Consider the following 144,179-nt stretch of genomic DNA (forward strand, 5'->3'; position numbering starts at 1 on the left):
TTTTCCCCCTTGGGGTAGCACTTACTGACTCTGTGACTGCATGGTAGGGGTTAACACATCCTTGCAGGTGAGATGCTGACTGGTGTAAGGTGCTTTTGAGTCTGTTCTGTGGCTGTGGATCCAAGCCAGGGCTTGGGGAGCTCTAGTGACTCATGCACAGCAGGTTGTGATAGCCGTCCTGGGAGCCAGGAAAGCAAGGACTACCTGTGTCCAGCAGCTTCAACAGAAAATTCTCATTGCATTAATCACTGCTCCACCCTGTTTCTTCTCTGCCTTGACAGACCCTATGCCGACCACTTTGGACGATTAATGATCCAATACGCTTTCTCTTAAGGCTGCAGGAGCATCGTACTCTATGTCAGATTTCAGCTTGGGCCATTTGTTTCATTCATTTCTCCCACCTCTACTAGTATTTCAACTCAAATCACACTTCCCTTTTCCCTTTTGCTGTATGCTATGTATTGTGGCTGGTACAGAAATGGGGTTCCTGTTTTACTCGCAGGTGCCTGCAATTCACTGAATGACTGAAGTGGTCCTTATATAAAAGGTTTGCAGTGGACTTCAGGATCTGTCTGTTTGAGAAGCACTATGTGTAATGTGTTGTTATTAATATTGCTCATCATGCTGAAATAGTTACCTTTTCCAGATGAATCATCACTGGCAAAGCATTATTCAGTATATTGAAACTACCAGAAAATAGTGTTTTTCTAGGAGTAATATTCCCTCAGCACATTAGTTAGTAAATGTCACACAAAAATTGCTCATGATTTCCCTTAGATCAAAGGAATATTTCATAACAGGTGCAATACGATTTTTTGCTTTCAAAAGAGAATGTGAAAGTCAGCATGAGATCCTATGGAAAAAGCTGTCTGGGATAAATCGGATTATTATGAGGGATGTGTAAAAGGAAAGACAGTTTCTATTTGAGATCATGCATGTTGTCCATGGTCCTGAAAGATGAAATATTCTGCTCTGGTGTATAGTTCTTGAAGGGCAGGCTGAATGCAGCAACTGCAGGCATTCTCGCTAGCAACTCGGGAAAACTACTTTCTACTTTGTACCCAGTCTCACACACCAACTTATAACTGATTATGCTGTCTCCTTTTTCTTTCCCTTTTCTTCCTTCCTTCTACCCCATCAACAAGCAATGCTAAATTGCTTGCCACACTGTATTGTGGGGTGCAACTGAAATGGAAGAGTGAAAAGGAATTTCGTGGTTTTAACAGCAGGAGTGGAGCTGGGTACTGCTGTGTCAAATGGTCTTTAAAGCTGAGGATTTATGAGATGGTTCTAGCTTTCATGTTTCTGTGTAAAATCCTGGAACACTTCAACACAAGGGTAGGAAGAAAGAAGAACACGGTGTCTGGGTCAAGCTACCAGATATTTGGACTTGTAGCAAGGCTAGATGTTCCTGTGAATAAAGAAAAGGTTCAGCAGTGCATTTCATAGGCTGAAAAATGAGATGTAAAATTTCTGTGGGTGATACAACCTGGCCCAGGACCCAGCAGGAGGACACGTCCACCTCGAGCAGGATTTTTTGACATTTCCTCTGGATGAGGATCCTGACATTTCAGAATTGTGGGGTTATTGCTGCCAAGAAGTGTGAAGCCAGGTTAGACTGAGCGTCTGCAATCCACCATGGCAATTTGTGTCCTTATGAACAAACAGCAGTGAAAACAGGTAATCTGACCATCATCTGGGTTTCACAGGTGGAGAAATGTAAATGCCCAAATTAAGACTTATTCAAGGTTGCATAGTGAATGCATGGCATGGTGAAATGAAGCCAGCAGTTTCTGAGACCCAGATCAGCTCCCTCCTCCCACAGCAAAAATCTTCTTCCCACACAGGTCTTGAAGTTATTAGCAGCTGTTTCCAAACTGAAAGCTGCTTTCTGAAATTGGAGCATAAAAATAATCTTTCTACTCAAGCCTAACACAAACCTCTGCAGATAGAGGGGAATGGAGAATTAGGGAAAGCAAAATATTCCTTTTTATTTAATCCTGTAGCAAAAATACGTCCTTCTTAAAACCATACCACAAACAGAAAACCTGTGCTGCTATAGATCTTGTTACTAAAAAGGAGTCTATCCAAGCAATCTGTCCGCCTGCCTTTCTTGCTGTGCTGGTACTTTTCTGAAACTGTCGAGTCTGCATTTTTATTCCTCCCCACACTCTGGATACAGAGTAAATGATGCCAGACTCTATCAGCTATCTGGACATCTTTCCCATACCATTTTCAATCTTGGCTGGGGGGAGAGGAGAAGTTATCTACTTCAGTTTAAACACTGTGAAACAAAACTATTCCCTACAAGAAAGCAGTAGAGATCATCTGAATTTTACATACCCCGCATGGAGGAAGCATAACTTTACTGTCACTGGCATTGCTTATTCTCCCTTCACACTTCTGTTTGTTGTCAAAGGATCATTTACCAGCCTAAAATGCAGGTAAAACATAGACACTTCATCTGAAAGCCCGGCAGGGAGGAAGCAAGCATGATTGCTTTGCTTATGTCTTACGGTCTTCCTCCATCCCCCTTCCTTATGTCTTTGTCAGGATTTCACAATCAGAGCAATGGGACTGTTTATAGCATCTGTTTCATTAATAAAAAGTCTCAACTCAATCCTGAGCAGGGCCTGAGAGGTGTGACTATTACAAGTAGTAAAGAGATGCCAGTTGGACAGGTCATAAAAAGCAAAATTTGTCTTTTATCTCTCCAGGGTCTTCTCTAGCCATGACAGAGAGCAAATAAGAGAGCCTAAAAAAATAGTTTGACTCACTTGATTTCTTAGCAGACAGAAGTAGAGGGTGAAGTGCTGTGCATCATGTGAAGTATTATTGAACTATTGGGTATAAATAGTGATTTATGTTCACCTAGTACCATGTCATCACTGAAACTCTTAGATATCTGATCAGCTATAGATGCCTTAAACTCCTGGGATAGCAGAAACCCTCTGTATTGCCTCATTCTAGCATCAAAAGTTAAGACCTTGATATTTTACTGAAAGGAGAAAAGACACTGAGCTTTCCTATATTTTAAAGTAACTTTAGAAAAGTTGCTTTCCTTGAAGAGAAAAGGTTCTTGAGCATGCCATTCTCAGAGCATAGAACGCTTTTATAGCAAGAGGAGCCTGTTTGTCTGTGTCACCTTAACATTTAGTTGTTACTTTGCTGATATCAATTAAGGAGGAAGTTCATAAAGTTCAGTTAGCGGCCTATTATTCACACAGCCCCAGAAGTTATGAAATTATAGGTAACTCCCAGCTAGAACAGCTTGTTTCTTAGCTGACATCATAGCTGTTTGGGCTTTGAACTCTATTGCTTTTAGTTCAGTCCCTGGGATTTTAGCCAAGGTGGGTTCTGTCTCATCTTCATGTGCAAGACCTAGATGGCATCATCCTGAAAATTAAGACCATGTTCCCATTCCTTTTCACGCTGGGAAATGTTACCCATGCTGCCTCTGGTCTTTCATCAACTTATGTGTAAATCCAAATAAAATAGAAATATCCAAATGATGTTTTCCTGCCTGCTAGTGGGCAGGTGGCACAATCTTAAGGAGATTAAAGGCTTTTCCCCCTCTTTAAAAATAGTCATTTAATTCTATTTTTAGAGATGGAGACTGTCTCTGTCTATATCTACCCAGAGAGTTGTCCTTTACCCAACATATGTAAATAACAGCCAGTATTACCGTGAAAATAGAACAAAACCTCCTAAGTCCTGCACAACTGGGACATTTCCACAGCAGTGACAAAGCCCTGTGGTAAAGAATATTTCCTTCTCCCAGCACAAGGATGGCTCGGTGCCGTGCAAGGCACTCCCTGCATCCGTCATCTGCTGAGTTTTCCAGCCTGTGCCCCAGCAAACGGGCAGCCCTTGTAGTCATTCGGCTCACGCCACATCGCTGTCTGGGAGTCCCTCATTTAGCGATTTATGGGCCATGTCAGTGTAATTTAGTGTCTTAATACCGCTGGTCAAGGACCATCAGCATCTTCTAAACCTCCGTTGTCCTTGGTAGGGAATGGAAGCAGAACTCGCTCAGAGTCAGCTTTCTGGGCAGCTGAGGGACAGTTGTGGTGAAGGCAGAGCCAATATACATCCTTGGAGCTAAAATTATTTCTCTGCTGACAAAATTGCTTTAAAAAGCAGCATTAAAAGAAGCAGTGAGAAAGAATGACGTTTGAAATATCCACTTTGTGGGTCTCTGCTATTCTCTGAAGGCAGCAGTGCTCAGGTGTGTTGCAGAATAGGCAGATGAGCAGGTGGTAGCTCTTGAGTAGGGTTGTCCTCAGACCTTGCTCAATGGCCAGCCATCCCAGCTGGACAATCGTTTCCATACTCAAGGACAGGGAGAGAAATGAATGCTGAAGTGCTTCCAGCAGCACCTGTGTTTTGGGGTAAAATATTCATGGTTTGATATTTGGGATGAACCCTGCTTTCAAGGCAAAAAAGAAGTTGTGTAAGTGATGCCAGCTTTCTTAATCATCTGCCAACAAGCCTTTCACAACTTGGTCTAATCTAACCTGGTTCATGTAGGGTAGCAATGAAAAAATAGTCCCTTTAATTCAAAGGTCCACTCACCAGGAAGAGTGTTAGAAGTGGCTTTCTACTGGTACAAAGGGAGAATATAAGAAGGAACTGTCCAAAAATCTACGTTAAAAGAGAATAGTAGCTTAAATAGGAGACTTGTAAGCAAAAAGTAAGGACACAGTGAACTGGGGATAACCTAAGTGTATGTCTTCTCTAGAGCATTCCAGGGGGAAGTGACATTATATTCTCTTTCTGAAGGATTTGGGGGAAGGCTTATATCCATTTTCTCTCACAGGAAGAAGTGTGTATACCCTGACGTTAGGCTGGACTTGGGCCCTTCAGCCCTTTCTGTGAAGTTCCCAGTGGGAGGCTCTTCCCTCTCAGTGGGTATTTACTTGTTTGTTTTTCTCAGTGCTCTTTTGTTCCGTTTAGATGCTGAGTGAGTTTTGCACAAGATGTAGCACAGTGGAGATTTACATGTGATTGCGCTTAGTGACTTCTAATAAAAAAATATAATCATTATTGTCATTATTTACAACAACGACATTCTATGGTGAAGCCTTTTTCTGCCTAATTCCACTCCCCACTCCTCTGGTCCTGTCCCCTGTCATTGCTCACAGAAGGCTCCCTGGGGAATCACTTTGCAGGTTTTCAGAGAAGTTTTTCTCCCGTTGAGCCTTGCTCCTCTTTTGGCTTTTTGCAGGGAGTCCAGCCCAAGGACACATAGTGAAACAGTCTGTTTTGCAACTAGTCTTCTCAAGTGGGGGGGCAGGGAGAACAAAACAAAACCAACTCTGGCTTTGAAATTCCCCATGCAATGAGAACAAGCCTTTTTTTTTTTTTTTTAAATTTTTCTTCCAATAAGAAATTTTCAAGGAAAGGAGTGAGGAGCATTTAATCTTGCTGATAGGAGAATATTAAAAACACAGGAGGATGCTATGAGAATGTGTAATCTTCATTGCTCTGAACCCAAAGAGAGGCAAGAGATAAAGTGCCAGTGCCTTTGTCCTATTAGCTGGTCCTGTTTACTCTACTGTGCAAGTCTGTTGAGGTGTTTAATGACTTTTCACATCACCATGGGGACACTGAGACAAGAGAAGTGTTCATTTCCAGTCTTCTCTCTTTCTCCTCCTTTTTCTTCACTCCTCTGCCTCACTCTTTGATATTCTTCCATGATGTCTTGGCTGTCCTCATTCACGTGTAACATTTCTATTTGCTGTGTATTTGTTGGAGGCACCACCTCTGGGGCGATGGTGCAGGTAGCAGTAAGCAAGCAAAGGATTAGGCTCTGTTTTGTGGCAAGAGAGTATAGGGAAAGCATCAGGTGGTGTTGGTGCAGCAGAAATATGGGACACATGTACAGGCAGCTCAGTCCCAGTTTCCGATGACTTCTCCAGTCCCAGTGCTGCCGTGCTCCTAGTAAGCTGCCTGTGTTTGCTGGTGAGAGCCCCGGGGCTGGCTGAGCTGCTTTGCAGTTTACAAACAGCTCTGCGTTCAAAAGTTCACCAGGATTTATAACGTGATGGCGCTGTGTGAGTCATCAGCGCTGGGGACTGAACTCGCAGACCTCTCAGTCTAAATCCAAGAGCTGCTACAGCCTCAGGTAAAAGGCTGCTTCTGCGAGATGAAGGTTGCAGGAGAGCCATAAAATGCTCCCTGGGTCCCTCTCTTCGGCGGGGAAGGACGGCGTTGGCTCTTCCCTCGGAGCAGCACGGACATAGCCTGTGCCATGGGGAGACCTGCAGAACAGCAGCTGCCGCATCGCGTGTGGTCGGTCCCCTGTGCTGTGCAGCCCATGGGGCAAAGCAGTGACCGGGAGGGAGGAGAAGGGGAATAAAAGCACTTCAGAGGAAAACAGGAGGTGAGGCGCAGAGGTGGGCACCGTGGGAGATCCTGTGTTGGATGCAGTGGCTGGAGCTAAAAGCCCCAGGGTTATTGTCTCAGCAGTGTGAGCTGTACCCAGACAGGGCTTGCTTTCTACGCTGCGTGCAGGGCAGTACCCAGGAGCAGAAGGTCTGTAACAGAGATGAAAAGTGGCTTTAACTGCTGCCTTGCTACTGACGAGTAGAGAGGTGCTAGCAGGTACAGGCAAAATGGATGTGTGCGCTCACTGCCTTTATCCACAGGCCCCTCGCTTTAGGTCTGCAGATGAGGCTTTGATAGCAAATACTGAGAAGGTTTTACTACGAAGGCCATTTTCTCCTGATAGCTCCCTGCTCACCCTTGCTTAAAACAAACAGCACTCGGGGCATGGAGACAGACTGCTTGCAAGTTAAGCAGCAGCAGTCTGTAGCCTTTAAAGTGTGTGGATACTACTTACTTTTCTGCCTTCTGGATTCTGCCGGTATCCCTGTGTTTAATGGAGATACTGAGGAGGGGAGGGGATGGGAAGCGATTCGCTCCTCTGTTCTTGTTGCGTGTAAGCAAACAGCAGACAGCGGTAGGACAGCAAGTATTACTTAGAGAAGGTGTGAATTTTAGTCGTTCCTGACTCTGCTTAGCAGAGGTATCATGCTTGGCTCCTCTGGACCACTATATAAACATTAATTGATTGGGTATAAAATGGCACTGGCTTAGACCCGGTCCTGCAGTGCTAGGCTGCAGCAGCAGCAACCCGTTAACATCGTGTAACTGCAGTGCAACCCCAGTGATTTCACTTAGTACAGCATGTGGCTGCTCCAGGAGAGCCAAGAACAGCAAATGCTTGCCTGAGAGAAGCTTCTTTAGGCACCATCTTTTGCATCCTGATTTTAAATCTTTGCAGCCTACTTCTGTGCAAGTGGGACTATTTGGTCATACAAAACAAACACGGTGAATGCATCGGTTGGGAGTGAAGCATATATATGTATCTACACTCATACCTAAGAGATTCAGTCTAGACATCTACACAATAAGAAAGGCTGCAGAGTCCCGTTGCCTTACAGGTACTAAATGGCTGTGGTGGTGAGAGATGTCTTGAGAAAGGTCCTCTAACTGGGAACTTAGTCTCCTTTTTGGTGGTTGACTCCCAGGAGCATGGTAATAAGACATTGCAGATGCCTGTGTGGAAGAAGAACGGCTTTGGTTTGAAATAAGGTTGGTGGGAAAACACCAGTCCCTCCCCACACTTGAAATATCAAGGTATGGAGCTTTGTTATTATTCTAATGCAGTGGGAAGTTGAAGAAATGCTTTGCGGATCAATGTGAATCACAGAATCACTAAGGTTGGAAAAGACCTGTAAGATCATCAAGTCCAACCATGAACTTTGTCTCTTTACTGCCCAGTAATGAACCACCTCCACAGCTGCATGTATTTGTACTCCTGATTCTAGTTGCACCTCACATGTTTCAGATGACTATTTAGTCTACCAGGCTGTTGCTGGCTCTAGAAGTCCCACCCTTAATTTGATGAACCAGAGTTTTCCAATGGGAAAAACCACAAGGTCTGCAAGAATTAAGTCATGGGGAGTTCCTCAAGGGTCCCCATCCCATGGAGTGGAATCTCATGGAAGTGTTGATATTGCCAGCCTGCATCACAGCAGTCTCACTGTAACTGAAGCTAATAACACTATGGATTTGACCCCATTGCCTTTTAATCAGAGCTCAGACTGTGGCCAGTATTAGACATACAGAGTGGAAGACACCAAAAACATCTTGAGAAAATAGTATGTGTTCCAAAAATTGTGGTTTTGTCAAAACCAAAATATTTTGCTGGAAGGAGTCTGTTTCAATGATAGTTCCAGCTGGGAATAGTTGAAACAGATCATTTAGATTTTGTTTTGATATCACTTCACTATTTTGATAAAATAAAAAGTGCCGACTGCATTTATTATGGCAGTTCATACTATAATAAATACAATTGTCTATGGCCAGTGTTCTGTAATATATTACGCTACTTTGGTGTAACCAAAATGGACCATTTTCCTATTAAAGTGTAGCCTTGCAACACAATTGAAATAAAATATTTTAAGTAACAAATCATCTCTAAAATTTTAATTCAATGAGAAATATAAAAATCTCAGCTTTTTTTCTTGAGTCAGATATAAAAAGACAGACAATTTTCTATATAATTCATTCTCCCACCCAAGTAATTTTGATTCAGAGAAAGAGGTGAGAAATAACCTACTTGACAATTCTGAAATAACTTATTCAACAGATTAGAAACTGATGGAACTTGTTCTTCTGCAAAATTAAGTGATAGGATAAGGCCACGTATGTGCATGTGAGTATGGGAATGAATGTATATATTATCACTTATAGTATTTGACATCGGGATCAGACCCCTTCTGTGTTAAATATTGCACATTCCCACAACTTAAAATCTCAGTAGATGAGGCAAATGGAAGATATAGCTGCACAGCCAAACGCAGTTGTGTTTGTGACATGCTTTAGGACACCTTTGCTAACGTGGGCTTGCGATCACAGGTAGCAGCAGTAAAGATATGAAAGCTTTGCCAACATTCTGGCATTGAAAAAATACATTTCTTGGAGATGCCAGGGCTGTGTTTGCTCAGCCCTTCTAACAGGTAACAGCACTGTGTAGAGCACTGTAGTGGCCTGAAGCCTCATCAGCTTTGCAGCAGAACAAAAATTGTCCTTGTGCCACCCGAATCCTCGTTGTGTACCTCAGCCATGACACCCCCCCCCGCACACGTGGTTAGAGGCTGCTGCTCTTTAAAGTGAAACGGGATTTGTGAGTCGATTTCAAAACCTACTGAAGACTGGGCTTATTTTAAATGTCCTGATTTTTTTTAATGGCAGGATGGTGACAAAGAAAGTTGCAAGCCCTTTTCAAAGAATGACCCCAGCACATGGCAGAGTACAAAGGTTTCCTAGGAAAGAAAAAGGCCGTTAGTACTCCCATGCCTTTGTATAAGCACAAACTCTGTGTGTATATGTGCTAGCTGAGCCGATGTTATTCAAACACAAGTGTGTTTTGTCAATACATCACTTGAAAGACCCTGAGTCAAAATATGAGTTATTTATGCATACATAAAATGAATCCTCAAATTATTAGCTCAAGAATGCATGTCCTGCAAGTAATTGTTGGTAGTATTTTAATAATGAGAAGCAAAATTGGGAGAAAATTCTGCTCTTAGTTACTCTGTTAGAGAATATGGCTGCTAGTAATGAAATAATAATTAATTCACTGAGTTATACATTTGCTTTATTTATGGATGTACGCTTTACTTATACATATTTTTATTACTCAATATTTAAAATGCACTAAGGGCATGTAAGATGCAGTAGCAGAGCCCTTCTGCTGCTCAAATCCTGTGCCATGATGCTGTGGAAAAACAGCAGCAGCTCGATTTGCAGAAGGAGTCAGATCCCCAGGTTCTAGTACCTGCTCAGCAGTAGCCTAGGAGCTGTCTGGGTGGGAATGATGGTGAAGTTTTGGATCCCACTGGAGGCAGGAAAGGGCCAGAATATGGTCAAAAGCAAGGCTGCTTGTCTGGGCTGACAATGATGCATCCCTGCTGCAACACTGCCAATCCTGAGCATACGAAAATTGTGCTGTAAAACATCAAAATCATGAAATGTACCCAAGAAAATAACAGCGTATGGAAGATTCCTTTTATTTGGCACACTTACTTTTGAAAATTTAGGAGCTACATTTTTAAGCCTTTCCCACTCCTCTTATTGAATCAAGGAGGGTTAGAATTTTGCCCTTAATTATTTTTGCAAAAGAGAGATTCAGAAAATCCTTTAACACTTTGGCTTAAAAATACTAGGTTATTACAAAATGTGTGGCACAATAAGATCTTTCAGTGTTGTCTTTTGCTCACATTTGCACCTAGATGTACCCAAGTCTATTTGTACAAGTAAGGGATTTGCTCAAGTAGGGGGTTTTTTTTGAGAGAAAAGGAAGCAAAATCTATCTGCAAAATTGATAGGAAAACAGACTCTTTTTTTTTTTTCTCTTTTTTATTCCCCCAAGAGGTTAACAGTCTGGTCTCTGTGTGAAAATAAATGGGTGAGGCCAATAGTCTGAAAGCACTGCTGAATGATGCAATGATGTGTCTTAAAGCAGTAATATTTCATGGCAAATCATCTTGCTCTAAAACAGAGACAAGATGCTGCCATTTTTCTCCTAACTGCATCTGTTTTCTAGTTTTCTTACCTCTCTGCTCCAGAAACCTGGTTCAAATCCAGCCTAGGTCTTGGTGGCTGTACTTAGCTGATTTTGGAATGTGATTTTAGTGTTGGTAGCATAAGCCAGTGAGCTGCAGTTCACTTGCTCAATGGAAAGTCACTTATAGTAGAGAAGAGCAAAAACTTGGGCTTTTGAATGCCAAGCAACCTCTTGATGGTAGATATGTTCTCAACAGCTGATGCTTGAAGGCACGGCAGAGAGATCTGAGGCACAGGACGGCAGGCCTGATTGCTCTAGGAAAAGCCATGCAATTGGATGGCATGGGATGAAGACAGCCCAGTATTTTCAAATGAAGAATTTTCTGAGAACAATTCAATTTAGGATGGGGAGGGGAACTACAAATATTATCACTGATTCTCCTTCCTTTTCTTCTTCCTCCAATGTGGTCTTTTTTCAAAATTTTTTATAACAAAAATATTGTTTCAGCTGCTTCTTCTGAAAACACCTGTAGGCTTTTTTATTACTCTTCAGTTATCCTTTTTATTTTGAAATATTTCCTTTGGAAAATTATCCAGCTAAAAAGAATTGGAAGGAGAAAAAGCAGCAGCAATGACTTTTTCTTCTGTAAATTTTTTTTTGAACACAGACACACCAACAGACATCAGAAAGATTTTTAAGAAAAAAATTGCTTAGACAATTTTTAGTCTCCACGGTAGGGAAAAAAACCTGTCATGCTCTGCAAACTTGCTGATGGGCTTCTCGGGGCCTCCTGCAGGTGGACGATGCATTTTGGTGCGTAGTCTCAGAAAGGAGATACTGGCTGCTTTTGCCTCAGGTTTGCTTTCCTATGGCTGTGATTCTTGTAGGGATATTAGCAGAGACAAATCTTCCCAAGCCAAGTACAGCATCACACGGCTGACTTAAGTGCATTATGGGTTTATTTTCACTTTCCTCTGAAGTGTCAGATGTAGGCCATTGCCCGAGGCAGAAAAGCAGACACCGTGTACCGATGACCTTACCCAGCACTGAAAACACTGTGAGCCGAATGCACAGCTGTTTTCTGGCTCAGGAATTGTATTGAATTGCTCCAAACCTTCTCCTTTATTATTATTGGTTTTAGATGAACACAAGGTAGGTGTGTTAGGACCAGGCACTCTGGAGCAATAAATTTATGGGCTGCTGCCGGCAGCCGGGGAAGGGGAGGAGTGGGCACGGGTCTGGCAGGAGGAGAACACAGCCCCTTCGCATCGAGCTCGGCGGAGTGGTTTGCTGCAGGTGGATTCAGCACCAGCAGTAAAGTGTAATTTGCGTGCATATGAAATGTTAGTGCATGGTAATGCGTAAGTATGACTGGCAAGCTCCTCATGGGTGTACCCAGTGCCGTGACACCACTGAAAAGCACCAGTGCTCTTTTTTTATGCTTTTCCTCACCTTTCAGTGAGTTTGCTCTTTCGATATGGCTGGTCTGGGAGCCCTTCGCCATCCTGCCCACCCCATCGCACCTTTTGGTGCCCCGTTACCTTTGTGTGACTGCTTGCAATTTATCATTCAACTTCAGAAGGGAATGAGAAAAACCAACTCACCCCTGCGCTGCACTAACGTTGTGAGCTTTATTGTCTCCCACTTCCATCTAACACTATTCATTAGCCTGAATATTTGCAGTGTGTTTGGTAGCCTGGACAGAATGCATTGATCTTCTTGCTTTCTGCTAAGAGGCAGTGGGAAGGGGGGAGAAGCAGGGGAGGGAGAGGCATCGACTGGTCTGCAATGGTGACTCAGCTGGAACTGCTTGGCAGGGCTGTTTACGTGCTTGGGAGAGGCAATTGCAAAGCATGTTTTAAAATGAAATTTGCAGGAGGGCTTCCTTTCAGCCTGGCAGAACTGTCGCTGTGTTGATTGTCATGGGTTTTGCGCTGTAGCTTTTGCAAATCTGTCTCGTCTCGAAATAGTCCAAAAGGTTTATTTCACCTCCCGCTCCAGCCAGAAGGGGTCTGAATATTTGTGTGCGTGCACGCGTGTGTGTTTTTATCTCCAGCCCTGCAGAGGTTTCAAAAGCCAAGCGAACACTAAACACAAATGCTTAAAAGGTATTGGGTTTTTTTAATGCCCCTCTGGTTAAAAAAGAAAAAGAGAAAGGTAAATGGGAACAAAAACAGAATAGAAGAAAACTACTCCACGTACAAGGGAAAGAGGAAATGTAAAGAAATAGGATGCTGAAAATGAAATGCCCCAAAACAGCTCCTCTGCAGACAGAAAAGTGTCTACACCATAAGCCTCTTTTCTTCCCTTTCTCTTTTTTCTTTTTTTTAAGAAGATGTTTAGTTTGTAGCTGACAAATTGATAGTCCATTATTCTTATTTACACTCTGGCAGAAGCAAGTCAGGGTCACTTACAATGATACCCCCATTAAAGGCTCTTTACACAACCAGAGCAGTATAAAAAGGATGTGGTGATACGGAAAGCAGGCTGGTTCGCAGCCTCTATGAGAAGTGGCATTGCCACCATAACACACTCCTAAAATATCTGGCAGGCCACAGGTCTGACCTGTGCTGGGTATGAGCTGAGGGAAGAAGGAGGTGGCCTTAAATCTCTCAGGGCAAGTTTTGCATGTGGATATTTGGTCACAGCGGCAGCAGGCGCTGGCCAGGTCGGGCTGTGATCAGGGCTGCTCGGTCTTGAGTGCAGGAAAGTAGTCCAGTAGCCAGGGCCTGGGGAGAGTGAAGCACCTCCAGCAATGTTGTCTTTTCTCTCCAGGTTAAAGTCTCCTACAAGCACTGCAGAAGCCCTTTGCCATCAAAGGATTTTCCACCACAGGGAAATCCCTCTGAGACCACTTTGGATGGGGTTACGGCTCCTCTGCATTGCCAAGAGCATTGCCAAGTGACCAGATGGCACTAGAGAATCAGGCCTCAAAATATTAGTCAAAAAGCCCATCTCCTCCTCCCCTTCAATTCCTTATTTGGCTGTTGGCACAGAGAGGATTTCATGTTCCCAGAGCATCCTCGCCGCTCACCCATCCGCCCACACCCACCCCCCCACCCCCTGAACAAACTGCTCAGACTACAGATGTGATGTCTTTAGCCATTGAGTACCCATTACTAAGGGATTTGTATTCAAGAGGGGTTAGGTTATGTATTTGTATTGCTTTTTTTTTTTTTTAGTGTACCTTGTATTTAATTTGGCAGAAAGCTCTGTTGAAGCTGCTTTACCTTTACTGCATTATTATTCAATTGTATTTCCCTTGATGAAAAACCTGGCAGTCTCTTGCTTAGTGACAGATGTGCTAGCTTTGGTTGAATCACCACCACTAGGCTTATTATCAGTTTTACTAATGTTTGCTGGTTTACACTATAACAGGTAGAGTGATTCATTCAGTCAAGGCAAACACACAGACACACATATGCATACACAGGTTTAGATATACACACACACCCTGCCCCACACACAGAGGTGAATCAGCCTAAAATGATCCCTCCTTTATGCATTTCTTTGACAAAATGTTCCTGGATCCCCTGCCTGTGTGTCCCTTCCTCACTGAGCAGCTATCCACGAGCAAATAACACTTCCTAGAGGGGCAGGGCTGCACGATGTCTGCCATAATTTCAGTCGCGAGGACAAAAAAATCCTTACTAACCGCAAACAGCTCTGACTAGTGGTTAAGTCACGTACGTGTAAGATTAATGGAATGCTTCTTCAGTTAATTCGGGTTGTAGAAATTCATATTATTCAATCCAGAAGTCCTGAATTTGCTTTTTGCAAATGACTTATCCAGCACACCCGCTGCACATGGGGAGCTTTCCCGCTCTTGCATGTGCAGCAGGGATTTGTGACTGTTGAAGTTAATTGCATGGGTTAAGATAAGTGTGAGCCTGAGCCTGTTTTAACAGACCAGACTCCCTGAGTCCCCGCAGTGTAAGTCCAAATGCCTCTGCAAAGGTGTTGGTATGCCAAGGCCTCTGGGGAAAGCGATGCTGCCTGAATATGGAGCCCTATTATCGGTCCAAGCTTTTCCAGGCAACAGTGTGGTGAGTGCGCAGGTTGCAGTGCTCAGGGCAGGTGAGCCCGGTCTGCATCTCACACTCCGCAGATGTTTTACTGCAGGTTTTCCTTCCACAGGGGTAAAACCTGTTCTTGGATCCCATAAGAAGAACTTTATATAACATCATTGATTGTCCTAGGTCTTTAAAATATCCCTAGTGCTTCCCAAATGCAAGTGTCCGAGCTTCAGAGGAGCTCATTGCTAGTCAATGGACTTCTCCCTGCAGGAGATGGAGCTGGTGGTGGGTCTGGGAGAAGGATCAATCCAAACGCTTCAGAAATTGCTATCTGTGTCGCAATCCGATTCGTTGGAGAGAGCTGCTTTATTCATCGTGGTTTTCTCAACTCACTATGTCAGGGAGCCTGAAGTGTTTGCAGATTTAATTCTATACATCCACACACTGAAAATTCTAGTGGTTGTTCTGAATTTTGTGAATCTCTGGAGGCTGCAAAACTGGGCCAGGAGTCTCCCAAGAACAGGTTTTCTCGTGGCCCTGCACCCTCCAAACTGCTCTGTCTCCCAGCTTTCAAGGTGGAATTGGCCATGTGTTGGAGTGTAGCGATAGGGAAAAAAAAAATTGTTTAAACTAGGAAAACTTTAGCTTCATATTTAGTGTGATTTTAAGGCACAGTATTAGGCAGTTTATATACAAACTGCTTGGTGTCTTTAATTAAAACTCACAGGGACTAGTTGTAAAATAATGAATGTCTCTGCAGTATTGAAACTTTGTCTAATGAATTCTTTGCCTTGTCTGCCTCTGTTTCCATCTGACATCCTGTATTCATTCACAAGGTGTTCCTCTTAATGAAAACAAGGTCACTCTTTCAGCATTTGATGGCCAAGAAAGGAAAAGGTGATAGAATTGCAGCCTTACAGAGTGTGGTTTTTTTTTTCCCTCCTTCCATAATTGCAGAGAACTTCCATTGATGTCTACAGGACTTAGGCTTGAATAGGAAGAGAATAGGTGCCAGATTGGACCATAGGACAAATTGGAGTTCAGTCCAGATATTCAGTTTCTTACATTGATTTTCCACTTTTGTCTGTCATTGCCTTATAGGACAATAATACCAGTTCATAAGAAGGAAGCATTTGTTCTTCTCTGCTTATAGGCTGATGTCTAATACTTATTAGTAAGTAATATTGATGTTGCATACAGAGACTAAATTTGAGATCCGAACCTTGCAGCACTGCCCTCTGTACAGAGACATAATAGCAGAAGGTGCCGGCCCTGACAAATATGCCAGCCAAAGAATGCAGGAAGGAAAGTTTTATAAAATTCCCTTACAGATAGGGAACTGATGAAGAAAGGCAAAGTATTTTTTCAAGCTATGCACGGGTCGTGTGGCAGTAATAGAGCCTAAACCCCTGTCCCCCTGTGCCTGAGGGTACAGCCAGAACTGACTGGAGGAAGAGGTGTATAATTGATCCAGCAGTTTCATGTCACCTTATTCTCCAGGGTCATTTCCTTCTCTACTTCTTGGAGCAAAGAGTTACGCTTTGGTGCAGCAGTGTGCAAACACTTCACACTGTGAAGTTTTCTGGTCTCTTGCCCATCTCTTTGGCCTCCTGTGAAGCTCTTGAGCATCCATCCCAGACTGCTGCTCTGCTGAGTTTTTGTTCCCTTTCCTAGCTTCCCTTAGTGTAAAAGGTTATTCTCACCTTCCTGCCACAAGGCACTACCACCAGAATGGCTTCCCACTTGAATATGGTAGGATGGGATTGTAAGACCCCCATCGTTTTTCATTATAGGTCCCATCTACCAAAATGTGTGTGTGTGAGGCTGCAGCAGAGAAATACCATGCTGAAATACCACCTTGTGCCTGCTGCACTGAGGTACAGAACAATTCCCTCTCTGCTGTGCACAGAGGAAACCTTTGCTGGGGGGTGGTTGCTCATGCAGTGCAGGCGGGTGTGGTAGAGGTGGGCTAGGGAGAGGCTGTACGTGCCTCTACATGCTAATTAAAGCCTGGCCATTTAATGAAATTTAGGCAAGAGCCAGTGATTAATAGTCCAGAAAGTGATAGCTTCTCTCCCTTGCTCCTCTGTAGCTGACCTATCAGATCACGATCCTGCAATGGCAGAATTATAGACCCATGATTTTTTTCTCTCCTGTATTTCCTTAAATAGAAGGAGTTGTCTTTCTCTCTCTGTTGGCCTGTTTGTGAGAGCTTAAGCCTTTTTTCCTAGTTCCCTGGGAACCCATGGTTGGAAAAGATTATTATTTAGCATAAATCGGTGTAGTTTCCTGATCTGGTCATAAGAAAAGTAAATGGCCCAGCACATCTGATAGCTGGAAGCACAGATGAAGCACATCTTGAGCAGGAAGAGCTGACCTGCACTGCAAAGTTTTTCCCCAGAAACAACCTGGAAAATAACTTTGAGCAGTATGTGATATTGGCGGGGCGGGGGGAAAATCACAATCTGCTCACAGACAGCTGGCAAATACTACCAAAAAAGTGTGCAGAAGTCACAAAATTACTCATTATGAATTATTTCCTTACTGCTATGGGAAGAATACAAGCACTTCAGCACCTCCAGGAAGCCCCAACATGTAGTCCCTGCCAACTGTAATGACTCGGGGAGCTAATCTGTCCAGGAGGTGAGCGTCAATGCCAAGAGGGACACATTAGACTTCAGCTCCTAGTGACATCCACCTTCTGGGGACACTAAGCCAATTTACCTAATTTCAATGAAATTTCAGTAATAAAAGTAAAGGTGGCTTGCTGAGCAGAGGCTAGGGAAGGATTAAAGGCATTTGCATTAATAAATAGAGATGTTATCATGGAGAATTAATGTTCTTTGATATAGATCTTGGCAGCATTAAAAGATGCTAGGTACAGTGCCTCATTATCTCTCAGAGGTTAAGGGGTCAGCCTGGGACAAGGGGAAGTGATTTATGCAATATCTTTGTCAGAGATATGAGAATATGTATGAAATAATAAGACTTGCAGAGACCATTAGTAAAAATCTCCCAGGATCCCAAGGTCTCGCATTGCACTAGATTCCCTATCTCTATGCTGCACATCATTCAAACACTTTTTTCCTCTGCTATGTTCCATCTCTCTCTTATCTTTTTATATCTCATATCAGGGTTGTTCCTTCCCCTTCCAGTAGCTGATAGGCAAACGTTATTTAAAAGGGGTGGTTAGTCCAGAAGACAAGGCAGGATTCCTTAATTTGAAAATTTCCCCCCTTTCTCTTACTCCTTAGGAGATACTGGCTTGGGAGGTGACATTTAAATGAAAAAGACAAGTGAAGAGATGAGTGTTGAATGGTTCAGGTATTAATCAAACCATCAAGGACAAATGCATGGCTATGTGGATCTCTTCTGCATGTGTGGGAATTGAGAATCATGCAGGTGCACATTGCAGGGAAAGTTCAAACCTGCTACCCCTTGGGTATTACTAGCACAGTAACCTACCATTAGCAATGGTCAGTCCTAGTTATGTTAGAGAACTCCCCTCCACTCTGTAAATACCACAATCTCTGCATATCTGTGATGACATTTTATGTCAGCTGAAGGACTTGCTGGTAGAGGGAAGGAAGGACCCCAAGCAATGCCCACTGTCTCACCGGGGACATGGTATCAGCCAGTTTCCTAATACCGTACACAGTATAGTACAGTATATTATATCTAATGGAGTATAATATTGTATTCTTTCAGATAGAAAATGAATCCTTCCAAGCAGCAGTGAAGACCCCAACGTGCACACAGGTGACTCCCAACATTGCCTGAAACTGAGCATCTCAGGCTGCCAAGTAGAAAATTCCTTGCCAGATGCTTCTTCCCTGCACAACTCGACAATATCTTCAAACACTTGTTAGAAGGGGTTTTCTGATTGCTTTTGGTTATTATGTCTCTCCTCTGATCTCATTCAGGAGCATTTTGGAGAGGGTGGCTCCTGTGAAGCAGGCACTATTCATCCCTTGTTGTCTGTGATGGGAGCAAAGGCATGGGACAAGTAGCAAAGTTATCGGTGAGTTGTAGATGCACAATAGACCAAAGAGGAATGATGAGGATGGCACCACAGACTACATTTAAGAAAAGGTTGCAGACCAACGTTTCTGACAGTAAATTCATCTTGGGAATCATTGAGAAGGGACTCAAACTAACCTCCTCATTGAAACCAGCGTTTGGCCAGGATAAGCAAAACAGAATGATTTTAATTCCTACACTATAGAAAAAACATAATAAAATGGGACTTTTTAAGCTTGTTTCTCTAAGAAAATGAAGCTTACTTGAGAGCATCATCTGTCTATGTGCTTCTCCTGATTATCATTTGAAAGTGTCCCATTTAAAAAAAAATGACAGGAAGATGGAGTCCTAAAAGCTATTGATTTTTTACACATTTTCTAAAAAGAAACAAGTGAGTAGCAGAGAGAGATCTAAATAAATGAGGGGATCTATTGATGGCAAGGCTGAGGCTAAGCTCAGATCCAGAGAAGCCATAGGAAAGAGAGGAAAAAAACCAGTTGTCATCACTTCCACTGCTGTGGGACTATTTGTATGACATAGATTTCCCTGAAGTGCGCAGAGCTAAGGATGCCCATTAAGGAAACATTCAAATAATCTCCACTTCAGTACTCGAGAGATGCTAGCGCAGCACAGGCCCATCGCAATCTTTCCTCCTCTGCATTACAGCAAGAAGCCGCGGTGGACTTCAAGCACCACCAGCAGGAATTAAGCATTTAATTCTCATTTATATTCTAAGGGAACTGGGCCTTGGACTGCACTAGCTGCTTTGAAGCCTTGCCATCTTCTCCCCTCTCACCTCTACAGCACTAGACTTGTTAGTATCTTTTGCTATCCAGAATCAGGATAACAGTTAAAGTTAAAAATAAATTGGAGTGCAAGGGAAATGGATGGAAGGATCTGGATCAGATCAGATGAAATACTCTCTTTGCATCTTTTCATATTTTGTTCTATTTTCTTTCCTTGCTTTTCCCCTACATTTCAAGAGAAATGTAAGGCTTTTGAGCAAAAACACCGGAACATTTCATTTTTAAAAATATCATTCTCTGTGATCACATCCCATTCAGTGGTATTTGCCTATCAAAAGGTGTTACTGAAAAGTTGCTGTCCAGCCCTGTAAGAGTTATCATTTCTGTTAGACTATTGCGGGTTTGTCTCGAGTCTTATTTATGGACTCCTTGATTTTCAAAACTGAATGCTGTCAAATTGAGTGGTTTTTACAGTCAGTCAGTGAAGAAAAAGATTATAAAGGAAAATAAGAATTGAGACTATTATAAAGTAAGAAAAGCAGAAGCAAAACATGGGACTATATAAGAGGCAGGAGACAGAAAAAAATATAGCAGCAGATTTCGTTATAATATAATGAATGTTTTCAACTCATTTGGGCCAGCCCATTTCATATACGTGTGGGTGTGTGGAGGTTGGGATTGTGTTTGTTTGGTTTGTATACCAGTCCAGTTCATAGGACATAGATAATACGGTGCTAGAGTGAATGAAATTACACTCTTCCTAGCTGTTTTCAGCATAACTTTGTGCAGGAATGAGCACAAAATCAATAAAAATGTATGTAATGAGCAACCTCCATCACCTGAGGTAGGTGAACAACTATATTACCCTAAAAGAGAGAGGATATTGGATGACTTTTACTCTTCATGTAGTCTGGGTACTGAGGGTGAAGGGGAGGGAGTTTCACCAGCTGGTATATACTCCTCCAGTACGTCCCCTCTCCTAACTGGTTTGCAACACGATGGAGAGCAGTCCATGGTGGAGGGTAACACCACCTTAGCTATTTGCTTCTCAGCTGCAGAGATTTGCGAAGGCAAACAGGTCTGACAAGGAACCGCAAGCCTGGTTTTCAGAGATCCTTTGAATACTTGGGATCTTTAGGAGTTAAGAACAACTTCTTTTAACATTCAATTTTTTTGTCTGTTATGTTTATATATGACGAGCTTGTGCCAAGGAACCAATTACAATTTTTTTATCTCTCTCCCCTCTTTCTTCTCCACTTCTTCCTCCAACCATAATCAGGGACACCTGGAAACAATAGAGAGTTGTTTGTTCATCCTTCTCCCCCTTATTTTCTTGTATATTTGATGTTGTGAAAGCAAGGCTGTTAGAGATCCATTAAGCAGTGTTTGTAACAGAAGGGAAGTGTTCTATCTGGTTTGAGGAAGATAAGGCACATAAATTGAACTCACCCTACATCTAAACATTTCTGCAAATAGCTGAGAAGGAGACAAACATGTAGTTGCTTTAACTGTGTGCTGCATGCTCCATCTTGCCACCACTGGAAGCCAGGAGAGTATGAGAATTGAGATCAGAAACTTCAGACAAGAACGATGAACAATTTTCCAGGCTGGAAATAGGTATTTACAATAAGATAATTCATTTGCTTGCTACTGTATTGCTTATGCAAGGAGCATCCAGCACATCCACCCGACCAGTAAGGCCATGCTGCAGTAATGATCCATTTGGTAATTGCCTCCTCTGGGTTTGGGAAAGGCTTGCTAGTGCCAACTTCCTCAGTCATGGGGCTGGAGACAGTACAGTCCTGTCTTTATTCGGTAATATGTATGGAGAACCCTTTTCACAGTCACAGCAGTCAAACCAGGTCTCATCCTGGCCGTGAGTCTTGCCTGCAGGACATACTGGATGCCAGGGAAGCATGAAAGAGATGGATTTGAAGAAGGATACGCAGCTCAACCAAGCATGCATTTGAGGGTGCTGCCCCATTCCTCCGGCTTTCTCAGTGCCTCCTTCCTCCTGGCTTGGTCGGCTTGGTGCCTCTTCCAGCCCTTCTTGAGATGCAGAAGCCACAGCAGAGCAGGGACTTGCCAGCCATTACGGGTGTGACAGGGCAACACAAATGGAGGAACAGAGGCTCCTGCTCTAAACAATCTTTTGCTTTGTCTGTATTTGTATCTGTCTTGCAAGCATGTATGAAACCAGCTTGATCATATGCATTCCTGTGGGATGTCCATACCATTTTCTCTCTTTCACACATTCAAGATTTTTCTCCTGAGACATATTCCAGAACTTTTGTTAATAATGCAGCTCACAGCACATAGGAGAAGACATGTGGAGGGTCTTTCTTAGAGCTGTTTTATCCTGGCTCCCTTGGCTTAAATGATACTCTTTCCTTTCAACAAACTTAATATGGGTTGGAAAGACTCCCAGCTGTAGAATGTGTAAATTAAAACTTTCCTGAAACCATCAGGAATGAGAATAAATATTCTCATTCTTGTCCCAATGTCTCAGAAACCCAGGTCAAAAAGTTATCCCCTGCTTCTGAAGGAATGGATGAAATGTGCGCAATAGCTTTTGACAGACAGCATCTTCATGATTTGAGCTCAGAACCGAGTCCCCAGGTAGATAAATCAGTCCCCTGCTAAATGATAAATAGTCGTTGGATTTAATCTGTACTGGAAGGGGCTTGTAGGTAGTTAACAGGTCAAAGCCTCTTACTGAGTACTCAAAAATATCTCTCTTTGGACTTCTGGCAAAATTGTTCAAGGAATATATTGCTATTGGGTGGGCAATCAGGTTTAACCCTAACCTAATTAGGGACTCCACACCTAATCATTATGGAAAGCAAGGATGGAACTGTGGCATAGCAGTGCATTCAATTGTGCCCTGTGTTCAGCACAGAGGAGCTGGAGGGGAATGGGCAAGAGCAGAAGGAAGCCAAACTAACAGGAGTCCTGTGTTTTTCTCCAGCTCCCACTCCATGGCGCCGAGGGTCGTATTTTTGAACATCCATCTACAAGTTATTCTGTGTTCCTCTCTTAAAATGCAATCCCTAGTATACTTTTATGGCCCTAATCTGATCCCCCTGAGTGAGAGGCAGAAACCACATCATCACAGAGACTCCACCTTGCCAACTGATCTGTTTTATTATTACGTGGGAAAAGATTTTGGTAGGGCAGGGGGGGGTTTGAAGAATTTTAAAGAAATATCACAGCAAAAACAGAAAGAGCCCATTAATCCCTTCCCAAAGACAGTTTAATTCCCATTAGGAGGTAGACATGGGGTGTATTTCCCAGCACGGACACACAGACTTGGCTGTGGAGTTAGAGATGCCAACTTACTGTTTCAGGGACTGACACCAAACTCAGGAGTCCATTCCCCTTTGGGGTGTAATTTCTTAATATATTAATAACAAAAGGCGCAAAATGTTAAAGATGACTTAAAAAAATGTTGCTAATAAATCCCTGGAGTCAAGAGATCTAGAAGCACTCAGCTATTTCTGACTTTGAGCCAGAGCTACCAGGTTTTTTCAGTTTAATATCTCTGGTGTCTGTGATGTGCTGCCTATATTTTAACAACAGAGTCTGACGATTTTGCCCTCTGAGTCTTACAGAAATCGACTGTCCCAGGGGAGCATGCCCTTGCAGGAGGTTTATATTTAATTTGTTTTTCTCCTTAAACAGATTTGCTAGGCAACACCAGCATAACTGTACTTTTCTATGGAACATTTGTGCTAGGCCTGGTTGAAAAACTTTAAAATCCTGTGAAGAGCCACATTATGCTGGTGTTCCATAGTTTACATGGCGTAGGTATGTGAAAATAAAAATTAAATTTTACATAACATTTTGAAAAGGGAACCAAGGAAAGTTCCAAACGTCATGTTCCCAGGATATTTTCTCCAGTTTTGAGATCATTGAATTGGTCTTGTGCTTTTATTTTTGAGAGCTGCATGAAATTTTTTTAAAAAGATTTCTACCAAAATTGGGGATGCAATCTGTGTGTTTATTTTACACTGCCCTCCAGCTTTTGATACCAGCTCCAAATTCTCACTCTTTAGCTTCCAATTCTATATCATATGGATATGATCCATTTCCATTTCACAAGAATTTTGCCTGCTGTTTTAGGATCCATCTCTCTAAACATCATGTCTGCTTGTATGATGCTGCTGAGCCCAAGCCTCGGTGAAATGGCACAATTTTAAACCAGATCTGTCATCCTGATGTAACTTGGTCCATTTTAATGCTCACATTAAAATGATTTTTTTAGAATTAAAGATTAGTCACATCCACCAAAGAAATTTCCCAACAGACTATGAGTTGGAGAGAAAAAGTATAATAGAAAAATTAGGGATTTTACACTTCCTGGCTAATTTATATGTCAAGGAAATAGATTATTGTTAGACACGTCCATGGACTTTGCCCTCTTAAAATCTTATTCTGGACATCCTGTGTGCCAAAAACATGGATGTATGCACTTAATGGGTACTAGAGATGTGGAAATGCTCAAAGTTGCATCACACTCAAGGGCTTTGTTTCAGATGTTGTCCTCCTCAGGGTAGTGGTCCAGCTCTGCTCGTTCCCATGGGAATCCTAGGTCAGCAAGACCAGGGAGGGTCTTTTTTCTATAGTTGCTGTGTCTAAGAGGGACTGAGCAAAGTAGATACATATCATCAGACCCCCTGCTTCATGTCTCCATTTTCCTGAGTGCCTTGCTTAAAAGGTCAGGGATACACCATCCAAGAAGGTACCTTGAATCCGCAGCAGCTGTTCTTCTCCAATGTGAAGGTTATTAATGGGCATAATCCATCAAGTAAGAGACTTGAGGAAATGAGACTACAAGAAATGCACCTTTATGACTTGTGAAAGCTCAGTTGGCTGTTGACAGGGCTGAGGAGTCTTAATAAGAGGGGTAGGAAAAAAAAAACTTTATGAGGAATTAATTTCCTGTCTCCATTATCAAGTGCTGGGATGTTCATTTAGCATGCAGGAGGTGGGTGTTAAGATTAGAGCTGTGGAGGAAATGGATATCAGAACGTGCTAAATCTTCCTCAGTGCCAAAGCAAGAAGCTCTGAGAACATGCTGATGATCCTTCTTCATTTGAGCCAACCCTAACAATATCTTCCCAGAAGTAGGAGGCCAGTGGTTCCCATTAAAATCCATTCTTCCTATGTTCCAAGCCCTTGAAATAGATGTAAAATATGTCAAGACCCAGAAGAAGAGGCACACAAATGTTACTGATGAGAAAACTTTAAAGAAGTCTTTGTAAATTCCTCCTTAGCACTTTGGGATTCACTCTATTAGATTAAACGTGTATTTGTAGCTCCCTTTACATTCTTTATTTTTTCCAATGCATTTAGTCTTTGGTAAGAAGATGGAGAGACTGAAAGTGTATTAGAGAACTTCACATCTGCAGCCCTGGGAGCACTCGAACCAAGCTCTGCTAATCAGGTCGACAGACCAAAAGCTGATCTGATCTAGCAACCTTAGTCACAAAGTACTTTGAAAAATCTTACTCTCAATCTGATTTCAAATAGCAAAAGTGTCCTTGTTTTCCTCAGTCAAAAAGAAAGCAAGTTTTGGGTCATCTCATGGAAAGCCATAGGCAAGCTTAGCACTTTAATATCTTCCTGGGTCCTGGAAGAAAGCTAAACTCATCCAGGCAGGATGTGAAACCAGGAAAAAGGCAACACAGAGTTGCACATGAAGTTGATCTTTATGCAGATTTCTAGCATACAGCCTTTCACACTGCTTAAGTCACACTCTTTTTTGAATAAAACAGTATGCAGGGCTCACCCACTGCATGAAGACAAATATCACCTTCCATGGGTATGGAGACAGCGTTTTCAGGGTCTTTGAGAGCACTCTCAGTTCTTAGTGGACTAGATGCTTTGCACTTTGCAGAACACTCCCCTCCCTCCATAGTCAGGGCTAGTTTCAGCTTTTGACTTTTCCAGGAAGAATTGGATTTCCAACAACTTTAATGTCATCACACTGCTGCCTTGGACTGCCTTGTCTTTTGATAATATTCATCCACTGGGAGACATTAGATATTTAGGGTGAAAGTTCTTTGGAGCAGAGCACGTTTATTCCAGAGTGCATTTATCCAGCACCTGGCACAGTCCCAGGTCTGAGCTAGCACCCCAAGAGAGGTGATAATCAAGGACATCCACCTTTATGGCTGCTGTAGCAACTTGTCACCATCAAAGCCCCATCCTTCATATCTCATGCAGTACATTCGCCCTCTCTTGTTCTCCCCTTGCAAAGAAGGACATTGTGTTTGGTGTGATAATATAGCTTAAGGTCATATTTTGCCTTCAGCCATCAGCATGTGCAAATGCTGTATGACTAATGAGGCAGTCTTAAATGACTATGCTGTACTGTTTTTCTGCAACATACTTTGTTGTGTTTGCAATCCCTCCTGACAGGTGGTGAAGAGCTGACTTTCCCCTGGGCTTCTGACTTGAGCTGGAAATCCAACGGCAGTGCATGTTTCTGGCCATAAGAGACTTCCCCCCCACCTCTTCCAAAAATGTACTAAAACGAAAATCTGCCTTTTGGTTTGTCTGTCTCGTTTTCAATTTGTTTTCAGTCCCTTTTCCTTAGGGGACTCTTTTGCCAACTGGGGGAAGATTTGTTCTTTCTGGGATGTCAGATGGTGGCTTGGCCGATTCACATGCCAGGGATGAGAGGGAGAGACAGACAGATGTGGAGAAAATGGGACAGCGGCAGGACTGGTGCACAGTCACAGGGCTGAGAGATGAAATAAGGTTCTCCTCCCTAGCCCTCTCCTTCATGGGCAGAAATGACTCAGCTTGACAACACAGAGAGCTTTCAGACAAGCTAGGTTTAAAAATGATAGATTATAGCACGCAACTCATCAATGACTCAGCTTGTCAGTGTTCATCACTTGAACTCTGACCCTTCCTTTTCTCCTCCTAGGTTTTCTAGCCCTGGACCATTGCTAGGGATTAAAGGGGCAAATGGACAATATTTTCAAACACTGTGCACACTTTTGGACTATGCACTCCAAATGTGTACTTTAATAAACATGCTTTTAAAAAGGACCTGCTTTTGATGAAGCACTGACTGTCTTCTGATGTGAAAAAACAGGTCTTATTAGGGATGTCCATATTGGGCCTTTTCAAAATACAAAAGCTAAGAAAAAAAACCTAACTAACTCCTGACTCAGCTTCCTTTGAAAAAAAACCCCTAAGGAGCTGCAAGGGAATTTTCAAACAGTCTTCTTAGAGGAGAAGTCCCTGCTGGGTCAGACTGATGCTTCTGGCATATGCGTTGACCCAAACAGGCTGGTAAACTTTCCCTTTCTCCCGTTACAACGTAGTTTACAGACTTACTCTCTCATTCCATCTTACATTTCCACAATTCATTCCCTCCCTGACATCCAAATCCATGTTTCTGCTTTGCTCTGAACTAGAGAGAGAAAAAAACGTTGATATGATTTTGTTTTGATCGGACGCCTGACCCTCTTTTCTCATCTCTTTATTTTTTTACATGTTGAAGGGGATCCATCAAGATAATTTCCTGTTATTAAGTTTGAAGTGTTTTGAATTTGAAATGCCTTTTCACTTAGAAAGAATTGATGCCTATAACTTGTAATGTGTTAGCAGTTTCATACAGTGCCTGACAGCCCAAACTACATTACAGGTAGCTAATCCCAGTTGCTGAGCTCCATTAAAGACTAGATCGTATCTGTTAATACAGCCATCCTGTTTGGGTCATTGTGCTGATGTAAGGAGCACAGCTGCCTGGAGAAAGATTATGATGTGAGGGGACATCTTTATTCTATTTTAAACTGGAAGAATGTATGGAAGATACGCTAGTCATGATTGATTAAAGATATGAAAAGGATTTTATGAGCCTTCTTGCACAATCTGTGTTTCTCATTCTGTTTGTCATTCCTCCATGTTTGGTAAATAAATAAATACATAAACCCAAACCTTGAGGATAATAGCAAACACAGAGACTCATAGTTGCTCCTCTTATGTTTAGTATTTTTTGTCATATTAGGTTAAGGACTGTGAATCTCAGGAATCAATTCCCAGTTCTGGCACTGTTCTGCTCTGTAGTCCTGGGCCACCTTTTCCCTTTATATCTTCTCCCACTATTTTTTCATCATATCTGTGTGAAATTATAAACACAATATGGCAGTGGCTTTCCTATCCTCTTTGTGTGCGTGCAGTCCCTATCATACTGGCAACCCAGTCCCAGCTGGCTTCTTTATGCACTGTCCAAGCAATCTCTAATTCCCCATCTACTGGATTTCAGAGCTGTGTGCCATTTTGCCAAGTAAATATTGATACCTCGTCGCCCAGTACTGGCTATTCAAGGGACACTCTCACCTAAAGCCTTCAATCTCCTTATCTTCCTTCTCCCTACATTATCAGTAACATCCAGGGCTGGAGATCCTCTGCACCTAGAATAACACTTTCGTTCTTCATCTTTTTGTGTGTTGAGAGGTTTCTGTGTGTTGTGCTATAGCTGGTGTTCATTTGACTCCCTTATCTAGGCAGAAGCATAAACCGTGCTGTCTCTTGCTCTGTATCCATCTCACCACTACTGCCACGGCTGCTCATGTCTGAGGTTGTACTCTGACAGTGCAACGTATTCCTTGGCAAGCTTGGAAAGGAAACAGTCTTATAAAAAAAAAAAATCACATTAAGCATAGCATGTGTTTCATGCTCCTTTAGCATCTTATCCTGCTACAGAGTGTTGTAATTCCCCTGGCTGCTTTTGAATTTCATGTCACACTTTTAAATGTGGTTTGGTACATTCTCTACATGTTCTGTCAGTAGAGTTCTGCCAATAACCTCAGCACACGAGCACTAGGAATGCAACTTACTGACTCTGCTTCCTTGCGTGCTGAAGTGTGTGGATGTCACAAATGTAGATGTGTGCCGCATGGGAAGAAACTGTCCTCCTACTGCTGGAGCCACACAGGAGCCTCTTCTCAACAAGGCAGGAGTTTTTTTAACTGGGCCACTCATCTGCAATTCTGTCTTGAGCAACAAGTAACAGTGGGACATGCCTACAAAGGGATGCTTGAGTATGTTAGTTTGAATTAACTTTTAAAGCGAATGAGTCAAAGCTTATAATGGACTTAAATATTTTCACCATTAATCAGATGAAATTATCTTAAACTTGAACAAGGTCTGACAAATCTGCTTTGAAAGTTCATTCAAAGGAATGTTCAGGAGCATCTTCCATGGAGACACAAAAACCCTGGCTGTCCTTAAACCAAGCCAAATCTTAAAAATTTTATCTTTGCTAGGAAACAAGAGAATGCGTGACTGTGGAAACCAATCTTTGAAAACCCTGAATTAATGATGGAGTTGGAGTCGACTGCTGAGACTAATGGCAAGACACAGAAGACAACTAGGATCTTTGGGAAAAGGGGGGAAGGAAAGGGCTAAAAGGTGCTTATTCTCTGAAAGGTGAGGGTAACACAGATCTAGTATAAGAGTAATTATATTTACTGACTTTAGCCCCTCTTGAATAAAGGGTGGTATTTCTGCTTGTTTTCTAACAGCAGCCTCATTTATTCTGTCTTCCCGTACTCCTTTTGAAACTCATTCACCATTTATATATGCGCCCAATGTGCCAACACATTGCCTCTAAGTTGGTCGCACATGTATAAAGGAGCCAAATTCAACTCCTCCCTACTACTTCAGTATATGTTTGATTTGAAGACAAGGTAAAGGCTAGATTTCAGAGCAATCTTTCAGACATGCATTGGTTCTTTAAGCCGAGAAACAACAATCAGAAATGGTTTGCAAAGAAAGCCGGTAGATACTATTCTGAAGAGAGAGGAAATGGATTTTTAAACTGAGAAATTTTTGTTTAGCCACAGCCATTCTTCAGGGCAACATCACAGCAGCAGATGCAGTTTGGATACTTTGAGGTGTTTGCAAAGATTAATTAGCTGCCTAAATGGGAACTGAGCTCTGATGAAATTCTGGCCCTTGTGGGCACTGAGCCTCGGGCTTGGTAGGCTTTTGAAAAATCTCACCCCAGAGGACTCAGTGGATGCACTTTTCTGACCTGAGCTCATGCATTAGAGAAGAACCTTAGAGTTATTTCAGTACTTCCAGGAGTGCAGGCTCATTCTTTAAAGCGAACAACCTAACGCTTTCCTAGTTTACCAAGAAGTGGCAAAAATCCTCAGAGAGTTCCCTTTTCGGAGAAAGTTCATATCAGATAGCAAGTCTGCATAGACAGCAGACTGTCTGGATGTAGATGTGTATTTTAATAAGTATAGCTACATAGTGGGAACCCAAGCTGCAACACCTTCCTCTTAGCTATGCCTCCCTGCCCCTCCGCAGCGCAGCCTGCCCGGCCCTCTCTGCAGGCAGCTGTGTGAGCCGGCTCCTTCCCTGCCAGTCTCCCCACCTCGCTCTCCTGCTCCATTTCCTTTGCTAGAGCCGTGCTTTTACCATGCTGCTGACTTAGTGCATTTTGCAAACTTGCAATTTCATGCTGCATTTGTTGCCATGGCAGCATAAGGGAGGGGAGTTCAAAGTAGGGAAAAAAAGTTAAAAAACCCAAAAAACCTCTTGATCAGCCCCTTATTTTGTGTGTTCCCCATACAAAGTTGAACACTAGCAGCAGAGTCTGTAAGGAACCTTTTTAATACCCTCAGGCACTTTGGAGACCTTGCTGGAGGTCCAAACCACTTGCTCTCACCTCTTCCCCCTTAGAGCTGCCTTCTACCTCCTCTCTCTTAGAGGGTAGCCAAGAGGCTCGTACCTTTGGCAGTACCCCCAGACGTACGCCATCTCAGGGGCAGCTTTTGCAATGAGTCCCTGCTGTCTTTGCAGGGACTGGCCCGTCGCTCGGGAAGCTGGCCCCAGCCTCCAGCAGGCATGATGGCAACCCAGGCAGCGCTCAATGGCAGCACTGTTTTACTTTTATCTTTCATCCCAGCAAGAGATCCATCAGCAAGGATGATGGAGCACTGGCTTAAGCTTGCTCATGTCACTCCACCCCCTCCTCTTTCCAGTCACCGTGGCTAAAGGAGCAGCAGCCCTTAAATGAAAACTTTACGGCGAAGAGCTGCTGACACTTTTTCATTATGAAGATACATGGGGTGGCTGGTAGCTAATGAATGTCAGTGCTCAAAAGGATAATCTCTGCTTCTCTCTGATACAATTTAACATCGTATTTCCCTAATTTGAGGCTGATTTAGTCGCTGGGGTATTTGGATGCCTCTTCTATGGTGCCGATAGTTAATTAAACAGATGTTGCAGAGGGAATCATTAATTTTAGTGCTGCAGATGGGAGCGGAATGACTTTGTGACGTTAATGTTTCAGCAAAACAATAGGCTTCTGTCATCAGTTGGTATAAACCAAGTAAATTAAGAGAACAAGTAGAGTAAAGGAGATAGCTCTGAAAGAATATCATTTATTCATTTTAGAATTATACTTTTTTCTGCCATAAATCATCATGAGAGGAGAGGAGGGGAAAAACCTGCAAAAGCTGGGAAGAGGGCAAGAGAGGAATCCCCAAGTTAACAGCCTGAAGGAGAGTTTATTGCTGCTCCCTCACTCTTGCTTCAGCGCTGCAGGACTCCTGCATGGGCACGAAGAGCCAAGGGCCAGGGGCTGCTGCAGCAGGCAGCAGTGAGGGGCAAGGCAGGGCAGCCTCGGGGCCAGCAGCTGGGGAGAGCATTTGGTTGTTACCCACAGTGCAACTTTGGGCAAGTCCAAGAAAAATTTTCAAGAGCACCTGAAGTCCTGTCAATAAAGATGGATGTCTTTTTCCATGCTTAAAAAGCAGGTGGGCACAAGCATCTTCCTTCTTTGAAGGCTGTGAAACTTTTTTCACTCCAGGCTGGGTGTCCCCTGCCTACTGACAAGGTTTGCTAGATATTTGGATAGCTGGATGGATTTTCAAAAGCACCTGTGTTTGGTGACAGTTTTCTAATCAGACATTGATATGTTTTATAACTTTCAGAAACTTCAGGGCCTGTGTAAAAAGCCCCTAAACACGTATGGAAAGATTGCTGTAGGGTTGCACCTGTGTATCAGATGTGGCTATTTTGCCATAGAGTCTATGGCTTGAAGTAGGAAAACTGCAAAAGCTTGAGGTCTTTACGAGTTTCTTGCTGGCATTAAATGTCACTAATTTCTGTTAAACAGAGGTTCCCATTTTTGAACTAAAAACAACAGAGGGAAAATCCAACCTCCTCTAAACCATAAAAAGGCAGTGGCAGAAGAGAATCAGGGAAACAAATTAAGTCCATCTATGTTGTTGGAGTGAAAGTACTACTGACTTGCTTGAGTGCCTCATAATATGAAAATGATGTTTCTGTTTTAGGACAGATGAGTCATTTGACCACTCAGACATCTATATGAACACATCTATGTCCATTTATATTATCTTTCTCTTTCTCATATGTGCATGTTTTTTCCTTATTACCAGCTACTCCTTTCTCCAGAAACAATAATCAGTGTTTATTCTCATTTATTTGATAAGGCCAAACAATTTCAGTGCCCAGAAAGTAATTATGAATTTGGCAGTTCTGATTAATAAATCTTTCATGAAGCATGCTCCATTTTGTCCATAAACAGCATCTTCAGGAGACTCATTGAGAAAATATGAAGTAATAGAAAAGACACAAAGTGAAAAAAAACCCCACATTCTTCCTGGCAATAAAGTCCTGATATCAATCTTACATGTGTAAGGTGAATTTCACCATTAGATTTATTTCTTTACCACTCAGCCTGTACTCACCATTTTATTTTAATGGATACTGTTCTTGTTCTACTCTTTCTGGCTTTACAGTGCCATATACTAAGTTAGCTCCAGCATCACAATCAAAATGTCCCAAATTATTTTTAGGAGCTAATTTCTGTCCTTAGACTTGCTGCAGAGTAGCATTGAACAGCTTGAAGGCATTGTCCTGTGTTACAACTGAACTAGCTTTTGTATCAAACACCCACTAAACTGGCCAAACACTGGCTGCTTTCAGTTGGCTAAAAAGAGGTGTCTAGTACGTTTTGAGAAACCATCAAGTATCCCAGCTAGCTGCCAGGATGCCAGCCTGCTCTTGGTCCTGTGCTGTTTCTGCCAGCCCAATGCAGATGTTTAGGATGCTGTAGGGTCCCTCAGATGGTGCTACTAATCTTCTTTTTAGTCAACTGAATTGGTCCCCTTAGATATTGCAAAGAAATCTCTGTGGTATAAACTTCAGCAATAGACACTGAAGTCACTCATAACCAAAGAGAATAAATTGATCACAACCCAAAGTGTCCTGTTGGAAGACGTGAAAAAGGCTGTGATTTTTGTCTGGCAAAGACAGAATATGAGGGTACGGAGAACGCAGGATCCTGATACCTCTCTGCTGTTGCAATATATTACACTGAACTGAAGGACTTGGGCTGCTTCCTTTAGGAAATATAATTCTCATTAAAGGCATGAAATTGAGCTCCTTGGAGACCTAAGCTTCAGTGTGCTGAACAACCTGAACATAAGTTTTCAGCAGTACCAGCTTCTCGCTGTGTGTGCTTGTGTCTCAACAGTATGCTATAGGGATTTACTTCTTAGAGTGAGTCCTTGGGCTTGCTGTGTTTGTTCGCTGGTGTCCCTTCAACACCAGCTCACTGGGGTGGCTTTTCTAGCACAGAGTTCTCCAGGGATCTGGATCCCAACCATAAGAGTGCCTTTGTATCCCTCTCCTCCAGCACAGGTCACCAAGCACCTATCGAGCAATAGGTTTTGGGCTTTCTCAGTCTTGCTCAAATAAGGAATAGGGTGTCCTAAAGGGGACTAGATTTCACCACAGTTGTGGGTAAGGATGTTCACAGTGCGCTCTGTCAGATGTCTTTATCTCCTCCTCAGGTCCTGGAGGGGTTATAAAGACTCCCAGGCACAAGGGCACCTCCAAAGCAGGGTGGTTCAACAGCATTTTCCCCTTATCTTGTCCTCTTGGATGGCGTCACAGTGCCACTTCGTGGCAAGCTTCCTTGGAGCCACCAAGAGTATCTGATGCACAGGTCTCCCCAAAGAGCACACTGGCCCTCTCCTCATCAGGGAGCCTTAGCATCCTGCTGCAATTCCTTTTCTCCGCACAGCATCACCTGCCAGTGGCGTCTGCCTCTGCAAGAGGTAATTGATTCCCTTCCCCTTTAGAGCCCTAATTAAAAATGCACTGTATTAAACTTGAATGCATTGGAAACAATTAGCTTCCTCTTTTGTCTCCTCATTTGAGTCGGCAACGCGAGGCAGCCAGGTGTCACGTTCAACAAATCTCCATCAAGTGATTGCTGTGGAAGGAAATGAAGTTTGAAGAACTCCTTTGCTGCTCCTGATGCTTTGGCTCTGACCTTCTCGCGCTCTCAGCTTATCTCCATGGAGATGCTCATTTTGCAGATTGGCTCCATCCTCTGCCAGCAAACGCATTGCGTGGAGGCAGAAGGCAGGGGCCTAGGCAGGGAAGCAAGGCTGTTTCAAGGATTCGGTGCTGTTCTTTTGAGCACAACAGCACTTTAAAACCGATGGTGGTATCTGATTTTCCTGAAGAAAGCACGTGTTTTGAGCTGCTCTGTCCTCCCATGGTTAGCCAAGACCCCAAAAGAGGAGAATTTTAGCTTGGGCTACAAGCTTCTATGGCATATCTGTACCTTGCTGCCGAGTGGTAGAGAGGCCCTCATCACCCTGAGGACAGGTCTGCACTTTGTTGCAGAGAAGCCTAATCATGTCCATAGTCTTGCCAAAACCGGAGGAAAGCATGTGACATTTGCTCTCTCCTACAACCAAGAAAATAACGCCTGTCTACAGGCAAAATGTATTTCTGGAGGCACAGTGCTGCATTGCTGCTGGGATTTTGGACACAGGACCATCTCCACTGGTAGAGCTGATCATGACGTGTGGATTAAAAATGATGTTTGGGGCAGGGGGAAAAGTTGAAAATGTTATAATAGGTCTACATCTGCAGAAGTCTCTGTGAAATGGGAAGCCCAAGACGGGTGTCTGCTCTCATCACCCAGCTCCAAATCCAGTGCAGCATTTAGCACAGCTGATATCCACAACAGCACAGCTCCCGTGACGTCTGAGGGGGTGATCTGCACCCTCCACAGGGAAGGGAAGCATTAGTAGGACTATGATCAGTGCACTCAGTAAAAGCCCTGCTCGGGAAATTTTCAACAAACCATTTTTCCTCAGAAAATGCTGATTCTTTGAAACAGGATTTCTGTGAGAATAAAAGGGCAATTTTTCCTCATTTTAGCAACTCTAAATATTGCAGCAGCTTTAAGTGAAAAAAGAAACCAAGAAAAGCCCTGCTTGAAAGTTGTTTTTTTCCCCCTTGTTTCAGGTTGCAACTTCATTATGATGAAAAACAAAAGAAAAAAAAATGGTGTAAAAGTGAAAGGAAACTTTTAAGACTGATGTAAAAATAAAATCCATTCATCTGACTAGAGGTATTTTCCCCCAGTGTTTGTTCCTACCATTTTTTTTTTAACTTCAGGTACTAAAGAGGGGAAAGGGATAGCAAGATCCCACAAGAAGGGGAGAAGGCTCTCAGCCCAGGATGAGCCTGTGGGCCAGGCTGTGTGTCTGCAGCAAGCAGCTGTGGTGAATGACAAATTACAGCTTTGGAGATCAGAGGCAGAATTCGTTTTAGGGCCAAACCACGTCCCTGGCTTGCCTGGGACCACCTGCCAGGAGGAGCTGGGGGAGTCAGCAGTGCTCAGGGGTCGTTACACCAAGCTCAGCTGCAGTGTGTCATGCAACGTGGGAGGAGGGAGAAGGTGGTGCCTGAGACTTTGCCCAAGTTTCTTCTGAATTTAAATGCCGACTCAAGCTGAAGCCAAGGCTCTGCCCAGTGCCAGATCACTTGCCAGCCAGATGGCACCTTTTGAAGCTCTTCCACCTTCATCCAGGCTTCAAGGGATGCAGTGAAGGTGTTTACAGGCAAGTGTCTCTTCCTTCTTTCACAGTGATTTCCCAGCCCTGCCTGCAGATTTACGCTGGTGTAAGCTGAGAGCAGAGCATACTCTGAGCTCCAGGGCTCTAGCATCTCCTTTTCTGTTGGCAAGAGCAAGTTTGAATATTGGCATAAGGCTCCCTCCTATATGCAGAAACCTCTGTCCTTTTCTCAACACCACTTACGCTTCCTTCTTGAGCCTTGCTTGTGCTCTCACATTAGACATCTTTTAGGGAGTTAAAGCACTGTCTAATCTCTCCATTGGTCCTATGCAGTTGTCAGTGGAAATAACAAGGATTTTCCTTGTTTGTTTGTTCTGCAAAGTTTTTTTGGAGATGGGTTTGTTGCTGTTTTTTAAAAAAGACTTACTGAAGAAGGTAAGTTAGGGTTGGAAATACGCACAGCAAAGGGGAAACTTCATTTCCCATGTATTCAGCCTTTGGTGGAATTAAGAAAATAAGTAGTAAAATACAAAGCAGAACATGTCCGAATCTTTAGGATACATAAGAACTTGGATGGTGAGGGAGGACTGGAGCAAACCACCTGTGCCATGGGCCTCGGGGCTGGAGCTCTGCGAGCAGATGGAATCTTGTGCCTGGGCATTGCTGTTTTCCCCCTCCCCAGCCAGGTGAGCGGAGAATGGCCACTCAGGCTCAGCAAGGGGACTATGTATGTGTGTACATGTGTAAATATGTATGGATTGTGTGTGTGCATGTATGTATGTTCACAGTGTTTCCACATGTGCATGGTCTAGAGACATCTGTTTCTCTGAGAAGTAAATAGGTTGTAAGCTGAAGTGGGGCCTGTTCTCAGCCCTTTTCTTGCCACCCACATCTCTCAGTCCACCTCTAAGACCTGCTCTTACTACTCAGAGTGATTAGTATCTACAGGGATCCGTGCAAAGGGCTGTCATTCAGTACAATCCAAATTAAAATTTGTTGCTGTTTTGCCAGAAACTGTAAGCTGACAGAGCTGCAAGTCAGCTATAGTTCTTATAACGTCTGTTTTTCTGGCAATATCTGATCCCACGTAAAGCTGAGAACGTGGCTGCACTCTTCAATTCCTCCTGAAGAAATAGTTGTCTCCCTTCTTAATTACCTTTTCATGTCAGGAAAACATGGGCTAGCAGGAAGAAGCACAGGAGAGATACTCCTTCTTGAAAATGTGTTGGTGATGGAGTAAGTTGACAGATAGGAGAGGGATGGTGGGGAAGAGGGGGAGGACTGAGTAAGAAGCAGGAAGATCATATATGAAGAGGCAGAAAGATGCAGAGTTACAGCTCTGATGTTGAAGAAATGCTGGCTGGAAAACCAGCAGAGAGGACAAGCCAGCCCTTGTTAAAGGTCTCTTTGCCTCTTTGTAGGGGTGATAATTTGGAAGATCAGAGCCTGGCAGCGGAGCCTGTCTGGATGAGAGCGAGAAACACGTCTTCCTTCCCCTTTAAAGAGCAGGGGGAACCACAAAGCAACCATATGGAGTTGCAGCAGAGTTTGCCAACACCTTCTGTTTTTTGAGGGCCAGATCCAATAAAGGACATAGTTAGGCACAGTTTTGCTTTCTTTTTAAGCACCTGAAGTGAACTACATGTTTTAGGAGGTGGATCTAAAATCTTAGTGCTAAACTGGGAAACCTGTAAGGAATACTAAAGAATGTGACTTTCTGATCAAGTTCAGAGAGTCTGAAGACCTCTTCTGAGGGTGATTGCCAAAGCTTTTCTTCTGAAGAGCTGCACAAGGTTCCCTCTTCTTGTTTGAAAATGCTATTGCTGTAGTGTGCATGAGACCACCTCCCTGGTGGAAATTTTCCCCTAGGAAAAGGAAGACCTTCAGTCCCATTAATTGTAATGGGTGGAGGGGTGTCATGCCAGTACCTTCTCCTTTCAGGCAGGGTCCTAGCCACTGGGCAGCAAGTGGGGTGGAGACTCTCCATCCTTCCTGCTGAAGCCAGACCTGTTGTGCAAAGTATGCAGGAGCTAGGGACTTCAGTGAGCCCTCACAAGAAGAACTGAATTACTGCAAGTCATGCAGGAAGAGAGAATTGTAGATTCTGGAATGTGCCCCATATGTCATTTATTCATTTTACATTAGATAAATATTGAGTTAAAAACATGTTCTTCCACTGATGGAGAGGAAAGGACTCCCAGAGTCCACACTCCACCCCCCTTTACCTGGTGCAAAGCTACTGTTGGTGTCAGGAGGAATTTGCAATTATTTCACAGAAGCTGCACTGAAACAGAGAGGACTGTGTAATCCATTTATCACAAACTACTCCAATTCCTATCTTAAGTAAGAGAGGAGTCAATTAAGAAATGAAAACAGAGTACCAAAACACTCTCTCCATTTAGATCAGAAGACATCTGTAAAACTCTGTAGCAGCACAGCATGAACATTGTTTTCCTGGATGTGGCTTTGGAGACCGCAAGAGAAAGTAACACAGTCTGGGAATTGAACTTTGAAAATGGACTGTTATCTTTATGATGAGATCTCTCTGCTTTTATAGCTCCATCACCAAAGTTTTCTAGCTTTGTGGATTTGTCTGCCCGACAGATGTGATGGAAAGAAATATTAGCTTTACAAATGGGGATAAAAATGACATATATTGAAAGCCAAAGCTGGTTAATGAGAAAGGATTTTCAAAATGTCACTCATCCAGTTTCCCACATTTAGTTTATATTTCCAAGAACTGGTATCTCTTTTCTTTCCATGAAAAGTCCATTTTCAACTAAACTTCCTTCAATCTACTTCTAACCAAATAATTATTAGTTTCCAAATTAATTTAATTTGTTAGTCAAATTACAACCCAGCAAAAAGGAAACCACAAAAGTATTTATGACTTTATCTTTATTAAGACTAGCAAGGTTTGAGCAGAAATGATCTCTTGACAAAGCCATTAAGTGCACAGACAAGATCACAGTCTGTAACGCATCTGAAAGGGCACAGCAGAAAAGTCAAACGCTCATCTTCTGGGAGACAGTCAGAGAGAAATTATGCTGAAATTAAAGAAAAATATAGCAAGCGAAGGACCAATCCTGCAATAATATTGATAATTATTCATTGCTTTTTAAAAAAAAAACAGTAGGTCTTAAAGGAGGCTTTTTGTGCGTTGGTTTTTTCTTTCTTTTTTTTTTTTTGAGTCTGATGGCCATGACCATTTTAAGGCACAATGAAATTGTGTAAATGCTCAGGGTAAGAGGTCAGTGGACACTGCTACTGGAGTGCAGCTCGTAGCTGTGTCAAACCCCAGGGGTGTCAGGGTCCCTCTGCGATTTAAGCAGAGCCAGCTTCACCAGTACGGCTTAATGGCCCGGATGGGGCACAGCTCCTTGTGTAGCACCAGACAGGGTTGGGTGCAGTGAAGCTTCTCCTGAGCCCCGTTGAATCTCCCCCCAGACCCATACCTGAATGCACCAAGCATTTCTGGAGTCACCTGGACAGAAGTCTCCAAGAGGGAAAGTGCACTACTCCTAGCCCCAGCCTGGCTCTCTGGTTTCAGTGTGCACAGCCTCAGCGTTGAAGATCTCCAGAAATTGGGTGGAAAAGCTGCCAACTGGGATCTCAAAATAATGAAGTTGTATTTCCACTCCATGTGCTCTCCCCTGTCCCCTTGTTGCCCTGTGTAAATTTGAGAGGCGACTTGAATGATGTCACCGACTGAATGATGCGTGGTCGTAAAACCTGCTGATGTGAGCACATTTCTAGGCTCTGAGATGCCATCTACTTACTCAACCTGTCTTCAGGGAGAAATTTAAACAGCCTGAGGGCTTTCCTGCATCTGACACCCGCCTTCTCCTCTCTGCACATAAACGTGCCCTTTGGGCATCTCTCTGCTGCCTAAGTGTAAAATGGACCAAAATCCAGAATAAAATTGGAGTGGAAATCAAACAACAGTATGCAAGCCTCCATTTCAAGCGCATCTAAATCTCTACAGAGCTCAGAAGGCCTTGGATCATCTGCCTGACAAAATAACCAGCAGGTTATTGCCTTTATAATCATAGGAGCTCATCCTCTCCGCTAGCTCTGAGTGCTGTGGGTGCAGGCCAGTGAGGATGGGGAGGTTTATGGGAGCATGTAAGGTCTCTGCAGGCCCACAGGGAGGGCAGGAGATCAGAAGGAATTTGGGGAGAGGCTAGGCATAGGCATGGGGGAAGGCTTGTGGCCCAGGGGGGCAGGTTAGCTCAGCTGGAGCAGCCCTTTTTGTGACTGTCTCTCCTTTCTCCCTTGCTCTCTCTCTCTGCTGACTTTCACTCTGAAAGCTCCAGCTCGGCCAGCTATTCAGCAGCCTAATCTTTTCCCAGTCTCAGCTCTTGCCTACTAATGTGTTTCAGGCACAGAAATTTCATTAAGGCTGCACTGATGTCCACAGGCTTTAGCCTTGGACTTCATCGTTAAGTGGGTTTTATTTCAGCCGGTACACAAATTACCCTCTGGTCTTAGGTGGGAGAAGCAGGGGTGGGCGTGGAGGAGGTGTGTGAAGATGGAAAAGAAGCAAAGAAAAATCCTTTCCATCCATCCAGGGTTGTCATCAAATAGCTACCCTCGTCTTCATGAAAACAGATGCACAGAGATGAAAATGAACCAATAAAGACCACATTTCACTAATGCTGTGACAGTGCTTAACACTGCCAGAGAAAAGAACAAGAGTCAGAAATGCTGCCTTGGAAATGCTGCTCATCCCAGCTGCCCTCAGAGATTCCCAGCCTGCTTTCCTCTCTGCCTTCACCCCGGGTGCTGACCTTAATGTTTCATTTAATTGGAAGCATTTGGAAACTCAGTCCTCTCGTTCAGCTTTGTGGAAGGTTTTAATGTGGGGATTATTTAGCCATTAGCTCAGGCTCTCGCTTTTTCTGGATTAGGATTCCAACAAGCTACTTGTCTGATTATCCTCGGTGACATGGATGGACCTGAGCAGCAGAGTTTTGAGCTGGAGCCAAATTTATTTCTCGTTTGGCGATGTGGCTGAGTTCTTCCACTCTGGCCTTTGTTCAGACCCCCTGGCACCAAAAAGCAATCTATAATTCCCATTAGTGGCCTCATCCGCCCAGAAAAGGGAGCTCAGAAAGCAAGTTTGCACTGCCTGGAAGCAGCTAGGAGAGGATTTTTTTCCCTCAGTGACAGAAAAATTGTTCAAAAAATCTAGTAAGAATCCCAAAGATTCAGGTGAATCTTACACTTCATGTTATATAGGAACATCAAATGTGTGTGCAAGTTTATTCTTAGCTATAGCCTTAGAAAGAAACTTCTTCCCTTTCGCAGAGAGTCTACCCTGTATCATTAATTCAAGTGAGGACAATGTTGGATTTCGGTGGTTGTGGCGCTCTGCTGTGGCACAGCTTTTTTATATGGGAAGGGAATATAAATAACGTCCTTAGCAACAATGGCAGGTTAGTCAGTCAGCCCAAAGCAGATAGAGGGTCGAGGGACGATGGATGCTGGGAAACCAGAAACTCCACAGTTCTTGTGTGGATGCTCCTGATTCTGCTCCCAGAAAAGCCAGTGTTGATCACAGCCGCAGACTAAAGCTAACTTTGAACACTTTTGGAAAGACTCCTTACAACTTCTCTAAATTTTTATTATTGCTATTCTGAATTTAAGTCATGGTGGTGGGCATGGTGGTGTTGGTTGATGGTTGGACTTGATGATCTTACAGGTCTTTTCCAACCATAGTGATTCTGTGATTCTGTAAGTTCAATCATGTTTTTTCCAAACAGTCCTGGGCAAAAAAAAATATTTTCCTTCTAGCAGAAGGAGATCTGCTCCAGCATCAGCTGTCTTCAGCAGAGTCCACAGAGCTCTGCGCATTCACTACGTGGAGGGCCATGGGTGACAGGGAGTATCTTATTTGAAGCTAATCAGAACAGCATGCAACAAAAGGAGCAGCTGTCATTTTTTCCTTACCCTGAGCCACTGCTTGATGGATCAATCGGATCAAAACATTTTCAGAAGGATTTTTTTGTAAGGATTTTTTGAAGCAATTTCTTTTCCTCTAAAATGCTTCCATTTAGAAAGGAAATTTGTAAAACTGAAACAAGTCCTGTAGGTTTGTAACAGAAATAAAACTCATTTTTTCCTCTGAGAGGACATACATTTGGCAATCCGTGCAGCTCATCTGCAAGAGACAGAAGCTTTCTAAACATCCAGCATGAAATTCTTCCAAAATTCAGACAGCATTAAACCAGTGAATTCATTTTGTTCTTTGTTAGTATAATCCCGGTTGCATTTCCTCAAGGGTTTGAACTGCAGAGCCCTGTTCATGACCAGACAGTCTCAAACTGGATTTCAGCTGATTGTTGTAAGCATGGCACACTACTGTGGCTGTGGTCCCTTTCACAGGCAGGAGGTCCTGAGGTCCTTGTCTCATTTTTCCACTGGAGAGTCTGGCTGCACATGGGAGGGAGCTGGTAGCAGGGCATTTGCTGACAGCTGCCGGCTCTGGGATAGCTCTCTCCTATTGCTCTGTTTAAGCCCTTTAAATATGCTCGCAATGACCCTCCATTTATCAGGAGTGCTGTAGGGAGTGCTGGATTGGAGGGACGCAGTAGGACTCCATCATGCTACAGCCACAATGTCTTGGCAGGGAGAGGAGAGTGGCTTTATCGCATGAGCTCTGCGGAGTACCCAATGTAGAGAAAAAAAAAAAATCTCCTGTTGCCTTTTTCCAGCCAAACGGCTTTTGCCAATTATAACTTGATGTCTGGGCCAGTTTACTATCTGATGCTTAGATTTTATTATCTGATCACACGAACTTTGCTTTATCTGCCCAGAACGTGGGCTGAGGGGCGCCTGCTGCTAATTTATAAACTGAAATGAGTAACTAAATTTAACTAACATTCATGCTGTCTCTCTGGGCTAGCTGGTGGGGTGCAACATCCCTGCAGTCTTACAGTCTTAAGCTGTCTGAAGGTGCCACTGTGCTAATCACTTCCAGTTGGAAAACAAACACGGAGTCTGGGGGTCCTGGGTTAGGCACCTCGTTAGCTGGCAGCAGTCTCACTGGGAGGGAGCAGGGGCAGACAGCGGGGAGGGGATGCCAGAGCTGGGAGTCTGCAGGGTGCACTGAGGGAGGAGATGGGACATCATTCAAGCATGAGGGAAGGCAGCAGCCCAGCTGGGGTGTCCCTGGGCACTCCCCTTGGCATGGGCAGCAGAGGACCCTTCATGTCTCTTCAGCAGCTCTGGGGAACAGCAAATAAAAGCCCTCAGGCTATTCCAGTGCCTGATGCCTATCATTTAAATGATGCTTGACCTTATACTATAGTCTTTATACTACGGTCCTGCTCCCTGCAGGGCCCACAGGGCTCCATCCCTGCATAGCGCTGGCTTGCTCTGTTCAATCCCATCATGATTTTGCCTGTCTGATGCTTCTTCGCCAGTGTAAGCCGCCGTCTGCAGTCATGGGCCGTGTTAGCATTGATTCTTCCAGCTGCCAAAGCAGAATGCAGATTTTGCTTGAGATGTTTCCCCTTCACAGAGTTCCCTTTTCACAGACTTTTAGCAATGGAAGGAGAGGAGGAATGGGGGAGAGAGGGAGAAATAGAAAAGAAAGCAGCAGAGCAGTGCTTGCGGCTGATGGGAAAGTGTCAGACTCTCCAGAGCACTGCCTAATGTGACCTACTTCAATCACCTTGAGAGAGGTATTTGTCTTGAAACAGTTCTTTTTGGAGGACAACAAACTACGATCTCAAGTAGCTCCAGGGTAAGAACCTGACTTCCGACGGGGACTCTGGCTGTTGCTCTGTGTTCAGCAGGGATGGGAGGAATCTCAAGGTCTCTCCTGGCGTGGGAGGCCATGACTCCCCTCCAGCATTGCTCAGCACCACAGTGGCACATGCTGGGATGTAGGATGTCTCTGCCCCTGATATAATCCCAGTGCAGTGACGTTGCACGTCACCAGGAAAAGCAAAGCGAGGCAAAGGTATTGCAGGGTACCGAACACCGGTGTTAGACGTGTTTTCCGTGCACATGGTGAGTGCGACTGCTTTGAAGCAATGCTGGAGGGAAGGCCCTCTGCACCTCTCCTCCCTCAGGTGCCCCCTGAGTCCTGGGCCAGCTTTCCACTGGCAGTCTGTACAGTGGCCACCTAGAAGATAGGCTGGCGAGGGGGCAAACAAGCAGCAGAAGACCAGAAGTGCATGGCCCTTGCAGATACTGCTTTTTGAGTCGCTGGAGTTTCATCATCAATAGGCCACATGTGTGTAAAGGCCTGATCTGTAGAGGCTCTACCTAGTGACCTCGAAGCCCTTCCCAGACTAAGAACTGGTACAGAATCTGGGGAGTAATGTTCTGTGTTTCAAGGTGAGGAGCCAGAGCACTCTGGAGACCTGGGTTCAACTGGGATTGTAGCAAGATCACTGTCTTTCCATCCTCTCTCTGAAAAAATAGAGGGATGGTGAAGTGGTTTTTCACTGACCCACAATTTTAGGGAGATGTGAAGAGCACCCACGACTACAGGGCTTCTATTTTAGTGTGGAGAATCCCTGTGGGGCTGCTGGAACACCAGTGAGAATCTAGATGCTCCTCAGTCAGGCAAAGACTCGTGGCAGATGTCCTGGATCCAGCAGGATACAAATTCCTCCAACTGCCAAGTCATTTTGTCAGTGCCCCTGGCCAGAGATTTGTCTTAGCCTTTTAATATTTTTGCATAATGTTTTGTTACCCTTCTTCCTCTCTACCTCTCTCTCTGTCTCCTTTTTTTATTCTCCTTTCCTAGAGCACTTTGATGTGCTTTCTGAATATAGCTACATGAAGTAAATGGTAATACCAGACTGATAAATTAGCGATGTGTTAGAGCCTTGTATTAGCTCAGGCTAGTAATTTAACCAGATGCAGGAGATGCTTGCATTTGTTATATTCATGCACCAATAGATAGCAACTATCCCAGAAAGCTGACACTTGTGGGCAGTGCCCTTCCCATAAAGCATCCCTGTGGCAGACCACAGTCGCTTCCTATCTGTCTAACCTCAGGGCATGCCGGGTGAGCTGGTTTAGGCAAAACCTTTTAAGAGGGAGAGAATGGGAAATGAAATATTTACTTTTTGTTTTTACTTGCTAGCGGTGAAAGTATATTGATGTGGTGTAGATGGAACATTAAAATCGGAATTATGCTGGGGAATAAAAAAAGCCAGGCATAAATTAGCACTGTTTGCTTCCTCTGTGGTTTAAGAGTGTTAGCATTACGCCAGTGCCATATAACATGCTGGAGATGTGTTTGGGGAGCTGCTGGGCCATAAATCACAGGCAGCATTTAAACCGACAGGAAGAAAGGCCACACAGAGATGGATGGATGTCCAATGAGGGGACTGTCCGAGGGGCAATCATAAACAAGTCAGGAGATGATGCAGCTGGAGCGAGAGGGGGAAATAGGATTTAAGGATTGAAGTCTGAGCACTGAGGGCAGAGCCGAATGCTTGCAGGGTAAGTCAGAGGAGAACCTGACCTGAAAAGGCATGGGTTTGGAGAAGTACAGGCCATGGGATGGCAATCCTGTTTTGCCACACTTCAAGATTTCTAAATTACTTTTACGTTTTTCCCCTTGTGAAACAGCAAAATGTTGTAGTATTCATTTTTCACTAAAAAGGTCAGGTTTTCGATTCTGCTTTCTCCTCTTGATAAGAACTGACCAGAAAACCCAAGACCTTACACACTTTCTACAGGATATCTTCATCCTACCTGAGGTGTCTATACAAAATCCTTTGCCTAAAACACTCTTTGCCAAAAACGTTCAGTGATGAAGTTCCTTACCTTGTGTTAAAACAGAATGACAGTCTGTGATCTTGAGGGGTGCTAAATTTACCCTGAAGAGAAGGGGTGCCTTCTTTTTACCTTAACCTGTCCGTGGGACTCTGCCTGGAGATGTTGCTGTGACTCTGAGCACTGTAGAACTCTGGCAGGGCTCTGTTCAAGGAGCCCTATTGACTTTACTGGGATTATTTCAGGAACAATGTTGTGAAATCACTCTCAACTTTCCATCCCCTGCAAATCACAGTTCAAATGTGCCTGCAGCCAAGGGAGAAAGTTCGTGTGTGACGGCAGCTCTTTTCAATGTTTCATTGTGCTGTATAAACTGCCTCAGAAAGGTTAGTGATTTTTTTGGCATGGTCACCACGCACTTTCTCACACTTCCAATAACAAGAAAACAACAAGGGCATTTGCTCTTTAGGGAAGTGCTTCAGTAATGCTCTTTAGAAAGAGGACCTGAAAAAAGAGCGTGATTCAAGTCAGGCTTGGGATCAATACACAGACTTGGGGTCAGGGCTGGAGTAACACTGGGGGGTGGAGAAGGCAGGAAAAGCATCAAGGAGAAGGAATTGAAGGACAAGGATAGATGGTTCTTCAGAGGAAAAGTGAGGCTTATTGGCAGAGCTGCATGGGCTGGATGGATGGCGAGTGAAATGGGCTCAGGATGGGAACAGCCAAGGTGGCCCCAAGTCAGAACTGGAAGTGTTAGTACAGTTTGGAAAAAAGCTTAATCCTAGCAGCTGGCAGCCTGGAGTCTCTCAAACCCCAGCACAGCTCTTGGCGTTGAGGTTTTTCTTCCCACAGGAAAACAATTCCCCTGCTGAAAAGGCAGATGCATGGTAACCTGTTCCAAAAACAGGCGGTTGTCAGGACAAGGTAGCTACCTTAGCAAAGGATGTGTTAGATCTCAAGAGGGTCCTGCCTCTCTGCACAGTGAAAGGCAGAAACTGCTTGAGTGGGTGATTAATTCATCAGTAAAACATTAATTATCCTAATGACTCCATTCATTAACCTCTGAAGTGAGAGGAACTGGCCCCTCTCCATCTCCAGAGAAATTTAGCCCCCTCCAGCATCAGCACTGGAGTTCCAGGTGCAGAAAAATAGGTACATGAGCCTGTTAAAAATGGGGCAATCTGGGGAGCAAATATCCCACAGGCAAGATCATACACAGGGCTGAAATGTCACACAGGCACCAGTGCAATACCATTAATGTCAGCAGAACTTCTGACCTACCCAAACATCTATGACTTCAGGTCTGAACATCACGCTTGCTCTCCAGCACAGTTGTTCCCACAGAGCAATTGTGGTTGTGATTCCCCAATTCTACACAACCAAGAAAATATCCTGTCTTTTGGCCAGCAGAATATACGGTTCAGTCCCACTGGGACTGCAAATAATATTCTGTTTAAGAGTTGGTCTGAAGAAAGGCTTAAGCATGTGCGTAAATATTTCTTTGACAAGGAGCTTTACTATGAAGGCAGTTCAAATGTGTGAACTGATACTGCAGTCTCCCCTGTGTTTGTAAAGGCCTGCATCTGTTAGATAAAACTAGCTATGAAGCTCAGAAAAGGATGGAAAATGCTCTTCTTCAAAGAGGCTATGGTTCTGCTTCTGGTTCTGACACTGGCTGGCTTTCAGCTAGCCCTGCTTCCTCTCTTCCTTCCTCTGCCTGGGTTTTCTTCCATGCAAACTACTTTTCAATCTATTAATTAGAAGTGTTGCATGAGAGCTGAAAAATAACATTATTTCTGGGATGCAGCACACCTCTGCCCTTGGGAGACATAATGACTGCTTCTGAAGTCATGTGCTGGTTAAATTAAACTTCATGATGTGCTCAAGTCATGAATGAATGCAGCTCCCAGGGACCTCAGTAATGCATCTTCAGGTGGGGTTAACACTTCACACCTGTTTCCTCTTAGCTCCTAGTACCTGTATGTAGGTATATGAGCCCTTCCTAGGCTCTGCCAGGGCAGCAGAGGATGTAGGATCCTTCCTCGTGCTTCAGCTTGCTGAAAGGGAATGCAGTAGAAGTCACGCTGCGGTGCTCCCCCCACACGTATATTCCATCTTGGCACTAATGTCAAAGTGGTATCTCATGCAAACTGTGTGTCCACACTACCTGTGATCTCTCAGGCTGGATTCTTTTTGTGTGTTGAGTGCCAGCATCCCCCACCGTCCTAGCCTGCTGTATTGCTGTTGAGTTACTGGAGCTGTGACAGATCTCTCTCAAGTGCTGGATCTGAACTGGATCCATCCTGGTCTCAAGATCCTTTCCAGAAGCCTTATCAGAGCCATTCCAGAGTTCAATAATTTCATTTTTAAAAAGCTTTCAATTTCTTTTGACAGGGCTGGAGTGTTTAAAGATGGCAAAGTGAAGGAGATAAATAGATTATTGATCGGACAGGCTTGTAATTCCTTAGTGAATTGGATTTAGCTCCTTCACTGAGATCAGGTCTCTGCCATAAATCTTCCAAGGAATCAATAAGATGGAGAGTGCCTGGTGAGGAGGACTTTTCTTTGTTACCATGGCCACAGGTAGGGACTGGGACCAAGTCTCCTACCGGAGCAGAGGGCAGGAACTTGGAGCCACACGCCTCTGCTGAGCCAACCTTGGCAAACGGTTATCCTGATTGCATCAAAGTGTTAACTAACTGCATCAGAGACTGCAGTCCAGGGCTGCAGACCCATTGCACACAGGGCCTGCACTTGTCATGCTGAGATAACGCCATGTGCAGTCATCGCTATAATGAGTTATCCTGGCATTAAAAGACAGTTCAGCTGCAGAGGCTGGAGGTGGCCATATGACCTGGCTTCCTGGTGACACTGCAGCAGGATGGAAAACTCCAATCAGGTACTTGTGCCATCCATTCCTTGTCACCGCCAGGCTCTGAATCAGAACGGTGGCCATGTCCTCAAGTCCTATCTGACTGCAAACTGGAGGCAGCTTCAGAGCCTTCCTGGCTGGGCTGGGCAAGGATTCGTACCATGATTAGAAAGACTGCAGGAGCTGCCAGCAGCAAAAAATGCCAAAAAACCAAACTTCTGTTAACTCCCTGATCTAACTAACAGTGCCAGGGAATAAAAACTAGCTGCAGCCTTTTCAGTTTCTCTCAAGGGTCTGTGTGTGCTCTGTCTCTGCGCACCTGGCACCAGCACAAAGTCTGCGGCTGCCGAGAGCTTTAAGTCAGAAAGTGGTTTGTTATTTGGAACGGCAGTAGGGTTAGCACTTGGAGCCTTCTGTCCATAAAAGCCTTCATATAAAAGCCTTCATAGTGTAACGTCTTGAGCTAATTGTAGTTCTGTGTCTGAAGATTTGTGGATATCTAGATTGAGGATGCATAAATGTCCAATATACTGTGCTGATGCATAGGTCAGTCTATCAATCCTCCTGCATTCTGTTCCTCCTCATCCTCACCGGTAAACTCAGAGCAGAGACACAACCATGACTTCCCCAAAATCATTCATGAGCAAACCTGCAATCAAGTTTATCAGCATTCACATAAATGACCTTGAGTGTGAACCTGGGAGAACATATAAAATGCAGACCTTCTAGACTAAAGTTTTTTTCCAGGCAGGTGTACCCTCTCCTCCAGTTTCCAGCAACCCTGCTTTACTCATGCAGCTGAACTCTTTGGGTTGTATGTAGCATTTCCCAGAAGTTCAGCCGCTTTGCAGAACCCCTGGAGCCTCAGGCCTCAAAAAAGTGGAATGAAGGTCTTCCAAAGCTGGGCTTAGTTGGGAGATTTCCAGTACTTCCTGTTTCCAGCTGAGCTGGCAAGGGACAAAATAGCTTTTTTCACTCTATTTCATTCTCCTTCTGGTGCTGGCTATACCCCAATAGGCAGAAAGACAATGAAAGGGATAGGAGAAGGAAATCAACTGAATCTTTTCACTGTTGAGGAAAGAACCTGTGGGTCCTCAAGTCTGGATCCAGTATGGGGAGCGTGTGTAAGGGATGATATCTACCCACCTTGTTCACATGTGGAAATTAAGAGGCATTGTATTTAAAGCCAGCGAGAAAAACTTTTTGGTTTCCCATCTTCCATGGAAAACCAACACAGAAACTCTGGGATTTTTTTGGTTTTGGTTTTTTTTTAGTTTCAAGAAAAAAATAATCCCCAAATCTGTCATCAAGAGCACTTGGAGTGGAGGGGGCAGGGAGACTTCTCACGAAAAAGTGCCTTGCAGCTTGGGTTGAACATTGTATTGATTTTTATTTTACAATAACTGCAATCCAGGAAGAGATTTCTAGGAGAACAGATCTGTTTACAAACTTTTTATCTAGTCAGAAAATCCACAACCAATGAATCACATTTTCTATCAAGAAAACCTTTAGAACACATAAGCTACTCAACCAAAACTCATCTGGTCTGACCATTCCCAGAAGTGAGTGATGCAGAAGAATCTGAGCTACCTAGAACTGCAAATCAAAACCTAGTCCAATTTTCTCATTGTGTACAATTCGCAAAGCTGTTGTGTGGTGTAATCCAAGCAGTCATTGCTTCCAGCTCTTTTAGCTCACACAGCGGAAAGTCATGTTTTCATCTACCACATTCAAGCCTTACTAAAGGGGTATAGTTAGGATCAGTCAGATTACAAACTCTTTCTGCTTTCTGATGGACCGGATGAGATGGACTCCAGAACTGAATGGTTCCCTCTTGGAATTAATCAGGGGCTAGACTGTTATTGTTGGCTTCAGGAAGCCCTTTCCTAGCCCAGATTCCCATATCAGCAGCAACAAGGCACAGTGGGAACAATGCAGAAGGCTTTGGCTGAGGATGGTGGTGCCTATAAGAAGCCAACAGGGAAAGTCTGAAAGGGGCCAGCTGGGATCTTCTCCTTGCTCTGGGCAAAGGAGGTGCAAAGGGAGGTGGAGAGTGAGATGCCCTGAAGCAGGGATTAAGGTTGCGTACACTGGCACAAAATTGACATTTACTAACATTAAGGGGAACTGTTCTGCCCTTCCAGGTTTAATGGCCTTTTCTAAAGCGATGACTGAAGGGGCCAGAAGACACCAAACCAGGCAACTGTGACTGCCACAGGCTCTGCACAAGCTCCACAACATCGAATGTCAGTGCAAAGTTAGCTCTGGGACCTGGGTCTCACATGTGTCTGTGGTGGGTATCACACATGGGTGATAAGAAGTGGGAAATCAGAATGTGCTGGATGGTGTTGGTGGGGGAAAAATTGCTCTTCACTTGGCAGGGGGCCAGCATGAAGCAATACGAGACCCTCTGAGCTCTCCTGAGTGCTTTGTAAGCAGAGCTCCGCTCCAGTGAGAGGGAGAGATGCCAGGGTGGCTTCATTTCCCCAGATGGGATAAACCATCCCCAGCGCTCCATCCGAACCCGTGCACCATCCGATCCCAGCTATTAGCCCCCACTGCCGTTCCTCAACGTGGGAGCCAAAGCAAACATTTCCCCCGCTAATGAGACAGGCTTCCCAGCACCTGACAATGCCTGGCTCTCCCTAGCTCCGCGCTGCCGTCCCTCACGTCGTTTACATATCTTCATTTGTCAAGCACCGTCTGAACACTTTGTAGGCTGCCTTCTCTCTTGCCCTCCAGAGCTATGAAAAGGTCACTCATCTAACAGGGAGAGGCGCTGGAAATAAACTCATGTGTTTTTCCTCTATTCAAACATCAGATGTGACATGGGAAGATGAACCAGCTGCCAAGAACCCTCTTGGCATGTACAATGCCGTGCAGCGGTTTGTCCGGCCCCTGCCTGTCTGCCACAGATCATTAGTTGTTCCTGTTTCAAGGCTGTACCTCTCCATGCTGTCTCAATGCCACGGATGTGTTATTTCTCCTTGGAAACAATAATCTGTGGGTGCATGCTAAAAACTGCAAAGAACCGTGCAGACACCCAGCACCTAGATTACCTGGGAGATCTGACACATCTACTACCACAGATGTGCACATGGAAGGAAAAGAGGGCTCACAGGATCTGTTCCTCCCCATGGAAACTCAGGATGCTGAGCTGTGATGCCGTCTGGAGAGAAATCCCCATGACATGGAGTAGCAGCTCCCTGCCTGCAATGAGGGCAGCAAACCGAGCCTGAACTGTTATTGTCATGTGTGCTGTCATAGCTCCAGGGACTATGACCTTGCTTTGAAAGGTATTCAATGTCTACAAGGAAGATACAGTCAAAACAATTCTCTTCTACCAAAGTGAAACACGGCAGAAAAAGAAGTGAGGAGAAAGACTGAGAGGAGACTGGCCAGTATTTCAGTTGCACTGAGGAGCAGTTCTTTCCTATTTTGGAGTACGTCTGCCTGGGGCAGCCCTGGGTGCTGAGCTGGCCCCGGGTGCTCAGTTCCGGATGCTGAATCTGAATCACCTCTGAGGATGGCACAGCTGGAAATGGATCAGGAAACAGAGTTCAGAGGGGACACAGGCAGGCTAGTGGTGGTTCTGGCATCCCCTCTCCTTCTTTCACAAGGACATCCCATTTACTGTTTTCATAGTTCCTATTTAACACTGGGACAAAGTCTTTTTCCTCTATAGCAGCTATATGCCTTCCAATGCAGCCCATCCAGGTGGCTTAGAGTAGAAACAGGACAAGGGAAAAACGTGGTGAAGACAGGCCTGAGACATAGCGAGCAGCTGTCCAAAGATATCTAAAGCTTCTCCCTAAGATTGATCCATTCCTCCCTTGCCAATGGAGTCTGGGGCTTTATTCCTCTTCTGTGTCCAGAATAAGTCTGCAGATGTGATGGCTTTCTCCACCTAAACCCTTTGTTCCTGGGTGCTCCATCCAGCTTCTTGCTCATAGCGTCTGCTGCAGGGAACACCAACGCATTTGCTGGATCCTTAAACCAAAGGAAGAGGCTGAGGGCAAATCCATGAGCTGGACCAAGCATACTTTCCCTGTCCTTCTCTGTGTAAATCCATCCTTGTGTCCCCTCGTGCTGTATGTACACTACAAGTGCTTTGATTTTTTGCTTTGTCTTTTCACAATGAGCAGTACCAGTGAAATCTCATCCACACCTGCGGTTCTCAGATGTCACCACAGTAAAAATGATTACAATACAGCTGTGTGCTTTAAACATTGTGTCCTGAAGCAGGTGGTATCTACTAATAAGAGATGGATTTAATCCTTTGTTACTGGCTTACCCAGAAGTCCTACATAATAGAGGCATTGCTAAAGAGGGATTCAGGATCATGTGCAATCATACTTAACCCTTTCATGAGGCTGCTAGTGGCATTTATGGTTACTCAGAAATTAATATTTCAGATGTGCAGAAGGCAGACTTTAACCAGGAGAAAAATTTCACTTTTCACTACCTGTTTTCATCCCCAAATTGAGAAGAAATATGACACAAAATATGAAACTCTGCAAAATATCCTTGTCCGCTTGACAAAAGCAAGAATCTCAACCCTTTCATTAAAGGTGGAACAACAGCATTTTGAACATACAAATGTTTGAAACGTTCCCTTGAAAAACTAATTAAAAATATTCCATTTTAAAATTTAAAAAGGAGATATAATCAAAGCAATGTTTTCCAGAAGAGGGGCGATATTTGAGACCATATATTTTGCAATGGTCAGAGAATCTGATTAGTACTGGAGAACACAACAGGGAAACTGAGGCAGAGCAGAAGCCACATGACTTGCTCAAGACATAGAAGAGTCACTTCAGAGCCACGGTTAAAATTCATGAGGACATAACTTCTAGAGCTGCTCCGTATTGACTGGAACACACCAAGTAGAAGCTGTCGTATCTGATGCCCTATACAAGACCTTCAGCAGTGCGTGACTTGCTTTCCAGGGTATGCAAATAAACCCAGGTTTTTAACAGCTCGCAGTGACCTGAGTCCCATAGGCTTTTTCTGTAGCTATTTAATTGCTTGTTTATCCCAGCCTGAGCAGCCTGTGCAAAGTACCCTGAGATGATACCCTCAGGCATTGACTCGAGGGGGAGCTGTTTGCCTGTAAATGAGAGTAGGACCCATTCTTTTACCTCACTGATGAATCATTTCACCTTTTTTTCTGAATTGTTATGCACGCTCCTGCCATTTACCACGTCAGATGTAGAATTCTGCCTTGTCTGTGTGGTGTCTATGGTCACCTTGCTGGTCACAGAGGTTGGAAGAGCTGGACACATCACACTTTTAAAGATGGCGAGGAGTTTGTTAGATGCGGGAGTCCCAGACTGTTCTGAGTCCCAGAAGACAATTTGGATTAAGAAGCGAGGGAGAACCGGGGCTGCCTGGAGACCCAGAGATGTCCACACAAGCTCCTTAAACAGTCATGTAGACAATGTGCAGATCTAGGTAGGTGCACCGTAAGGATGTCAGACTTGCCAGACCCACTTTCCATCTGTTAATGGAGACCCTGGGGATGGTAGAAAGGTGCAGGTTATCATCCTTATGTCCAAACTCAGTGTGGAGCTTGATGAGCCATCCAGCTGCCATCCAAAGCTGAAGTTTTGGGATTCCCACCCTGAGCCCTGAAGCCATTTCATCTGCCTTTAAATAGAACAGGGCTTTGAGGGAAACTAGAACTGGAACTGTGGGGCCAGCGGGGTTGATGAAGAAGCAGCTGAGGGTGAAATCAATTAATTCATTCATTACAGAGCTACTGCAGTCACAAAGATATTTCAGTTGTGCTTGCTGGGAGGTCCTCATGAGAGATACATCTCATTTTCAGTGGGGTCCCTAAGGGGAGGGCATAGTCAGGTAATTTCATTCCTGCTGACTACAGGGTAATACAGATGTTCCAGGGAAAATGTACCCTCTTGTCACCTGAAATTTCAGTCCAGAATAGGCAACGGTTTGAGTGAAATCAGACCCCAGTTCAATCAAGAGAGTTTTGTGACAGAAAACCCCCAAAACCTGGGGAGAGAGGGGATGGTGAATGCTGTTTTCAAGGTTTGCAGAATGAGAAAATGAGGCTGGAAGTACTTTTCCCATGGGCAGAAAAGTTTGCCGTCAGGCTCCTCTTGCTGGGTAGGTTCTCTGAGATGGCTCAGTACTCACAGTGAAGCCTTTCAAGCCCCTTAATCATAATTCCACCAGAAACCACATGCTTTGGGCTGTAGCCTTCTGCCCCAAACTCATCATGCTGGCCTGATAGGCATATGCAGCTGTATTTGCATCCATGCCCATTGTATGGCCTCCCTGTACTGCATGCACCCCTTTACTGTCTGATCTTGTGAGTGAAGTTTAATGAATTTAAATATAAATTCAGGTAATTTTAAAAAGACTGCAGAGGTCTGATCACTGAACAGCTCTTACTACAAGGTATGCACCTTTGTACCCCAAACCAGAGGATGTCGGTTGCTTAATCACAGTGGTGATTTCAAACCCTTTGCTCCTTCCAGAGAGATTTTCAAGAGTCCTACAATCAGTATCTCAAAATCTTCTGAAGATGTAGCCATTTATTGCTGGATTTGGCTGGGTAATGTTTCAGAGAAAAAAATGTCATCCTGTCTGAATATACCATGTTAGCAAGACAAAAAATGTACCCATCGACAGATGAATAGACAAAAAGAGCCTGCAATTCTTGAGAAAAAAATGGGACTTTTCAATCATTTCTATCTACCTGACAGCAAAGTTCACCTGCAAAGCAAGGGCAGAGTCTAAACAGCTACAGCATAATCCAAAAAACACTGAAGTGAACAGGGCTATGGAGTAAAAGCACTAAACTGATGATGAATCTAGTCCATTCCTTTTATATAGAGAGGATACAGACTGCACAAACAGTCCCTTCCTGGGCTGGGCTGAAATCTCAAGAGGAGCGATACATCACAGGAGGAAAAGACTGAAATTCATGGAAGGTGCAGTGACAGCAAAGGACCAAAGTAATAACTGCTTTTCTTTTCTTGTCTTTCTAAACAGGGATCATTCATAAAATGGAATATGCTTTCTCAGTTTTGAGCGAAGAAGGATGTATGGAAATATTGTTTTTACAATTCTGTGTAAAAAAAGTCCTTATACCTGATGCTGACATATTGTGAAACTTCATTAGGAGGTTAGTTAAGTAGGAGTAACCAGGACTACCTAAATCCAGCTCTACTGAGGGTGAGTTAATTCAGGTTTGTAGATGCAGGTGACTGACTTTCCATTAAGTGCCTCCTGCTCCTATTTCATACGGTGCATGTGCTGAGGGGCATTGTATGAGCCATGCCTGGAAAATTACTTGGGCTTCTGAATGGTGAGAAGAGAGGGGATAAAGACTGAGCAGAGTCTGTCAGAAACTGAAAGTTTCGTGTTTCCATGTCCCACATTCAATGACTTTTTTTTTCTTTTTTTCAAAGCTCTGATACATACATAGAGAGTTTCTTTCTTCCATCCCCATTTTCAGTACCCAGCCAGGAACCAAAAGCGTTAGAAATACTTCTAAGGGATGTCTGCATAGCCAATTGTCCAATTTTACAGACTTCAATGGCTTCTAGTGGACCTTGCACGTCCGTCTCTGTCTGCCATGCTCCAAACCAGTCACAGCAAATGACAATGACAGAAAGCCAAGGTAAGTGGCCAAAACAAACCCTTTGATATACAGGAGACTGAAAGGGATTATTTTTTTCTATTTTAATTTTTTTTTCATTTTCAAGTTCTTTTATTCTTAATATAACTACTTTTTAGTGATAGAAGAAAAGACATCAGAAGTATGACACACAGCTAACTTTAGGGCTGAATTGAATAACTCTTTAATGACATATATCTTTACATAAAAATCCCAGATGGTCACTTGCTCAGTCCACCACATTTACAATATTCAGCAAGATAACTACAGAGGGAAAAAAGCCTACCTCTGCAAACCCCCATCATTTGAAGCTCTCTCTGGCCTGATTGCCTCAGCTCTTCAGACACTGGTGTCCCCACCGGCGAATGCAGAGCCCCTCTTTGGCCCCCCCATACATCTGCCTGCTCGAGAAAACAGTCCTGAGCTTGGTCTGCTATACCAACCCATGTCATGCCACAAGCTGATCGCTGGGACATTTCTGATAATGCACTGTTTGCCCAGGAAGGTTTTGCCCTGTTAAAAGCAAGTTGGACATGCAGACAGGCCTATTAGCATCAGCATACTGAGCAGCTGGGAAATAATCCTGCTGGTCAGAGGAAACTGAGCCAGGGATGGAGGCAGCGCAGAATTCGTCTGGCACTGGGGCCTGGGGTCCATCCTGCTGTAAGCCAATGTTCCCTGTGCAGACCTCCCCAGGGGTAGTTAGAAAAAGGAAGGATGCAAACCCTTCTCCCTAGCTTCGCAGCCAGTGTGACAGAGTTGAGACCCCTGGGTTATTTAGTTGACCGTGATACTGACCTTTCTCTATGACCTTGGATACAACCGTCTTTCCAAGCTTTAGCTTCTCCAGCTATAAAATGGAGATACCAGCACTATCATTTATTTTCTTGCAATTCTTTCATGATGAAAAAAAGGATATTTAGCCTCTTAAACTGCCCCATCCTGCTTTGCTGAGCAGCATATGCATCCCAGCCAGCTTGAAGTGTTTCAGATTTGTACCAGGTTTTTACAAGGGGCACAGAAAGCAACTTAGGGGCTCTGACAGCTGGTCTTTCCCCTGAGCCTGTCTCATTACCTAACTGCCCTGGTTTGACTTCTAATTCTCCAGAAATATACAGAAGAAAACCAAAAGAGCCAAATAATAAGTGAACCTGAGAAACAGAGGGGCTGATTCTCCACCACCCCGGGCTGAGCCCTCCCTATGCTCCCTGTGTCCTGCTGCCGGGGTCTGTCTGCACAGGAAGACAAGTGGGAACTGCCTCTGAAATCCTCAATCCCTATGTTTATTTAAGCAAAGCTTCAGATGGCTGATGGGGATCAGTGTAAAATGAATGATTCCACATGGCAGCGCAGTCATATCCCCCTCCTTCCTTGGCTTTTTTCTTTTCTACAAGAAAAATGAAATCCCCGAAGTCTGTCTGCCTGGCTGCTGCTTTCAGGGGGGTGGGTGGTTGCTCTGCTTAATTGAACTCTGATGTTCTCAAACTCCAGAAAAAAAATAAAATAATTAAATTAACCTGGAAAAGCCTTCTGATTCCAATGTGTTGATGTGTTTTCTTAAGGGAGGATGTTACAAAAGGACTTATTTCCTGTGTTCCTGCTGCAAGATTTAAACCCTCTTTCCTGGTGGGATTCTGCTGCGTCCTAAAATCCAGACTGATGTTCATGACATATTCACCAACTATGTGCTGCATTATCATTGCCTTGCTTGGCTGTGCAGAAGTATAAACTACAGGAATATGAAATCTTCCTCCTCATTTTCTTTATTCCCACTTTTAGCTGCCCAGATCCTTCGCCTGCTTCTCCCTTCCCTCCTTTCTGCTTTGTATTTTCTCGTAGACTTGATTGCAAAAGTGGGAGAGCAGCAGGTACTTGTGCCTGTCACGCGGGGCCAGCAAACATTGCAGGCAGGACAGGTCTCTTCAGGACAGGTCCCTTCGGCACCCCAGGGGGGACGTGGCTGCTCCCTCCGGCAGCGCATCCCTGGGGGCTGCAGCACACACAGCAGCCGGGGCAGCCTCCGACAAACAGCCCACGGGAGTTGGACGCGTGGCTGCACGCTTGGCACCGGCTCTGGAGAGGAGCGTCTGCAGAGGCAGCTCCGTACCCTCACGACTGTCAGCGCCGTATTTTATGGGAACAAATTGTCTAGGCCAAACCCTACAGCTAATGGCTAAATTGGGGAGCGTGAAACCTGTCAGCACTGAGATAGAGATGCAAGGAAACAAATGGGTCGCTGGAATAAATTCAGGCAAGCTAAGGGAAAAAAAAAAGAGAGGCAGAATTTTTGTAAGCATTTAAGAGAGTTTATCCTATCTATTTAGGACTGCCCTGGGCAAGACAGGACAGTGGCAATGCAATGGCTTGTTATGGGTTATGCTTGCAACTTTTCCCATTGAAATACTCTGCTTTTAACTGCTTTTAATCATCTGGGTTCTGGTTTGTCATGCTGAACATCTGTTGCAAGTTAGATTTTGCAAGAGCAGTTTTAGATAAGTGAAGCAGAGTACTGCACCCCCCCACCTGCCCCCCCACCTTGGAGATCACTCTCATGTTCTATCCATTTAAAAAAAAAAAGCTGTGATAAAAATAGCATAAGATGATGTCATTAAAAATTATCATAATGCATCTGGAAAGACACACCATTGGGGATACCTAGGTGATCTTAAATCTGACACTTTTCTTTTTTTTGAATCCCTGATTTAGTAATTTTAACCTGCTTCTGACAGTAATGAGGACGGGATTCGTATTTGCAGAGGTCTAGCTCTCATCTGAATAGTGTAAGCGCAGGAGAGGAGATGGGGGAAAGGTGCGTGGTTATATGCGACCATTTCTTGTCCCCTTTCCTGTAACGTTTCTGCAGAGGTTAGTGCATTGTCAGGGGTGCAGTCTGCCCTCCTCAAGCTGGAAAGCAGAAGCAACCACTGAAAGATTCAGCCTCTGTGCCATCCCCCATAATACTAACCAAATTGAATGGAAGGACTAGCAGAAATGAGGACAGGATGGCCAGGCAATTTATATCCATCCTCACACCGATAACATCTCTGCTTCCTTAAGAAGGTAGCATTTCTGTGCTAAGAAATAGCCTAAGCTGGTAACTGTGCAGCATCTTTCCATACTGACTAGCTGGGGCCATTCCAATTGAGTATAATAAACGATATAAGGAACAATATAAGCGGTGCTATAAATAATAATGCTGCAATTCCACTGATGGCTTATGGTGGCATTATAAATGATAGCAGCAAAGTCAGGAGGTCTCTTCACACCACCAGAACCTCATGGTGGGATTATAGATCTAATTTAAGTGCATTTTGGGGATAAATTATTTATTAATGTGTAAAGCTTATGGAGATAAATGTTCAAGTAGTCAGACTCCTGGACTAGGTGAGCATTCCTGGTCCTAATAATTACAGGTAGAATTTGCCCCAGGGCAAAAGAGCTAGGTCAAGATTTTAGCAACATTTTAGGTATCCAAAAGCCCTGAAGGACACTTCTTGGCAAAGGGGAACAATCTCTAGACTTACAATGAAATGGCCTCCTTGTAGAAGTGATCAATCCTGAATACCAGTTGCTCACGCATCCGTTTTAATCATTAAACTGGAGTTAGGAGATGAGAGCAAGAAGAAACATTTCTCAGGCTGATGAAAAAACGTAGATACTGGTTGTTATCTTACAACTTTTGTTTTACGTTTTCCTTCATTACAGTCCCGAAATGGAGTCCGGGTGCTGGTGTTTTCACCTCTTCCTGCATATTTAATTCTAATTTCAGTCAGAATTTGTCACTGCTGCTAAACTAGGAAAGCGCTCACAGGACCATGGTGAAATTCTCTCTGCCACACACTTCTTGGGTGACCTCAGGCAAGTCACTTAAGCTTGAACTCTCAAAAGTTTATATAGACACCTTGATATATCTAACCTGCAAGTTGTAGGGACCTCTCCACGCCAGCCTGGCTGATCTCTATGTGGCCAGAGCATACAGATCCCAAAAGGCCAAGCTCATGGAGGCATTACCAGGTGTAACCTGAAGTCTGCCTGTAGCGTGGGAAGTAGAGGAAGACTCAGCTTATAATCACGCTGAAGACCGCATTTTCTGGAGTCTTCTGTAACATAAATATTGTCCATGGAGCAGGAGTCTCAACACTGTCTTGCGCCGCTGGGCTGCAGTAAAGATAAATACATTAAGATGAGGCATTAGGATTCTGTGGTAATTAGCAGCCATATAAGTAACTTAGATATAGAATGAAGCTACTAATAATGCATGAATGCAAAGCCTTAAGAGGTTTGCTTCATATAAAGCACCCAGCCGTTCGGTGGCTTAGCTCAATTCTCTGAAGCTGCAAATTCAGGCTGAAAATCTTATGAGGATATGCTCTTTCAGTGAGGTTTTTTTTTTTTTTTCCTTGTCATACTTAAAATACTGCTGAGGCCAACTTTTTGTATATAGGCAGTGTTTTTCCCATAGCTTCCAGCCAGACTAGAAAATGTTGAAAGGCAGGGGAAAATGTATTTTAAAAAAAAGCAAGTAAAATTAGGCGGAGGGCTTGGGGGAAGATTCTGATTAAGGGAGTGTATCTAATGGTCAAACCAGGGAGATGGAGATGGAATCAGTATTCCTGCCACTAATGCACTGTGTAACCTTGTGTCTGTCGCTAAGCTTTTTTGTGCTCTATTTTCCTTGTCAGTAAAATGAGTATTATAATAGTTACCTTCCTGATAAGGGTTTCAGTTAATCAATTTCTAAAGCCCTTAAGTACAGAGAGACACAAGATATCATATCAACAAAGTCCAGCATTTATCTGTGGCTGGATATTCTCTGAACTGTGCCATCTGTAAATGAATAGGACCTGATCTATATAAACCAGAAAAATTCCTATCGACTTTGATGAATAAACACTATTTCTTGCAAATAATACCCGTGTGTTTTTGTCACAGGCAGGATTTGCTTCTTAAAAATGCATTTGAAAAGCAAATTAAAAAGGTTTCAGGTGGGTTGGTAGAATTAAACTCCCTTGATGACTGAATTGCTTGCACAGTTTGCCTGTGCTGTTCCTTATAGTAACTTGAGTCAGTCTTCAGGCTGCTGGTGGTAGCAGTAGGCAGAAAAAGTACTACATTTGGTTTTGCTCAAAATTCTGAATTTTTGCCAAGTAAAAAGGAGGAGGAAATAATGAACTTTTGACAGGTGTTTTTCAAACAATAGAATACTAAATTACGGTCTGGGAATGAAGATCCTTTCTTACAAGAGACGACTAAGGAGCTTAGCTTTTTTAGCCAAGCAAAACTGAAGGCTGAAAAAGAGGAGGTGATTGTTGCATATATAAGTAGATTGGGGCATAACAGCAGGGAAGGAGAAGAGCTATTAAGTCAAAGGGACAATGCTGAAAGAACACATGGGTATAAACAGACCATTAATAAATTCAGGCTGTTAATTAGGAGAATATGTTTAAATATCATAAGAGCTGGATTATAGACAGCCTTTAGATAGGAATGGGCATACGCAGGTGAAGTAGCCCACCTAGGTTTAAGATGGAGACACTCTCACACTGCGGGCAGGTGGCATGGGCAGAGGAGTCGACCTGAATCCAACTCCATACCTTTAACATGCTTGAGCAAGTCAATTGATGTGCCTTTCTACATATATCATAGCTGCATTTTAAATTGAAGAGCTAGCTATCACATCACCATTGTGTCATATATATCTTTCTTCTATTCTAAACTTTGCTCCACAGTCAAGTGTTTTTACTGCCTTCTCTCACTTCTCTGCTGTTACTGTCCAATCCTTATTTCCTCCTCTTCCTCCACCTTGTAGCCCAAACCATTCCGGCCCTATGACTCATTAAGTAAAGACATACAGCTGCAGTTGATGGTTACAAGCCACAGCACAAGTGGAGCAGCTTGAATTTTAAATGTGCTTGTTTCCTTTCTTGCCCTGCTTACTTTGGGCTGCAGTGGCTTTCACTGCAACAGCTCTCAACCTGCCCAAGTCCCAACAGCTCGACAATTTAATAATTTAAGTGATTTACATTCCCCAAAGTGCATCCGAACAGATTTATTATGAGCGTTTGCGACCTGTTCTTCTAAAGCACCTCTCTGACGTCTGTTCTTCATTAGAGTTCACCACCCAAGTCAGTTCAGAGTGGTAATAGGAAGGTAAGTGCTGTTTCTTGAATCTTATCATGGGAGCCAAGCCCATTAAGATGGGCTGATATTATTGCCCATAGCTGTCCTCTGCTCTCCTTCACACCAAGATGGGGCTTCCTGCAGATGTCTGATTGATTTCAACTGGCCTTAAGCATACTGGTTTTGCTCTGTTGCTGGAAAATCTTATCTCTTTTATTTATGACTTGTGTTAAGAAGGTATCAAGTACTCCCTCTAGATACATGCCTCAGAGACTGTATTGCCCCAGTAGACAAGGAAAGCATTTGTATAGCTATTGTGGAACGGTGACACTGAGAAAGTCAAGGGGACTTTATCCAAGGCTGTATGAAAGTTTGTAAAAGAGACTAGTGCAAAATTGGTACTCCAGGCCCTATGCCCTGTGGATTAGTCCCAAAGCTATCCTTCCTTTTGAATTTGTACAAGTACCTGGCTTGGTCTGAGTTGCCCCAGTTCACTTGGTTGTGTCTCGGTATTTTGTAGTCAAAATTTCCCTTCCGTGCTTTTTTCCACCCTGTTCTTCACCATTTTACTGCCTGGTTTGAAATGTCCCTGCCTCGCTGTTTTGCTCGGTGCACATCTTTTTCTGCTCTGGTTTGTCCATCACTCTTAAACTTAAACTCCTCTCGCTTTCTGAGGAGTCTGTCCTTTTGCATTTGAACACAAACCACTCATGTTAAGCAGCAAATCAATCCCTCATTCCCTGTCCTGGTGTGTCATATGGTAATCTCTCTGGAGCCCACAGTGAGGGCTACAGCTTCCGTCCCCGACCTGTGAATTCTCTCCTGTTATGGGGACTGAGCACTTGTCCCTCATCCACCAAAAGAAGAAGATTTCAGCCTCATTTTTCACTGGCAGTGACTAGAATGACCAATCTGCTGCCTGCTGAGGAGTGAAAGGTCAGGCCAGGTCCGCTCTGTGGCTACTTGTTTTTCTCCACAGTGACCAATTTCAGACTGTAATAGAAGCATCAATAATGTCTCTGTCTTCTCCGACTGCTTCGTTTCTTCTTTTTTTTTTTTTTCTTCCCCCCATTGATTGAAATATTGCAGCCTCCATTTGTCAGCTCAGCCCCTGTGAGGCAGGCTGAGGCATTCACTCACAGTACATGTCTTCCCCATGAGCAAGATGTAAGGAGCTGAACTAATTTGGGATCATGGAGGTGTTGACCACAGATTGCAACTTGTAATCTCCTTGGCTCATGCTCTTTTGTGGCTGAGGTCTGAGTTTTCAGGGCTCTGGGGAGTCACCTGGCAGCTAAAATTCTCCTAATGTGTTTGCATGCTTAGAAGCAGCAGAGGAAAGACCCTGTCCAAGGACTGATGATTGTCCCAGTTCAACAGTCTCAGCTCCTGCTGCCAGAGCTGCAGATGAAGCTGAGAGCAAGAAGGAGCCTTAAGGACAGGCGCTGTGTGGCATGTGTGTCCCCAGAGCCACCCCAGCTCTATCCCTGCTCAGCTCCATGTAGAGCATGATCCAGACCAGTCGGAATTCAGTGGAAACCAAGTTTTCCTTCTATCTTGGTGGAAAATTAAAAAAAAAAAGAAAAAAACAAAGCCAAACCAACAAAACAAATAAACCACAAAAACAAACTGCCTGTCAGAGAGCTTCATCAGAGGTCATGCTTCTTCCCTGTGCTGGATCAGGCCTAACAACATACCTCAGCCATGAACTTTATCTGTTGGTCTTCATGGCTCACTTTTCTCAGGGTAAATTAAAGTTCATAGCTGCATTTCTGGTTTAGTTGCCTCCCCAGTCTGGGACTTGTGATTTTTGAGCTCTCACCTCTGAGCCATCATTTCCCGCTGCACAGGGACAAGGAAATGGAAGATGATATACCCAGTCTCCTCTGGTTTCCACCAGACAGACACTGTGTTAAGCAGGAGGCAGACCCTATTTCTCACTGTTTTCCTGAACTGCTGACTAATTCTAATTTCTGCAGCATCTCAGCCTTTGATGTACTGCAGAGCATCTTGTAAGTGCCCCCGCAGCCGGTCCTACCTCATCATACACTCTATGGCGTCTAATTGTTGTCTTGGTCACATTTGGAGTGGATGTAAGACATGATGCTGGCTCCTGCTGAACTACTGCTCTATAGACCATATATACCCCATCACAGTCCTCCTTTCTAGAATACAGCTAGCGGTCCTTGCAGATACTGATTTCTGGTGAGAGCTGAAAACTTGATGAAATTTGGTTGTTTTAAACAAATCTGTTTCTGTGAGCACATGCTTCTGACTAAAAGGGCTTTGTAGTTTAAAATTGCTTAAGTTAATTGATATTCAAGAGAGATTATTCAATGGTAATGCATTCATAAACAATGTCACTGTTTGTTTGAAAAATTAAAACATTAATTTAAATTAAACTGTAAACAAGGGAAAGATGTTCTATGAATACTGTTCAGTTTTGGGCCCCTCACTACAAGAAGGACATTGAGGTGCTGCAGCGTGTCCAGAGAAGGGCGATGAAGCTGGTGAGGGGTCTGGAGCACAAGTCTGATGGCGAGCAGCTGAGGGAACTGGGGTTGTTCAGTCTGGAGAAGAGGAGGCTGAGAGGAGACCTTATGGCTCTCTACAACTACCTGAAAGGGGGTTGTGGTGAGGTGGGTACTGGTCTCTTCTCCCAAGTGACAAGGGATAGGACAAGAGGAAATGGCCTCAAGTTGCACCAGGGGAGGCTTAGGCTGGATATTAGGAAAAATTCCTTCACTGAAAGGGTTGTCAGGCACTGGAACAGGCTGCCCAGGGAAGTGGTGGAGTCACCATCCCTGGAGGTATTTAAAAGATGTGTAGATGTGGCACTTAGGGACATGGTTTAGTGGTGGACTTGGCAGTATTAGGTTAACAGTTGGACTCGATGATCTTAAAGGTCCTTTCCAACCCTAATGATTCTATGAGTAAGAATTGAGAAGGCACTGTATAATGGCTTCTGACTGGAGTAATATTATACCTTTATCTGTATGGGACATGCATATTTTTAAATGAGGAGAATTAAAACCATTTCAGGCCCTGTTTTCTAGCTCTTCTCAGATTCTTTCCTCTTCAGTAAGAGGAGAAGATAGTTCAGTGGTCACCTGAGCCTTCAGAAACGTCTCTCAATTTTCTTCTCCATCAGCCATTTCTTGTGAGTGTGGCTGGGTCTCACTGGGGCATTTGACCATCTGAGCCTGGGAGGTGATGGCACTCCTATCCCATGTAATGCTTGCTGGGATTAAAATCAGTCCATTTTGGCTGAAAAAAAAATGCAACTGGCCATTTTCACAATACTACCTATATCGCTTCCAACAGGAAAGGTTTCTTGGGTACAGCATCGCATTTTCTGAGACGTTTCTCTTTACTAATGAATTCCTGCTTTATAGATAGACAAAATGGGTTGTAAGCCTGGGTCAATAAGGCAGGCTACAGCAGTAGATAGAGCAATAAGTTAAAACTTGGATGACCTGGGTTCAAGTTTCTACACTGCTACAGATCTTCTCTGTAATCTTGAATAAGTTACCTCTTCCCTCTGTTCTTTCCTGTAACATGGGACTGTCAACACTTTCTTGCGGCATGAGATTTTCAGAGTATAAATACACTAAATGTGTGGAGGCACTCAAATACAGTGGTAATGAGGGTCATCTAAATACCATACTTAGATAAGTAAGGATGATTATTTTCCATCTCCTTTATCCCTGCATGATAAAAATGTTTCCAGAAACCATTATATACAACACATAAGCCAGAAGCAGCAGGAAAGTAATTCCCTGTCCTCAGCTATTTTTTATATGTGGATGAGGTGTATATTTGGGGTGAGGGTGGTTATTTTATCACAGAGTCTTTCTCTACATATTGGTAAGTAGGGTATATTTTGCACGAGTTTGTTCATCACACCATCCCATTAATATTAGCAAATAAAATATATAAAGTTATTTATGGTGAGGGAAAATCAAATTTTCTCTCGGCGATTATTGGCACTAGAAGAGTCAGAATGACTTTAATCCTGTCCAGTACAGAGAATTCCCAGTAGCTTTTGTCCCATGTTAGTCTTTTATTTTTCAGAAGTTTATCTGTGGTTCTCAGTGGGTCACAGTAAACTTGATTTGGCAGAATGTGATCCTTGACATTTCTTCTAGCACAGTCTCTGTATCAGATAGGAGTGCCAGGCTTTTTTCCTTATGAGTGCAAAGCAATGAGATTGTTCCTTAAAATGAACATGAAAACCTGAGATGTCTAAATCAGCTTTCAGTATATGGGAAAACATATTTTTTTCTTTTTATAGAAAGAATATAAGTAGCAGAACTCCTAGGTTCCATCTTTATATCTAGCAGCGAATGACCAATTGTAAGTACCGTCCTTTCATACCTCAGTTTCCCAGTGTTCAAAAAAACAGAATTAATTTTTAAGGCAAGCTGTGCCCTATCTATGCAATGCTATAGTCTATTATGGTTTATTTAACCATTATTTTTTTAAGTAAATGATTTAAAGCTGATAGTAAGAAATACTTTTCTTACATAGCACATAATTAACATGTGGCACTCAACACCACAGACATTATTGAAGCCAAGAGCTTTGGAGGATTCACAAAAGGATTAGACATTCATATGAATAATGAGAAATTCTATTAGAGAAAATAAAAAATGTATGAGGGATGGAGAACTTCATGCTTCGGGGTATAAAGCAGCTGCTAATTTATGAGGGCTAGGAAAGAAACATGCGCCTGTGGGCAGGACATCCCGTGATGATTTGCTACAGGGCTTCTTGAGAAGTACTGCGAGACTGGGATGCTGGCTGCTGAAGGGATTGCTGGACTGCCTGAGCCTCTGCCCTGTTGCAGTAAGGCAACTCCCATCTAAAGGTAACAATTGAAATAAAAACCAGAGGTCCAGCCAAGCCAACTATGGCTGAGCCATGGTGGTCTGGTAGCCCACAGCACAGTGAAACTGTGATTCTTGGCATTGCATCCAACTGTTTCTAACTTCCCAGCTGTGCAGAGAGGTCTCAGTGGCACCACAAGCTCCCAGGGCAAGGGGATGGTGCTGGCTATGAGGGCAGGATGTCCCAGGCACCTTGGCAGGGTGTGCTGAAACCTGTCCCATCTTCCCATGTGTAATCCTAGAAAAAATACCCCAAAAGCTGCAAAGGTGAATTGCACCTGCTCGCTCAGTTGATTTGAAGTCACTCCTGTCCAGCCTCCATCTGTCTGTTTATCCAGGGCCTTCCACAGACGTGTTTGCATAAGGCATACAGCCATTTAGCAAACACATCAGGTAGCCAACCATGTTTGCAGCTATCGAGCAAGCAATTATAGTTCATTCAATCAAAGGCTTTCGTTTGATCCAGCCTCAATTAACCGGGAAGGGATTGCCACATCTGCCCACAAGTTCAGAAGTGCCCACAATTCAACTTAGATTATTGCTATATTTCTGAAGCCTTTGATAGAGTAAGATTGATTACAAGAAATAAGAAAAAAGAGTGACCTTCCTCGGACTTTTCCAATGATATTTCAGTTAGTATTTTATAATCACTGTTTAACAGAGAAATTGCTCTCTGGTTATTAATATAAAAATTATCACCTTCTTTGACTAATAAAATCAATAAAGGCTCCTAGCCTTTGAAAAGGCCAAAACCCCTCTCTCTGTTCATAATTAAACATTTCAACCTAATCTGGAGCAATAATAACCTTCAAAGTTTTATAAAATTCCTGATAATAATATCTTACAGAACACCTTTCCACTCGTCAGGTTTCACAAACTGTGGCCCAGATTTGGAAAACATCTTTACGCGTGGCTGGACTTGGATATGCGTGTCACTTTTTAAGGGTGGGTTTTTTTGTGGTGTTTCATCATCAGTAATAATAAATGCATATAGGAAGTCTGTATGTTGCATTAGTAACACAATTAAAAGGTTGTTGTTTCTGCGTTTGCCATATAGCAGCCAGGTGACATAATTTTTAATAGTGGCTGCCTGCAGTAAGGCATTTGCATTCATTCAGAGACTTCTAAGGAAAGGATCAGACTGTTGCAGGTGCTGAGCATTTATAGCTGACTTTTATTAAAAAACCAGATTTTTCAAAATGTTTTATTTCTTATATTTGCATTGGAACGTAGTGGACAAAAGTACTTCTTGATGTCCCCTTGTTACAACAGGGTTAGCTATGAATATCCAGAGGCAGTGTTCATACAGTTGGTGATGGTGTAAGCACCAAATATCACTTGCCTAACCTTCAGTCCAGCCAGGATGTCAGCATTAACTTACGGAATGGTAGAAGTGTGATCAAAATTCATAGTCTTATATGGAGAGATACTGCTTCAGCCTCTCTAATTTCTACTGTCCTTTCCTGGAGTTACATTTATCAGGATTACTCACTTCTCAGGCAAGTTATCTCTGTCAAGCTTGAATGGCTATTCTCACGGGGTACCGAGAGACATGCAAGCTAATTAACTATCATCTTGCATTTGATGATGATGAGCATCCATTGAGAACCTTCCATCCCAGTGGATCTCATGGAGCTTCACATATTAAACAAACCTGCATATGCCAAGCACAGGGATTACCTCTTCATAAATGAGTGGCAACCAGTTTTGAGTTGAATCAGTTTAACAGCAGGCAGCAGAGCTACGCAACAGTTCACGGCAGGGAGTAAGGAGTGCCTTTATGGAATGATTAACTTGTCTAAGAAAATGATGTCTCTGCAGGGCTTTCATTTCACATGTAGCTGCCACCAGGAACCCTGTAACAGAGCAGGCATGAAATATGGGTTAGGGATCCCCTTTCACCATTGCCCATGTATAGAATTCCTGCAGGCATCGTAGATATATATGTCAACTTTAATTTAGGTAATGATCTCTCAAAATTGACCCTTTTGATCTAATCCAACCCTTTCTTAGGCATAAACATTTCCAAACATGGGTGTTTTCTTATGAAAGAACGTCCTTTCGGTGTCTGTCCTTGAAACCAGAGAAGCAGTCCCGATGGACAACTGAGCGAATGCTGTACTTCTTTTTTTCTATATTCAAGCCATCTCAATGAGGGATCTTAACTGGTGTTATGTAGCCCTGAGTTGTGTTGTATGGACAAGTCCTTTGACTCCCTTGGGCATTTTGGCAGCATCTGTTTTGGAATGAATGATTTAATCTCTCTTCAGAAATTTCACGCATGCAGTTTTGTTTGGAGATGACTTGGCTCTGGCTTTCAACAAGTTCCTCGAATCCCCTAACAACTAAAATGCACAACTGCAGTTAGGAGAAAAAATGAAAACCCACAAGGCCTTTTGACCCCCCTCCCTTTCTCCATATGTGCGTGAAGATAATAGTTTGTGCACAATAGCAATAGATGAAAGAGCTACCTAAATACTGAGTGCTATTGTAGGACAAGACTCAGTGGGTGTGAATCTGTGCAGCCCCACTGAAGATGATGAAACTGTGCTGATCTCTACCTGCTACGTATCAGGCCCTTTAGTATTTATTACTGTTATCATCTGAACCTGAGTTGCAGCTCTTCCCCATGTTTACTCATCGCTGACTTTATCACATCCCCTTTCATTTGCTTCCTTTCTGAACAATTTACATTTCACCCCCTTGGAGCTTTTTTGGATGAGACTCCTTTCATCTCTCATCATAATGTTCAATAATGACATTTCCATTTGCTTCCCTTTTCATGAGGCTCCTTTTTGAAAACAGGATCTGACCTCTCTCTTTGTATTCTGCCATCAGCCAAGAATCACATTGTGCATGAATTTAATTGACTTATTACATCCTTATAGAATGTGGTTACTTTAGTTTTGTGTGTGTTCTGTTTGTTTGTTAATTTCTGGGTCTTTGAGAAGTAGATTACGCAATTTCCAGAGCCTATTTCCAATTACTATTGAATCTTTCAATTGAACTGAATTTCATTGTGAGATGGAAAATAGAATGAACTGGAAATTCAACTGAAAACATGTCAGTATTGTTGATACATGCGTTAGTGCTAATATAGAATTTATCAGCTTATTTTCTCTTCTGGGACAATGTAGGGAGGGGAAACATCAAATAAACAAAAAAACAAGTACAGGTTTTTTCTCTTCTTTCACTAAAAGAAACATCTGTATTGCACTGAACAATACCTTTTTTGTCCTGTTTTGATGCACGTGAAACCCATCTGATCTTGTTCTTCAATCCTCACATGCAATGAAAAACTCCTACCCTTTTCAAGAAATCTCCAACATAACTGTTATTTAACTAGCTCCTGATCTGATATAAACTGGCCTATCACTATTGATCTAGAGGGAATGATTTACACCTGTAGAGAATCTGGTCCATTATTATGAAAAGTGACATTGGTTCTGGTGGCACCTTGTGGAGAATGAAAGCGGGTTGCTCCTGTGACAGACATACAGCACACAGAAAGGACCAGCTGCTACAAAACCTGTTTAAAATGTTTAGGTTGCATAAACAAATGTTGCTTTATTACTTGGTTCATGGCAATATTTCCTGGAAAGCGGAGTATGCTGGAGAGCTAACTGGACTGTAGTCCCTCTCCCCTACGAGCTTGCCTGGTACTGCATGTGCTGTGGCAGGGAAGGGGACACGGAGCCACTGTTCCTCAGCACTACTGCAACCACCCTTGACTGGGTGCATCTGACCTGTGTGGTCTGACTCTCCTTTACTGTACAGTAGCCTCATGGCTCCCAAGAGGGCTAAACACATTGGTGTGTGAGAGAGAGAATGTGACATAAGGCTTTGCCTTGTAGGAAGACATTTGAACGTAGCTCTTTCCCCTTCTAACTTCTTTGGGGGCGGGAGTGATGGCCCCGTATGCCACCAAGCTTGGTCAGATCAAAACCCTCCATGAGGAAAGGAGCAAGTCCTTAGTGCAAAAATGATTTGCGCATGTCATTCCAACCTGTCTTATGGAGTTCTTTGCCAGGTTCTAGCAGCTGATGGTTGGAGGGCTTCCTGAGTGTCTGGTATTTAAAAAACCACCAAACCCACAGATGTTCATACCCTGTCTGAGTTTTCTTCTCCCCTTTTGAAGCTACAGGACCTCCCATAGCATCCTGAGGTAAGGACTGAAATGTGTGTGGTTTGAAAAGGGGCTTGTTTCATTTATTTGAAACCACTTGCAAAATGACTATGTAGAGTGCCCCATAGTCATGCCGATGCAAGACAGTCTGGGGCCCCATTCTGCACTCCTCTCTTTCCACCCAGAACTTTACAGACCTGTCTTCTAACCTCTTGAATTTTCTTTCGCGAGCCCTTGGTTAGTAAGGCTCTCATTGCACACCATTACAAGTCTTTGATCCTTGGTCCGTTTCTCTGCACATTTTCCATTTTTAGTTATCTCTTTTTTTTCTTTTTTGTTCTTTACTTTTTTTTCCCCCTGAAATGGGGAGACTAAAATTACATACACAATTGGAGCTTTAGGTGAACTGTAGATTTATACAGCGGCACAACTGTGCTTCATGTTTTCTTCACTGATATTCCAGCAGTTCCTGCAATTTTATTTACCTTTTTGAGCATTTCTGAGCACTAAACCAACATCTTTATAGACCTACCCACAATGACTCCAAGATCCCATTCCTGACTAGAAATAGAGAGTTAGGCTTATTTTCCCCATGTACATTGCTCAGCACTTACCAGCATTGAATTTCGTCTGTCATTTCATCCCTGAATCATTCTGTATCTCAAGAGTCTTCTGCGATTCTCTATAGTCAGCTTCAAATTTGACTACGCTCAGTTATTTTGTGTCTTCGACTAACTTAATCTTCTTGTTATGAATCCCCTTTTCCAGCCCATTTATGAATATTTGAATATGTTTTCTTCCTGTCCTTATAAGCAGTTAACAAGAAAACTTTTCCTCTCATCCCACTAGGTTATAGCTTCTTTAAGAGCTTTGGGATATTACCATGAGAGGTTTGGGGTTTTGTTTTTTAATTCCTGAACACTACATTGACAACATCATCCTTACTGATATATTTCTTAATTACTTAGAAGACCCCAGAATGATTTGTGAGGCATGACTTCCCTCTAAAACAGCTATATTGACTCTTCCCAAAGAAAGATGTGTCCATGTGTTCACTAATTGTTTTGTTTAGTTTCTAATAATTTGGCCAATTTGCCTGGTGCAGCGATCAGATCTGTTGATCAGGGGTGTGGCATCAGCTCTAGAGAGTGTTTTGTAAGGCTGGAATTGTATTTGCCAGTTTTCTTTCTTGGGTGGAGACTGCTTTCCACCGAGTTCAGAAGGTGGCTGGCATGACTCTGCATGATTGCCTACCAAGGAAGGATCAACGTTTACTGGAAGCTGAAACCTCACATTTGTCACAATCCACTTTCTTTTCATTCTCACCTTTAGGTTATGAGTGCCCACCTTTTCAATCCATTTCGGGGGGGTTTGTCACTACACCAGTCAGAAGTTGTATTTGCAGAGATATGAGCAAACTGAGATTTGTGTGCTTTTTATGGATAAGGTTTTGCCTGCCCTATGTTTTGTCTGACAACTTAGAGTCTGAACAAGTAGTATTTGTGCTCGAGTCTTCCTTCTGATGGAAAGGGAAGCAGAGCTGTGAGCAGCAGGAGCTGTAAAGGTCCTTCAAACTGCAGACCCACTTCACTCCCTGTTCTTCCTGAATCGTTTGTCCAGCAAGCTCAAGAACCAGACAAATGCGGATTATCCCCTAGTTGAAAAGGATTTTACCTTTAGCTGGTATAAATCAGAAAAACTCCAGAGAAGATCTTTTGAGCTAAGGAGGGGTCACTTTCACACAGTCCAGTTATATTTGGGGTTCAATACCATTTCATTTTTTTATTTTTTTTTTAATGACACAAATCCCACAGCTCTGTCAAAAAGCTTTGTATAATTCTGGCAATCCCAGCCAGCCTTAAACTCATGCTGTCCATCTGTCGTTAGAAGAGATGTCTGTATTTCTGGTTGGTAGGTTTGTTTTAAGGCTGGTTGCCTTGGTAAAACATCCAGGTGGATCAAAGTATGGTCAAAACCCAAGCAAAAGTAATGGCCAGTTCAAATGGGCATGATTATGTTTATGTCAGTAAAATTATCACTTCTGACATCAACTGAGGAACTAGTCTCTTGGCAGAGCAAAAGGTTGGAAACTGGCCCCACTCTTGTCTATCTTCTACTGGTTTGGGGCATAAATTGGGGACTGCTGTCTGCAGAGCTGTCCTGCCCCTTTTCACCAGCATAAATTTCACTTCCAGGATTAGATAAGCTTTTATTTTGTTAATATATTGCATGTTCCTTAAATGAGAAGCCAACCCCTGCAAAATGACTTTTCCTTATGGGCCAGGATTGGCCTCGCCAATCCTTGCTATCCCGTTCTGATTCTCTCCCAGCTACTTGAAAGTCTCATCACTCTTGAGTGGGGAGCCTTAAATATTTCCAGTGACATTTCCTTGGCCTCTGGTGATTTAATATTATTAACCTGGTGTGTTATTAAAGTGACAGGAGATGTCTCCCCTTCACAGGTATATTTTTCTGAAAACTCATTTGAATTTTTATTACTTTATTTTGAGGGGGAGCTAGTGGAGCACAGAATGGGCAGGGAGGGCACAGGAGGGAAATATGCCTGGTCCTGGGTATGAAGATCTCCTCTGTATGTAGATTACAGGTTCTGGCATATTTACTTCCACCATAGTTTACTTCAGAATTAAGTGTATTTCTTAGCTTGAGCAGTCAAACTAGACTCTTTCCAAGAAAAGTGTCTCTTTCCTGAGACTGCAGCCCATTTCAAAGGGATCACCTGGAGGGGAAATAGGCTTTTATGTGCTTTGCAAATCCCACAAATTTTATGCTTTACCCAGATCTCAACCCGAGTCTGCTTAAGTTTCATCTTACAGTTGTTGTTAACTGTGGGAAAAATCTTAAGTACGTAGTGGAAATCTATAAACTTAGGGCAGTATAGAAATAAATCCAGATTCTTAGCCAGAATAAATCAGTGACATTAAAATAACTTGAATGGAGTTGTATTAGTTCCATCCTGCTGCACATATAATCTGCAGGGCTTGGGTTTGCCCAAATATAAGGGGGAACTGATTCCAACCACTCAAAAAAACCATACCTCCATAATGAGATCTCTGTTTACAGAAGGTCCATAAATTTTCAACAATATGTTTTGGAGGTTTTGTTCACTTTTTGTGGGGAGACTGACTCATTAAACACTTGGAGAAATCTGTCAGTTATGTTGTGTTCTCTTTTGGTTCTAGAAATGAGGAAAATATGCTATCTTTTCTTCTAACCACTCATTCAGGAAAGGTGGGTTATTAGATCTCCATCAGCTACTGACGCTCTTGGAGCTTCATTTTGTCATGCTTTTTCCTGTCTTTCCACACCCTGTTCAGTCTATCATGTATAATTTTTTTAGGAAATTTGAACAAATATCAACATCTTAAAATTGTTCGTGAAACAGACCCTTTGTGTTTTCCAATGTGTATTTGGTTCAGTACTTTGATCCAAGCCCATCTCTATGCTTTGTTCATTAAAATGATATATCTTTGAAAAAATATTTAAAGATATTTCCTTTGTCTACAGCTTATCAGCTCCTTTCCATCTGCCTGTCTTGATATCGGCACATTGGTATTTTAGACAGTTCACTGAAAACTTTGCAAGCTAAGAAATGATATCCTATACTGCCAGGGTTTCGTTCTTGAGGAAGACATTCATGACTTTTCTGTCAGGCTCTAAAGCTGTTTTTGCAACAAAACCCTCCCATTCAGGTTTATTTTTACCTTTTCCCTCTATGTAATCTCCAAAATCACTTTAGAAAAATACTGTATCAAAAGATGATATTAAACTCTCAAGTGCCTGGCAAATGACTTAAAGCAACGGCTCACACTGGGGTAAACCCCAGAGATTTCTTTTGTAAAGTTCCACCTACATAATCTCTTAGAGGTAGATTTTTAGAGCTTACTATTTACTTTAGTCTGGAGACATTTCTTTGCTTTTATGGCTCATCTACTTTCTGTCCACCAGTTCTTTTAGATAGGAATGTTGCTGTTTTCCTACTGTTTAATCTTTTTCTCTTGTTTAGCAGTTTCCTTTGCTGTCATTCCATGCACATGCAAAGCATGAGCAACCCACTTGCTCTGTAGCTGGTCACTGGAGAAAAGACTGTGATGTGCACCTGAGAGTGAGGAAAAACAGTGCTGGGAAAGGCAGGCTGTGCAAGTCTCGCTTGCCCGGGAGCAGTAGGCTGGTCTGATCCCTGGCTGATGTGAAGCGATAAAGTGTCAGTGGATCTACTTGCTGAGAGCTCCTTTAATTGAGTATTATAACATTCTGGCTTTGAAAAGGTGTCTGGCAGAAGTTGCCCTCTGTGACCTGAGTCATCCTTTCTCCTTGTCTGTCGTCTTCTCTCTCGCAAGGGGCTGAGTGTTGCTTCTCTCCCAGGCAGCCATGGGAAGCGTCGTAGGCCAGGGCTCCAGCAGCATTTCAGACACAGGTCCTCTCCGTCCTGCAGCAAACACTTTTTTATAATTCATAGGATAACCAACGGTGAAGAAAATGCCATGTGTAGCCCCGTGAAGGAGCTGCAAACCGAACATCTGGACATTTTTACATGCAAGAACAAGCACAGGTTTTGTAAGCCTAAGAAACCCAAATTGCCATCACAGACTTCTGCTCAAAAACAAGTGCTGTTGGGGAGTTAGGGAGGGAGTAACATCAGTATGTGTAATGGAAGTGTGGCGTAATATTTTCTAAAGCATTTATGTAATAGGCATTGCTAGTATCTGTATCTACATAGGGACGTTTTACCGGTTATCTCAGTTGAGTTAGAGTGGGCTGAAATATAAGAGCCCCCCTAATTTTCCATCTGAAATAAGTTTTGTTTTTTTTTTTTTATTCCCCCATGAAAAGCTATAATGGTCTCTCTGCCTCCTGCACAAGTCTATTTCTGACTTACACACCAACCTCCATGTCATTGCAGTAAGTTACCATTTATAATCTTTGACTCAAGACTTCTTAGTCCTCATCACCTCATAACATGACTTGGACTATATTTCTTCAGGAAAGAGAGAAGAGGGAGTGTCTTAAATTTATTCTTTGGTTTTGCTTTTGTTTAAGGAGAGGTTACAGAGTGGTTTTCGTTTGAACTTTTTTCCTCAGTTTGTCTTAAACTCCTTTTCTAGTGACAAAACTGACAGGAAAACAAAAGTCCACTTCTACCAGAGTAACTTCTTTTAGGTGTTTAAATCTTTAAAAATATTCTATATTTAAATGTAAGCCTTACGATGCATTGAAAAAAACCACTCTTTAAAAATAAATGAGAATTTCCTACTAATGCTGAGTCCCTAAAAAGCCAGATTTTGAAATGAACATATAATATGAGTGGAAGTAAAGTGGTATATGTTCTTTTCGAATCACTCTGACACAAACATTGAGAAATCCCATAGCCAATTTCCAACAAAACCTTTCCTTTCACACCACATGTTGTCTGGGAAGCACTTTCATCGTTTTGCCTTGCTCTGAGGTGTGCACACAGACAGAGGTGTACTTCCCCTCCGTGGATGTTTGTGACCCCTGGCAATCTCACCTCTTCTTTCCTGCTGTACAGTCTTCTCCCAACGCGCCTCTACCCTTTCACCATACTTCATGTAGTCTACTTTTTGTTTCTCTTTAGAAGCTTTATGTTCTCCAAAGAATAAGTATCTGTGCATATCTTGCATGCAAAGTGTAAGCAATTTCTCAGCCCTCCTCTTGCTTAAATACACAGATAACATGCACGCAATTCAGCCATCCAAATGCATCTCCTCTTTCTTGCTGATTTTACACAGGGACTCCTTCCACAGTCATGCACTACGTGTAGCCTTGCCATCTCGTAATGGCCTCTCCCACTCTTTACTCCCAGCCCTGACCACAGGCAAGCTGTTCAACCACATCACCACATTCTCCTTCACACACTCTTTGGCTGCTCACTCTTCATCTGGCGAGCATGTTCACAGACACAGGTGACTTATGCCTCCACCAGTCCGGAAAACCATCCATCTCCAGATGTCCCCCATGTGCAATGGGGAGGTGCAATCTCCCTGAGCAAATTAGTGCCATTGCCTGCTTGAACGGCTTCAAGCAATGCACCTGCACTCCCCCACCACCACACACACACCACACTTTCCTGCCTCCCCTGTTTCTCTCCACCTACTATTTCAGACTCCTAGACATCCCTGTGGCCCATTAAAGTAATGTTGATGTCCAACTAATGCTCCATTCCCTCTTCAAACCCGCGGCTGTTACGTAAGGCTGGGTGCTAGGTGTGCGAGCCATCCCTGAGCGCATAATGGATGCTGCATTTGCCTGCGCTTACTGTACTTCCAGTATCTACATCAGTGCTTTGTAAAGTCCTTTGGGATACTGTGAACATGAAAGACACTATATAAAACCCAAACCCTATTCTATTCTAGAACAGCACCTTTAAGTCCTTTTATCACAGAATGAGGCAAGGGTTGAATTGAGCCCAGGAATAGCAATTTAAGGTTTTCATGAAAGCATAGAACAGTATATGTTTGGTATATTTTAACATAATCTGAGAACACTAAGTGCACTAAAAGCATACCACTTATTTGTGGGTGGGAAAGTGGAGGGGAAGGGGAGAAATAGAAGTGCTTGTTTTTCTTTGCGACTTTGTTTATTACAGGATCTGACAGAGATCTATCAGGATGACAAAGGGGAGGGGGGGAAAAAACACCCTCACAAAGGTCTCTGATTTCAGGAAAATAACAGCCTGTTTCAGTTGTTTGAGTGTGGAGGGTTATTTGGGATGTGATCTGAAACCAGCTATGCAGCTGAAGAACATAAGGAGAAAGCTTCAAGTTTTAATAGCATATAATAAAGCTATAGGGTTATGAGTTAAACACAATTGCTGGCAGGATGGCCTCAAAGAAGTAGCTGTCTGCAGATGGTGTGGATTTAAGCCAGAGCCTTAGGATCTAAGGGCAGGCAGTAGAAGGTGACACCGGAAAAAAAAAGAGGTGTCAGACGGTTTAGGATTCAGGCAGTCGCCTCCAACGGTGTGCTGGACAGCGCAGAGGGATCCATGAAAAAGAAGAAAAGGGGATCTGGAGTGTCTGGATTATGTGTCCCAGACCCTTTCATATCTCCTTGCAGGTCGTCCAAGGTCAGCTCTGCACATGGACACCAGAACAGTGTCATGTACTCAAGCTTCAGTGCACAGCCCCATATGTGGCTAGATATTTTCTTGAATGGACCTAATTGTCAAACAAATCTGAGCACTACCTAGAAGGTACCTAGAAGTACCGTCATTTACCACTTCATCAAACTTTGTTCCATTTGACACTTTTTCAGCAACAGTGATTTTATATTGTCTATTAATCTGGGGTTCTTTGCTAGCAGTGTTGCACAGTACCAACTATAGATATGTTTGTCTATGGGAATTCCCTAAGGAAAAAATACTTATGACAAAGCCCCATTAATTTGTACTTGCTGAACTCACCAAGTTAGTTTTTAATCTGTTTAGTGTATTTTGTATTAGTGTAGCTCTAAATTTTAAAATCAAAACACTGTATACTGAGTTAGAGGCTTTACTAAAGCAAAGTCCATCAACGTGATTATCAGTCCAACTTGGAATCTTCCCAAATAATTAAATCAGGCTTATTTGATAAAACCTATTTTCCATAAAATCATGTTGATAGCCATTAATTCTATTCCTATCCCTTAATTCTTTATTAATTGGCTCCTCTATTAGCTCTTCCATTATTTTCACTGTATTTATGTGTGGTGGGTTGACCCTAGCTGGATGCCAGGTGCCCACCAAAGCTGCTCTATCGCTCCCCTTCCTCAGCTGGACAGGGGAGAGAAAATATAATGAAAGGCTTGTGGGTTGAGATAAGGACAGGGAGATCACTCGCCATTACCGTCACAGGCAAAACAGACTTGACTTGGGGAAATTAGTTTCATTTATTACAAATCAAAATCAGAATAGGATAATGAGAAATAAACCCAAATCTTAAAAACACCTTCCCCCCACCCCTCCATTCTTCCCAGGCTCAACTTCACTCCTGATTTTTTCTCTACCTTCTCCCCCCGCATGGCACAGGGGGACAGGGAATGGGGATTGCAGTCAGTCCATCACATGTTGTTTCTGCCGCTCCTTCCTCCTCACACTCTTCCCCTGCTCCAGCGTGGGGTCCCTCCCCCAGGAGACAGTTCTCCACAAACTTCTCCAGCATGGGTCCTTCCCACAGGCTACAGTTCTTCACGAACTGCTCCAGCATGGGTCCTTTCCACGGGGTGCAGTCCTTCAGGAACAGACTGCTCCAGCGTGGGTCCCCCGCGGGGTCACAAGTCCTGCCAGCAAACCTGCTCCAGCGTGGGCTCCTCTCTCCATGGGTCCACAGGTCCTGCCAGGAACCTGCTCCAGCGTGGGCTCTCCATGGGGTCACAACCTCCTTGGGGCATCCACCAGCTCTGGCATGGGGTCCTCCATGGGCTGCGGGTGGATATCTGCTCCACCATGGACCTCCATGGACTGCAGTGGCACAGCCTGCCTCACCATGGTCTTCACTAGGGGCTGCCGGGGAACCTCTGCTCCGGCGCCTGGAGCAGCTCCTCCCCTCCTTCTTCACTGACCTTGGTGTCTGCAGGATTGTTTCTCTCACACATTCTCACTCCTCTCTTCTCCAGCTGCCGTTGCGCAGTTGTTTTTTCCCCTTCTTAAGTGTGTTATCCCAGAGGCGCTACCATGGTCACTGATGGGCTCGGCCTCAGCCAGCGGTGGGTCTAATGGAGCTGGCTCACGTTGGCTTTATTGGACATGTGGGAAGCTTCTAGTAGCTTCTCACAGAAGCCACTCCTGTAGCCTCCCAGCTACCAAAACCTTGCCACGCAAACCCAATACATTATGTCAGGACAAATTATCAATCCAGGGTAACTAGTAATCCCGTATAGAATTTTTTTTTTTTAATGTGACATTGTTATCAGAGCATCATGTTACCTGTAACTCTTTTATTATTTATGACTTTTATTAGTATTTGTGGGATAGATATCTTCCAAACCATCTCTTCATTTAGATTTAGGGTATCCAGACTGGTCTATAATAGTTGTTCAACTATTGGTGAACTTAAATGACCTCCTCACCTTCCTTTCCATCAGTAGTCTTCAGTTCAAAGGTTGGAGTCACAGTAAAGTTAATTTCTTGGTCAGTCGTTTATGCAAGTCTTGTAGCTGATTTATCCTCGCTCTGTTCAAATCTCCATGCTTTGTAAGCATGGTCTTCTCATCCTTCCCCTCCTTTTTCATGCCACACTTCCTTACAAGTTTTTTTTCTTCAGTTATTGCACATTTTCTTTAGAACTTCTTTTTATCAATCCTGCTTATCAGCCCCTGGCCAGGGCAGGGAGTCCCGGTAACCATTCATAGACCTGTTTTACATTCCTGGAGAATTTGGTGGAGTAGGGAGGAACGACAGTGGCACATATCTAGAGGACTGTGCATTTAGTGCCTCTGGTTTCTACCTCTGGAAGAGGTCCTGCCCTTGCAGTCAGATGTGATACTCATCCACAGAGCTGCTTTAAAGCAGTGTGTGTTTTGCATGAATTTTGTTCCCTCTTATCTTCCAGATCTCTGTTGCGATGGACGTGGTTGTTCTTGTTCCTGACTTCCTCCACACACTCTGTGCACATTAGCTCCCTTGATTTATTTCTAAACCTAGACAAAAAACTCTGAAGCCTGTTCAGGTCTTCTCTCTTCTTCCAAAATCACCAGCTTTTTTTCTGTTACAGACATTATTTTTGTCTTTAGAGATAAAAGTGAAAGGTTGGTAGTTCTTCCCTACTACAGCATATAACCCATTGGTAAAATTCAGTGATTCCAGTAGTGAGGACTATATCGTCTTCATACTTCAAATTACAAATCAACCTGAAACTTACTTCAGGCATCCTTTAAAATCTTTTCTCAGAGCCACCTCTTTACACTGCAGTATATAAACTGTTATTGAATAGAATTGCCTTTTTTCCGTCGTTATTAACAGTTTGTCATCTCTGCTTTATCATCACTAGCTGTAGCATGTTGTAATAGGCTGATACTATTGTTAGGTTTTCCTTTATCCCTAACGTACTTTAAAAACTCTTTATTTTCTTTGCTCTGCCGAAGATGGATTTCCTCCTGACGTTTTTTGTCTGTATTAAAACATATTATGTTTAAAAGGGCCAATAGGAAGTTAATTTCGGATGTGGATTCTTCCTTTCACATAACAGTAATCATCATCATAATAAAAATATGGGAAAATAGCACTTATCTATTTTTATTTCCCTTGTCACTGCAGGTCTCTGTATAATATTATTCAATACTATTATCTTGGTTAATTTTAAATGTCACAAGCACTGGAGTTTCAACTATTTCTCCACGGGGATATGTCCAGAGTCTAATAGATAGTCCTTTTTGAGATCTTGCCCCCCCCCCCCCCCAATGATGACCTTATATTTTTACTCTAGTGAAGTTTCGCCACATCTACACTGTTGTAATTGAGGGCAAAATTTGGCCCTTTGACATCAATGGAATTATAGTAGAGATGAATCTATTCCACTTAGATCATAAAAACTTTCCTTGTAAATCAATCCTTCCAGTCTCTAAATCATCTCTGAAGATGTTCTTTGAGTTCCCTCCAAGTTGTCAATATGTTGTTGATGCTGAGATACTCAGAACTGACTGAATGTTTGTCTCATTGAGCCCAGAGGGAGGAAAAAAAATGACCTCTCTTGACAAGAATTTATATATATCCTAAATAACCCTGTTCTCCTGTTATTTGCTGCCATATTAACCTGATGTGCTAATGTGTGATTTATTCTTATCCTTCAGTCTTTCTGAATAATTCACTTCCTGAATAGCTGCAATTCAGGTGGTTTGTATTTGTTCATTTTGTTGTGCAACTGGGGTGTTTTCTGCCTGTTTTTATTGCAGGTTGACCAGCTGCTTACTGTTTTTGCACTTGGGCATTTTGCTGATTTTTCACGTTAGACAAATAACCTTCCCTTTTTGGTTTAACCTCTAAAATGAAGTTAACAATGTGGCCAGCTTGCACTTTCCAATTATGGCTACAAGCCTTGTAATCTCTGCGTTTTTAAAGGATGCTTTGGCCTTCCCATGAGAAGTGTTATACCTCTAGTTACTTCCCAGTGCTCTCAGAGCTGAATCCAAAGTATATTTAAATATATAATGACACTTCCATTGATCTGGTCTTCCAGTGCCTTTGGCACCATGTGACTCTCCCCTCATGGGTATATGAGACACAGGGCCAAATCCTTTTGGTGTAAATCAGCACACTTCTTTTAACACTGGCTGAGGAACTGTCTGGCACAATGACTCATTAGCTGCAAGCCTAGTTTGAAGGGTGAGATAATTTTTTTTTTTGGTAATTTTTTTTTTTCTATTATTTTAACATTCCCACGATTTTTCCCATGTCTTCCATCCTACTTGAAAGCCTTGCTCGGATGAGTCTAACCCCAGACTGTCTTTCCTTGGCTGGCTAAGTCAGACAGTTTTATTTCTGCTGCTTATGGTCTTTTTTAAGCAAAGTGCCAGAAAGCACTGAGGGGAGCAGGGTGAACAGGCTGGGAAAAGGGGAAGCATCTCCAAAGAGGGAGTGGGGAAATAGAGGAAAAATCCTGGGACTTCTCTTTGAAAGAGCGGTGGTGAAGGTTAAGCTCGAGCCAGCTGGCCCTGCTGGCTGGCACCGCTGATAGACGGAACCTTTATCAAGTGTCAGCAAAGACATATGACATTTATCACCGTGGAAAGCTGGGTGCTGCTGCACTGACAGAGTGTATTCAATACACACCATCTCCACTGTACTGAGATGCCTTAATGTCATGATTTCTTGCTAAGACCAGGACAGATCTTCCTTTTGGCTCATCTCTGCTTCTCCCTTCAGCTTCTTTTTGCTTCTTTTTCTAGCTTTCCCTCCATAAGTTTTTCTTTCCTCTTCTTTTCTCCATTTTCTTTTCTGTTCCCAATCATTCTTTCCATTTTCCTTTTGTGTCTTGTTTTTCTTCTCCTTGCCAACATGTCGCCCCTCTTCCCTGCCTTTACTCCCACATAGCCCAGGAGAGAACCACCAAAACCTGCACCCTCAGGCAGTCATGGTGTGACTGTAAAAGAATGATTTCCAGACCTGGTTATAAAAGCTTTCCGATCACTTCAGGTCACAAGGAAGGTAAACAGCTGCTGTTCGGGAAATTCAGGCTAAAAAGCTGGAATTCCTTCATCAATGGATCTAAGCCCTTTTCACGTATATTAGGACTGTGAGCTGAGCTTACAGACACATTGCTTGCTGCACAGAGCGCTGCTCAACAGGGAGAAAAAGAGATGTAAGGCACTGCAATTAAGTGATTATGCAAATCTAAACAGGGATTTTGTTTTAAAGTATTTTCCAGTATGAACATGATGTGATTGCAAGAGACATGTGAGCCACTGTCGGAGCCAAGAAGCAGGGACAGCCTGCCCCTGCAGAATACACACCTGGGAATAACTGAGCCAGTCACTGGATGTCACCATTGAGCTGCAGAAATGTGGCTTGAAGTTCATTATTTATCTGCTTTTAAAAGTACTAGTTTTTAAGGAAAGCATCTGTTGCTGGAAACCCTTGGGTGAGTCAGCACCTTGCTGTGGACTGGACCTTGCCTTTTGCTGGGACTCGGCACTGGTGTGTTGCCTCTGTGTGGATGAAGTCAATGTGCTCATCCTCAAAGGGAACTGAATTTGGTGGTGGTTAGATGAATATCCTGAGAACACGATGACCCAGGGCCTGGCAAACATTGGGAATCCCTTCTCTGCAGCATGTATACGATGCTTGGGGTACTGTGGGAAGGTAGATGCTCCAGTAATTAAATACTAATGCAAATCATATTAATATTGCAAAAACTCCCTTGAGCTTAGCAGAAGAGCTGAGACCAGTATTGCACTATCAGACATTCAGTAACCGTCAGCACTAAAAGGGCACTAAAAGGATTTGGTGACCTACTACATGACTAGTGTCATGACAATGAGAGCCCCAAACAGAGGGAAAATAGAATGATTTTCACTTAACTGGAAATGTTCAGTTGTTTCTAGCCTCTTAGGCTGTTATGTAGGAAATTATCTCTGATGATCCAATTAGTAGATGGGAATAGGGATCTACATAGGACTGAGAATGTACTCATAGCATAGATTAAAAGAAAATTGTGTATGTCTATTAAAAAAAAAAAGAAAGGAGAGAAGGAGAAGAAAAAAGCCAACAGCCAAAGAGAAGACAGATCATTTCTTGGATTCTCTCTCAAGAAATGAGAGAAAGACTGTCCAAGGACTGATGCGCTGATTTGGTCGTTCCCCCACAAAACAAAAAATAGACAAGACTTCATGAGCTTCCTGAACCTGTTAGGCAAGTTTTTGGTAAGAGCAATGTCTTAGTGTAAGTAACTCAGCTTTATATGGAACCTCACTTGTGACAGCCAAGTCTGGACACACACTCAGGTCCGAAGAGGCAGCTGAAGAACAGGCAAGCCCAAATAAGCTTCTCAGGCAGCCTTCTTCCCTTTAAAGTAAGACAGAAGGCAGAAAATTCTGGAAGTGAAATTATAGTGGAGTTGTGTAAGCTAGATGTTATTTTTTTTGGAATATTGGTCATCCTCTGTGAGCACAAGGCTTTGCCATTTGGAGAAAATCGATTTCGGTAGAAGAGAAGCCAGTCTATGAGGAGGGACTGTGTAGAGCAGGCAGGGTGCAGAAGAGCATTACACTAATAGGAAAGGGGAGGATGAAGAGAAGGGACAGGGAGTGCTAATTTAGCACAAAATCAAGATGTTGAGAACCAGATTAATTGAGGTACCAAGAGAGCTGAAGGAATAGAAAATCTTTAATTGCCTGGACACCAATGTGAAGATTCTGGGTAGTGAGGGAGGAATAGCAATTGCTCACATATGAGCGTAAATTCGACCTATTTTGGTGTTACTGAAACCTGATGGGAAGATTTGCATGACTGGAATGTTAAAAACACTGGTTACAATCTCTTTAGGAAGCAAAACCGGGCAAATAAAAGTTGGAGGGCCCTATTCTTATGTCAAAAATGGCATTCCATGTTTCTGAGTCTCTGAGAACTCAGAAGCAAATGATCTGAACGAACGTTCTCAAAAATAAAAACCAAATCAGGTCCTGACTGCTATCCATTGCAGACCAGAGAGTGACTTGATTTCTTGTCTGGCTCTTTACACACCTTTCTATTATAAGTAGGAAGAAAAAGACTTTAATCTGAATGGCATATAAAGGAGATTTCATGCTGCTAGAACTAAAATATCCTTGATTTTTTTTTTAAACATGAAGATGACAATTTCCTAACTTTAAAAGTCTTTTATCCAACAGGAGAGAAAATGGTGCTAGACCTCATCATCTTGACAGATAAAGAGAATTCAGTCACAGAATTAAAAGTCAGACAGCTGTTTAGATGCAAGTGACATAGACTTGATTACACTTGCTACATGCAAATGGAATAACATCCAAACCACACAGATACACGCATACACAGGGCTGATTTCACAAAGATGAAAGCTATTACGAACCCAATCATTTGGGTGAAGGGATTTAAAGGGAAAAAAGTAAATAACTAGGAACTCTATGACTACATTTTATATGCTTCAAAAATACTATTAGCACTAGCAAGGGAAAAAGATTTTTAAAAAACCAAACCAAACAAAACCCATACTTGAAGAAAGGCTAGCCTGATGTTTAGAGGACAATTGATAACTTGCTATGTAAAATGTGACCTAGAAAACACATGCAGGTACCAGATTCAAGGCAGTCTATGTTCAGGTTTGCTCAAGGTATGAGTGCAAAAGGTGCAGCTATCTCGAAGCCACAGAAGTAGTTCTGCACTAAGTGTTTGTGACAGTTCAGTTTAGATGTCTTCAGACCAGTGAATAAACTGTGTGTGTGGATGAGCCCCCAGTCATTTAGCTGCTCATTGACATTGAAATTCAACTTTGCATACCCTGCCAGCCCAAGAGCTATGCACCATCTGGTTCCCACATCCGCTCTGTTGAAGGGTCACCAACAATTCCTTGGCATGATTTGTGCCAGTTTAGGAGTGAACTTCAGAATGAACGGGAAGTGAAAGGCCAGCAAATGCAAAAATTTCATAAATTACAGAGGAATTCATAGGAGGTGGAGACAGGCCTTAGACCGAAATCTTTGTCTGACCCATGAATGACGTTTCTGGAGCTCCTGATTTTGTCCATCCTGGATCCTTACTGAAACCATTTCAATGGGGACTTAAGAGCCTAAACATATCTAATGTCTGGGCCCAAATCTCTCTGTGTCTCTTCTTTCTCATAGGATTAGGAACTGTCCAGTGGAGACTGTATAGTGGAGACTAGAAATAGCATATAATGGTATTTTTCTGCCTGCGCTTTAAAACACCCTAGGCTTTAATTAGGATAGCAGCTGTGCTAGAGATATTAGCTACAGTTTGTGATAGGGAAAATTGGAGGGGTACTTCCGTCTCTTACAATTCCTGTCTTTTGTTGAATGGGTTGATCTGAAATACAGTTCTCAGAGTACTTGTGTAAACTAACATGTCTTTAAAAAGAATCTGCCATCTATCTTCCCTATGCCAGGTTGATGGATTGTGAACCTCTGAGTAATATCTCTTGACTGAATGAGCCATCTTAGCACCTCCATGGAGAAAAGAGATGTCACTGGGTGAAACACAATGTATTGGTGTATTTTTTTACTAGCAGCAGAAGTGAGATGATGGTTTTCAGACTTTTCAGATATTGCTTAATTACAGAATTTGGATGATATTCAGTGAAGAAATGGGCAATTTTAAAAAGGTTTTTCTGATTAAATCCTCTGATAAAACATGTCTCCTTATATTTCCATGAGGGTCTTTTCCTGAGCAAAACAGAACTATTTGCCTTCATTGTGGGTTGCCTTTAATTTCAGACCTGTCCCATACCAAGCTCTAGGTGAGGAAGGGCATCACTGGGTACTGGTGAAGCTTACAAAATGAAAGCTCTTTTCCCAAGCATTGCTTAAATGTTCTGCCTGAGTTGTGCAACCAGAATTTTCACAGTGGTAACTTGGACTGAGCCCAACTTTGAATGTGGATTATTCAGCTCTGCTGCTCCTATCTGCAGGTCCATGCTCCAGCAGGCACAAGGGCTATTTAAAATAAGGACACAGATGCCTAAACCCTCTTTCAAGCTCCAAGATGCAGAACTGTGAGTCTGTGTTTGCAAAAATGGTTTCTGCTTAGGAGAGGGGAAGATTACAACACTGAAGTTTAGATAGCTTGTCTTTGAGGTATTCCTTGAGAGTTCAGAAAAAGAGAGGTTTGTGCAGGGGGGCTTCAGGTCTCCTCTCAAACTGTCTTCTGGAAAAGGCTTTTTCTTCACTGACCATAAAACACATAAAGGTTAAGCAACCAACATAACCACTCCAAGTTAGAGAGCTAAAGTTTAGCAGTGTGAACATCCTTCCCGTGTCTTAAAACCTCACCCATTGACCGATAAAGTATCCAGAGGGCACTGCACTAACAAAGTACCACTCACTCCATGGACCAGTATGTCACATCAAACCACAGCTAGCATGCTCACCAGCACAGTCATTCAACAGCACACTCAGCCCAAGACAGCATCTGTCACGGTGTCAATGCATAGCTGCATACAGCCCCTAGCACTGTCAGGGACTACGTTGTCCAGGACCCTTTCCAGAGCAGCATCTGGCCCTTGAATCAGGGGCCTGAGGCTGGCCCACATGCCAAATGGAAAGTCAGTTTGGTTTCTGGCACCCCAAGAGTTAAAATCTCTACACTTTTTTCCTTGGTTGGGAACAAGAGAAGCAAAATAACATGGAAATGAAAAGAAAAAAAAAAAAAAAGCAAGAGCTAGGGAGAGGAGAAAAAAAAAACAAACCCAAGCCTAAAACTAAACGCTGGAAACAGAAATAAATACGGTTTAATAACTGGGACACAATCTACAGTTTGTGGAATTAAAGCTCTGTTTTCTACTGGCCAGCTGCCAAAGTGAGGCACAAACAAATCCAGAGAAAAGCAGGTTAATGAGAGACATCCTGAACAAAAAATAGTAAAAAAAAAAATGAAAGCAACAAACTCGCAGAGCTGCTACTGACGAGATAAATAAGATTTGAACTGACGTTATCTGATCCGCTTGCTGTGCATTTTTTATTTGCTAGAGCCGGTCTTTTAAGTCTCCTAGACACAGGTTTCAGCCTCATCCTCTCAGCAGCCATCACTGCATCCATCTTATCCATCCTTCAACTTGTCCATCCCTGATCACAGTGGGATTTGGTTGCATCCTGAGCCTGTTGCTAGGACAGAGGCAGATGCATTGGGAAGGCATTTGCTGCACGCTGCATCTGTCAGGAGGCTGAAGAGCCAGAAGAATTCCTGACATGATAGACCAGGTGTCAAAAGCAATAAATAAAAATGATAGTGAGAATCCCTGATGAGGAACTCAGCTTTTCAGAACTGCCGGCCTGTAGTTGTCTTTGCAGAAGATATTTTTAACTTGTTTTGATTTTTTCCCCTCTCCGTCTGATGCCCCAGCTCAGCAGTTCTCCTGCAATTATTTCTCCCTCTCGTGCATGCTTGTTTGAACTTTCAAGACTAAAGGGATGACTTAAGGGACCAGATCACAAGGTCTGTAATTCCCACCAGGTTTTCTGAACCTGCAGGTTTGAGTTCCAGCTGTCCTGACTTAGCAGTAAAATTAAGCTCACTGGGGTTACAGCTAGGCTGCTGCAAACATCCTTCTCTTCTCGAGCTGTTGACTTCCAAAAGGGTGGAGAAGGAAACAAAAATCCAGGCAAGTTCCTCTACCTCATACACACACACATGTGCATGAGTGAAAAGAGCATGTAGGGTGCTTTGGTAATGAGGCCAAGCCGATTACAAAGAAATGGAGAGGCTGCTATAAAAGTCTTTAATAATACATTTTCTTCTCCCTTTGGGAGGCTGCAAGACCCATCTTCCTCAGAAAGTCACGCTGAAGCAGACAGAGTCATAATGAAGATGGGCTTGGTCTCTTTCCCAGTTTCTAGAGGAATCTGTCTGGAGAAAGGTCTATGACTCCACACAGAATAAAATCCCATAGCCCCTAAAAATCTTCTTTGACTTCACAGACAGAACCTCAGTATTTTGGTTTCCATGTTCACAAGTTCTATCCTCCATTTCCCAATGAATTGTACCTACCAGCTTTTTCCTTATGTCCACTGGGCTGGTGGCCAAAGGCATGGAATAAAAGGTGCTTTCAACAAGGTTGCAAACACGAGCTAAAGCACAGAGTTCAAGCTCATGGTTAAAAGAGTCTTCCCAGAAAACAACCTGGAGTTTTCCTTCTTCAGCTGCACTCTTTTAATAAATTTATCTATTAGTCAAGCTTCATTCCAGAAGCATATACACCTTTGTCTTTGGGCTCAAATGTCAAAACAGCTTCAGCAACACATTCATTTACTGTGCTTAAAAGCCACTGACTTTTAAGGCCCTGATAAATTAAATCCTAGGCAAAGAATTTTCCTAGAGAAGGGATTTGAGTTCTTGAATCAGAACTGTATTTCTCTCCCTCTCCAACTATTACCCTTGGACAATAAAGGCTGTCCAAGGCATCTAGTCTATGTTCATATATAGTCTAGTCTATTTCTATATAGAGGCAACATACTGAAAAATTCCAAGATGATGTTTTATCCCACCTATTTTGATAACTATTTAGTCTGGGATGACTGAGTTTGGGCTGGTAGGTTAGACTGAATGCCTAACCTTTTGGCTGCTAAATTTAGGGGAAGTAAGTCCCATTTTCTTGGGCAAAGCCCATTGAGAACTCTTTGTATTTCAGAAAATCCAGCTCCAGCTATCAACCCAACAGAATGGATTTCAATGAAGCATTGCAGCCTTATACAATCAGAAGATCCTGCTCTAATGATTCACTTATTTTACAATCGTCTCATTGGATGTAACCCCATAGTACTTGTCCACTTTCTGTGCTAATGAATCATAAAAATACTATATGCAAAAATAAATAGAAGCATCTTTTTTCCTTTCATTTTTTTCAAGTTGCATGCGCTGGGGGAGAAAAGATTTATCCAAGCAATGTAATTCCATTTTGGTTACAATAGAGACACAAGAAAGTATGCCACTGAAAAGCTAGAGGGGGTTTTGAACATCTTCCTGCTGACAGGACAGAGAGATAGCCACTGATGTGCTATTAATTAGCAGAAAGAATAATCATAGATTGAAAATTCCTTGGGACCACAAATATCTTTTTCTTTGATGTCTTTAAGGCCGTAGTCTAGACTTGGAGCCCCATGTAGCTTTCATCACAACAATAACAACAGTACCCTTTATGATGATGCCAAAGCCTAAATTACGTGTAAAAACAAATGCTTTTGATAAGTACAAGACAAGATGCATACAAGACAGTCCCCACCCTCAAAATTACCATGTAAAATCACAATGTAAAACACAAGAAATGCAAGGGGAAAGAATAAGCAAATGAACCAAGATCAGGAAAAAGAGAAAAATGTAACACCAAGTGTAAAGACATTCACCAGCTGTAAGAAGTCATTGCAAGTCTTCACATGTCCGATTGCAGTTTATTGAGAGCTCTGTAGAAGAGATGAAGGAAGTATGATGTGAAGGAAGGCAAACATAGTGGTAGGTGATAAGAAATTACCCAAAAACAGAATAAAAAAAAATCATTAAAAAGATGACATTAAGTTATTTAATTTGGGGGAAAGGATGTCTTTAACATGAGGAAAAAAATTCATATGCTGAGTGCAGGACTTATATTTTCCACTCTGTGCACTTTGGTTACCTTGAACCACAAGACACAGAGATGCAGTGATTAGCTGAGAACTCCAGTACGTAGATTTGTACATAATTCATAGTTTGACTTCTCTAAGTTTGCATAATAAATAGTTTAAACACTGCAGAAAATGTCTGCGAGAGGAAATTAGGATTCTGGATGAAAAAGTTAATTATACCTCGAAGGATATTTTTTTCAGATATATACAGGCTAGAAAAAAGCCAAGTGGATAATTTAGGAGATGGAAATGCAGAAAATTATGGGAGTGGTAGCAACAGGAGAGTTATCTCCTTAAATAGGATAATTAGACTAATTTAATTTTTTAAACTGTGGCATTGCATTATAGATAAACAATTCAATAAATAGCAGCCTGGACGCTGATGCTGCAGCCACAGATGCTTCTTGGGTCTGTGTAGAATTTTGCTTTTCATTTTCCGCATAGTTTTCTGCAGTAGGAATACTGAATTATCATAATGGGTTGCTTCCTATAGTAAGTCATAAAGGGCAGGGACAGGAAATTATGGAGGAGTGGAAAGGAATATTGACATCATTAAATCAATCACTGCTGATTGGATCCAGAGACTGATGAATCAGTGATTGGATCCTGTAGCTGGAAGACACTGGGGACCAGCTCTTCAAAGATATTTAAGTACCTGGCTTTTGCTGATTAAAATAGGAGTTAGTTGCCTAAATAGGAGTTAAATGACTGATATCTTGAAGAAACCAAAATATCTAAGGCCTAAATATCTATCCTGAAGGAAAGCATGTTTCTTTTAATTCTCAGCAGTTTTACAGAGTGATTACACCAACTCATGTTTTTTGAACTTGCATGATGGTCTACCATACACCCTTTATGAGTGAGAGGGGAAAAAAGAAAACAAAGAAAGAAAGGATCAAGCACATGAACTAAAGCAGACATTAGATCAACAGAGGGAGATAAGAGTGCATGTCACAGAAGTTTCTTTCGTTCATTTTTCTAGTCCATGTAGTGAAAATCCTGTGTACACCCATCTCCTTCCAGCCACTGACAGTGATGAGATAGGACAGCCAGTTACTGGGAGTTTCTCTGATGTCAGATAACCATCTTGATGCATGTCTGAGATGCCTTTCAACTCAGGCTGCCTCACCTGTCACCCAGACACTGCTCTGGAGGAAGATAAACTTCTGCATTCTCCTGTTTCTCTTTCCCCTTTGCTGTTGTAAGTCACACTTAAGGCTTGCATTGATTCTTCAACATATTGCAGAGACGAGGGGCAGGGATGCATCAGAGCAAGCTGCGTTCAATTACGCAGCGATGAACTGACACCTGCCAGGTCTCTCACACAGCATCTGATCACCAATTAAAGGGATGATTTATGGTCTAAAGAGAGGATGCCCTTCCTGTCTTACGGCTTACTTGTTTGGGGAAGAGACCAATTCACTGGCAGCAACAAGAAATTGGGGTCTCCTGGCAAGCTGAGATCTTTAGATGCAAACTTCACTCATCGGCTCATTAGCACCAAACCTGGGGTAAGGAAGCTTCAAAATTTTTTACTTGAGTGTAATTTACTTTCTAGGCAAAACAAGCATGTGCATCAACATGTGCTGACAGGATGGGAAAAGGTCTTTCTGCCAGCTCCCTGAGAAATGATCCAAAGTGGTTTTGGGTTTTGTGTGCAGAATATCAAAGGACACTCCCTGTGCTCCCAAACCTGTGCTGGGGGAGGAAAACAAACTCCTGCAGTCAGACACGCTCTAAGTGTAAGGGCTGGTGCACAGCTCCCTGGCCTGGCTCCAGCAGGCTCTTTCTATTGCACTTACAATTCTCCTCTCTTCCTCTTTTATTATTACTATTATTTTCCTGAGCATATTAATTGAAGTGTAGTGGAGAAAGGTTTTGAGAAACCCTGGAGTGGTTAGCCCTATGACTGTGTGTTGTTTTTTTGCTAAGGGTTTTTTTTTTTTTTTTCTTAATGTGATTTATGTGATCCTTAAGAAACCTACATAAAGTAATGGCTCCCCATAGGGAATGGCAAACTATAGTACATACTGCTGCAGACATAGTAAAATATCATGGGTGGATGAAATGTGGAAGAGCTGAATTATTCACCTGCCAGACTTGAAGGATCTAATTATACAAGTCCTAATTTTTATGGTGTATCCAAGTAAAATCAGTTCCTGAAGGCCTGATAGGGAATAATGGTTGATAGGAATCGTATGGGAAGAGACAGTCTTACAGTGCTGGTGTCTTCACCCAGGATTGTTTGTGTATTTTATAAATGACTATTTAATGTAATCCTAACCTGAAGTACTTGATCAGAATTTGAGGGGGAAATAAACCTCTGTGAAAATGGTGACCACAAACCTGTTGGCTTCAGAATTCAAAGAGAAGGCAGGAAAACAGCAAAATAGGGAGAGCAGAGTCGAGCAAATGCAGGAAACTGATAAACGAACTTCACAAAAGGGAAGAGATGCAGGATAGTTGGCAGCTGCTAAAAGCAACCATGTTAAAGGCATAGTAGTAAACTACAGCAGTGCAGGAAGAAAAGCGGAAGTCCAATACGGACACAAAAAGATGCCTTTAAAGACTTGAAAAATTAAAATAAAGTATTAATCAAATACAAATGCCTTGATATATCAGTTGAGATGGTTACAAAAGAACAGAGCAAATAAGCAAGGTGAGAATCTGAGAAGTTCAACCTCCAAAGGAAAGACTTTGGAAGTGATGCAGAGGAAGAAATACAGACTTATTAGTGTGTAGGTGACCAAGAAGAAAAAAATAACAGGGATCTTGTGAAGTACAAGAATTTTCAACAATAGGAGACAAGTGGGTTAAAGAGCATATAGGTGACTTGCATATGAGTCAGACTAACCACACAAAACTCTGAAGGAAACTGCTACTGCAGTCTCTGCATGATGAGTAATTATCTTCAGCTACTCACTGGTACTGGGGAGGGCCCAGAGGACCAGAGAAGGACAAACATAGTTCCTACATTTGGAAAGGGAGAAAGGTGGACCCAGGATATTACAGACTAGTAATTTTAACCCAGAAAAAGAACAGAATAAATTATTAAACAATAAATTTATAAGCATCTGGAGGACAATAAAATGATAAAAGGTGCAGTCAACATAGAATTGCAAAGAACAAATCCTGTCATACCAACCTAATTTTCTTCTTTAGCAGAGCCACCTGCCACAGTGGTTTAGAAGGACGCAGTAGTTGTGATGTGTCTTGCTTTTAATATGATCCCACTTTGTTTTCTTATAAACAAAGTAGGAAAATATGATCTAGAGGAAGTGCTCTAGATCAGGATGGGTCCACAATTGGCTGAGAAGTCACACATGAATAGTTCTCCTTTAAACTGGAAGGACATTAGAATTGGAGTCCCGCACTTCTTCAATATTTTCATTATCCATGTGGATGATGTACTAAGGTGCACATCTATAAAACTTACAAATGACACTTTGCTGGAAGGGATTGCAAGCAGTTTGGGAGACAGGATTAGAATTTAAAATCATTTTGTTAGGTTGGAGGAGCAGTAGGAAATCAGCAAGATGAAATTCAATAGGACAATGGTGCAAATGACTCCTTAGGAAGGAAAAATCATGGGTCTGTCCATGAAACAGAGAATAACTGCCTTGATGGGAGTACAGCGGAAAAGGATCAAGGGGTTATAATACTGCACAAGATGAATATGAATTAACAGTGAGAAGAGGCAAATCTCGCTCTGGAAAGTAACACCAGGCAGATCATATATTCTGCTTAGCTGAGCACTGAGGAGGCTTCAGCTGGAGTATGAGGTGTTTTGGGTATCATGTTTAATAATGTGGACAAATTGGAGAGATTCAGAGAGATACCAGGAAGGAGGAGAAAAGTTTCAGAAAACAGGACCTATGAGAAAAGTTGAAGGTGTTAAGCCTTAATAAGAAAAAAACTGGAAGAGGCCTTAATGCAGCCTTCAAATATGCCAAAAGACAGGTTAGCAAGGATCAGTTGTTCTCTGAGGGTGTAAGACAATGAGTACTAGATTTAATTTCCAGCAGAAAGAAGATCTGTATTAGATGAAGAAATTTTAGCTCTTAAATCAACTAGCAGGGACAGCCATGAACTGTCCTTTACTGGGTGTTATTAAGAATACTTTAACAAGCTTTCTGTTGATGGACAACTAGATCAGGGATGTTACTTCTCTTTAAGCTCAGGAGTAACTTCCATTTCAATTGGGATCACAATCTCTGTCTTTGGAAGAGATCAGAAAGCCATCCTGGAGATAAATCTGTCTACCAGAAGCTCCATCAAAATCGATGCAACTCCATACAATACTGAAATAGATTAAAAAAAAAAAAAATATTAGTGCTCAGGAGTTGTGAGTACATACAAGGATGTTAACAATGAATGCTAATCCATTCCTTTCAATCCAATGATAAAATAATAGGATTCAAAAGTGAATTTTGATGCTCCTATTTCAATTTTAAAGAAGACTTCAGTGTCTTGAAAGCTTTACTGAGTTTTTTCCCCTCCTCAGTTATATCATTTGGGATAATAAGTTACACATCTCACAAGCCTTTCCTCACTTAAATCTCGGTAGCAACAATATTATTCCTACTCTTCATATCCCCAGCACACTTTTTCATAAATAAAGTCTATGCGAGTCCAGTACTTTACATGTGAAAAGAGCTACAAAAATACCTTGTCTTTCCTTATGCTATTCACAATGGTAGTTTCTGCTATGGTTATTATTAATTCAAAAAGCAATAAATACTAACAATAAATGATATAGATGATTGCTGAGGTGTGATTAATGATAAATAATGGGGGGGGCATCACTGCTTTTCATATAACATGTATTTGTACAAAATCTGAAGTAGAGCAGGAAAGCCTCGTGCAGTGATTAAATAACCACATTCTGTCATCATTTTATGAAGGGTTCAAGGCTCACAGCAGGAGCCAGATTTTCTCAAAAATGCTCGATTTTCTGTGCATTGATTTCTTTTGATGATATGCACCATGGTAAAAACTACTAGAGGCAGAGAATGGCCAAAGATTTACCCCTTCTTTTGGGTGGTTGAATAACAACAAAACTTTTCTGAAAATCATGTCTGTGTTTCAGATGCTGAGCTCTTGAGAATTTGGTTCTGAGGGTTTGTTTTTGGTGTGTGTGGGTTTGGTTTTGTTTATTTTTTTAAAAATTGGCCCCACATGACCATCTACATAAAAAGTCCAATCCACTGTAGTGATAGAAAGATCATGATCTGGAAGAGAAAGAAGAATTAAAAAACTGAGGGAGTAAATCCTGGTTTTGATTCTGATCTTAGTGGTAATGAATAAAAATTGTGACTAATTATACTGGGTTAATTGGCATTTGCACAGGTGCAGATGTGATGTGAGCACACCCTCTGTTTGCTACAGATGTTAAAACCTCATTTTAATTTCATAAAGAACTATTTTCTCAAATGCAGAGGTTTGATTTAACAAAACACTGGCACTTGAGCTGGATGTAAATTGACACAGTGACTTGCAGCAGCCAAGAACTTGTCCACTGCATCCAGGTCCTGCACGAAAACCTGAAATCACCTTACTGATGAAGAAACTGAGTTTGTTTCTTTCTTACTGGTGAAAATCTGGAAAAAGAATAAGGAAACAAATGAGGTTTCTCCAGCTTCACAGCTGGTCTAAACAGAGGCAGGCTTTCAGCTGGTTGTTGCCAAGCCTGCAAGAGCCATTTTCAGATTGTCTCAGGGAAGCTTATAGAAGTTTGTGTCTGACAATACATATGGCAGTAATAAAAGAACACTTATAATTTTACTGAGGTGAGAACAAGACTTAAAGATTGATACTACATTGGGGGAAGGGGGCAGAAAGATTCATGCTGCAAAGAATGCACAGCACACTGACTCTGCATGTGGCTTTGCATCGAACCAGGAGTTACGGCTCTAATGGGTTTCTGCACGTGTGCCTCGGCTCACAGGCATGCTGGATGTCAGCACACGGAGCTGCCCGGCTAGTCTCTGAAATGTAATGATCCCTGACTCTAGCTCAGCCATAGAACATGTACTCATGGTGAGCTGTGAACACTTTTGAGAGGTGATATGGATCTTGGAAAGCTGCTTTCAGATGAATTATGGAAGCTACCTCCCTATGTTCTTCCTAGGGGAAGAGCTGTACCCTTGGCTTCACGCTGGTCAGAACTGGAGAAAGGACCACTCAGTTTTCCTTTGTATCAACTCCTGGTTGACGCCAGCATAGCGAAAGCTGGCACCAAAAAAATTAACTGCAGAAAGAAGGAAGGGTGACTCTAGGGAAGTGTATCTCCTTTCCATATCCTTTATATGAATTTCATCCATTGTTAGTAGACTCCTAGGAAGCTGCAGGTGGAAGTATTTAGGTATTGTACCCCATACACCATTTAAATCCTAATATTACTGGGTTACCATGCATACCTTTCTTTTCAGGGGTCTTACTTTTGGCTTGGTTTCAGACCCTTCTTCCTCAACTTCTCCCTCTCTTGTGGTGTGATTCTGCAGCTCACTTGCTTTGTGCCCGGGGTAGTTGGATGTTGGGCCCTACAGCGGTTTTCTGTCAAGAAACCATAGGTCTCAAATTAATTTCTGACACTTATCCTTTGTGCTCTCAACCAGGGTGGACAAAAGAGCATACAGGCTGAAGAAGAAAGTCATGGGAGGGGACACTCTCAGATATATTTCTCTCTGCTAAATTCAGATTGAAAGATCTGGTGAGTTACCCATCTCTGCAGAGGGGGAAGCCTTTTCTGGCTTTCACAACTGTCTCTGTCAGATGATATGTTCTAACCTGACATATTTCTCCCTGACACATGCAGTTGCCTGTCTGACTTATTTCGACTCTCTTTTCTTCAAGCTACTCTTCACAGCAACACAATAAATAAATAAAAAAAGAAACCAAAATAGTAGATGTGATTAGAGCCATTGCTGATCCAACTATTTTGAAGCTAACTCCACTGAGGTGAAGTTATACTTCTTATCATTTTACTTTTCTTGATCAGCTCTTTAGTGACCTCTCTGCATCTTTCAGTTAACTCTGTGCCTTAGGACAGGTAGCTGTGCAAAGCCATCCAGGGAAATCAAGACACAAGTATTGTTCCTAGCAAGAGGAAATATTTTCCCAGTTTTAGAACAACAGCCTTTCAGCTAGCAACCCTGTGGCTGTCAGAAAGTCATTCCTTTCAGCAAGTACCTTTGAAAAATCCCAGACTCTGACTTTGAAATGCACTTGGAAGCAAATGCTGAGCCAGCAGAGAACAGAGCACATAGGTGTGCAGGGCTCCCTCCGTTCTGTTCCAGGGAGGAATCAGGCAGCATCATTCAGTTCCTCTGCATTGTGATGATGAACATCAGATGGTTGTTTACTGACTTCCAGATTGTACTGAGGGGAACATCTAACAGCTGGATCAGCAATTACAGCTCCTTTCTTAAGGGGTGCAGCAGAAATCTTTGGAGTGTAAACAACCTAGCAAGAAATCAGCAAGAGTGGGTTAGGAAGAGGAGGAAGATGACTTCAGATGACACCAGCAAACCCTGCTGAGATCAGTCTTCCTCTGGTGGGATTATTTGATACATTACCCTGCAATCTGCAGCAGAAAGATACAAGAAAAACATGGAAAGGAGAGGCTGGGGGATATCAGGCTCTCATGGTGCTCTACCAGTGAATTAGTGATTAATAACAGGAATCTCACTGAGCTTCTTGTGGGGCTTGCCACCTCTCAGACTCCATGGTATTGATCCGATTGACTAGCCTTTAGAACACTGTTTCTGTTTTCAGAAAGAGAATTGTTAAATTCTTTGAAAGCAAAACAAAAATATGAAACTTCTGTCACAATTTTTATGAACAGCCACACAGAAATGAGACTAAACCTTTGAGTATTCATTCATTAATTTGTTCCCTTACCATTTTGCTTGTTTATAGCATGTGGAAATGCATTTTCATTTCTTAGTTCAATTGCTTTCTGCAATCTTTTCATGCAACCTGTTCAGGTGTTTTGCAGACCACAGACTGAGAAATCATTCTTTAGAGATCATACATTTGAGAACGTGTGGTAAACAGAAGTGGACAAATTATTGAATGACCTCTAGTCAACCCTTTCGCTTTCCAGTAGGGTCAGGAAGATCAATGCTTTTCAAGACACAAGTTTGTCTAGTTTCTTTTTAAAAACCTCCAGTGATGGTGATTTCACATTCTCCCTAGGCACAGTAGAAAGAGCTCTGAGAGCTCAGCTACCTTGAAAATTGAGGCTGAGCAAGGCAAAGTTTTCCTTCCAGCCACAAAGACCCTGGAAAAGCAGAAAAGCAAGCAGGAAAAGCCCAGAGAGAGCTATTAATGACCCCTCAGGGAAGTCTGCTGCTGGCAGTCACCTCAAACTCAGTATGGGCTGTGTAGATGAATTGCAGGTGCTTCCGTCCCATAAGTCTGTGAAGTTTCCTTTTGCTTTAATATTTATAGGAAGCCACTATAACATATCAAACCTGTACTCATCTTTACTCCATTACTCATGAGAGAGATAACTCAATATGTCAAATATGCCCTGATCAAGGGGCAATTTCTCTTCTCCCCATGCCAAATGCAGACCAGGTGTAAATGGATGCATCTCCATGAAAATTGTATCTTTTTATGCTGGCACTGAGCACATCCCTCTTGCTCAGTCTACTGGAACATTTCCCAGATACCAATGTCAGCTCCTCAGTTCAATCCAAAGCACATCATATGGCCCTTTTCTTTAACCAGCCCTACAGAAAGAACAGACTCGAATTGTACTTTCATGCCTTAGTATTTTGTTTAAGAGCATGAAATTGTCTTTCAGTGAGAGAGATGGAGTCTTTCAAGCTAGCAAAGAAGAGAGATGTTTTTAAGCACCCTAACCCACAGGAATGTAATAGCTGCTAAGGCTGGGATTCATCTCCTTTCTCTTTAGAAGTCTGTCAGTGAGAGGTCTGAGATAATCACCCCAATCTCTCTCTGTAGTCTGGGGCTGTGGGTACCTCCAGAGGCAATTCATCTGACCCAGATTAGACCCTGTTCTTGAGAATGAAATGAGACATCTTCCAGGGGAGCCTGTTTCTCCCTGCTGTCTGTAGAGGAAGCCTGGTGCGACTATATCAGACTTAGATGTTGAACACCTAGATGCTTAAATTAAGAAAATGAGTCTTACTCTGCCTAGCATACAAAATTTCAGCATTTTAGCTGATGTAAATCCCTGTGCGTTAAGAACAGCTTATGAATCTTCACTTCGACCTTGTGTCACACCAATTGAGTCCAAGCTTTGAGAAACAAAAGGGGGGGAAATGAATGTTTGTGCAGACATTTTATTTCAACATTTTAAAAAATTGTGAAATTCTGGGGTAATCCCAGCTCCCACAAGTTCCTTTGGAAATCCTAGCAAAAGTCCATGCTCAAACTGGACTTGGACAAGGCACCTAGAAAAAAAAAAATCTTTCTGAAATGCTATTTCATAGGCCACAGAGAATAAGCAATGGAGCTTTAGAAACTCCACCCCCCCACCCCCCTTTTAAATCTTGGATCTCTCATTCATGTACAGAATTCCTCTGCCTTCATCATTATCTGTCATGCTCAGGTAGGCTTAGTATGAGTTTTCATTTATGTTTTTGTTTCGGTTTTATCCCCCCCCTTTATTACACTCCCCTCTTCCTGTTCTCCTGCATCTCCAAGTAAATCCAAGACATCTTTATTATTTATAGAGAAGCATAAATATCTCTGGTGCTCTATATACCAGTAGAAGTGCATTACCTGACCTCAAAGCATTCTTGTCACAAAAGCATCCATAAGATACCAAAGCCTATAGTACAAGGGTAGGAATGGGGACAAGTCACCATGGTGTTAAGTTGATGAGGTTACTGCTATAAACATGCTGTGTTTTATGGGAGAGGGCTATTGTGTTTGCTTATGACATTTTCCATAAAGGAGTGACCATACATCCTGTAACCTTAAAGAATAGGTATTTTCCATAAAGGTGAAAAGCAAGCAAACAAATAAAACAAAACAGAAGCTAAGGACTCAACCGTCATTTTATTTACGTTTCATGAAGGGTCAATTCAGACAAGCTCTAGTCTTGTCCTATGGACTGCGTGGCAGTTGACTCCTGCATTAATTTAACCCAGAAGAAATGCAGTTCATCCTCCCTCCACAATGTGAACCCAAGTTCAGCGGCAACTCATGTTCAGTGGGGACAAGAGGAGACTTGCACACTTCAGCTAGATTGCAGAGCTTGTTTGGACCCACCTTGGGTCTGTGAGATTCTAATCTAGCATTGCCAGTAGGAATTTTCTGTCTCCTATGGAGGGAACATTTCAAGTACTGCCTGTGTGGAAAGGTAAAGAGGTACAGACAATCGATGCATTCAAGTACACCTCTTTGAATGGGATGAGTAAATGTAAAGTCATTGAGGAATAAAAAAGTATTGTTGGGCACTGATGAAGTACATGCTGTGCTATATGGTCTTGGAGCAACTGGGATCTATTTTGGCTGAAATTATTATGGGATATTTTCACAATGGGAAAAAAAGCTGGAATTATTGCATTTAAAACACAGAAAAAGAAAAAAAGGAAAAAGTTGGATGTACACAAGTGGGATTGTGTTTATACGGACACCATATCAGACAGGTATATGTGGACTCTATGTTAGCAGAATAAGCATTAAAACATCTATGGACACACAATGCGTTAACCTGCATATGACCAAGACCCTGCACAGACTTCTCTCATCCTATATGAATACTGTTGTGTTAAGGGTTTTCTAACTCAAAAGCTACCAGCAGCCTCTCCTGACTATACACAGACGAAAATATATGCAGGCACAAACTGGGCATTCTGCTCCGTGATGCAACATTTTGCCATTCAAATCATCATCATCTTCATTATCGGAATCAGTATTGTGATATGCTTGTTTCTGGGATATATTTCATCAAACTGCGTGAGAAAGTGTAAGCAAGTGTGTCGACAGGACAAGAGGAAGCGGCCTCAAGTTGCTCCAGGGGAGGTTCAGGCTGAATATTAGGAAAAATTTCTTCACTGAGAGAGTGGTGAAGCACTGGAACAGGCTGCCCAGGGAAGTGGTGGAGTCACCATCCCTGGAGGTGTTCAAGGAATGTGAGGACAAGGCATTGTGGGACATGGTTTAGTGGGCATGGTGGTGTTACTTGATGGTTGGACTTGATGATCTTACAGGTCTTTTCCAATCGTAGTGAATCTGTTAAACAAACAAACAAAAAAACCCACCCAAATCTCAGACCCAATAAGGTCTGCTGGGGTAATTTAGGGATATTCTCAGACCTCTTGGATATGCATCTGTCACACTAAAACTCACACGGATACTTATTCTAAATTCATATGCCTTCCTTCCCCCAGATGTATACAGGAACATACCTACATATAACCTTAAAGATATCTTCCCTAGGAAACCCTACCAATAGCTACCATCTATTTACTCCCACACATTCCCTTCCATAGATAAAGTTTTTAAAAAAATTCACATTACCGCACTCACTATTTCCCTGAAGTCAGAAATAAGTCCCAGGAAGCTGCCAGAGGTTTAGAAGCTAAGCCAGCCATGCACAGCTCCGGTGCTGCTGACATTACCAGACGGCATTAATTTAATTCCACTCAGTTATGCTTTTAAATTTGATTTGAAAAATGTGTCATAAAATACCATTGAGAAGCGCAGTGCAGCATTTTGAAGCAGGCTGTGATGTTCCCTGCACTGACAAAGTCATGGGGAAGGGAATGTAATTTTCATAGCTAAGTACTGGGGGGCATGTTGGGAGAGATTCCTTTAGAGAGTGGGTTGAGTGAATAGAGAATCATGAATAAACGTTACATCCACTAAATATTTTCATGGTGTAGCAGATCCAGAGAACTCTGATTTAATGTTTTAAGGCCAAGGATTGATGGAGAAAGAAAAGATACACACAAAGCCTTCCAGATCAGTGGGCATACCCAGAAAGGCGACTGTGAAGCACAGATTTGCAGAAGAGAGTTCTGGAGAACGGTTAAGACTTAGGTTAATTGTGTAAAAAATGCAGAATATTAGCAATGAACAAAAATGGTTTTGTCCCTGACCCACTGTTACTCACTCCAGAAAAGTCAATACCTTTTGAAGACGGGGTGAGCTTTAACTGGTGCCCATTCTACCTACAGGCCATTTCCGCTCTCATTGCAGTATAACATCCCTTAAAGCAGATATTGGATTCCATTTTCATTCTCGGTTTTCCAACACAGAAATTTTTCTCCCACTTGTACAGCCAGCCCATTTGTTCAGACCTGTGCTAGGCATCCTCAGAAGTACCTGCACACAGTGCTGGCTTGTCATTTGTAGTAGCTGGCATATGTATCTATGAACTCATACCTGGTAAGAAAGGAGCAGATGGTCTTGTGAAAAGAACTGTGTTGGAAACATTTTCTCCTATCCAAAAACTCAGATTATTTTTTCTCTGTCCTAAATCTGAATGTTATTCTGAAAAAGCAAAGTTGTTAGTGGACAATTTGTAAGAAAAAATTATTTGGGTGAATAAAAAAGTTTTATGTTAATCATTTTTATCACGTTTCAATATTATTATGAGATTGTCATAATTTTAGACAACAAAAAATAACTGGGGAGTTGTGCTTTCCTCAAACACAACATGTCAAAATTTTTACATATTTGTTTAAGAGAATTTTGGAAACAGATTTTGATGAAGTTTTGTACAATCCCGAAAGGTTCTTCTCTATGTCTAACAATACCCCTGTTGGCAGTAAACCTTCTCAGTGTGAACTGTGGGCTGAAGAGCTTCTCCCGTTGACTCTTCATGATGAGTTTTGCCCCCAAGGGATGGGACTGATTGTTGTGCAGCCCTGTGAGGAGCGGGGTCAGTGGGCTGCATTTCTTTACTTAGGTCATTGGGTTTCCTCCACCTCTGTGGTGCTCCTTTGTGTGTGTGTGGATGAGCCTTTTATCACATAACCTAACACTGACCAGTACGAAAAAGTGTGGTAATGAACGTATCTAGACAGCTCTGCCCTGGATTCTTAAATCAGTCTTACAACGATGGGATGCATTGTCTTCACCCTCTTAATTTAAACCTAAACTACTTCTCTTGGAAAGTACCCATATGAGGGGCTCAAAGGTCTCATTTTCTAAAGAACTGCCCTTTCATATCTCTCCCTTCTCTTTTTCCCCATTCTCTTTTCCTCTCCTCTCCATTATAATTTTCTCTGACCATCACTTTCGTTTCTGTTCTCAAAACCTGGTAGGGCAGAGAATTGAATGGATGGCTGCATGTCTCACCCCTTACTAGAGAGACAGATGTGAATACTGAAAGATTCTCATCCTGGCAAGCACCCAAGTGCTCCGTGACAGCCTTTAAGCACCTGAAGCACACCCTTGGAATACTGAGCAATCCACAGCTGTACAGTCCTGGCTACCGACTGACACCGAGTGGTGGCACACACCTGGAATACCGAGCAATTCCCTCCTCACACTGGAATATTGAATGACCCACAGCCACCAACGCTCCCTGAATACCAAGAGGCTCTGCACTGTTGCAACGGCAACTGCATCTGAAGGGAAATGTTGGGACGTGGCTCAAAACCAATTCTCCTGCTGAAAAAAACCAGGGTTTGAAAAGATACAGAGTCAGTCTGAAGTTGTGGAGTTGGATCCTGAGCTGGGATTTTCCAAAGGTACGGAATATAAAGTGCCCAAACGTTACAAAATGGTGAAGTGGGGGCTAAGCACCTAATTCTGTTTCTTCAGGTGCTTTTTAAAAACCCAGTCTAAGATTGAATGTGTTCCCTAGTGAACAGAGAAGGGCATTGCTGTTTCTAACAGGTCCTGGTGTCAGCAGCAGAATGACAAGGGCCACCTCTGCACTGGGAGAGACTGGGTCAGAAAGGCTGGAGACCTCGCTTGTGAACTTTAAATGACCTACTCTTGAAGCCAAAACATTTCCTAATTTTTCCTTTCCTAGGGTACCTTAGACAGGAGATACACAAGAAAGGTTATTTGGAAACTCATTTTTCCCCTCCAGGGTATTAACACAAGCTTTACAAAGGCTTATAATCCCTTTAGACAACAGCAGCAAGAGCAGCAGCAACTACAAAGCCCTGAGTTTGGGACTCAATCCCCTGGTGACGGGCTGAACCCTCTGCTGAGGTTGCAAAGGAAAAGAAAAAGGTGTGAAGATATTCACATCAAACACATGGAACAAGAGGGGATTTTAATCAAACTTTTCTTTTTCATCTGTTCTTTCTTCTCTTGGAATCTGCTTTTTCTTTATCCTGATGAAATTCAGTGCTTGCTTTTTTGCTTTTTTTTTCCCTGTAAAAAGGAGGATTTTAAAAAAAAAATAAATATTATCACAATCCCCCCTGAAAACTCTGAGTATTAAAACTCCAGGGCAATGCATCTCCAAAATCTATAAGACTGTAAGAAGATAAGAGACAAAAACCCACAGAAATGTTTCCTCTCTGTGTCTTTGGAAGTTGCAGACGCATGTATAATACCCCTAAGCCGGGGTAATCTGCTTGCCGCCTCCTGCCTTTCCTGATGCATGCGGATGTACTTAGCATTAATATTCCTCACACTACAGCAAATGAACACCCAGGAGGCAGCTGACTCAATCAGTGCTTGTTTTACTTACTGTGTATCGCTGAGAAAAGACCATAAACTAGAGCACGACTGATCTGTAATGCTCATTTCAATATGCTCCCCCTGTTTGTTCCAGCCCTGATGAACTTTCATATTCAGCCAAAATAAAAGAAAAAAGAATTAAGAAATATATTATAACAAACACATTAGCAATGTGTGGTAAATTACCATTGGAAATTCCAGTTCCTCATGGTAGGAGCATTTGTGGATAAATACATTTGTTTACTTCATTTTTCCTGCTGCCTTCTCCAGAATATGATTATTCACTCAACGATGTCACAACTCCCGGGTCTGATGTCATGACTGTTTCCACAGCAACCAAATTGAATCACAGGCAGATTGAAACCAGGTAGGCTGGAGTAAAAATAATTTGGAAAAAGCATTTGTCCATTCTCCCGCATTAAATTGATGGGCCCCTACCTGCTGTTTGGAGATTGGAACTTGTTTTAATTATGATGGCACAATCACAAAACGCGAAGGAGCTAGCTGTTATTTTTGTAACAGATACAGCTGCAGGGTAATTGAGAGAAAAGACAGTACAGACCATACAGATGAACTTATTTCATTCATCCAGAATCACATACCCAATTGGATGGGGTATTTAGATATTGCCCACTTATTTCCCTGATTAATTCCTGCTGTCACTGGTGGAGATCTACTAGTATGGTCAGCAGGTTGGAGGATGAGAGTGTATTGGCTGGATCTGTAATGACTGTAGTGGGAGCATAGACATCTACCTTGAAAGCAGCCACCTACACTGTACATACCTAAGTGAGGAGTGATGAATCCTGCCTCCAGTTTCTTAATAACAATGCCTGCCTTCCTATCAGTTCCTCACCTATCTATTTGCCTTAAACCTCGGTTTAACCCGTCCTACCATTGGTCACTGTATTGACTTGATCATAAGGCTCCCAGAGAGGCTTTAATTGAATTTGCAGCAGAAGAAATAGATCTGAAGAGACAGAAAGGGAGATGATGCTGGGGCAGTGGAAAAAACTTCAGGAGACAAGCTGCCTCTGGGGAATATGATACCATGAAAGTTGCTTTGATTCATGGAAACTAGAGATATGCTGAGGATGGTGAAACAAGCTGTAGGCCAGAACATGACTGTAAGGTAGCGCAGAAAACTTTGTGCTAATTTAGAGAGGAGTTTTGAACAACGGCTTAGATGAGAGACACTAGACAATTTTAGGTAGGGGGTTGTTTCCAATTAATTTCTCAACAGATACATGGAAGCATTTTGGAGGGAAGGTGGTAAGTGAAGGGCAACTCTTAACAAATCAGAAACTGGGTATGTGAGTGGGTGAATAGGATGGTATGGCTGTCCAAAGATGATTTATAAATAAGTTTTGGTTAAAAGGTAAGTCAACACAACTGCAATGACAAGAGTTTTGTTGACAGTGAGGTTCATCTTTGCTTGGGCTCCCGGCACTAAGGGAAGGGATGCAGGCAGCCAGCAGTTTCATGGTCAGTGAGAGTTTAGTCAACCCAGGTGCCATCAAACGGGCTTTGCTTGACTCACAGGCAGTAGGAGGAAAGTTAATTCAGCTGCAGTTGGAAGGCATGCTTTTCATGCTCTAGTGACTCTCCGTTTATTGCATTCATCAGCTTCAAAGCCAAGATCAACCTGTGGGATCCCTGCCTCCTGCCTTGTGACCTGGATGCGTCTTTGCCCGTCCGCTCTGTCGCATTGTTTTCTAACAGCCTGTTATTAGAGCAGGCTGCTATTATAGCAGGGCCTGGGTGGCAGAAGCCCTCACAGTGCCAAGCTGTAATCTGAAGACTATACATGTTCTTTACGGCTGATAAACAAACGATGAGTTTTCCTCCTGGTTTTACCTGCTTTGTGTTTTAATTGAGTTAGGCTCAAAAACACTCTGAAGGGCTGAGCTGCCTCAGCAACATGTAATATGCCTGATTCACAGGAATTTGTGTCTCGGTATGGGGCACGTCATTCAAACGTTTTCTGCTTCAGACTTGGTGACATTTGGTTCACATTTGTCTCCTACCCATAAGAAAAGCAGTCACATATTCTAGGGGCCTCGAAACAAGCTCTTTTGTGATAATTCTGTTTTTCTTCCCTTCAGGTTTTATTTACTCTCCTCAGAATCCTTGCCCAGAGCATGCAAATAATTACAATGCCAGTAAGTAACCCAGGTTGCTACCTATCTCATCCTTCCTCCAAGAACATCTCTTGTTTTCCTTTCTAGGAATTAGAATTGGTTCCCAAAGACCTGGAGGGACAAATACTAGACGGTGACAGAATTCATGAGTGCCGTGAAGCAAACAATTTGCCCTCCACCATGCACCAGAGTTTTAGCACTCCTAACTGGGTACAGGTCTGACTTACCTCCACACTGAAGAGTTCCTTAAGTGCAATGTTTGGAAGGTCAACCACCTTCTCATTGCTATGCTTTCTGAATCCTGAATAAAAGAGAGAAAAAAGTGGTGCCTCTGTAGGATTACGTGCTCTGAAGACTAGGGTTAAGACAGTGTGCACCGACAGGTCACAGGGAGCTTCTCTGCCAGTCTCAGCTCCTGTTTTGATGTAACCTCTGGGCATATGAAATGGTGGAATCTTTGCCCACCTATGGTTATGTTTATAATGCAAATATCTGTCTTCCCTCCTATGCAAGATAGATGGAGTTTTACTCACTTGCTGTTTGCTCCAGAATATGGGGCACACTGCTCCAGCTCAGTCACGGCAGGATCATGGATGGGGTAGCCACGATGCTAGCCCAGTCCCAGCTCTCCTTGGCCTGTACAGTGGGGCTTTCTCACAGGTCAAAGATGCAGCAATGTTCTTCACTGGAGAATGCCAGAACTATTAAAGGGAAAGGATTGGAGGACGTGAGTTTAGCCGCAAGGAAAGGCTTATGCCAGGAGCGTATCATTCATTCCTCTCCTCAAAGGTTTCTCATCACCACTCCTCTGCCCCTTTCCCCCCCGTGCCCCTGCTGCAGCGCTCGCTGTGATGAGAGCTCTTAGCCAGTTACTGCCACTTCAGTGACACCTTCAAGAGACTCACGAGTTACCTCGGCTTTCCAGATACATCCCATTCACTGTGCCACAGCTCCCAACGATGCTGAGAGTCCGCTCGATGCTCCAACCAGAGCCAGCAAACTGACCCAGCTGCCTTAACCCCCAATGGGGGATTTGTTGCACCCTTTTCAGCATGCTGTTGCAAAGGCTGGGGAAAGAAATCTAACTCCCCCAGCCAGACTGGGATGATTCATGGCACACAGAGCAGGCAGCCCTCCTAATTCAAAGGCCAGGAGTAGGTGTGCACTTGGCCTGCTTAAAATAGAATGGCTTTTCTGTGTCAGCACCTCTTGCTCCTCCATCCCCCACGACATCTTCTGATTACATCCTTGAAGTGTCACCTGCACATCAGGTTTTCAAGAATGGCAGATGAGTCCTGAGCTCAGCGGGAGACTGGGAATACTGGGAAGGAAAAGAGAAGGTTCATCAGCAGAGTCTGAGAGGGGGAAAAAGAGAAAGATAAAGGAAAATATCTGTCCCAACATCCTCCCTTGAACAGCGAGGCTCTTGCCTTATTACCTAATGGAGCACGTTTGCTAGTGTTGAGAGAAGTGCTTGGGAGCCCCTGGGTCAGAATGGAAAGCAAGGAGCGTTATCACTACCTATTCTGGGACGAAATGAGGTAACCCTCAGGACCTGGTAGTATGCGATCAGCAATGCAGCGTTTGCTGCTTGGACTAACGCTAGAGATGATGCTCACTTGCTACCGTTCCCCTCATCACTCTTGCTCACAGAAGGTCTGGGAAATCTTTAAGGTATGAGATCGGTAGCCCTAAATGCATGTTAGATCAAACGATTCAAATCACAGACCCCTTGGAACAGAGACTCTCTCCCTTGTTGCATATATACAGCACTCCTACTTTAGACCATCTTGGCTTCCTAAAATATTACTAAATAATGCTTGAAGAAATTTCCCACCTCCCTTTGAATGCCAAAATTTGGCTGCTTTTGGGATCAGTTATCATTTTTTTCCCCTGAATACAAGTTGTTTACCTCACAATCCATAATGGATTGTACAAAAATACGCTGTTTTATTTTTCTTACAGGCATCTAGCTAATGGATGAAGTAATGTAGTGAGGCTATTGTATTTCATTCAATAGCCTGTATGTAGATTTGTTGTGAAGGATAGAATGTTCCCTCTTCAAACACTAACAACAGGAGTGCAGTCTACCACTGACCTTGTACATCGTTGCTGTGCTGTATGCAGGTAACAACGTGAGCACAGACTATAGGCAATGCGAACACAGAGATGTTTAGTTTGAATAGCAGGGACACATCCTCTTCCATAGCGCATGTGCTAGTATTCGCCTGTGTATAGGGTACAATTATTCACAGTTCTTTAAGGTTTGAATGAATACCTCTGATTTCTAACTGTCCTGAAAAAAAAGTTGTTTGTAACTTCCCATGCATGAATCTTCGTGTTTAAAATATTTAAAAACTACAAGCTTCCGCTACTCTGTGTGTATGGGTATATGTGCTTTCAATAACAACTCTTTTGTAAAGTACATGGACTGCCTTCTCTCCCCCCAGAAATAGTTGTATTTCTATAGAGTAACTATTGGCATTCATGCGGGCTTTTAAATCCAATGTTTCCTAATTATGGGTGAAGTGAGTTCTGTTGATAACCTGTAAAACATTTTCACAAATTACGAAGCGCAAAAAGATTAGCTGAACTTATGACGGTATTATTCTACACCGTCAGTGTATTAATAGAGAGCACTAATGGAGCTGTTCTCCAGTGTCAGTGGGATGGGATCCACCTCATTTCATTAACCACCTGAGAGTCAGATATCTTGTCTAGGCTGGTTGTTCAGGATCTTTCTAACGTCTGTGCACAGCGTTTTACATCTCATAGAATGATTACTTTCATACCACCTCTGATATCCAGATAGATGGGACAAATAACCTGTCTTCTACAGATGCCAATCACCCTCTGGAAGCACCTTCAGGGGATGGAGAAACTAAACCCTTAACTTTTATTTGGCTAAACGTAGATCAGAAGCTACACTCCAATTAATTAACAAATTAATGAATGTGTCAGTGGACTGGGGCTAAATGAGGCATGTCCTTAGTACTCAGTAGAACATGAATGTTTCCTGAACAGAAATCGGTTCTTGTTGTCCTTGTACATTCCGCTAAAAGCTAGATGCCTCAGAAAGGAACTGCCTGACGAGTTCACTCTTTCTGCTTTGGCTTCAATGCAAACCAAAGGAGGTTCCACCCAATATAAATGGAGTTGGAAAGCACCAGAAATGGTACCATGGCCAAATTATTACATATTTCCATACAATCAGAACTTTGTTTTCATTCTGATGTTCCTTTAATGCCCCTTCCATGAGATTCTTTTCCGGTCAGTGGAGGGTACTGGCTCAGATGAAAACATACAGGTATAGCAGTAATTCTATGCCCTGTGGCTCTTCTTGGCCCCTGGATAATGTCTAACCACAAGTCATTAATTGCAGCAGTGGAGCCCTGCTGCTTTTCACATACTTGGGTTTGTAGAGATGAAATAAAATCACAGTCCTATAAAGATATTCACTGTCTAAGTTCAGACATCTGACTTGGGTGTCAGAGATAACTGGCTGGAACCCCTAAAGCTCCTTGTAAAATCAGCAGAGAAAGACTTGAAAAAATGGTAATTCATGCCAGGATCTTAACTTATCTGTTCCAAATCTGGAAGAGCTAATCCTTCTTTGCTGGCTACAAAAGGAGCCTAGGAATATGACCCACTAAACTTGGATGCCCAAGATGTCTCACATGAATCAGTGTGAATGAGAGATGATGCATTAAGACTTTATTAGTATCTGACAGCCTTTTGATCATGGCATAGAGTAGTTACAAGTAAAGACATGAGGGTGGGATAGGTGCCAGCCTGTCTGACTCTGGGTTTGTTCCAGAACATCTCAGCTCATGGCTGTCCTGCAGCCACCTCTCCACAGACTTCTTCCTCTCTTAACTGACAGACACGACTGCAGAAGTATTAAAACTATGCATCCCTCTCCTGGACTTTAATTTATCTAACTTTTCTCAAAATAAACAGTTTCTTTTTTGTCACTGACAAGATAAAACTCTTTCTTCCACAAACCCCATCCTCCTCCTTTTGTCTCCACTTCTCCCTGAGCAGCAAAAGTCTATCAGGCCTCACAGGAGAGATTTTCTTCTAAATCTGTTTGTATCTGCAATCTCCGCACTCAAAATCTTCCTCTCCGGGAACAATGTCTTCTTGGTCCCATGCTGGAAGCCTGCAAGCTTCTGCAAACGATGTCCACCTGAGGCCATCCACCAGGCTTCCCCCAGCTCAAATGTAATTTTTGGTGGAGCTCAAGGTACTTTCTTCCCATCCTCAGCAGATGGGGCTTGTGACTTTCACTTCAGACCCCAGAGGTCTAAAATCTTCCTAAATAACCCTCTCCAAAGAGGTTGCCCTCTCTTCAAGTAGGCACTGATGACTGCTGCTGTCCTACATCACGCTGATGGGGTAACACCACTCTCCTTTCTAGCTGATTAGGATCAGGACGTTGCACTGGCTTTTATTAGTTGTCTTATGCAGGTTTTCTTTTGTGCAGAGCAGGAGGGAACCTGGGAAGGAGCGTAGTAGGGAAAGCATCCCGGAAAACCTCAGTAAGTGTGTTTAGAGGGATGGAATTCCCACAAGGAGCTCTGTTTGACTGGTGGAAAATGTCGTCTTCATTGATAGTAGCTAATGCAAAGCACACTGCCTGCAGCTTTTTATTTTAATGTAGACGTGTGAAAGTGACTGTATGATGGAGGGAGAAAGGGAAAGGTTATGTGTCTTCGCAGGCCCAAAATGGGAGTATAATGAATATAAAAGCTATCCTCTCCTCCTCTAATATATTCACTCACCATTCCACCCTCTTTTCTAGTGACTGTAAACAACATTTGTCATCAGCAATGGGCCACTTTTCATTATAAAACTGATCTGGAAACTACATTTTTATTACACGTACATCAGTGGTGACAGGAGAAGAAACAGGCAAGGGGAAAATGTATGTCGCTAGCAGGAGAGGGACCTGGGACAAGTGTTGCCTGTGCAATTCTGGGGATCATTCATAAGCCTGGCCTCCAAGACAGAAGATGGTCTAATGCCTCATTAAATCCTACTGAGCCAACGATGATGTATCATACCCTTTCAATCTTCAACTAAGTAATGCAGTAAAAAAAAACTAATTTGCACATGTTTAATGCATTCATTAAGCTATTAGTCTTTCAACAAGAGATTTAATAGCAAATTAACAGTTTTTATGAAAGAAAAAACAACAACAAAACTCCCCACTTAGTAGAATTACTTTTGTGTCAGAGCACAATACAGGGTAATGGGCAATTAGGGGTTTCAGAGAGGAGGATGGGAAGATGGGTTTAATTTGTGTTTGGTTTATAATTAGCTGCTGCTTGGTGCTTAGAATGAAATGAAGTGGATCCTCTCGATGGGTAAGACACTGACTTGGGCAGAAAGCACAGGGGCTCATAAAAATGAAGAAGATGGTAGGAGGTAAAAGAAGTCAGTGGTCCATACCTGAGAAACTATTCTCATGTTATATGTCTTTCTGTGCGCAAGTAAGACTTTCTTGTGGTCAGACACTGCAGGTTGAGTTTATGGTGACTTGGTATTAATGCAGGTCTTGCTGGAGTCTGTGGGAGTTTTGACACCAGCTGACATTGTTTTGTGCATTTGTGCATCAGAACATTTAAAACTCAGGAAAATTACGGTCTTTATTTTAAACCTGGGCATAAAGTTGAGCAAACTCTTAAGTGCTTTGCTTAATAAAGACAGATTGTTTATTTAGGTCCAAAGCCTGAATTTCAGTCTGAATTCAGTTTGGCAGATATGTGCCAGTGCAGATGGCTGGCACAGGGGCTATTTTGTAACTTTAAGTTTGTGTAAGTGTCTTTAAAAAAAAAAGTCTTAATGAGAACACTGAATTCCAGGGAAGACTTTGGTGAGAGAGAAAGAAGAATTGCAAAATCAAGTTGTTGTCTGAACTTACTGAAAATAAATACAGTACTTTACTTGAAAAGGAAAGAAAGAAGTGGAGCTGTGTTTGTTTGCTTGTTTATTTTTAAATGCCATTTCTAAGTTTTCTATTTCTTTGAAAAGACAGTTGACAGAATATTGAACACCAAATCCACAGGATTCTTGGGCTTTCCTTTTTTTTTTTTTCACACAAACTTTAGGAAAAATCTTTTTTTTTTTTTTCTCTATCAGAAAAATTCTTTAAGGGATCCTACACTGAGCTTTGATTTTCAGCTGGAGCGAGACAGAGAGAGGGAGAATAGTCTAAAATCAATTTCTTAAAGGTCTGAGGAATCATAAATACAGTTTGAATCAATATTCTGTGTGTGAGAGTTTGTGTGTGTGTGGTGTGCGTCTTCCCTCACACACATCTATTCAAACAACTGCTTTCCCATAACAGAATATTCAAAACCTTGGGGATAATAAATTGGCTTTCCAAAGTGGAATATTAGTGTGAGGCAATGGATCCTTTACATCTGTTTTTCCAAAACTTTTCTCCCCATAGAGGTTTCTCTTCTCTCACTGATACTGATTTTCTGTAGCTGTAAGTGCATTGGCATTCAGGACAGGAAAACACCCCTTAGAGAAACACTTTTGTGCAAACTTTGTGAGCTTTAAGAACCAGCCTAAAATTAAGCAGGTGCTTAAGCCTTGTCACAAATAGGCAATGCAGCCACATCTCAATGTCCTTGAATACACGTAGGTGAGGCCAAGTTAATTCCTTGTATCACTGTGGACTCAAAGAGTAGTTTTCCTGCGTACAAATTCAGTAGGATCCTCAGGGCTTGAGGCTGAACGTGTTTGCATCCCAGTGCATTGTGTTCTGAATGCTGTTGTTTCAATATTTACCCAAGGTAATGGATAGTAGTAATAAGACTTTGCACTTCAGGAAGGTGCTGTTAGAATTAACAAACTGCACGTGTGGCTTGGCTGGGGGAACTCCTGGCAGCTGCTGGCAGAAGATCACATAGGTTATTCACAGATGTTTCAAAGTCAGAGATTCTGAGCTGCTGTTTGGTAATAAAGCAGAAGTAAGGAGCACATATCTCAGCAAAGGAGGTTCCTGGATCCTGGAATGCAGCTGGGCTGCTATGGATATGTATTAGTGCTGGAGTGTCTGTTGCTGTAATATGCTACAACTTCTTGGATGTGCTGCTGAAACATTGCAGAGACTTCAGACATACCGATCTCCATGCTAGAGGCTCCTAACTTCTTGGTCCCATGGCAGTGGAAGTAATGGATACTCTCAGTGTTAGCCTGAGCACAGGCTTGTGCAGCAAATGCTGTCAGATCCTTCTTTTCACATCCTGGAAGCCAAATGCTCTTTTCCCATTAGTCCCCCTTCCCCATATTCCCCTCTGTGGGGAGGGACTCAGCCGCCCATGTCCAGTGTTGTGGATGCAGGTCTGTAAGCGGTGGAGTCAACGACACGAGACGCAGTGCCTCATTGCTCCCTGGTTCACCCCAGCTCGACAGCTGCCGGGGCTGCAGTTCTCCGTCAGGAAGACACATCTGAATTTCATCATGTCAACTTTTTCTCTTCTAGCAGCTTGGTGTGTGGGCTGCTGCCAGCTCTCTAAAAGCTTCTGAGATATTTGTAGCTGCTCTGCTTGTTCTGATTTTGCTGGAACAAAAATAATTACTCAAAGGACAGGAAAAAAAAAGTATGTATGCGTACATATGTACTTGTGTATTCAGAAAAGAGAAAAAATTTTCAAAGTGTGCCATGGGACTGTACTATGTTTTAAAGGAATATCATAAGAGAGACAGCTTTGTTCTTGCTGCACAGCAAAGGTCCTGAATTAGGAAAGTACCACAAGAGAGACTTTGCAGGTTTTGGAAACTCCACCGGGATCACAGCTCTGCCCTGGAATTTCATTAGACTCTCATGTATTCTGGCAGGGAATGGTAAAGGAGTAAGCATCCTGCCAGGTTGTAAAGGAGCAGCATATGGATGGAGGGCTGATCAGATCCAGTTAATACATATTGCTTCTATATAATAATTCTTCTATATGGTCTTCAGCTTTCTGGGATTAATTTCACATATGCGGAGAAATACGCACAGAGAACTTGTGACTTTTACTTACCCGGGTGTAATCACTGATAAGGCAGATGTGCAAATTTCCCTACTTGCCCTGGTGCTATGACTGAAGATATTTCAAACCATTCCAACCTCTAATCAAAGAAATGTTTCAAATTTGATCTCTGAACACTTTTAACTGAGTGTAAGGGTGAAATTGGCCTAATACAAGTCCTCAAAATCAAGCTCAGATGCGACTGAAATGAAGTTTCAGCTTTTGCAGTGGGTCATATCACAGGAGTTAAAGTCTCCCAGTCTTGGGCAAACCTACCCATCACTTTGCCTCTGAGAGATCAGCAGCAAAAATGATTACACACACGTGTGTAGAGAATCTGTCTACCTGTTATCCCTCCCCTTTGAAGCACAGCAAAAAGCTGGGACTAGCACAGGCAGTGTGTTCTAATGGAATTTCCCTGCCTCATGGGTTATATTTTATCAGGCCGGGCTCTTTCGGCTTTCAGTGATGACTTGGAGGTATTTGCATTGCACAGAGCTGCTGAGGAGAGTGGTTGAAAAATGGTGTGAAAATGCTGATAAATAGTTCTAAATGAAAGCAATTTTAGCAAGAGGGCCCGTAGGCGGCCTTAGTCTTCTTTTTGGTGACTATAACACTCTAAAGAGAGAGCTTCCAGCAGCAATAGACTCACAGAGACAGAGCTGTGTCACAGAGCACCTAAGGCTGCAAGAGCTGAGGATTGCCTTTTCTTTGCCTTACTATTATCTGAGTCCAGCTGGATCAACATATTGGCCAGATTAAAGCCCCAAAGCTCTGTTGCATACCTGTTCATGGCTTTCTTTTCCCCTGTGAGTAGAAAATAGGTGAAGGACGTTTGAGCTGAGAGCCCTGGAGGATGCAGCTTTTGCTCTTTACACTCATTTACCAGTCGGACTGGTAGAGGTAAGGGCCACGGCAGCTCCTCACAGGTGGACTTGAATGCTGGGTCATGAGGCAAATGGCTTAAGGGCCAGATGAGCTCTAGGTGTGCTCAGACCTTGGTCTACTTAACTATGTCTGAAGTCTCCCACTGTTCTTTCTGAGACCAGAGCAAGGAATTCATAGGAGTTGCAGTTAAAGCACTGCTGTATCAACTGTTTCACCGGTGGATGGAAACAAAGCTCCTTTCCAGGTTGTTATTTTTTGATATTAAGATTCAGACCAGTTTTAAAGCTATTTTGAGATATATTTAATACAAGAATAAGGTTCTGGGGGGTTTCTAGGCTTGCGCTAATGGAAATGAGAGATGGAAACACTAAGATAAAAGTACTTGGGGTTTTGTTGTGTTTTTTTTTGTCTACCTCTGAGTATATATGGAAATAGCTTGCTATGGCTCCTTGTACTTAAGGATCCATTTGTGCTGCTGCCTCAGCTCCTCCTGTGGAAGGCAATGAGTTGAAAGAGTGATTTAGACACTGTTAAAGCAAACGAGAGGAGACAGGCCAGTACTTAGCATGACAGGCTCCTCAGAAAGTTTAGACAGGGGGAAGCTGTTTCTTTTCTCTCTGTCGTTTCCCCTTTGCAGCCTGCAGATGAGAATTTCATAGTAGAATAACTCAAGGAGAAGGAACCCCTAGGTAATTCAGCTCCAGTCATCTGACAGTCCTTAAACTACTCAGTCTTCACAGAACAGCTATGTATATACTAGCAGATGCTGTATATTAGTACATGTACTAGAAAGGGAACTGTGCAGAAGGAGTGACAACGCATATTCTAAATACCCAGTACAAGCAGTCAACAGGGGAACCCAGGAAACGCAAAAATGAGAGGGGCTGAATGGTGATGTTGCTGCTCTGTTTCGTTTGTGTTCCCAAATGAGTGGATTTGATGAGAGGTGCTGGAGGGTAAAGTAAAATGACTTATCCGGGCAGGGAGCTGACTGACCACTGAATGGCCTGACTTTAAAAAAAAAAAAAAAAAACACATGCAAAGCATAAAAGCAAATGGGAATTCAGATCCATAAGGCCTGAATTAAAATGTAGTGTAGCGGTCAGATTTTTCCCAACTGATAACCACAGTTAAATCTATTGAGATGTGCATTTCAGTTTAAGACCAAGAGGCAAGAAATTACTTTATCTACTAAAGTGAAAGTCATCTTTGTGCAGAACACTAGGAAAAAAAGCCATGCCTCAAATGTATTTTGGGTAAACTTGTGTAATTCATAGACAAAAGTATTTCTGCACGCTTCCCTTCATAGGAGTGATTCTGACCTCAATATTCAAAAACACATTTTTTCAGATAAATTTGACCTGTGTTACAGTGTCCATCCTTTGGGTATACTGGAGAAATCACTCCAGCCCTATTAAATACCCTGGGCAGCACATGGACTTCTAATTAGAATGAGTAACTTTTTTTTTTTTTCCTTCCTCTCCCTGGAAGTTCTGAGGAATAAGATCATTCTCCTAACTCTAGAAATAACTCTATTAATATTTTTGAATGTAACTGGCTACATTAACACAAGGGAAATGGCTGGAGATTCTAGGATAAAAGGGTATCTATTGTGTAATTCTCTAGACTAAAACCATCAGACAGCTAGGTGGATTCAGAAAGTCAAAAGGATAAATGTCCTGTGACAATAGAAAAAGCAAAGGTTTCCAGATACCCACTTGGGTTACGAGTAGACCTATAAAGAAAGGGACTGATCAGCAATGAGAACAACATTTCAGACGAGCTGTGGGGATAAACTGAAAATTGCTAAATGTCAAGGTTTTAATTTCCTCGCAAAGGAAATTCTTTGCAGAGGAAATTAAAACAAACAGTAGAAATTCCTTACCCATAGAAATAAGGAGAATATGATGAGAGAAGAAATACTGACACCATGCAGAAAGAATGGGACCAAGTTTAAAAGTAATGAAAATAAAACAAAATGAATAATTATCTTTAATTTCAGTAAGGATGTTGATAATAACCATGGCATAAAGGCAGGACATGAATAGGAAGGAGTGTATGGACATTTAAATTGCTATAGCTGAGGTAGAAGTAAAATTCAAACTGCTTGATATGATGATAATGAGAGGAACAAATTGCTTTCATTTCTGATATCTGAAGGACCTGTTTTACAGAATGTTGGTTCAGTAGCAGGTTGATATTATATGATAGCAGAATAGTAAGCACATGTATTTTAGAAAAATTTGAACAAGGTTTTTGTAAGTCTGTTAATGTGACCTCTGTAGTATGCAAAACTAACTTTGAATGGCAGAATAATTAAAATTGTGTAAGATGGAGCACAACCTTTTTTTCTGGGAAAAGACCATGAAAGAATAATATGGTGTCTTGCTTTGAGAAGTTAACTAATTTCTATTTATTTGATGTAATTTAGATCTGTATCCAAATAAGCTAGAAACGTTTGATACATGCAATATGAGAAATACTTATTAAGGCAGAGGTAGGTAAAATGATGTTAAAGCCAATCAAAGAGTGTTTAAAAAAAGGGAGAACTTCTCCAAGAAGGGAAGTACTTCAGTGGGGGTGGTTAGCAGTAAAATTCTTCAAGGACCAGTCCTGTCTGATCCAACTTCCTGTATTCATTAATAATGGAAATTAGTACAAAATACCCATGATGAATGATGTTAGAAAAAGCTGGTATAAACTGAGAGGAATTTGCTCGTGCCACAGTGCTGATAAGCATTGGACAAGAGAACTGAGAAATCCGTGTAGGAAAAACAATGTTTACGAGCCTGAGAAATACCTGGATATGTTGGACAAACTTAGAAGAGTCCGCTGAGGTATCTGTATGTGATGGAACTGTGGAAAAGGCAAATTCTAAGATGCCTCAGGCAACATGTGTCTAATAAAGCAAGAGAAATGGAAATATTTTTGTCTAAAAGCCTGGTACACATTCATCTGTAATGTTATGTACGGTTCTAGACATCCGTGTCCAAGGTAGACTAATTCAGGTAAGAGCAGGTTCAGAGAAGGACTGATGAGATAATCAAGTGGATGGAGAGTCAAAGACTTGAATTTTTAAGACAAGTAAACAATTGCTGTTGCTATACACAGAGTGTTGAGGGGTATGCGGAGAACATGAACAGAAGGTTTCAAAATGCTAGAGAAGGAGATGATTTGTTAAGCTCAAGGGTAACATTGACACAAGAAGAAATGAATGCAACTAGCTGTGATTAAATTCAAGCTGAAAAATATAAGCAGGATTCTCAAAGTTGGAAGAGAGAGTGCTTCTGCAGAGCCTTTCAAGGGGAGAGAAAACCTGAAATTCATCCCACCTAACTACAGACACTAAATGAAGGTACTTACCCCAGGGATTTAGTCATACTAGACTCCCCTATAATTAATGTAAAGAGCCTCCTCCAGAGTGTGACTCAGATCTTAGGTGCACTGAATCAGCTTGGAGATGTCTCTCCTTACACTGACCTGAGGTCTAAGGTAACTAGTATCTACAGCTGATTCCTCAGTTAGACCCTTATAATATGATGGGTGAATCTACAAATGGAAAGGCCCAATGAATTGTTAGATGAAGAATGATTATTTTAAAGATATTATATGGAGTGGCTACCTGCAAGAGCACCTGCATAGATTTGAAGACTCAATTCTGTTTTAGATCAGTCTGCTACTTCAAAGTTCCTACATACTGATATCATTTTAGATACCCTTACAGACAGCTTTTTCTTGCATTTAAGGCCCAAAAATATTTCAGAAGGAGGGTTGGGCTGCCAAGGGTACTTTGTTTTATTTTCTTAACTGTCTGCAGCCTCTGGATTCTGCATCAGATTGTAACATGGTCTTAGGTGTCATTAGAAATCATGGGAAGTTTAATTTTTGGAAGAAAGATGGGTTGTTCATAGTGCCTGTGGGCAGTAGGTTTTGTCTCAGTTGGAGAAGGGACAGAATTATTGACTTCCAGTCCCTTGAAATTGAGTCTAGATTTATTACAACAAATTTTCTTAATTTTGTGTGGATTGCTGAGCTGTTTATAGCATGGATGAAGCTGTATCAATCTTTTGGCAACAGGTGATCCTATCGCCTCTCTATTTTACAGTGTATAGTGGCCTCTTTTATGAGCTATAATAGTGTGGCTACATTAGTATATCTCCTGATGTACACCAGTTGTTATATCCTGATTTTAAAGAAATTATTTTTTATTCTCACTAGCTTAAGAAGATCAAACCTCGCTGACTATGTTTTTCAAAGTGCAACATTTAAATGCCCCTTTCCAGGCCTCTCACTGATCTCTTTCTCCATTTTATAAAGTGGTACTAATTTGAAGACATTTTAAAGTACGCAAGAAAGAAAGCTGGAAGTGGAGGTTTGAAGGTGATGAGGCCTCCAGTGAGGGTGAGGAGGAGGAAAGGGAAACTTGATAATGCTGCCTTTCCAGGGATTCTGCCATTAACTGATGCATTATTTTTCTAAGCTCATTAAATAACCCTTAGAACTGTGAAAAGGTCAAGAGAGAGGGGAAGGAGCTGAAGCTGCCTGTGGATTTTGGTCGTACAGCAATTTCCCAAGCAAGCGGAGGAAGGAAGGGGGGGGGGGGGGGGGGGCGTTGAAGGAGGGAAGTGGAAAAGTAGTGTTGTTTTTTCTGTTGATACTTTTACTTACTTACAGCATTTCCACCACTCCTCACTCTGAAGTCAGTAAAAGGATCTGCCTGAGATGCTTTCAGCAAATTTTGTCCTTTTGCTCTGGCTTTCTCTCTCTTTCCCCTATTTGCTGCCTCTTTCTCCCCACAGGTGCATTTCATAGGCTCACCCCTGTGTTGGGGAGAAAGCAGGTCATGTGGAAAGAAGGCAGCCAAGTGCAGAGACCCAAAGAGAAAAACGATCGCAGGGAAAATTACTGGCTGTTTCCTCACTGTTCACCTGCCTTGAGTGGTTCACTTAATTAACAATGCAAGTGTGAGCTGACAGATTTGGCAGGGAACAATAATGCAGTGGGAGGTGATGGAAAGTAGTCTTGCTGGGAAAGTTGTTCCTGATTTATAAATACACCTGATTATTACAGAGTCGCCCATTAATGACACCGTAGTTTATAACAACACTTCCTGTTCCCAATCCTTGTTTTCATGGGGTTACTCAAAGGAGGCAGAGTTTGTCTCTGGGAACTGAAATTCATCTCCCAGAACAGCTTTGTTTTCATCCACTGAACAGTTAAAAACAAAACCACAAAAAACCTGCCTGGTTTCCTGTGTGTGAGGGAGTCAGTTAAAGGTAGATTTTTGTCTTCAAATAAAGAAGCTGTCTCAGTTTTATTCTTGGTTGAGAAGACAGGTCCCAGGAGCCACTGGGCTCTCAGGTCCTTTGTGCCCCTGACTCTGAAAGCCAGCATGCTGTCCAGCTGAAAAGAGGCCTGATTCTGCTCCCCTTGACTCCGACAAAGATCAGGTGCTACTCCATCGAGTCAGAAAATTACACTGGTGGAATAGAACCAGCAGGAAATCAGATGAGAAACCAGCCAAGCGGTTGAAAACCAGGACATTTAAACTAGAATGTATGTTATTTCCCCATAAAATTAAAGGCATTATAGATGGAAACATAACCCACCATCTAAATATTAATGCTTTGTAAAGTTTGGATGTAAACTCTGTAATTTGGGCCAATGTCTAACAGGGAAAGGAATTGAGTTGGCTTTGCTCAGCCAAGGGAGAAACCACATGCAATCAGGCAAAGCAAACTAATGATCTGTAGCTTTCTCCAGCACTCTCTACCCAGTCTGTTTTTCTGGTTTCATGGCTGATAGGGATTTCTGGCAGTCCTTGTCATAGAAGGCACAAAATTTTGCCCCAGGAAAGTCCTCTTCTTTGGATCAGGCTCTGTGCTGAGACCCTCATTTGTATCTGCTCCCAGATTTGCTTTGTCTGGACCTATCAGGAGACCCTCCAGAAGTAAATGGTTATCCTCTGAGTCTTCCCTACCCCAGTCATCTATCCAAATCCCATTGTAACTTCTTATCTGGAGTAGTTGCTCTTTGGTGAAGCCATCTGCTGTTGCTTACAGCAAACGACAAATGGTAGTCATCTACAGCGCAGCTCAGACATGAGGCTGATGTAGAGGCATCTGCCTCAGACATGAGGCAGAGGTAGAGGCATGTCTTTGCCTTTCACTACATGTCCTCCATGGGCTGAGGCAGGAATTAGAAGTCTCTTGTTCTGGTTGCTCTAGAAAGCCCAGACCCTCATTAGAAACACCACATGCAGGAAGGTCTGAGGTATGAAGATTACTTTTTAATGTATTTTAAGCCACATTGCAGGACACAAAGACTTTTCTTTTCAAGTCATAAACCTTTCAAAGAGATAATGAGGAAGAAACACAGAGGCATAAGGTCTTCAAACCCACTGATGCTATGGGAACCTGGGACATGAGAAACATGTTTACCTGTTCACAGATCTCTCCCTTAGCTACTGCAGTCCAATTCCCTTGAACAAAGAAAATGTTTCCCTTTAATTGGTTGTTGTTTCTAACTTGTGAAAGATAAGATGCAAAGCAAAACAAAAGCAAAAAATAAAGAAAACAAACAAACAAGCAAGACAAGTTTTCAAATGGAACTAATAGGAAAATCGAGGGCAATGCTGCCTGACCAAATAAGAATAATGAAGTTCACCCCTTTGCAGAGAAGTGGATGATATCTCAGGTGCTCTTTATAGTGTTAATATGAGCCCAAGGTGAAATGTGAACCTGGTATATGGGGTAGTCAAGTGTAGGTCTATGATGAATCAGTGAGTAAAGAACATTATTTGGGTCTGCTACTCAAAGAAACCCCCCAACAAAGCCCATATCCCTTCACTTTTTTATGCAATCCAGTGAGGCTGTCTCTCATCAAGTAAATTACTGCCCCAAACACAGAACATGCCACAGGAATTGGTGCAATGTTGCCCCTCTTCTTTGAAAAGAAGTTGCTCAAAAATTCTGCACAAATAAGAATCTGAGAAATTGGATTCTATATGAAAAAATACGTAGTGCTGTGACATTTAAGAATTTTAGTTTTTTCCAGAACCAATGAATATAAAGCACAAATTTCTGCTCTTTGCCTTTAGAAAGCTGGGAGAGCTTGTGTTTTTTTATCTCAATGAAGAAATTGTGTGAAAGCTTCATTTGTATGGGTCAGAAACAGAACAAGATTGTTTTCTAAGTTCAAGGCTATTCACATCTAGGACTGGGTTTTAGTAACTGGTGTTTTAGTGCATTAGGGTGAATTCACAATACTGCTGATGGGGTCTCAACAGTCTGAGAGCTATCAGTTCTCATCTCTGGATGTCACAGCACTCTATTTTGGCTTTCTTTAGGCTTGTTACTCTTGTTATTTTGCTGAGCGTACATCAGTGGAGTATTTGGATGCTGAAAATGCAAATCCCACCAGTAATTTCATTCAGCTCCATGAACACTTTTGCATTTGGTAGCCCATGGGTAAGAATTGTTCTGATGCTGTCTGTGTCCAGTGAAGACTTGGTCTTTGCTGTGTCTTAGTTCTGAACTGGTGAAACACGGGCAAGCAAGTCAGGTCTCTGGTGCTCTGTGGCCATGTCCTGGCCCAGATGGCTGTAGGGCCAAGACCCTAAAGCATTAGCCTTTTGAGCCACATACACGGCAAGGGTAGATGGAGATAACACAGGGAAGATGCATCACTTGACCCTAACAGAGGATGTAGTTCTGTCCACAGGAACCCCGGAAAGTGGCTAACCTGAATTTGTACATCACAAGGTTACACAGCAACTCATCAGCGCTGCAGATTATGTCCAGGATTGTAAGAATACAGAGCAGAGAAAGGATGCTCAGTTCTTACAAACAGATCGAGATTAAGGTCAATGGGATTAGGGTGTTCATCTTTACTAGGCACGGTTGAAAATCCCAGTTTGCACTGCTTGCTTCTGAGTTCACAAAGAGCAGAAGAGTGATGTCTCAATGTTAGGATGTGTATTCCCCTACCTACAAGTGTGTGAGGACACACATAGCCAAGCAGCACATCTGTAAAGCAGGGGAAGTTATTTGGCTTTTTTTTTTTCCCTTGGGATTAGCACTTCAGCAAAGTAGCACATTGAGCCAGAGTAACACATCTTTATTTACTGAGCAGATTCTGCATGTTCACTTGTGTGAGCGAGTAAGTACACGACAGAGATGAGCTTTTCTGGAATTGGAACAGTTTCTTTGTCAGCACTATGGCTCCTCCATTTAATTCCACAAATCTGTCGTAATTGAGTGGCTTCACCCATCAGCTCAGCTGAGAGAGCGAGCACGGGAGGGAGGAAGCATCTCTTACTTTCCAGCTCTCTGCGTTCTCAGGCATTGCATCAAAGTGGCATGGAGCCTCCTGGGAAAGGGATTTGCTATAATTCATGTCAGTCCCAGCCACATTATGTTTATGGATATGATAGACTGAACACTGAAATTACCATTTGCACAAATGATCGCACAATTCCTTCAGGCCTACTGTGTCCCTTTAATAGTCCAATCTTTCAATAATGAAGTGGAGATCAGTCAGGACTCTCTGGAAATCCCATCTTTTTCTTTGATTTCTCTTTTTTTTCCCTCCTCATTTTTTGGGGCCCTTTTTATTGCACACATTATTTTCATCCTTTCTCTGAGCCAGATCCATTTACCAAGCGGTCTTAAGGGAGATCAGAAATGAGATTCTCAATATTCTGTTAATACCCCAGAAGTAGCAACCTGGCAGACAATTCATTGCTGCTTGGGGCAATGAGTCACACGGAACTCAGACTTAGGGAACTACACACAGGGAAGAGGGATGCTCTTCATGAGGCCTCGAAAAAAATACAGTGCAGGAAAGATACCTTAGAGAGCAAGTTTTCCTTCCTTTACTTAGTATTAGTCCTGCATGCCCTGCTCCATCTCCTTTCAGTTTCTACTCAGTTCCATGATGCTTCCTAAGATTAATATGCAGGGCCAAACATTGCCTGACAGTGCTAAACACAAGAAATACATTAATTGCATGGATCAAATTAAGACCTGGACCAAGGTCTAAACAAAATCGAGGAGGGTTTGACCCTCTTCATTCTGTCTTCATAAATGGTTCTACTACAGTTTTATTCAGGAAAGTTTTTTTACTACAGTTTATTCTCAGGAGAAAAAATCTCTCTGTGAGAAACAATAGGACTTTTTGTGAAGTGAGTTTTTAAAGACTCAGCCATAGCTAAAAGGTGTAAGGGAGAGTTAATAGAAGAAGTGGGATATGCAGAACAGGTTAGAATATAACTTTAGATTGGCCTAAAAAAGAATAAATAGAGGTGAGTAAATCTGATCTTTCAGGACAGACATTGAAGCACTGGCTCCGGTGCCTGACACAGGGCATGGTCTGGAGAGGTGGTGGGAATGGGAAACTTGCTGACAGTAACAGAAGTTCCTGCCAGTTATATTTAGCTAATAGTCTGGGGAATTGGGAGCAATAAAGAGATTGTGTCCTAGAAAGGAATCATGCTAGGTATCATGTATCCTTGTTTGGACTGCAGCCCACAGTGCCTGAGCCAGATGCTGAAGTGGTGTCAATCCATAAAGCTCTGTGAAAGTCTGTGGCCTGGACTCTCAGGTAACGTTAAATCAGCAGGGTTTGATGGAGCTGTACCAATGAGAAACCTGGGTCTTGCTTTTTCACCTTGTATTCATGCATTTGTTAATATCTGCATCTCTCTCCGTAGCATTTCATTCTGTCCCTCCGCTTCTCCAGTTTTCTCCTTCATTCTCCTTCTGTTGCCTGCAGTGCTTTTCCCTTTCTCTCTCTCTTCTCCTAAAATCTTCCTTTCTATTTTCTTTAGCATATATTTTTCTTTTCTCTCTCTTTTCTGTTTAGCTCCCTTCACATTAGTCTGCATCTAATAGTATTTTCAACCAAAACATGGATACGATCATGCTGAGGGGAGATTATGCCCTGGACATAAAACCCACCAAAGACAATGTCAAAGCCATTAGATTCCAGTGTGAACACAGTCTCACGCAACCCCCTAGCTGAGAGCACCAAAGTTTCTGTAACAGTGTTGTTCAGGAGCAAATTCTGCCTGGAAATCAGTTTGCTGAGTCCGTCTCTGCAAGGCTCTGCGAAGTGTAATAAGCAGCTGCAGAAATTGCTAAGGTGTACTCAGAATTTCAGCAGTCTCTCGGTGGGGGATTCCACTCCTAACTTGGAAGCCCCCATCTCCCGTCTGCCTTTCCAGTGGTGGGAAGCTGCCGATGTATTTGTTTTTAATTATTTCCCCTGTTGCATTTGCTCTGTTTTCTTGCTTACGTTAACACGGCTCTTCTTACTGCCTGCACTCAGCTGCCTATTTGTCATTTCTGCTGTTTGATGTGTCGTGGTAATCTATGTGCACCCAACCTGCTGTGCATCGATATTTACTAATGGAGATTCTTGTATGCAGAGGATGTTTGCAATAAAAAGATAATGAAAAAAACCTCCTTGACCCTGGCCAAGCAGTTAGCAGAAATCACAGCTATCGACAGTGGTGTATCCACCATCCCTCCATAGCATGGGGAGGAAAGAGCCTATAGAGGAAGGGGAGGAGGGAAGTTGAAAGAGGGGGAATAGGGACCTGGAGAAGATGTAGAGGAAAAGAGGAGGAGGAAAAATACAGGAGAAACAGTAAGCAAACTGGGAGGTATGTGTGAGAGAGAAGTCCTCACAAGGAAGAGGAGATGGGCAAAAGGAGAACAAAGTATTGTGGGGGGAAAAGGGTGGAAATCCAGGAAAGAGAGAGAGACTGGAAAACGGTGCAAATAGAAAGGTGAATGTGGGGAGAGGCAGGGGAAAAGGCAGAGACAAAGGAAGAAACACAAATGCAGTAAACTATGGAGAGCGAGAGCCCAGCTGGCTGGAGAGTAAATGGGTATTGCTCTGTCCAGAATCAATAGATGATTAGCACTGAGGACACAGTTGGTGGCCATGAGTAGAGCTAGGCTGCTTTACACCAACCTGTGCATGCAATCCATTAAGTTCCAAAGAGAGCTTTTGATTTGCAGCAGTTGAGGATTTGTCTCCATTACCAAATTTCTGTCCCATGAAGAATACACAGCATCACCTCTACTTAGAACACAGCTCCTTGTTACATCCAAGTCCTGAGTCTGCAGCTTCTCTGCAGGTGGAAGTTCATGGTAATCTCTGCCTCTTCATTGTCACACTGCCTCTCTAGGCTATGACATGAACACGGCTGAGCCTTTTCAACCAAGAGCTTGTGAAATTACCTCTGGAGACAAAAGCAGGTCTATGTGTGAGAGCAGACCTCAGTGCAAAATGGACCTCCCTGGCTCTCCCATGAAACTTTTAAAATGACGGAAAGTTGGTTGGGGTTTTTTTTTGTTTGGTTCCCCCCCCCCCCCCCCTCCAGCCCTGTCGCTTCAGAGGCTCCTGCCCCTGTTCTTAGTGAATCCACTTGGTTGGGGGGAAAACAGTTGCATACAAAAATGTTTTTTGTTTCAAGAAATGCAATGCCTGACAGGCTTGTCCTGTCAAGAGGGTCCCCTTTTCTGTCTTGAAGACCAGAAACAATTTACAGGATGTATCTGGCAGTAAGATCCTTGTTGATTTCCAAGGCTCTGGCAGTATCAAGCAACAGTGGGATCAGTAGATGTCTTCATACTTGCAAATTGACCAAAAGAAGACACTGAGAGATTTATTTTAAATCCTGGACTAGTCCAGGTTTTGGGAAAGAAATGAGCTTCTCTGAAAGCTGTATGCAAGATGCAGGTGTGAATGCCAAACATGATGGCATCTGAGGGGTTAGTGCTCTGTTTTGGCTCACTAGGCTCCAGCAAACAGGCCAGACTAACCTCATTAATTGCAACCAAAAACCTATTGCAAAGCTGCGTTGTGATTCCTTAAGGCAGAGGGGAAACAAAGCCCCTGTACGGAGAACTGCCACCCAGAGCAGGGTGAATGTGGGGAACAAAGGCCACCAATTCAAGGGTAGCAGTCAAGAAACCCTGACTGCAGCAGGGAAGTATTCTTATCACCAGAGCTGAGCACACAGCTCCTGCCCTGCCCAGCTGCTCCTTGCAGCCCACTGTGAGGGAAAAACAAATTATCACAGGGACAAACCAATGCCCAGGATCGTCTGCAAGGCAGCAACCTGCCTCTTAGGACTGCCGAGTAAACTTTGGAGGAGAGCACTTCTCCCTTCTCAGTTGTCCCTCCCATGACTGTCAGCTGAGATCTGCAGGGTTTGCCCACTCCAACCTGCAACAAATTAAAATGTGAGCTCTTCAGTGCAGCGAATGAGGTGAAACAGGTTAAATTCAGTGTGTAAAATCTTTATTATAGCCCAGAAGTAGTGGGAATGCCTGTGCCTCCTCAAACGGCTGCCCAGCCCTCGCCATGCGGCCTTGCCTTTCCGCAGTGCCACAGGGCTGGGGGTTTCTGGGGTGCAGACAGCAGCCAAAGGCACTGCTTGTATCAGACGATGCCTTTTTATCCAGAGCTTTGGTGACTGCAAAAATGAGAGCGGAGCTTTTGCGCAGGGGCTGGCTGAGAGCTGTGAGTGCAGCCACCTGGGGCTGAGACACATCACCTTCTCCTGGGCAGCAGCGTAAATGCATAAGAAGTGCCATGGTAAATTGTACAACAAAAACAAATTAAATCTGAGTGCCTAAAGCAAAGCACTTAAATCCATACTTAATGGCCTGATTCCCAGAAGAGTGCAGTCCTTGGACCCAAAAGACTTACTCCTGCACATGACTGTGGCCTTCAGTGTATTTTTGTGCGTTTTAAGATGAAGTATTTTAGGATAAGTTTCCCAGTGGCTTTGCTAATTTAATTTAGACATGAGGCGGACATGTGGATCTGCGAACTCCTTGGAAGCCAACCACACTTTATAGTCGGTGAACCTGGTTGTTAATTACCACGAAGTGAAACAGCAGCCAACTCGCACCACGTCCTCCTGGCAGCGCACGGCAGCACGGGTTGCTCACCAGGTCCCTGCACAAAGACATCCAAAGTGAAAGGAGAGGTGCTCTTCTGTTAGCATGTAACTTAGAAGCACGAGGTAGCATTTGATGCCATCCGAGGACTTCATTTTGTAGGCATTTGGTAATCCTTCTTCAGGATTTCACAGAAGCAGGAGGAACAGGGCTGAGCTGAAGAGGATTAGCAGGAGTAATTTACAGGCTGGGATGTTAGTCAAAGATATTCCTGACACAGGATAGGACACACTGATCTGTGGGTTTCAAAGAGTCTCCAATACAAAAGCAATTATCAGGGACCCAGTCCAGACCAAGGGAACTGCAGTGTCTATTCCCTTTTACTCATGCTTGGATAGCCAAGGGTTTTTTTAAAACTATTTTTCCCCATTATTTAACTGTTTTTAACCTGAGCAGTTTGCTGTTGGAAGCTAAAGGTTTTTCACAAGGTTTCACAGGAACAAGTCAGTTGCAATGAAATGTTTGATGGAGAACAGTTAAAATGAATTGTTTTGACTTCCTATTTCATTTTGGTAATGACAAAATATTTTGTTTTGAGAACAGAAAAACACTTGGTTTCCACATTTTTTTCCAATCTAATTTGTATGGATTTTATATTGCATTAAGGCATTAATTTTAAATAGCTTGTAGTAGCATAGACTGCTTCACATTATGGCATTTTGATGTCTCCATATGATTTTTAATTTTTTTTTTTACACAATTTTTCTTCTGTGGGAAGGTTTGAGAACCTAGGCTGCTGCTGCCAATTCAGAAGAGGAATTTCCTGTAAAAATGGAAGTTTGCTTTTCTAACTACTGCTACTACCCCAGCAACTCATCCTTTCCCTTCTCAAAATATTCACCATCCTTCTTTCCTCTGTCTTTAGCACTCTCTCCTCATTCTTCTTTTCTCCTTCCTATTCTTAGTACACTCAGTAAAAATCTCCTGTACTTCAAAGGAAAAGTGAAGGTGTAGAAATAAACCACAGTGTAGCAGGAAGGGACAAAACAGGGCTGTGGTCACATTAGAGCTAGATTTTGTTCCAGCACAATGAATTTTCATCCCCATAGTCCATACATATGCGTGCACACACACGCGTTATGTATATTTATATAAAAACATCCACTTGTGTCTGCAATATCCTTGTCCTCTTCTGTTGCCACTATTTAGCTCTGTGATCATGTCACCCACAAAAGAAAATGGGTGGAAGTGAAATAAATGAGTAACAAGAAGGAAAGAGAGCAGAAATAGGAAGCTGAAAGGGTAAAAGACAGAATCTCATCTGAAGAGTTGAGAAGAGTGGAGGAGATGTGTGTACATAGTAGGGGAGCGGGAACGCACACTCTGGAAGAGATGCTGCTGGTGATGACAAAGGAGTTACAGCGGCGGGTTTGTTTTTTCCCTTCTAACCCCCCCACCCCGGCAGACTTGATGACAATCTCATTTTGGCTAAATTCCTCTGTGTCGTACATCTCAGTTTTTTCCATCTCATTTTCTCTCACCTCTCCTATTTCCATTCCATTACACACTGCCTCTCTGTCTCTGCAAGACCCCTCCCCACCCTCCTGACAGCTCCATTTTCTCCCTGGCCACCAACCATGCTCAGGCAGTGTAGGCACCCTTGCACTCCTTATTCTCTCTCTGCTGGAGAGCTGATAGCTCCAGCAGCCTCTCCCTCGCTGCTCTCGCAATGTGGTGTCTCACATTTGCCAATAGTCAGAGATTGAATGGGTCCAGGGAAATAAGAAATGGGTTAAGGAGGAAAAGTGTAAGTGTGTTGGGAGAGAAACTGCATAGGAAAGACATTAGACACGTTGTTTAAGTATGCTGAAAGAAGTTTAAATATGTAGTCTATGAAAATCTATGAAGACTAGGCTGGATTAGATTAGCCCAGAAGTGAAGCAATACAAGACAGAGACAAAGAAAAGGAGGGAGAGGGACTAGCAGTGGAAGAGAAGAATGGAAATATGAACCTCTAGTTCATACAAGGAACATCTTTGCAGTCACTCAGCACTTCGTATCTTGATATGCTCTTTCTGGGGGCAACAGAAGCTTTGTGAGAGGGACATTGTTTTAAACAAAACCTTTCTCTTGATGAAATATAGATTTCACAGGGCCGTTGCATTTTGCAAGGTTGCCTTACTTTTGCAAGTCAAAAGGGGGGAAAAAAAATCTTAATGCTTCAATCTATACATTATTTGGGACTACAAAATGTCAGTGGAGAGAACACCTGGAAAACTTTTCTGGCTGTGTAGCTAAAAAGGACTGTAACAAACTTGTCTTCCCCCAAATGGATTGTTTACACTTTGTCTTCACAAATACATTAGATAACTATGTGAGAACAGTAAAATTCAAATATAAACAAACACACACATAAGTATAAATATATATGCACACACTGTGTATATTTATTCAAACTGTAAATTCTGTGTTTGTTAGCTTCCAGTGAATTCATTACTGGCACAGATGCAGCTGGAAGCCCTATAACCTGGCACAGTTCATAATATTTCCTCTAGGAGAACCTACCCTTGCCAGTAACCTGGGAGCTGATAATACTTTATAAAATTTGTACTGCCAGGCCCATTCCATTCCCCAACTCTAGACCCTTCAGTCCTGCTGAAAGGGCCAAATACATTTGCTCATGCGATACCCATCCCAGAGACCTTGTAAGTGTCTCCTATCCTTCACTAGCAACCGTGGCGGTCGGGCAGCCGCGCTTCATTTCCCGCAGAATTTCAGCTGCTTCGGTATTTATCAAGAGCATCTGTTAAACAATCTGGAGGGGAGCTATAATGGTGCCATTAGTGCGTGTGTGAGGAGGGAGGTTCTCAGCAGCACGGAGACCAGAAGAGATGAGTCTGTGCGTTGCGTGTTTGGGGGTGTCGTGACCTTGACTTCTTGTTGATGAGTGATGCTGTGTGTCTCAGAGCAGAAATGATGGTGATAATGTTTCTCTGAATAAATGTGTTCTGGTCACTAGGGCTGGAGAGGGATAAAGAGGATGGATCATTAGAGAGACAGAAACAATCAGCATCTCAGCGTTGAGTTCTTACAAAGCTACTGTCCCTGAGGGTAGTGAAGAAACACAAGAAAAACCATGCGGGACTGTATATCCCCTTTCCCCTAAAGGTCATCTTTCATATGGAGCCCTTTTTGCCCTCACTGACCCACTGTTGGTACTTTTGGTCTCCATAGAGGGTGAGCGATAGTCTGCACAAGAAACTGAAATCTATTGAGGTGATGAGTAACATGCACAGAATGTAAATCACTTTTTAAATAAAACAGCTCAGCTGAACCTGCAATGTCCCTGACGCTCACCTGCTGGGCCCTAACCCTACTTTTAAGTTTACAGTCACAGCCTCCATAAGCTTCCCAAATTTCCAGTAGCTTCCTGCAAAACCAACATCAAAAATCCAATGCCCCTAGTTCTGTGTTTGGCTTGATGCACTCTGCAAGGTATTGTGCACAATGCTTGCTGCATAAGAAACTTCTTCACCCAGCCATCACTACACAAAAGTACTGAGCTTCCCTTCCTTTGCCTAGAAAGGCAGCCCTGATGTGAACATACGGTGCATATTGATTGTTGAATGGTGTCCAGAGTCCACCAGCAGCAGTTCCACTCTCTTTCTGAAATAGAACTTGGTTCTAACAGTAGTCAAAGTTTTGCTTATGGCAGAATTTTTCTTTCCTTTTGATTTACGCATCTGCACGCTTATGTAGTCCTAATTCATTTCTTCAATGGCCCTTCAGCTGCTATATTTTTGCTTGTCAGGGTGCTTTTTAAATTTTTTTTCCCCTTATAAATATATAAAACATTTAATGAAGAAATAATGATATTTTCTCATGTCACTGACTATTTTTCCTGTCATCCTTGATGTGCTTGTAATGTGGGCGGACATATTATTTATGACCAGGGAAATTAAATATTATTTCACTTTTTTTTTCCTAATGCAATCTGTGTCATCTTCCAGTTCCCAATTTCTTTCCATTAAAGTTATTGTCTTTGCTGTTCCACTCTACCGTTTGCTGTTGGTTTTGTAACAGCGCTGCCAGAAGATGCAGAAAAACATAATGGAGAGAAGAAATGGCATAATTTGCAGGAGATACTTTTCTCATCTCATTTAAATGAAGACAGTTTGTTCCTGAGTGTCAAAAACATCAAGAGCAACAAAAATATGGAAATTGGTAATTTCTTGCACTAGGAATACTTCCAAAGGTTTGGAGATTCTGTCTGATTCTAGAAGCTACTAAAGATGTGTCCAAGCCAAACTTCCGGATAAAATAATTTAAAACCTTAAATGCTTGAAATCTGGGCCTGAATTTTTTAAGTCTTTGGCCCCAAATGCTTCTCTCATCTGCTGCCAGAATGTCCTCAAAACTGGAACAGGAATCACAATCCCTAACATATTTCTTTATCATTTGGGTGTTACAGAGACAAAACAGAGCTGGACAAGGTGATTGTGTGGTGTGTATGACACAGCCTTTCACATTTTGAAATACTTTTGCATTTTCTGTTCCTTCCATAAGAGATGGCATGAGATGAGACCGTGGGACAGGGCCCTTTCTGCTTCCAGCATCTGCTCCAGCCAGAAGGGACTCACCAGAGGCGCTTGGGTGGGATTTTTCTCACTCAGGAGAGGTGGGATTAACTCATCATCCCTGAACTCTTCCCCTGTTTTTTTTTTTTCTTTAACCAGGGAAGACAAATGAGCACCTCTAGAGTTGATTCATCTCTTCCCTCTGCATTAGTCACTTCTTTTATGATGGGTGGAATTGCCTTTCATGGGTGATGATTCCTCTATGGACTAGAGAGGAAGCCCAGACAACTAGCTGAGGCTTGTCAATCAATTTTGAGTTGTATAGACTAATGGGGGAGAAATCCCATCCATTCTTTCCATCTGCCCTATTCCTGTTTTCTGCCACACAGCTACAATACCAGTCTCATGCAGGAATCAGAGGTGAAGGCTAGCAACTTTGAATGTTGGAGAAATAAAGAGCACCCTGACTAGTTTTATCCCAGAATATTCTTTCCCCATAGCTCGTGTCTTTTCATATTTCTTCCCAGTTGTTCCTCATGCTGCCTGTGTATTCAGTAGTGTATTCTGCAGAGGAATTTTTCCCCTGCTTTCTTTTCAGTGCCATGGCTTTGTTTCATGGTTCCTAGCTCCTTGTATCGAAGTCAAACCCAAATAGCCTTGTATCACCTTTCTTCTCTTTTTCACTTTTCATTTTTTCCCCCCTCAACATCTCAGCAAGGCTGCCTGCTAATCTCTTCTTTTGCAAAGATTAGAAACCTACTTTTTCTTTGACCTTTCTGAACAATCAGGATCTTGGAGTCCCCAAGATGGGTCGCCATTATCTTATCTTTTGGGCTGCTGACAATGATTAAGCAGGACAAAGGATGTGTTCAGAGCTATGGAGTTTCAATCTGTCCTTAGGGAGTACCTGGAAATAAAAGCAAGCAGAGGGTGAAAGCTCCAGCAAAAAGAAAGGTTCGACCTTTAGAAAACATCCTTGGCTGGTGCTTTCTCACCTTTCCAAATATACATAACTAAGATTTGCAAAAATAGGTCTCTAAGTGCAGACACCTGCCTCTAGACTAATTCCCCAGAGGACTGCTCCCACAGCACGTTCCGCTGAAATGAATGCTCAGGACTTTTGAAAACGAGGTCACAAACAGAAATGTAATTTTAAACTGTTATTTTTGCTTATGATATATCTAGCCATCTATCCATCCATCTGTGTGCTACAATCTTTACAAGTTTTTCTTCAGGTTTAGATTACCCCTGTACAACAGCTCAGAGCAAGGGATGACTAATACTTCTACCACTCACGATCAATCTAACAACAGAGCTGTGGCTCTTGAAGGTGCAATTTCTTTACCAACTCCTGTTTCCAGCAGTTGCTCATCTGCTGCTTGCCTTTCCCAAGGATAAAGAGCAACTGTTGCCCATGCAGGGCCAGGTGAATTAGCAGCAGGTGAATTACCAGGAGCTGAAAAGCTTTCTCATCCAGCCCCAGGATTCATAGGTCGGTGGTTTGTTTCTGTGGACTCGAAAGAGCAGTGCATATGCAAGAACCTCATGTTTCTCACACACTCCTGTCATCTCACAGAGGCCGAACGACTGACCAAAAAAACCAAGAACTGATTTATAATATACTATTATCCTTCCTTACTCCTACTCATCTTGTCCACTGAACAGAGGAGGAAACTAAAGTACAGACAAATCACATGATAAGACCATGATCATGGGTTATCTTACGCAGATCAGATGGTAGAGGGATATGTATAAAGAGAGCTGGTTGCATACATACTTACATTCACACATATGTACATGCTGGGATGTCCATGCGGAGAGAGAGAGGCAGATTTAGGCTTCTCACAAAACTGTTTTCTGCTTCTTTAGAGCATCTCTGCCAAGTGGCTGCAAGGAAAGCTAAGGCAAGGAGGGAAGTCATTAAGAGAAAGTTAAGAAAAGAAAAAAAAAAGTTTTTTTTAAATGGGCTAAAGTATGAAGAATGGCCTTTGTGAAAAATTCAGTCATTTATCATTATTTCATTGGCATTGTATGAATTATAAATTCCAGACTATAATAGAGTAATATCTCATCTCCTTTCCCCCTCAATGGGCACTGGATGAATGGCCAGGTGAGCTGCACTTGGACCAGCAACATTCTCCAGAAGGGTCACTGTTCACCTCAAACTGCTCTCCTGAATTTCTTTTCAGTAAGTGCGTGTTGATCTTTTGTCAATCTTTTCTGGATGTTAAAATTAATGAGAACTTAGAAAATAGCTGTTGTCTTTTTGAAGAAAGCTTCAAAAATATTTTATTTTTTCTTATTTTTCTTTGCCTATTGAAAAATAGAAAAGGTGAGGGGTAGAGAAACATAGAAAAGGAGAGCTGAAGCCAAGCAATATGGTTTTGCAATTTATCCAAGGGCTAAGGGATAAGTGTGGACACAAACTCTGTTATAGTAGCTCAGCTGCTGGGCAGTAGCATACTAAACTGACATAACTCATCAACATTCTCTTAGGACACACAAAGTTGCCTATAAAAGAATGGGTTCACAGCCATGACATAAATGGGATTTGCCCCCTTCAAAACTGGTATTTCAGTTCAGAGAGCTCTGACTTTTGGAGTATCCCTGTTGTACCCACAGAAGGAGAAGAGTCGACTCAATGCACTAGTAGGGTTCAAAAAAGAAAAATATTCCTGCTGCAAGAGATTCAAGGAGCGGTGAAATCTGGTTTAAGAGGTAGATAGTGTGGTGTTTACTTAGTAGACTATCAGGATCTATCACAAACTAACAGTAGCCATAAACATCAATGGATCAGCTTCCATCCATTTTGATTTCCAATTATATTACACTTTGGCTGTGTCACAGCCAAAATAAGAGGTCGTAAATAGAATAGCTATTATCTCAATATTATTAATTTGGTGGAAATTTTTTTCAATTTTCTTTGTTACATGTTTATTTCCATACCTCTTCGCTACTCGCAGGCAGGTTTCCCTCCCTCTTCCATAGCAGATTATCCTCTGCTCCCTACTGACCTGCTAGGGAGATGGAGTCCTGAAACATTTGAGGTTTGGGGAACAGAGGTCTCTGATGCAGTGTGTGTGAAAAGGAACATCCTGTGTTAAGAAGAAAATTCCACAGTGTACCATTAGGAATTGCTGTAGAATTGTATTTTCCTCTGAGAAATACACTGATCCTGATTCTCAGTTGTGTCATCCTCTTTCTTGGAGCAAGAATAAGGTGGATAGAGGAGGAAAGCAGGCTAGGAGCCTTAACCCGGCTTTGTGATACTTGAACCCCAGGGCTTTAAAGAAGCCTAACATCTGCATTGGAAGAGGTCATTCTACTCAACCTTTGTTTCTTAAGTACATTGCATTTACACAGAGCTCCTGAGCACATCTACACAGATCCTGATAAAAGGCTAGCAGCAACAGAGAGATTATTTTGTTTGAATTTGAGGTTTTCCAATAAATACACCTGAATCTAAATCCTGTCCTTTCAAAAGTCAAAGGGTTAAAACTTTTCATCAAGGTAAGGTATTCCCCAAGCAATCTGCATTGAGGGCTCTCTGAAGCAAGAGAACATTGTTGACCCAGACATCACTAACTTCTTTGCTTCCGAAAAGTTCTGGCTGCTGATAAACCTTTGTCCTTTTTCTTTGATTAGCTTTACTCTGGCTATAAATCCTATTTTGTTTTGTGCTGGGGTCTGGCCAAGGAAGTATTTCTATTAACCTGGAGCAGCTGGGGAGTAGCTGGCTCTTACTGTCAGGGGATTGCAGGCCTGAGTATCCTGCAACACTGATGTTTTTTTCTCTTGAAGTCTCAGTCTAAAAAGAAGGAGACCCATGTTCCTTCTGTGGTTGTTTTGCTAGCCTTGAAGCTGGCAGAGTCGTGTGGGCAGGGGGTCATTAGCTTAAAGATGGCAATCATTAGAATTTCCATCTAAAATCTGCTCTCCTTACAGTCTGTGTGTCTGTCATCTTTGCTGTGAGCTTTAATTTATCCATTCATAGATTGGGAACATACTCCTGCTACTTTCATTACCCAATCGACTTTAATTAAAAAATCTGTAACATCTCCTGTCTTGGAGGGCTTTGACTTTGGTATCCTAATGTCAGGGGCCCTTGTAACTGAAAAGAATGGCAGTCAGCTGGAAGAGCAGCAATTTCCATGTAGTGAGACTCGATGGGCTATGCTGCAGCAGCGTGCAACGCTCTCATTCGCATTCATCTGGAGCCACCCGCGAGTCCCTGGATCTTCTGCATGTCTTCAGCCTAAAGTAGGAAAGAGAGCCTACTTTTACTCCCTGGTGCTTTCTGCTCAGTTACAGCATTTATTCTAAGCCTTCCCTCCCCGAGGCTGTGGAGACTTGCTAAGTGCACTAGCCTCATTACCAGAGCACCACAGCAAAAACGTCTCTCTCCATCTATGCCTTTTGCCCAGGGTCTGTGACATTCCTCCAATCTCACAGGTGTAAAACGAGTACCAAATATGCACAGTGAACATTAAAACCCCTTGTCCCCAATGGCAAAATCTGTAGTGACTAATCCCCGGGAGACTCTGGGATTTTAAAATTGGTGTATTTTCTACTTTCTGTTATCTCTACTCCCCCTGAGCCTTTTGCTGTGTATTTACTGTCCCTTTACCCCTTTCCCTATGCTAGCTCCCCACTCTGCATAGCCAATGCCCTCAGCCAGCAGCACTTTATCTGCTTCCAATGTAGCGTGTCCTAGAAAGAATTATAGCATTGCCTTTCTCTAGACAGCTAGGTCATCTCTCAGTAACATACAATAAGCTGTACTTGGGCCAAAGGAAATGGGTTTAGCCTGGCGGGTAATTAATTTTCTCAGGGTTCAGTTTCCCACACTGAAATTGGTCTCCGTCTGATCAATTAGAAGAACATTTCGCAAACGAAACTGATTATGAATCATGGGTTTCAGTTCAGTTGTGGAAAACCTGATACATGACTGTTGGAGCAAAAAGTAGAGGAAAGCTTCAGCCCATTTATCCCAGCTGCTGCTGAGAAGTGAAAACAACACACACACACCCTCACTCCTTCAAGGAGAAAAAGGTGCTGAGACTCCACCAGATCACAGCATAGCTCTGAAAATGGTCCTCAGATCTCCTGATCAGTTGCCTCCCTGGACATTGAAGCTTATCCACTGGCCTAAAGCTGTCCTGGGGCCACCCCCCTGAGCACTGGCACAGCTTAACTCTGGCAGATCCTGTTTCCTTTTGCCTCCAGACGTGCAAATAAAAAATGAAAAAGAGTTTTAGGATGAGGAGGATCCCCAAGACCTCTTTAATTCAGATGTAATGGTTTTGAACAAGCAAAGGAATCATCTCAGGCAGCTGAGATCTCTGTATCACAGCCAGCTTCTCCTTCCCATTTTCCTCTGCAGGTAATAGTCACAGAAAGGATGGCAGTCTTTTCAGTTGAAATTTAGCTTTTGAGAGAATGAAAACATTTCCATTTCAGCCACAAGCAAACACACAGGATCCGTCTCACACAGTGGGAACAGATACCCACTACTCCATTTAAGTAAGGAGAACACTGTCCATCCCTCCTGCTCTTCTTTCTGCCCCATGTACCCCCCAACATTGAGCAGGACTGTTAGTTAGTTCAGTTGCTGCTGTGTCTTTAAAACATGCCCAACACTTTAGGTTAAAGGAAATAAATAACTTCAAGTGTTCAAATGAAATTTTGCTGAGAACCCTTTTTTCCTACTGACAAAGCCATGACACTAAACTTTACAGTCATCTCAAGCCTTGAATAGTTTTTCATTTGTATCAGATTAACCAAGTTAAAATTCCCTCTTATGAACTCGTCATTTAGAGGTATTATACGAGAAGTATAGTTTAAAAAAAAAATTAAAAAAAAAAAAAAGGCATTTCTTGGCAACATGTGGAGTAAACAAAGAAATGCAATTTCACAAAGCAGGACCTGCTAAAGTGGACATGGGGCAGCCAGGCATGGGGACCAAGGTTGGGCCTTCCAGTGAAACAGCCCTGCATATGAAAAATTCATCACTTAAGATTGCAGGCAGTAATCTCATCTGTTTCTACACACCAAACTGGGTCAAGTCCAGTTAGTGCCTGGGCAGGACACTCTCTAGAAAAAGTACATTAATAAAAAAAGGTGCTGCAGAAAGTGGTTCTCAGAGGGCAGGTGTGTAGGATTTTATATAGTTCCTATAGTTATATAAATGTATATATATTAAAAAAATATTACTATTTTATGTAGCTCCTTTTTCCTCTGTCTCCCTAATGTAGACCCCTCATAGACAGAGAACTGCATTTGCACCGAAGTGTCTTAATTTGTAGTTGAAATATGTAATGTATTTGCTCTCTCATATACTGACCTTTATTCATGCTGGAAAAGTGCATTTGGAAGGGAGAAAAGGGAGGCTTGTGATGCTTAACAGTTTCTGTAGGAGGAAACTCTACAACATTGGGTCGCACCTGAGACAGCTTTGTCACCAGCATGGTTTATTCTTAATGAATGGAGTCTCATTGTGCCAGGGAAGTGGAAGTGTTGATTGTGGCTTTTAGTAAAAAATACAGTACTGTTATATACCTTCAAACTGAGGAGCAAGACCTAGAACACGAAGAAAGACAAATGTGAATATTACACCACTTGAAGCAAGTGCAGGCAACAGAGGACTGTGGCTCCTGCAGTAACCCCTGCTGCTGAAGAAACATATACAAATGCTGTTGAGGAATGTTTAAAGATGACATTTCCTAACTGAGCAATCATACCTAAAATAGTATTCTGGCTCGAGGCTCTTAGAGATGTTGCTTTTAAGATGCAATGGAAAACTGATGTCCTGACCTCTTGTGGTCACTAAATATACAGTGCCAGATTTTCCAAGCATATGATTATTTTCAACACGCTGCCTCCTTCCTAAATTTTTATTTGCTTTACTTTTGTTGTCTCCAGTGCTTCCTTCACCATTTCACCAGAAACTTACTCAGCGTTCCTAATTCTTTTGTAGAAGGTACAATGCAACATAGTTGGAGACCTCCACCCCCGACAAAATCCAGAACACACTGCAATACCGGCACAGGCAATGAAATAATATTAGCATGTGATCTGTTATTCTGCATAGCTGTTTGTAAGCATTCCTAGGAAGCAGTGCTGCCTTTTAGGGCATGTGAAATGATTCTTGAATGTAATTTGACAATCAAAGTTCAGAAGGAAAACCAAGATCTTTTAGAATGAGAAGATGCAGGCTGACTGTAAGAATTTATTTTTACCGTTGCCTTGAAATGTTTCAGGACATATTCAGCAAAGAAACCGTCCTTGAAGAGCTGACATAAGTAGTAGGGTGAAGTATCTTTTGCATGGGTGTTGGCAGTCTAAATTATACAAGATACAAGTTTCCAATATATCTTATGGTTACTGTCTGTGTCTAGTGAGTTTTGCTGTAAAGAAATGATGGGTTTTGAGCCAACCATCTGGCATGACCACATGGGAAACCAGACTTTGATTCACACCTCTGCAGGCTAGAGTCAGATGCTGAGAACATTGAGGACCTGACTGCAGGGCTTAAAAACCATCATTCTTTTCACTCCATCTTTGTCCAGTGCTATCGGGGAACTACGGATACAAATACAGTCAGGTACGATGACCACTGAAATTTAAGAAGAGGCTGAAAACTTTGAGGAGGAATAGCTTATATTGTTGGGGGGGTGGCTAAAGGCAGGCAGAGAGGAAAAAGACGCAACCAGTGAGATGTTAACATGCCTTTCGGGTTGGCTTTGGGTTCTTTTGTAAAGAAGTAGTCCCCAGTGTTAGGTATGGTTTTCTTGGTTTTGTAAAGCTGTAGCATTAACTTCTTTGTGTGAAGACGTGAGCTGGGGGAAACTGAATGTTACTCGTGGGTGATTATTTGGTAATGTTTTTTTCTTGTAACACCAAAAGCTTGGTGTTTACTATGACCATGATAAAGTGTAGACACAACCTGTGCTTCCTTCCTCCTACTCTGATAATGCCCCCTCTCTCATGACCATCAACATAATCTGTGATTCCTGTCTCGTATTCCCTGTGCCCTCAAATTCAGGGAGTGGGTGGGATAATTCACAAAATGTGTCATATTTGAGTAAGATACTTGTCTGGATGAGACCGCTGAGTGACTTAGCTAATGCTACTTGGGTTAAGAGGTTGTTGATAACTGAAAATCCAGTCCAGCAGTTTACAGGCTTCAAATAGGGGAAATGTGAGGCAGAGTGAAACTATCACACTGGTTCCAAACAGTGAACACATTTCCCGCTGTGTACCAAACAAACCAAAGCCAATGGCATTTCACTTCTGGAAGGCCAGCTAAGGGAGAGAATGATAGTACCAGAGCTTTGTGGTCATAAAGGTCCGTGTTGCTGCTGTGAGTTCATCACAGGATGAGGTGCAAATGTTGTAAATATGGGAAGAAAAGACAATTTCATACCATAATGCATTATGCACAAATAGTAAACAGATACTTAGTCTCCGAATGTTTTTGTCTGAGATGGGGAATAAAGCAAAAATAGTCTGCAAGACAGAAGCAGAAGCCTGTCTCTCCTTTAACAATCTGCATTCAACCATGTTCAAAATAGCCACTTGGCAACAATTTTCTCAGAGGGAAAACAGTGCGGAGTGCAGAAAATAAGGGCATAGCTGTAACAGAGGAAGCAGGGTTGAGCCAGTATGTTGGCTTTGTTCAGTTCTGCTCCTGAAGTCAGTCCAGGTTGGTTTTGCCACAAGGCAATCATGCTTTGGTAGTTGCTTTGAGAACTGGACATTATAAAAATGGCAGAGTTGCAAGGTGGTGACTTGCTGCAGTGCACAACAGCAGTTACGGGAGGACTTTAACTGCCATCTCCTCCTTCCCTGCTAGAGACTGGACACTGGCTTTGTTCCTAGGGAAGAACTGCAGCTCCTCCCCAGGAGGCAAAGTCTGCTCTGTGGCCTGATGAGATAGAGGCCCACTGCAACGACCGTGCTCTGCTGGGGAAGTGACGATGACTCTGAATCTTTAATGTCCTTCTCTAAACAAGAATTGCAAGGAAGACAAAATGCTCACAGGGACAAGGAATTTTCCTACAAATTCTGTTTCCATATGATATTTCAAGATATCCCTGGCATATTTGGCTTCTAATATCAATGGAGTATTTCTTCTGGTTAGAAGCTGAAACAAGATATAATGATTGCTTGGTACTGATTAGAAACTCTCAGGAAGCAACTGAGGTAGAGACTGCCTCATGGTATGATTTTATTAACTGCATATTCAATGGTGAAGGTGACAGAGGGTAGAGAGAGGAAACATGAAAGGAGCCCCTTTTGGTTGCCAGAACATTATAGTGGTTTGGCATCTTCATCATCACATGACATGACGCAGGAACAGACAAGATGAGGTTGGCTTCATCAGTGCCCCTCATGTGTCTGGTAAATCCCCACCAGCTTCTGTAGTCCCTCACACAGTGGTGAGTGATTCCTGACCAGGTCGTCTGGGTGATATTTCAAGCAAGAATGGAATAATTTTGAGAATGGTTATTTCCTTTCCAATCTGTGGTCAGATAACATCCCTGTGGCAAGCATTGCAATTGCCTATGTGGAAAAGTAATGTTCAGAAAGTAATTTAATGTAATGGATTGTTTAGCTTTCTTTTAATTAAATGTAGCAGCTGGAAACAAGGAGAAGACAGCTTTGTATCACCAACAGTTCTCTAATTGCAGGCGTCCTCCATAGACCCTACTTATTGTTCTGCACTTTCAGCCCAAGTTGAAAACCTGTTACTATTGCTTGAACACCCCAAAACATCATGATTTTTTCCACCTTTCATGAAATATTGTGGTGGGTTGTTTTGTTTTGTTTTGCTGTTTTTCTCTCTCCCCAAAAGTCAAACTGCTGATGAGAAATCTGTGTCAAAGTAGCTCAACCAGCTCCAGAAATCATCTCTTGGAGGAGTCCAGCAGGCACACTAGGAAGGATACTGCTAAAATTCCTTGGGAAACTGTCCTTTTCAAATGACTAAATGAAGAGCTCCAACTGTTTATTCCCACCAAATGATTCCGGCTTTTTGAAGATGACTGAACACATTGATGGGCCTTTCAGCTGAGCCCCTTTCAAGTGAGAACAAAAGACTGCTTGTAGATTGTATCAATACAGTTGTGACTCAGATGGTCATTGCAGTTGCAATGTTGTCAGGCACATTTCTGGGAGTAATAGTGACTTCAAAGCAAGACCATTTAATGGCATTGTTTGCTCCATAATTTTGAAATGGAAGGCTTTGGCAAAGGTATCAGCTGGAAGAACTGGGGTCTTCAGTGTAAAAGGGTCAAAATTCCACTGGGTTACAAGGGCAGGATAACCACAATGTTAAAAGTGCTTATTTTTCCTACTGCATTTACAGTGAGTAGCCCAGAGTGACTAGCTCAGATGTAAGCATCCACATGGCAGATGTCTAAAGGAAGGTGACATACACCCACCCTGTGCGAGCTAGCTTCCTCCATGTTTGCCTGGCTTTACTGATTTCCTTTTTACCATTCATGCCCCTTCCTTCCTCTCCATTTCAGAAGGGTACAGCTTTTGTGAGATTTCCCT

This window comes from Gavia stellata, chromosome 24 (genome assembly GCF_030936135.1).
Source record: "Gavia stellata isolate bGavSte3 chromosome 24, bGavSte3.hap2, whole genome shotgun sequence".
Classification (NCBI taxonomy): Eukaryota; Metazoa; Chordata; class Aves; order Gaviiformes; family Gaviidae; genus Gavia; species Gavia stellata.